Raw genomic sequence first — 144,179 nt, 5'->3', positions numbered from 1 at the left:
AAAGAGATCTAGGAACTTGTTCATCAGTCTCTGAAGGTGAATGAGCAAGTGCAGCAGGCAGTGAAGAAGGCTAATGGAATGTTGGCCTTTATTACAAAAGGAATTGAGTACAAGAGCAAGGAAATCCTTTTGCATTTGTACAGGGCCCTGGTGAGACCACACCTGGAATATATTGTGCAGTTTTGGTCTCCAGGGTTAAGGAAGGACATCCTGGCTGTGGAGGAGGTGCAGCGTAGGTTCACTAGGTTAATTCCTGGGATGTCTGGACTGTCTTACGCAGAGAGGTTAGAGAGACTGGGCTTGCACACGCTGGAATTAAGGAGATTGAGGGGGGATCTGATTGAGACATATAACATTATTAAGGGATTGGACAAGAAAGAGATAGGAAATATGTTCCAGATGCTGGAAGAGTCCAGTACCAGAGGGCATGGTTTAAGAATAAGGGGTAGGTCATTTAGGACAGAGTTGAGGAGGAACTTCTTCTCCCAGAGAGTTGTGGAGGTGTGGAACGCGCTGCCTCAGAAGGCAGTGGAGGACAATTCTCTGGATGCTTTCAAGAAGGAGCTAGATAGGTATCTTATGGATAGGGGAATCAAGGGTTATGGGGACAAGGCAGGAACGGGGTATTGGGTATTGATAGTAGATGATCAGCCATGATCTCAGAATGGCGGTGCAGGCTCGAAGGGCCGAATAGCCTACTTCTGCACCTATTGTCTATTGTCTATTGTCTATAAAAGAAAATCTTCCAAAAGGTTCAAGAGACTAGGTACTGCTAGAGTTCCAGAAAATTATAATGTTCCCAGCAGGGATTTCAAGAAAGAAACTTTGACAGCTGGAAGGGGCCATGAGTCGGCCTTGGTAAGCAGGATTAAAGAAAGTCCGAAGATATTCTACAGCCATGTGAAGAACAAGACAATGAGCCGTTTGAGAATAGGACCAATGAGGTGTGATCGTGGAGAAGTGCGCATGGAGTCCGAGCAGGTAGCGAAGGTAATTAATAAATACTTTGCTTCAATATTTACCAGGGAAAATGACCATGACAATTGTGGGGATGATTTACAGCCGACTGAGACGCTGGAGCGTATAGACATTGAGAAAGAGGATATAGTGTATATTTTGAATGGTATGAATTTCGATGGGTCGCTGGGACAGAATGAATTGTACCCTATGCTATGGTGGGAAGCTGAGCCTCTGTCATCAGTAGGGACGGGAGAAGTGCCGGAGGATTGGAAAGTTGCAAATGTTGTTTTCTTGTTATAGAAAGGGAGGATAGATTATCGAGGAAATCCTTGACCTGTGAATCTTACTTCCTTGGCGGGCAAGTTTTTGAGAAAATCCTTGGAGGCAGGATTTATGAAAGGTTGTAGAGATATCTGATTAGGGATAGTCAGTATGCCTTTGTCCAGGGTAGGTCGTGCCTCACAAACTTCATTGAACTCTTTCAGGATGTAACAAAACACATTGATGAAGGTGGAACAGTGGATGTAGTGTATATGGACTTCAGTCAGGCGTTTGATAAGATTCCCCATTCAAGGCTCATTCGGAAAGAAAAGAGGCATGGGATACAAGGAGACTTTGCTATGTGGATCCAGAATTGGCTTGCCAACAGAAGGCAAAGTGTGGTTATGGATGGTTCTGCATTAAAGACGGCTCGGCACCGATCTGCTCTGAGATCCCTCCTATTTGTGATTTTTATCGATGACCTGTCTGAGGAAGTAGAAGGGTGAGTTAGTAAGTTCGCTGATGACACACAAGTTGGGGGTGTTGTGGATAGTCTGGTTGTCGATGTTTCAGCAGGACATTAATAGAATGCAGCACTGGGCTGCGAAGTGGCCGATGGTGTTCAAACCAGGTAAGTGTGAGGTGGTTCATCTCAGTAGGTCTTATTTCATGACAGAACATAATGTTAATGGTATAACTTTTGGCAATGTGGAGTACCAGCGAGATATTGACGTACATGTCCGTAGGATACAGAAAGCTGCTGCGAAGATTGACAGTATTGTTAAGAAGGCATGTGGTCTGATGGCCGTCATCAAACTTGGGACTGCATTCAAAAGCAGTGAGGTAATGTTACATCCACCTGAGATCTTGGTCAGGCCCCACTTGGAGTACGTGTTCAGTTTTGGTCCCCTCACTGATGCGCATACTAATCAGAGGTTACAGAGGATATTTGCAGGGATGTTGCCGGTACAGCGAGTCTTATTAGAATATTTTGAGTGAATTTGGCCTTTTCTCCTTGGAGTGACGAAGGATGAGAGGTGACCTTATTGAGGTATAAACGATGATGAGATGGATTGATCTTGTGGATAGCCAGAGGCTTTCATCTATGCTAACAGGAGGTGGCATAGTTTTAAGGTGTTGTACTGTTCCATGTTGGTGAGACAACAGCTGAAGGACTATGTACATCTCTGGTCCATCCCCTAGGGCGGCGATGATTAACCTAGAGAGGTGCATTAACGATTCACGACGTTGCTGCCGGAATTGGAATCATCTACTCAGAGAGTGACTGGATAGTGACTGTGCACTGATCCCAAAACTGAGGGTAAAGCAACACTAATTCTCCCCTCCGCTTCCAGAGGCCCCACTGTCACGATGCAATTGTAGGGTAATGTAAAGGGTGACAAATGACACAATTTGTTCATGATAAAAACTTGATTCACTAAAGACCGCTAAAAAGGAACCACAACTCCCGTCGGACACCGCGCTCAATCGGCGGAAACTGTCGTACTGTCGAGGCTACGGGGCCGTCTGGGAGTTGTAGTCATGTGCTTCGCCTCCTCGATCGCTCACTGCAAAAACAGTTATCTCAGCCACCACAAGGACCGCTAGAACGGACGTATTGAAGCCTTGAATGAGAAGCACGCTGGTCCTTGAGGACGCCGAGGCCGGCGATCGCCGACAGCAGTAATTCACTGAACTCCACCATGGCGATGGAACAGAAGAGGAGGGGCTGAGTATGGGTTTGATTTGCACCCAGCCTATCGTAGCACAGACTCACCCCTGTCCCCTACTGTCACTGGTTGTATGGGAAAAGTGGGGAAGATGGTGTAAAAGGATTTCTGGAGCTGAAATTGTGATAATAGTGGAAGGGATGGGCAGGTCAGATGTCTCCAGGACAGGATAACTTTTGTGTTTGTGTGGTCAGACATATGGCTGTCAAAGCTCTCGAGGTCATATTAAAAGTTTTGAATTGTATTTGGTGGTTTGACCTTCTTCCTCATGAAAAATGGTTGTCCATGTTCTAAAACCTGGGAACTGCCCGAGTTATCATTCTGCTTTAGGCCATTATCATTAACGTCTCATTTATGTAAACTTATGGAGTGTATAGTAATCGCGCACTTGAGTTACATTTTTTGAAAAGAGAGGGGATATAGCTTTTTATCAGAGTGGATTTCAGAAGCTTAGAACGACATTGGACTAAGTTTTATGTTTGGAAGATGACATTAGGAAAGCGCCAGTAAAGATGTAATAAAGATGTAATAGCAGTATTTTTGAAATAGAAAAGGCAGATGATATTTATGGAAGGACGGATACTACCGTGAATGTGAATGAAACGTACGTGGCTTTAGAATGTCTTCAAATCAGTTAACAACGGCTGATCTCAGGCTCACCTGCCTCGAATTTCCTGGCTTATACTGAGAGTCTTTCCTGAGAAACGGAAGCTAACCTGTAGCACCTCACTTGTGGCCAAAACATTTGAAATACCTCTTCGAAGGCTGCTGAAATTTCTTCAATAAATTCCCACGAGGGTCGGGCCTTGTAATGAACTGGGACGTTATCTGTCCTGAGTTACATCAAAGAAGCATAAGATATAGGAGCTAAATTAGGCCGTTTGCTCCATGGAGTCTCGTCCGACATTTCAAGTTGGCTGACCCATTTTCCCTCTCGGCTCCCATCTCCGTCCTTCTCTCCGTATCCGTTCATGTCCTGACCAATCAAGAATCTATCAACACCTGCCTTGAACATATGTAAACACTTGGTCTCCGCAGATGCCTCTGACAGGAATTCCACATGTTCACCACGCTCTGTCTGAGTAAATTCCCCGTAATGTCCGTTCTAAAAGGACACACCTCTGTTCTGAGGCCGTGCCCTCTGGTGCTCCAATCTCTCACCACAGGACACATCCGATCGATAATCACTCTATCGAGCATCTTCAACATCCGATAGGTTCCAATGGATCCTGAATTCCAGTGAGTACAGGTCCAAAGCCATCAAACACAGTTCATATGACAAGCTGTTCAAACCTGGAATCTTTGAATCTACTTTGAACCCTCTCCAATTTCAGCGCATCCTTTCTAAGATAAGGAGTCCAAAACTGTGTACAATTCTCTCACTGAGGCCTCACCTGTGCTTTATAAATTCTCAACATTACATCCTTGCGTTTTGAATCCCAGCACCCGATTTACTTTCCTCACCACAGACTCGATCTGCAAAGTAATCCTCAGGGGATTCTGTACATTCTTTCCCAAGTCCATATGTGCCTCAGTTTTTTTTGTTTGTTTTTTTTTCTCTCCATTTAGAAAATCGTCAACTCTTTCATTCTCCTACTAATGCGGCTATACACTACCTGACACCATCTGACATTTCTCTGCCCATTCTGTAGCTGAATTTCAAGATCGTCCATCTTATACATTCAAATAAAACACTCTCAATCCAGTATTTGTGGCTGGACATTCGTAATTCAAGACCACGGCTATAAAAAACAGGAAGAATTTTGTTACAAGATTCAAAGTGCATAGATTACGAAAGTAGCTTTAAATGAAATGTCAAATCTATATGTAACGCCGAGTCCGTGGCCACCCCTACATTCGATAACACAACCCCTGAATCTGCGCGCATCCCGAAATCCATGTGAACCTCTAAAATCCGTGTGCAGCATTTTCCGACACACTACTAAAACTACTCAATCCCCAAATCAGTGTGCACATCCCTAATGCTACGCTAACCCCAATTCGGTGCGCACCCCAAACCCGCTCACACGTCCGGATACATCATCGATCCTTCCACAGCTGCATTCATTGCAAGACGTTCAAAAAGAGCTTGTCTCGGAAAGAAAAAAAAGTCACGTACCCAAAAATTCGTTAGCAACTCCAGCTCAGCCGACCCATCGAAATCTGGATGTAACCCCTGTTACGTACCCCGTAACTGGGTTGCCAAACCAGCAGAAATGGACCACTTAGTTGGAGTCTGGATCACTGGAACTAAGAAAGTTTTATTAAAAAAAACAAGCAACACAGTACTCTAATCATAAGGATATAAATGCAACAGGTTAGCAATGATAAAACACACATGTACACAGAACTAGGATAATAGGATCAACCAAGCTCTATCGCAGTCTAGGGCTAAAATGATCAGTCTCAACTGACACAGAGTTCAGTTCAATTTAGTTCAGTTCGCAGTAATCGCTGTTGTGCCGTTGGGGAGGGAGAGAGAGCGAATGAATGAATGTGCAAATCGGATTCCAAACAGACCTTCGATATTCCTCGCTGTTAGCTTTCGGGCGAGCCCTTTGTAATGTCTTCTGAGGTCACCGACTGTGGTCATACGATCGTTCTTCTCCGGTGAACCCGGCACCCAGGCAAGGGCGGACACACACACCGGGTTCCCGCCAACCGTACCTTTCCACCCTGTGCGTCTATGGCTGGTCCCGCGACCAGACCTCCAAGACACTGAAAACTTGTGGGGGCACACCGCTTCCAGAGTCTCGTTACCTCGTGGTGTCGTGGTGTGTCCGTTGCCTTAGCGAACCTGTCCCTTTTATCCCCCTGCTGGGGTATCGCCTGTCCATCAAACTTCAAACAGTTCAGGTTCAAAGCAACCGGTCTTGACAATACTCAAAACTGTGTCTCCTTTCGTTAATCTCTCTCGTCCCCCATTAACATTTCTGAATGTTCCCCCATTGTCCTCTTATCGGCATCAATCCTCTGATAATTTGGTCTGTTGTCACACCCCTATCCTTCAAGGATTTTTACCAGGGTAAAAATTATAGTCATGAATACACTATTAGATACACACAGATATACATGTTTATCAGGTATTTGGCTAATACAGAGAATTTTAAGTTGTCAACACCTTGACAGTCAGCAATCACATTTTGTTTTCCTTTTATATGTGTTATTTTAATAATCCTCTAAAACCAGGCTCCAGCTCAGCAAACTTCATAGCGGCCGAATTCACTTTTTGCGAGGTTCACTGTCAGGCTGGCTTTAGACAGCCGTTTAAACGGTGCCACAATGTGCCTTTCCCACGTGACACTCCAGACCACTACATCGCCAATATACACTTCTGTGTTCTTTAGCCCGTTTGTCACTGAATTAATCATTCTGTAGGGGTGTTGCTCGCTAGGCTGACCTGATGTGACAACAACTCCATGTCCCGGCTCTTTGCATCGCCTCCGGACATCTGGACCTACTTGTGCGTGCCGGTTAATTAGCTCTCTTAACGGGTCGCTTTGTTCAGGGATTAAGGGAGAGACCTTATCAGCAAAACTGGTCAAAACAATAGACATCTCCCATCTGGTCGGCCCCATACTTACCTTTTCAAAATGGGTTTTCTCCTTTTCAGGTGGCACCCTAGCCTCATTAATTTTCGTGATAACACCGACTAACTTTGTTCGCCTATCGTGGCAAGCTGTTAACATATCAAAAGCCTGTAACTGTGTTAACTCACGTCTAAAATAGTCAATAACATCCATCCTCCTGTGTGGCCAGTAAAACTCTTTCATGATTCCGCCGACTGTTTTCCTCCCCCCAAAACGTCCACCGAGGGGTATCTTGTGGGCCAGGTTAAGAATCTCATCCCCATAAATTTTTGGCACCATCCCCCATTCCTCATCTGCGGGTACGGTACTTGGTCTCCCTTTCTTCCTTAGCACTCCCTCCTCCACACAATAGGCTACTGGCTACCTTTATAATTCTGCTTCAGAGAGAGCTGTCTCCGCCGAAACCCGCAGCTCCTCGTCTCGCTCCTGCGCCTGTACAAATTCCTTCCTGCCTAATGCTAAGTTTGCCACAGCTCCCTCACTTCCTCCATCTTTTCACTTTCTACCATCCCCTGGTACAAGGCCGGTAAAAACGTCTCAGCCAATTCTATATTTACGTCGGCAGCCTTTCTAGACGTATGCTGAGTCACTGCGCAAACGTGATGAACCTGTGAGTCCATGGGCGGGGCCTCAATGCTGGCAGGCTGGCTTGTCAGTTTTACTGCTGAGAACACATTTCCGCCGGCGAGGTCATTACCGAGTAAGACTTCCACGCCTTTCATCGGTAGTTCGCGCCTCACCCCGATCGTGACCGGTCCGGAGACAAAGTTGCTTTGTAGGTGTATCTGGTGCAAAGGTACTGCCTCAGTCCCTTTTCCAATACCTTTTATGACCCTGACTTTCCCAGTCTCGGACTCTGAATTAAAGTCTAACACACCCTTTAATATCAATTACTGACACGCTCCCGTGTCTCTCCAGATCCGTACTGAAACTGGGTTTAACCCCTCCTTCACTGACACCAATCCGGCAGAGATAAACCTCTCGCGCCCTTCCTGAACTTTGTCAGACTTCTTCTCTCCTAGCGGTTTGCTTACCAGCTCAATACAGCCAGTCGGAACCGCCGCCTTTCCTTTTCCCGTCTCCTTCTTTGGGGCGAAGCACCTGGACGCAAAGTGTCCGACTTTCACACAATTATAACAGACGACCCCAGGAGACTTCCTATCAGACTGCTCCCGGTCTACCTTATCCTTCTCACTAGCCCCCGGTTTACTTACTGACTTTTCTGGCGGACTCTTCCCGCCGTCCTGACTACCCTTCTGGTAGCCTTTACTCGGGGCAAACTTCACTTTATGCGTCAACGCGTACTCATCCGCAAACTTAGCAGTTGCGGCTAACGTGGCTGCCTCTTTCTCATCGAGGTAGGGTCTCATACCCTCAGGGACACAACCTTTAAACTGCTCAATCACGATCAGCTGTAGTAGTCTGTCATAATCCCCATTTACCCCCTTCGAGGCGCAACAACGCTCACAATACGTCTGCATCTCACGGGCAAACTCTAAATACGTGCGGTCCCACTGCTTCCTCGCATTCCGGAACCTCTGCCGGTATGTCTCCGGGACCAACTCATAAATCCTGAGGATGGCCTCTTTTACCACCTCATACCTCTGGGCATCTTCCGCTGACAAAGCTGAGTAAGCTTGTTGGGCTTTCCCTTTTAGTACACTCTGAAGCAAAACAGCCCACTTATCCCTCGGCCAGTCCTGACTTATAGCCACTTTTTCGAAATGGAGGAAGTACCGATCCACGTCGGTATCGTCAAATGGGGCAACCAGCCTAACCTCCTGGGTCGCCCGGAACCCTCCACCTTGGTTCGGCACGAGCCCCTGCTCTGCCCTTATCTTTAACTTCTCCAGCTCAAATTCCCTTTCCCTCTGTTTCTCCTCTCGCTCCAGCTGCCTTTCTCTCTCTCTCTCTCTTGCCTTTCTAACTCTTTCTCTTTCTTCCGCCTTTCTAACTCTGTCTCTTGCCTTTCTAACTCTCTCTTCTGCCTTTCTAACTCTCTGTCCTTCTCCTCTCTCTCTAACTGTCTCTCTCTCTCTTTCTCTTCTCGCTCCAACTGTCGTACGCGGAACTCGTGCTCGAGTCTCAGTTTTTCGAGCTGCACCTGTACCGCGTCTCCAGCAGGTTTTTCAATAGACACCACCTCCAGCTCGCCTTGGGGAAACACACCTTTAGATACATAGTGCTCTACGATAGCTCTGTGTATCTCCTCTCTCCTCATTGTCGACTTCACCTTAGCAAGATTCAACCGTTTGGCCACAGCTACCAATTCCGCTTTCCTGGCATCCTCTAATGCCTCCAAGGTCGGCGCCTTTATAAATTCCTCAGCCTCCATTTCTGCTGTTTGTCTTTTCTTTCTTTCGGGAATTTTAACCCAATCAATTTACTCCGTCCCAAATTTAGCGTTCAAAATCGCGGACGAGAACCCCACTTATGTTACGTACCCCGTAACTGGGTTGCCAAACCAGCAGAAATGGATCACTCAGTTGGAGTCTGGAGTACTAGAACTAAGAAAGTTTTATTAAAGAAACAAGCAACACAGTACTCTAATCAAAAAAGGATAATAAATGCAACAGTTCAGCAATGATAAACACACATGTACACGGAATTAAGATAACAAGATTAATCAAGCTCTATCGTTGTCTAGGGGTAAATGACCAGTTTCAAAGTGACACAAAGTCCAGTTCGATTTAGTTCAGTTCGCAGTAATCGTTGCCGAGGCGATGGACAACGTCGGGGGAGAGAGAGAGAGAGAACGGGAACGACTGATCATTCAGAACGGCTTCCACTCACAGACCGGCGATATTGCTCACAAGCAGCTTTCGGGCGGGTCCTTTGTGATGTCACCTGAGGTCACCGACTGTGACCCCTCCTCCAGATGCGGTCGATCCTCTGCAGTGAACCCGGCACCCAAGCAAGGGCGGACACACACCGGGTTCCCGCTGATCGTACCTTTCCACCCTATGCGTCTATGGCTTGGTTCCGCAACCAGCCTTCCAAACGACTTCCGCCGACTTGCGGGGAGGGGGGGGGGCACCGCTTCCAGGGTCTCGTTACCTCGTGGTATCGTGTGTGTCCTGCCTTAGCGAACCTGTCTCTTTTTATCCCCCTGCTGGGGTATCGCCTGTCCATTACTTCAAACAGTTCAGGGTTCAAAGGGGGAGCCGCTCTAGACAGCTCTCTCTCCCGTCCCTTCATTACACATCTCCAAATGCTGCTCCATTGTCTTCCTTATCTGTCTCTCTCCCGAAGACAGGTAGCAGACCAACTGCTGATCACACAGGACAGCTAACATCTTATCTATGTGTATTCTTGTCACACGTTGGAATGAGGACTGGACCTGGACAAGTTCCCAAATATTCTGCCTGTGACTGAGTTACTGAGAGTTTTTTTGGGGTTCTTGGATATGGAAGTGTTTGTTTATCATCAGAAACTGACATTTTCTTGGTCCTTTTCTGTAGAGTCGCAAACACAAACTACATCAAGAGTTTTACTATTGAGGAGAATGATAACGGTAAGTGATTCAATACAATTTCACAAGTTACAATATACAAAATTTACTTCAATATTCTGTGTCCGACAAACAGTTCCTTTGAAGTACATACTTACAATGGAAGCACATTCAATTGATGAAACAGCTCGGAAGGTTCAGTCAACATTTTTCAGAAAAGCTATCTCCCACGAATGTTCTAAATATTAAATCATTAATTTATCACAATCTGACACCGCGGGGATCACACCTGTCTGATGTAATCGGTTTGTGAATAATTTAAAAACCTTTATTTTTAAATCTGTTGATGTAAGTCCCCGTGGAGCCGCTAAATGGTATTAAAACCCCAGGCAAGTGCTGCTTCAACATTTCATTCCGAGAGATCGCCTGGAGCACAGAGGGACAAATCACTGGACAGAGAAATGTCTGCAATGTTCGATAGGTACAAAAGTGTGGAGAAAATATTGTACTTGTTGATTGCCGTCATTGGAGTTCCCGGTGGGTGAGCAGAAGAATTAATATTTTTGCTGTTTCTGTGTGTTAACCGGTGTTAAGCTATTTATGATCATTTGACAAGCTTCTATCTTGATGATCATTAAGCAAAAAATATCCGTCCGAGATATCGATCCTGTCAGTTCAACACTCTGATCTTTTCATATTTAATAACAAGCGGAACTAAACTTCTGTTTCTCCCCTAACTCTTGGGATCGACTCTAATGTTGTTATTGCCGTGAATGAGACCTTGTCCTGCGTTGCTCCAGTGCTGTGGACGAGCAGCTCTCCGGGAGGCTGTGACTGGGAGGAATTAAATGGGACTCTCTACATAGTTGTCCCAATGGTGGGGGCAGGCGGCTCTCCGGGAAGGTGAGCCGGGCAGGTTTTAATGGGAATTTGTCGTGATTTTTCGCGGTGCTGGGGAGAGGCATCTCTCTGGGAAGGTGTGACTGGGAGGGTTTTACATTGCGGAGTTCACCGTTTCTGAGTTATTGATCATACAGAACCCCAGGTCCTGTGGTTTTATGGCTTCCTCTGAAGTCGCTCAGTCGGATACTACTGTCTGTTGGTCAATAATCTGGGTCCGATCACCTGCACCAGTGCCCGCGGATCTTTTGCTGTGTATTATCGAATTGAACTGCGCTGTAGATTTAATCCATCAAAGGAACAACTCAGCCTTAGGTTACTAACTTGTTTCTGCTTTCCCTCTGAGACGCGTCGTAAATCGGGGCATTGTTTCGTCCTGACGGAGGGTCTCGGTCCGAAACGACGGCTTGTTGAATGTCAGGGATGCAGCTCTCCGCGAAGGTGTGACTGCAAGAGTTTTAACTGGACTTTGTCCAGTTCTGTCCCAGTGCTGGGGATAGGCAGCTATCCAGGAAACGTTGACTGGGTGGGGTTTACATTGTAAAGCTCTCTGTTTCTGAGTTAGTGTTCAGAGAGGATCCCTGGTCCTGTGTTTCATGTCTGCCTGTGGAGACTGTCACAGTCGGATCCCACTGCCTGTTGGTCAAAAATTGGGTCAGATCAGCTGAGTCAATCTGCTAACCTGTGTTATTGAACTGATCTGTAGAATTAATTCATTAACGGAGCCACTCAGCCTCAGGTTGCTACGTTGTTCCTGTTTTCCCTCTGAGACCCGTCGTAAGTTGACGAGGGTAAAGCGGTGGAAGTTGTCTCTATGCATTTCAGTCAGGCCTTTGACAAGGTTCCACACGGAAGGTTAGTTAGGAAGGTTCAATCGTTAGGTATTAATATTGAAGGAGTAAAATGGATTCAGCAGTGGCTGGATGGGAGACGCTAGAGAGTAGTGGTCGATTACTGTTTGTCAGACTGGAGGCCGGTGACTAGTGGTGTGCCTCAGGGATCTGTACTGGGTCCAATGCTGTTTGTCATATACATTAATGATCTGGATGATGGGGTGGTATATTGGATGAATAAGTATGCAGAAGATACTAAGATAGATGGAGTTCTGCATAATGAAGTAGGTTTTCAAAGCATGCAGAGAGATTTAGGCCAGTTAGAAGAGTGGGCTGAAAGATGGCAGATGGAGTTTAATGCTGGTAAACGTGAGGTGCTACATTTTGGTAGGACTAATCAAAATAGGCATACATGCTAAATGGTAGGGCATTGAAGAATGCAGTAGAACAGAGGTATCTAGGAATAATGGTGCATAGTTTCCTGAAGGTGGAATCTCATGTGGATAGGGAGGTGAAGAAAGCTTCTGGTATGCTGGCCTTTATCAATCAGAGCATTGAGTACAGGAGTTGAAACTGTACAAGGCATTGGTCAGGCCAAATTTGGAGAATTGTGTACAGTTCTGGTCACCGAATTATAGGAAAGAAGTCAACAAAATTCAGAGAGTACAAAGAAGATTTACTTTTATGTTACATGGGTTTCATCACCGAAGTTACAGAGAAAGGTTGGACAAGTTGAGTCTTTATTCTTTGGATCGTGGAAGGTTGAGGGGGGACTGCATAGAGGTGTTTAAAATTTTGAGGGAGATAGATAGAGTTGACGTGGATAGGCTTTTTCCATTGAGAATGGGGGAGATTCAAACAAGAGGACATGAGTTGAGAGTTAAAGGGCAAACATTTAGGGGTAACATGAGGGGAAACTTCTTTACTCAGAGAGTGGCAGCTTCCAGCAGAAGTGGTTGAAGCAGGTTCGATGTTGTTATTTAAAGTTAAATTGGACAGCTATATGGACAGGAAATGAATGGAGGGCTTTGGGCTGAGTGCAGCTCTGTGGGACTAGGTGAGAGTAAGAGTTCGGCATGGACTAGAAGGGCCGGGATGGCCTGTTTCCGTGCTGTAATTGTTATATTGTTATATAAATCCGTGGACTGCTTCGTGCTCAATAAGTATCTCGGCCCGAAAGGACGGTTTGTAAAATTCCACGGATGCAACTTCACCAGCTGAGTCCCTCCAGTATTTGATGTGCGCTGCTCTTGTATGCATTCGTGGCCGCTTCAGATGCTGAGTTTCCAGAGGCCTGGCCAATCAGGGGTAAATCAGTGAAACTGGCCCCATTAACGACTGGAATCGGAATGATGGTTGTTGTTCATACAGCTCGTTTTTATCGCCTACGATTCCTCACGCATCGTCTTATCCCCACACTGAGGAAAGCAGGTCAGAGACAGTGTGACCAGTGTCTGATTTACATTAGCAGCCGTTCACAGACTCCAGCACTCCTGATCTTTAGCTGAAACCCGACCTCGTGTTATTTCCCGGAGAATGTGTTCACTAACGCCCAGTGTCTGTTCTCTCTCCCTCTCTCTCTCTCTTTCTCTCCCTCTCTCTCTCCCTCTCTCTCTCGCTCTCTCTCTCACCCTCTCTCTCTCCCTCACCCTCTCTCTCTGTCTCTCTCTCTCTCTCTCTCTCTCTCCCTCTCTCTCTCTCTCACCCCTCTCTCTCTGTCTCTATCTATCTCTCCCCCCTCTCTCTCCCTCCATCTCTCCCCCTCCCTCCCTCCCTCCAGTGAATTTAGCGGCGATTGTGATCCTGTCCCGGGGAAAGTGCGGCCTCTCTGTCTGCACTACTCGCTACCTGGTGGCCATGGCAGCGGCTGATTTACTGGCCGTTGTCACCAATGTAATTTTATATCGAATCAGAACTTTTTACTTCCCGGACAGTTTTCTGAGCATCACCCCTGTGTGCAGCGTTATCGATTCACTGACGTTCACAGCCACAGACTGTTCTGTCTGGTTCACCGTCACCTTCACCTTTGATCGGTTTGTCGCCATTTGCTGCCAGAAGCTGAAAACAAAATATTGCACCGGGAAAACTGCGGCTGTGGTTCTGACAACAACCGGCGTACTGTTCTGTCTGAAAAACATTCCCCGATACTTCACGTTTGAACACAGCGTGATCATCGACAATGTACCATGGTTTTGTAGAACCATAAACAATTATTTTACTGACCCTGGATGGATGGGATATGACTGGCTCGATACAGTTTTAACTCCGTTCCTCCCTTTCGCTGGGATCCTGCTGCTCAACGCTCTGACAGTCAGACACATTTTAGTGGCCAGTCGGGTCCGTAAGGGGCTGAAGGGTCAGAGCAAGGGGGAGAACCGCAGTGACCCGGAGATGGAGAACAGGAGGAGGTCTGTGGGTTTACTCTTCACCCTCTCCGGCAGCTTCATCCTCCTGTGGATGGCATACGTTGTAAATGTCATATATTATCAGCTCTCAGGAAAAGGATCTGATTTCAGTGATTCCGAATGGATCTTTCACTATGTCGGAGTTTTGCTGAGGAATTTCAGCTGCTGCACGAATACATTTATTTACACGGTGACTCAGTCGAAATTCAGGGAGCAGCTGATCGGCGCGGTGAAATACCCGGTCACCTCGGTGCTTCAGTTCATGAATAAAGCCGCGTCCTGAGCACTAGCCAGTGCGGGCCGCTGTGTGTTGAGCCCGGGCTCCGGTTCCTCTCATTCACCGCCTGATGGCCACGGTGTTATTTCCGGGCGGGTTTTCCCCGCTACCGGCAGCTCCGGGACATTCGGGTAGTCTGTGTGGTGGAGGGAGGGAGCATGGACGTGAGGGAGTAAAACACCGTCATGGCGACTCATAAACTCGGTGTCCCGCCATATGCCAATCAATGTAGTGCTCCAGAATGCCGCCCAGCATTTGGTCTGTGGATATGTCTATCTATTCCCTTTCCTGCTCAGTACCTCACAGTCTGACGTCCCCAGACAACTGTAGGGCTGGTGTGATACTGGGTGGCTAATCCACTGCCAGTTCTCTAGTCTCCAACTTTCACATGAATAACGGGCTAACGTGAAAATATAGGGCGGGGTATGGATAAGCACTGTTTTTTTTTAATTGTTGAAAAGCCGCCCCATCTTAATGACCGCTTCTGCTACTGGGAATGACTGACGCCAGTAGCTGAAAGCAGATTGTAGCTGGGAGATTAGTATCCAAGGATACATATAGTATGGAATAAACAGGCTGGAAGGCAGAGGTGGTGGCGTAGCTCTGTTTGTTAAAAAAACAAACAAACAAACAAAATAAAATCATTAGAAAGAGGTGATATAGGGGCGGAAGGTGTTGACTCATTGTGGAAAGAGCTGAGGAACTACAAGGTGAAAAGACCCTTTACAGACCATGCAACCGCAGTAAGGATGTGACCTACAAATTACAACGGTAAATAGTGAATGCTTACCGAAAGGGAAATGGTAGAATGGTCATGGGGGATTTAAATGTGCATGTAGATGGGAAAAAAATCAGGTTAATCCTGGATTCCAGGTCGGGGAATTTCTAGAGTGCCTTCGAGATCGCTCTTTAAGGCAGCTGACGTTCGAACCTGCTGGAGGATCTGCTCTTCTGTACTGAGAAACTGACTGGAAACCTGAAAGCAAAACCACCTTTAGGGGCAAATGAGCAGAATGTTTCTGAGTTCACCCTGAGGTTTGAGAAGGAGAAGCGAAAATCAGATGTGCTGGTATTACAGCAGAGTGACGGTAATCACAGAGACAATTACAATTGGTCAGAATTAATCGGAAAAGAACACTGGCAGGGACAACGGCAGAGCAGCAATGGCTGGAATTTCCGGAAGCAATTCTGAAGGCTCGGGATAAATACATCACAAAAGAAGAAGAATTTTGCAGGAATGTCAATGCCTAAGAGAGGCGATATAATTGAGTAAAAAAATTGTGGGAAGTTAGACAATTTGGAAGCTTATGAAAACCAAAAGAAGTCAACTAAAAAGTCATTAAGAACGTAAAGATGGAATACGAATTTAAGCTAGACAGTCATATAAAAGAGGACACCAAAAGTTTCTTCAGCTACTTAACGTGTTAAAGGGAGGAGACAGTGAATTTCCGGCCGTGGGTAAACGAGAATTAGTAATGGGGGCAAACGGAACGGCGGACAGAATCAGTATTTTAGGAGTGTGGGGAAAAATTGGCAGATGGTGCACAGTGTCAGGAAGTGCATAGAAGAAGAAATGAAAGGGTTAACTATTTTATAAATGGAAGGAAAATGTATTGTAACACGCGCTTCTTCCAGGATTAATCAGGGGGTGATAATCCCCCAGCCCTGCCAAATTTAATAAATCTTGTTTGGGTGGATGCTGCGTGATGTGTCCCCTGTTATAAATCAGTATCCCGAAATAACAAACAGTACATAATATGCGGTTAATCGATTAAGCTTTGTAACTATTACTTTGACTACATGGTCAGTAGAGAAAAAATATACTAAATAAAAAATAAGGCACCAATCTCATTGAACAATCATGTGCACACGAAGTTGGAGCTCACGCAGTTCAGTTGTTCTTCTTCCTCCATCGATCTCCTCCTTTGGGCCCCCGCTCGGAGACGACCCCTTCCGGCGATCTACCACATTTCTCCGTTCTCGTCTTCTCTCTTCATCTCTGTCTCTCTCCTTCTCGAAAAAGCCCGCAAAAGCAACTACTTCCAGAATCACAAGACAGGGCAACAAAATCCTGATTGGCTAACATGCATCAACAGTCTGGTTATCTCCGCCCATAACCAAAACATTGCTGCTACAGAGAAACCATTCCTTCAGCAGTGAACATTGCAAAAAGAAACATTACATAGCAGTGAACCCTTACAGCGCGTTACACTCCACCCCCCACCAAATTTAGTCATGTCCTCATGACGTTGAGATAGTTCGCCAACCCCTCCTACAAACACAAAGTCCAATTCAGATGCAAAGTCAGTGAGATAGCTCGCCACAACAGCAGAGGTCACGCACTGTTCCCCAGGCGCTGCATAGGTCAACCTATCCGGTGGTTTACTAATTCTCTGAAACATCCGTACACGCTCACCTAACTCTTCAGACTCAGACGCTGCTGGTGATACTTCGTGTCTGCTTGCCGAGTCCTCCCCCGATCCATAACTAATGCCCCCACCCCCGCAACCCGGAGCCCTCTGCCCCGTGTCCAGGCCCCACTTTCTCTCCTTCAATGTCCTGCTGTAAACCAGGCTGCCCAGAACTCACCCACCCCCTCCACCTCACCTGACTCAGTGGGAAAAGGGCCAGGGCTTTCTTCCTCAATCAATGGGGAGTTAGCGAAAGGCAGCATGTACCTCACATCCAGATCATCATCCTCCGATTCAGCTTCCCTCTCATGGGCGCGGCCCGGCCCAGCCTTTCCCGCTGTGGGCCATGCAGTCGCCCTGCGTTTTCGCAGAGTCCTCTTACTAGGTGTAGGCTCCAAGTCGGGCTCTGTGTCTACCTGCACCTCTTGTCCCAGGGGCAGCAGGTGGTTCCGATGGAGAATCTTGACAGGCCCCTTCCCCTCCTCTGGTCTCACCCGGAAAACCGGTAGGTTTGGCATCTGACTCTCCACTACATAGGGTGTGGCCGCCCAGCGGTCAGCAAACTTGTACTTTCCTGGTAGCCCCAAATTCCTTTTGAGGACTCGGTCTCCCGGCAGGAGTTGGGAGAACCTCACTTTCTGATCATACCTCCTCTTATTTCCTCGATTCTGCTTGGCGGCCGCGACCCCAGCCAATTCATAAGCGCTTCTGAGCTCACTCCTCATATCACACAAATACTTCAGATAAGGCTTCGGTGGTAAGTCACCCTCATCAGTCCCAAAACAAGGGTCAATGGGCAAACTCGCCTCGCGCTCAAACAACAGATAATATGGCGAGTACCCAGTAGCTTCATTTCGTGTACAGTTGTAACAGTGAACCAGATCTAAATATGTTGACTCCACCAGCTCTCCCTGATCTCCATGGTCCCGAGTACGTCTAGCAAGGTCTTATTAAACCCCTCAGGCTGGGGATCGCCCTGCGCGTGATAGGGCGCGTCCTCGATTTCTCAACTCCAAGCATGCCCAGTAACTCATAGATGAGTCTGCTCTCGAAGTCCCGTCCCTGGTCACTATGTATCCGCCTGGGAAGGCCATAATGAACGAAATATTTCTCCCATAACACTTTTGCCACCGTAGTCGCCCTCTGGTCCTTGGTAGGAAAAGTCTGAGCATATCTGGTGTAGTGGTCAGTGATGACTAAGACATTCGCCGTGTTGCTGGCATCGGGGTCTATGGACAGGAAATCCACACACACCAGGTCCAGGGGCCCTGCACTCTGTAAGTAGGACAAAGGAGTTGCCCGCGTAGGCAGTGTCTTCCGGCGTATGCAACGAATGCACGACTTGCAGTATTCTTCAACCTCCGACTTCATTCGAGGACAGTAAAACCGGTCGCTGAGCAATCCATAGGTCTTCTTCACCCCCAAATGTTCAGACTCATCATGAAGTGACTTCAAAGCAATCCTCCGATACTTCTCGGGCAGAACCAGCTGGCAACGCCGGGGTCGGACCGGTCATGACGTGACCCGGTATAAGATCTGGCTCTTCAGCTCCAATCGAGGCCACTCTTTCAGTAATGGAGGCACCGAAGTGTGTTTCCTCTTCTCTGTCCGAGCGATGTCTCAATTTTCTACCGCAGACCAACTAGTGCCAATGTCCGGGTCATCCCGCTGAGCAGCTGCCACTTCCCCAGAACTCAATTCCGGCAGCAGTCAGGTTACAGTAAACCTGGGCTATGGCGTCATCAGAAGCCCTCCATTGATCCACTGCTCGATCCTGCCGCTCCTTTTCCTCTGCCTTCACCGTGATGGCAAACTGACACATGGCCATCACCCCAGGGGCGGAAACACTTTCCCCCTCCTCGACCCTGTCCAGTCCCTCATGCACCTGTCGGGACAAAGCACCCATTGATCCGCTGCTCGATCCTGCCGCTCCTTTTCCTCTGCCTTCACCGTGATGGCAAACTGTCACATGGCCATCACCCCAGGGGCGGAAACACTTTCCCCCTCCTCGACCCTGTCCAGTCCCTCATGCACCTGTCGGGACAAAGCATCCGCATCAATGTTCTGGCTCCCCGGCCGGTACTTCAGGCTGAAATCATCCACCTCGGTCCAAAAGTCTCTGACAGGTTTAGATATTCTCCACCCTCCTGTCCTTTCTCCCCCTCCCTTTCTTTCCCAGGGGAGGGTAACCACACAGAAGCTGATTCAAGGGGTGACTCACTTTGGCGTGGCCCGTCAAGAATCTCCGATAATAACCACAGAACCCCAGGAACGAGCGCAGGGCGCTCACAGTCTGGGGCTTGGCCAGGTGGTCACCGCTTCTATCTTAGCCGGGTCTGCAGCTACTCCATTTGTGAGATTATGTGTCCGACTTAGATAACAGACAGGGAAAGTTTTAACCCTGCAGCTTTCAGGCAGCCGAGCACCTTCAGTAGCCTCGCTTCATATTCTTCCAAGGTGGATCCAAATACTGTGAGGTCATCCAAATACATGAACACCACAGGCAAGTTCATATACCCAACCGTCTTCTCCATGATCCGCTGGAAGTTCGTAGGGGCTCCCGATATGCCCTGGGGCATCCTTTCGAACTGGAAGAATCCCAAGGGATAAGTGCCGTCTTCTATTTGTCGGCCTCACTCATGGGGATCTGGTACTATCCACTCCTCAAATCCAGCACATTAAACCACTTCGCACCACTCAGACAGGCCAGCGCGTCTTCGAGCCTCGGGACGGCATACTGGTCAGGGACGGTGCGCCTGTTCAGAGTCTTATAGTCCACACACATGTGTACCTTCCCATTCTTCTTCCGGGCCACTACTATTGGGGACGCATAGGGGCTTTGGGACTCAGTGATGATCCCAGCCTCCTTCAACTTACACAAATGCTGCCGCATGTCTTCCACGTCTGCAGGGGCTAGTCGCCGTGATCTCTCTCTAAACGGGGTGTCCTCGGTCACCCGGGTAGTGTGACGAGTGCTCTTGGAACAACCAACATCAAACTCGCCAATGGAAAATACACCTTCCAATCTCAACATCTCCTCTGCCAGCCTCCTTTTCCAACCCGACGGCACCGGGGAGTCCCCGAAGTTGAATGACTCAGGGGTCAACTTTCCCCGCTTTTCCAATAGTTTTTCCCCGGAGTGCCTCACGGGGGCGCTAAACATTACCATCAACGGGAACAAATGCGCCAGGGGCATCCCCCGCTTGAAGGTGACCTCCCTCTTCGTAGTCTTCCTGACGATCACTGCCATCCTGCCCGCCTGTACAACCGAGGGCTTCTGCAATTCGGGCCTCACCAGCACCCCAGCCAGAAATCCCAACACCCCCTTGTGGTTCTCCAGAGCGTCCACTAAGAGGGGTTCGCCCTCAGGCCCTCCAGGAAATATGGTGGGTCTCCATCACACTCGCTACCTCCCCGGGCCATTGGCTTCGACTGGGTGAACCACACGGTGTCCTCGTTTAAATTTGGTATCCAGCCCAATGCTGCCACGCACTTCCTCAAATGCACCTTGAAACACTGGGTACACGGACAGGGTCCCCAAAGATCTCTCCCTCGCCTTCTCCTTACAGGCCCCCATGAGCCTCCTCACCAGAGGGGTGATGGTCCCCACCAGAATTGAAACGCAGCTCTTCTCAACTGGGAAACCAGCACCACTGTATCAAGACCCTCAGACACTCCCACATCGGCCTCCGAGAACTCCAGTTTCACTGACAAATAACCGTCGTATGGATAATCACCAGCACTGAGACCCCAAATCTCCAGTGCACTGAATGGTGTCAAGGGTAAATGCTTCAGATACCGGTTGTAAAACGAATGGTACAGTAACGTGACCTGCGACACCGTGTCGAGTATGGTTTTAGCGAAGGTACCCTCTATCAATAGCGACACACTGGAGTGTGGTCCCACTAAGCCTTCAGGAATAGGGTCTTTTGCTTTCGGGAATTCCTTCGTACATTGCTGGGAATGTGTTCCCCCAGAGATACCAGGCCATTCCCTCACTGGGTCCCCTCTAGGTTTTCCCAACGACTCTCCCCGGGGTACCCGGGGGCTCATTCCCCTTCTGGCGTGACAACTGCTGCCAGCAGCCCTCCGCATTGTTCATCCCCTTGCGGGATCTGCACCCCACCATCAGCTCCATCATATGGTGGGGTGGGGGTCACACCCGCTGATAACAACCGACGTATCTCCGTTCTCAACTCTGCCAGAATCTCTTCTACTGCTCCGCGGGGTAGGCTATCTGTGGTCACTTCACCGTAGGGGACACTACCGAGGACTATACCCTGCTGACTGAGTCCTCCCACGCTCCCGCCGCGTTCTCCTCTTCCCGTAACTCTCTGATCAGCTCAACAAAAGATGGAGGGGGCGCGTCTTGCGAGACTGTCAGAGACCCCACACAATCAGATCATGGGACAGGGCACCCCTGGCTATATGGTCCATTCTTAACTGATCCACCTCAGTACCCTGAATGACTTCTCTGCGCCGTAAGCAATTTAGCTGCCTCTGTAGCCGCAAAATAAAGGCAGCTAGCTTCTCCCCCTTCTCCTGATGCATGTTTTAAAACCCCATCAGGAGCTCCACTGGGCTTCCAGTCGGATCAAAATCATTGCCCAGTGCTTGTTGATAACTGACAGCCGTCGCTACGGGATAATGTAACCTGACGGCTCTCTCGTCAACGGCCCGCCCATTCAAACTTTCAACCAATCACTGTCGCTTTTCATCATCCGAGCACTGCCACTCATCTAACAACTGAGAGCTCCGTTCCGCCCACGTCTCATACTCCTCCTCTCCTTTAGGTGTGGGTGTTATTCCAGAGAATAGGTGGAGCCTGCCATAGCTGGGACTTGGCATCTGAATTTTCCATTTATTCGCCAGTGAAGTAAGGGCGGATACAACCTCAGAATTCTCACTCTTCACCAGGGGACGTGGACTAATTAGACCTTCCAACTCCGACCACTCTTTCCCCTCACTCCTCAGAAATGATAGAACCCTGTTTTTGAAATCTCCGCCGCCAGCTACCTCCGCGCTGGTCTGCATGAAGACAAAAGCTGCATCCGCCATTTTACCAAGGCTCCGCTCACGATCGCAACTTCAACAGAACTTAACAGTGGAATTAACAATTCATCCGGAGCACAAATATCTGCCCCACGGGTTCATTTCTCAGGGTAATTACACAGCATCCAACAGAATCAATCCCGAACGTAGCCCCCACAATTGTAATTCTCGCTTTGCCTAGCAGCTTCATCTTGGGGTGATAACCCCCTGCCCGGCCAAACTGAAGAAATCTCGTTTGGGTGGATACTGCTCGATGTGTGACCTGTTACAAATCAGTGCCCAGAAATAACAAACAGAACACACTTTGCGATTAAATGATTAAGCTTTATAACTCTTACTTTGACTGTATGGTTAGTAGAGAAACAAAATTGAAAAAAGGGCCCAATCTTATTAAACAGTCTGTGCGCAAAACTGGAGATCACTGATAGGCCGTTCTGTCCCCATCGGCCTCCTCCGATCGTCACTGCCCTTTGGACCCTCGCTCCAAGTCCACCCTGTCCGGCAGTCCAGCAAATCTCTCCATTCGCGTCTTCTCTCTCCATCTCTGTCTCTGGCAAAATCCACTGCTCCCAGATTCACGAGACAGAGCAACAAAATCCTGATTGGCTGACATGCATCCCACAGTCCTGTTATCGCCAGCCATAACAGGAACATTGCTGCTACAGAGAAACTGTTACTTCAGCAGTGAACATTACAAAGAAGCCATTACATTAGCAGTGAAACCTTACAACGCGTTACACATACGAGAAGCATCTGGCTTCTCTTGGGCTGTATTCCCTGGAGTTCTGGGGAATGGGGGGGGGGCGGGAGGGGAATCTCACTGAAACATTCTGAATTTTAAAAGCTCTGAACAGCTTAGGAATGCGAAAGTTATTTCCCATGGTAGGTGAGTCTAGGACAAGAGAGCACAACTTCAGGGTCGAAGGACAACCATTTCGAAAAGAGATGAGGAGAACTTACTTTAGTCAGAGGGTGGTAAATTTGTGGAATTTGTTGCCACATGCAATTCTGGAGGCCAAGTCATCGGGTGCATTTAAGACAGAGAGAGATAGGTTCTTGATTAGCCAGGGGATCAAAGGGTATGGGGAGAAGGCAGGGGAGTGGGGATGACTGGAGAATTGGATCAGCCCATGACTAAATGGTGGAGCAGCCTCGAAAGGCCGAATGGCCGACTTCTGATCCTATATCTTACAGTCTTAATTGAGTTGACTGAGTGAATCCATTCCCACATTCAGAACAGGAGAGTGGAACCCCCCAGTGTGAATTCGCTGATGTATTTTAAACTCAGATGACCGAGTGAATTCCTTCCCACAATCTGATCAGGTGAACGGTTTCTCCCCAGTGTGAATTTGGTAGTGGCTCACAAGTTTGGATGACTGAGTGAATCCCTTCCCACATTCAGAGCAGCTGAAAGGTTTCTCCCCAGTGTGAACTCGCTGATGCACCTTCAGTCGAGATGACCAAGCGAATCCCTTCCCACATTCAGAGCAGGTGAATGGCCATTCCCCAGTGTGAAGTCGCTGATGTTCCTTCAGTTGAGCGGAATGGGTGAATCTCTTCCCACATTCTGAGCAGATGAATGGTTTCTCCCCAGTGTGATCTAACTGGTGTGTCAGTAGTCGAGAACGGCGAGTGAATCCTTTCCCACAGTCTGAGCAGGTGAATGGCCTCTCCACAGTGTGAACAAACTGATGATCTTTCAGCTGAGCTGCATCGGTGAATCCCTTCCCACATTCTGAGCAGAGGAATGGTTTCACCCCAGAGTGGATTTGCTGGTGTCTCAAGAGCTGAGATGACCGAGCAAATACCTTTCCACATTCAGAGCAAGTGAACGGCTTCTCCCCGGTGTGAACTCGCTGATGCTCCTTCAGTACAGATGACCGAGCAAATACCTTTCCACATTTAGAGCAGGTGAATGGCCTCTCCCCAGTGTGAACTCGCTGGTGTGTCAGTAGGTCAGATGACTGAAGGAATCTCTTCCCACAGTCTGAACAAGTGAATGGTCTCTCCCCAGTGTGAACTAACTGATGTTGTAGCAGGTGATTTGACTGAATGAATCCTCTCCCACAATCTGAGCAGGTGAATGGCTTCTCCCCAGTGTGAACTCGCTGGTGGGTCTGTAGGTTGGACAATTGAGCGAATCCCTTCCCACAGTCTGAGCAGGTGAATGGCTTCTCCCCGGTGTGAACTCGCTGGTGTCTCTGTAGTTTGGAGGAGTGAGTGAAGCCCTTCCCACAGTCTGAGCAGGTGAACGGCATCTTTTCAGTGTGAACTCGCTGGTGTTCATTCAGTTGAGATGACTGACTGAACCCTTTCCCACATTCAGAGCAGGTGAATGGCTTCTCCCCAGTGTGAACTCACTGGTGTCACTGTGTTGTGGTTGAGTGTGTGAATGTCTTACCAACGTCCGAGCAGGTCAATTTCCTCTCACTGGTGAATTTTCTGATATACCTTTAGCATCAATAACAGAATGGCTTCCCACAGTCAGAACAGGTGGAGCATCTCACTATGGTGTGAACTTGCTGATATATCTTCATTACTGGATGACTGAGCGGTTCCCCTCCCTCACACAGAGTGGGTGAATGGCCTCTCCCCACTGTGAACTCACTGGCGTGTCTGCGGGTACCTGTGAGTGAATCTCTTCCCACATTGAGAGAAGGAGAATGATATCTCCCTATGATCAATTCTCTGGCAATTCAGAAAGTCAGACGTTTGAATGCCTTGTACAATCAGTGCAGTTGAGAACTGATCTCCAGTGAACAAATCCTGGTGTGTTCTCAGCTCCTGGTTCTAGTGAATTACACAGAGTTAAAACAGAAAACTTTATTTCAGAGACAGAATACATTTACCAGCTGGGATGAGATACTTCTTCATCTCCAAGGATCAACAACAGATGTGTTGGCGTTGCAAAGAAAATATTTGGTTACTCCTTAAATATCCAGACAGAGACAGAAAAACTGATGTTTTGTTGTGTTTAAGATTCCCGTACACAAGTGCTCTGCAATTTCAAACCTGTAAAAATATTTGCAAAAGACATCAATTGGTGAAGGACAATATTTCAGGAGAGGTTTTAGTCTGTGGTGAGAACATCAGAACAAAAGAAATAGTAGCAGGAGTTGGCCATCTGGCCCTTAGAGCCTGATCTGCCATTGAATAAGATCATGGCTGATCTGGCCATGGACTCATCTCCACCGACTGCCTTCTCCCCATAACCCTTAATTCCCCAACTATGCAAAAATCTATCCAATCTTGTCTTAAATATATTTACTGAGGAAGCCTCCACTCCCTCATTGGGCAGAGAAATCCACAGATCCACCACTCTCTGGGAAAAGCAGTTCCTCCTCATCTCCATCCCAATTTACCCGAATTTTGAGGCAATGTCCTCTGGTTCTCGTCTCACCTACCAGGGGAAACAACTTTCCTGCCTTTATCTTATCTATTCCTTCCATAATTTTACATGTTTCTCTATGATTTCCTCTGAATGTGAGCTCTGGCGTCACAATTTTACCAATTTCAACACAAGTTGGGGGTACTCAACTTGAGATATACCCCAGGATACTGTGGGAAGTGAGGGAGGAAATTGCTGAACCTCTGGCGATGATCTTTGCATATCAATAGGGAGAGGAAAAGTGATAGAGGGTTCGAAGACATTTTTCCCTTTTCAAAAAAGGGAGTAGAGCTCAGCCAGAAAATTACAGACCAGTGGTTCTTACTTCAGTGCAGGGCAAGTTGTTGGAGAAGCTCCTGAGAGGCAGGATTTATGAGCATTTGTAGAAGCATAATCTGATGTGGGATAGTCAGCATGGCTCTGTCTAGGGCAGATCGTGCCTTACGAACCTGATTGAGTTCTTTGAGGATGTAACAAAACACACTGATGAAGGTAGAGCATTGGATGTAGTGTACATGGCTTTCAGTGAGACTTTTGATAAGATTCCTCATGTGAGGCTCATTCAGAAAGTAATGAGGCAAGGATCCAAGTAGACCTTGCTTTGTGGATCCAGAATTGGCTTGGCCACAGAAGCCAGAGGTGGTTGTAGATGGTTTGTATACTGCATGGAGGACGGTGACCAGTGGTGTTCTGCAGGGATGTGTTCTGAAACTCCTTCTCTTTGTGATGTTTATAAATGATCTTGATGAGGAAGTAGAAGGGTGCTGATGACACAAAAGTTGAGGATGTTGTGAAGAGTGTGGACAGTTCTCCAGCGGTTACAACAGGACGCAGATAGGTTGCAGAACTGGTAGATGGAGTTCAACCCAGTTAACTGTGCTGTGGCTTATTTCGGTACATCAAATCTGAAGACAGAACACAATATTATGTTGGGACTATTGGGAATGTGGAGGATCAGCGAGACCTTGTGGTCCATGTCAATTTTACACTCAAAGCTGCAGCACTGATTGACAATGTTGTTAAAAAGGCCTTCATCAACCATGGAACTGAGTTCAAGATCGGTGAGGTAATGTTACAGCTATATAAGACCTTCTTTAAACCCACTTAGAGTCTTGAGTTCAGTTACCTCATTACAGGAAGGATGTGGATACTACAGAAAGACTGCAGAGGAGATTTACAAGGATGTTACATGGAATGGAGAACATGCCTTATGAGAATAGGTTGAGTGAACTTTGGAGCGACGGAAGATGAGAGGTGACCTGACAGATGTGTATAAGATGATGAAAGGCATTGATCATGTGGATAACCAGAGGGTTTTTTCCTCGGGCTGAAATGGCAAACACGAGGGGCATAGTTTTAAGGTGCTCGGAAGCAGGGTTAAAGGGGATGTCAGAGGGAGGTTTTTCACACAGAGAGTAGTAGGTGCATGGAATGCACTGCCAGCGATGATGGTAGAGGCAGATACCATGGAGTCTTTTGAGAGACTGTTAGATATGTACATGGAGCTCAGGAAAACAGAGTGCAATGTGGTTGGGGAATCCGAAGCAGTTTCTAGAATAGGTTACATGGACGGCACAACACTGTGGGCCGAAGGGCCTGTAATATATTGTAGATTTCTATGTTTCTATATACAATCATCTTCGAACAAGGCACGGATCAGACATTCTGACTGACCATCAAATTCTCTGACTGTATTCCCGTCTGTGTGAGAATGCGCTATTTCTGACTTCAATCAACCTAAGACTTGGCTCAATATGCCTCTGTCCTTTGGTATTATTTCAAGTTCTGGTCATGTTCCACAAGACAACAAAGAACACTTATTTCGACATGTATGGTCTTGGAGATTTACTAATTACTCAGATACCCTCCCACCAGCTGATTGACAGTGATGAACCCATCGATGGCAATGCCAATGAATATAAAGTGGAGGGCAGTGGCTATTCTCATTGGACTGCGGCACTTTTGTGATGTAAAAGCCACAAGTCACTTGTCATCGAGGCAAAGGTGTTTCATATCGCTATTTACTCAGAGAGAACTAAAGCTGACGGAAGGTTTTATTTCCATACAGCTCAAATTGACATTTTCACTGACTGGAAGGTGAACTCTTCAACAGAGATTAACTGGGAACTATATTTTTGTTCCGACTTACAAATCCTTGGATTTACATAGCTGAAACACGGCAGTGTTTGGGAGGTACATTCGCTCCCATTTCCTTCGACTGCACAGGAACAATGCTTGGTAGTGTCATCCATGGCTACCTCTTTACCCAGAAGTCCCCACGACCCAGAAACCTGTCTGTCAGCCACCGAACAATAGAGCGGTGCGCATGCGCCGCAGAAACGGCGGCGGCCCAGCGCTCATCAGCCGAAAGCCTGGCGGCACTGGGTACGGATCGTGGGGCTGAGAAAGAGGGAATGGACCGGGGCTGTCCTGGGGTGCAGGACCAGTGCGCCAGGAGCTCACAGTAATAGCCCGTCAATCACGTTTCAGACGCCGCTGATTAATTCCCCACCGGAGACCCCTCCCACCTGCGGCCGGTCTTTGTGAGCCTCTCGTCTGCTGAGCGCATGCGCGATATTTGGGATTACCTCATACTTCTGCGCATGCGCGTGTTAGCAAACAGAAGGAAATCTGCAGATGCCGAAATCCAAAACAACAGACGGAAAATGCTGGGGGAAAGTCAGGGAGACAGACGGCAACTATGGAGAGAAGTGAACAGTCGGCCTTTCAGACCCAGACCCTTCTTCAGCACTGGAAAGGAAGGGAGGGAGTCAGAATGTGGGGCAGGTGAGGTGATAGGGTAAACCGGGAGAGGGGGAGGAGTGAATTAAAGAGCTGGGAAGTTGATTGTTGAGAGATAAAGGGCTGGAGAATAATAATAATAATAATAATAATGAATATTCTATTGATTCCGAGTGGTAAACTCATTCGTTTCAGCAGCAACATCTAAAAGCACAGCAAGCAGCGGACAGACTTTACTGAAAATAAACTACAGAATAATAATATACACAATAACACTGTATCAGTGTGCAATAATAATGTATGAAACAACAATGCAGAAACTATTGAACTATGATGTGTGTTCACCTGTCGCAGAAGATTTTTGTTACGATCCTTGTGAGGGCGGAGCTGAGTGAATTTGTTGAAAAGGGGTCGGAGGCTTTGCTGCCTATTCAGTAGGTCATGGGGAGGATGTTCCGGATTGTCCATAATCGATAACAGTTTGTTCAGTGACATCCACTCCACCACTCACTCGATAGAGTCCGGGTTGTGGCCAAGGATGGATCCAACCTTTCTGATGAGTTTATTTAGTCTTTCCCAACGTAAAGCAGCGAAGAAGACTGCACTCGCTACAACAGACTGGTAAAAGATCTGCGATATCCTGCCAGGTATTTGTCCTCCTCCACCATCGCAACTTCTTCTCCCAGAATGTATCCAGGACTCATCACAGTCCTCTCCCTCCTAAAATCTATCACCATTTCCCTGGTTTTGACCACGCTCAGGAGCAGTTGATGCTTCCCTCACTATTCCACAATCCTGTTAAACCAGCCCTCTGTACCCCGAGTCCTGCCCATCTCTGATGCACCCAACTACGGCAGAGTCATCAGAGAACATCTTTCAGTGGCCAGACTCAGAGTTGCACTGAAAGTCTGAGGTGTTCAGTGTGAGCAGAAACGGAGACAGGACAGTCCCTTGTGGGGCTCCAGTGTCACTCATCTCCACCTCAAGCACAGAACCACCCAGCGGTACAAACTGGGGTCTATCTGTCAGGAAGACAGTAATCCAGTGAATTTGTCTACGCCCATCCTTGCTCAGACGACGTGGCTGGATTGTATTGAAGGCATTAAAGAAATCAAAAACAGTGATTCTAACAATGCCACCAGCATCATCCCGGTGGGAGTGAGCTCGCTGCAACAGGGAGATGATGGTATCATCCGCTCCCTCATGAGGTTGGTAGGGAAACTGTAGAGGGTCCGAGGTAAGTCAGGACCGGCCTCTGCATCACCTTCATCTCATAAGATGTGAGGGCGATTGGTCTGTAGTGATTGTCCTCATTAAGTTCGGATAATTACCATACTGGGTAAAGGACCAAGGCAGGAGTTATTCCACATCTTTTCCTGACTCGGTCTCAGATTGTCAGGGTGCACCAAAATACCAGACAGCAGGCTCGTACAGGCTTTCAGTACCCTGGGGATGATACTGTCGGGGTCAGCAGATGTAGCCTCTCCGGCTGTTTCCTACCCGGACCTACATTCACTGTCCATCTCCCGGATGGCCTCATCTGCACAAGGTGCACTGAGATGCAGCTCCTGAGAGACCGTGTTAGGGATCTGGAGCCGCGGCTCGATGACCTACAGCTTATTGGAGAGAGTGAACAGGAGATGGAGCGGAGCTACAGGGAGTCAGTCACCCCGAGGCTGCAGGAGTTAGATAAGAGGGTGACTGTCAGGAGAGCGAAGGAAAGAGCTCTGGTAGTGGAGGTGTCCCCTGTGGCCATACCCCTCAGTAATATTTTTCTCGTTATGAATACGATTGAGGAGATGACCTGACAGGACGAACATGGCGATCGGGTCTCTGGCACAAAGCCTGGTTCCGTGGTGCAGAAGTGAAAGAGGAAGATGCGAAATGCGGTAGTCATAGGAGATCCCATAGCGAGGGGAACAGACAGGAGGTTCTGTCAGCCTGATAGAGATACCTGCATGGTGTGTTCCATCCCAGGTACCAGGGTACGGGATGTCTCGGATCGGGTGCAGAGTATTCTGAAGGGAAAGGGTGAACAGCCGGAAGTCTTGGTACATGTTGGTCCCAATGACACAGATAGAAAAAGGGAAGAGGTCCTGAAGAGAGAATTCAGGGAGTTCGGTGGGAAGCTCAAAAGCAGGACCTCTGGGGTAATAATCTCAGGATTGCTGCCTCTGCCACCTGCTAGCGAGTGCAAGAATAGGATGATCAGGCGTATTAATGTGTGGCTGAGAGACTGGTGTAGGGGGCAGGCCTTCAGATTCCTGGATCACTGGGGCCTCTTCCACGGGAGATCCGACCTGTACAAAAAGAACGGGTTACACCTGAACCCAAAGAGGTCAAATGTCCTTGCGGGCACCTTTAATAGGCTGTTAGAGAAGGTTTAAACTAATTTTGTAGGGGTGTGGGAGCCGAGTGATAGAGTTGTGGAAGGGGAAAACAGAAATAAATCAAAGATAGCGTGCAACAGAGATAATCGAAAGAACGGGCAGAAGATGAGGGATAACCACAGGGTAGATGAGTTGAAGGGCAATAATGACATGGTGCAGTTAAAACAGAAAGCAACAAATACTGGACTGAAAGTGTAATATTTGTCTAGCCCCCTGGCAAGCCTCGGGGTCGCTCAGCTCGCTGTCGTCTAGGGAAACAGCCCTCGGCCCCGCCAAACTGGGTAATTAGTTTGTGTGGATGCTGTGTGATTTACCCCACCCCTCCCAAATAACAGACAATACACCATGAAAGAACAGGAATTCTGCAGATGCTGGAAATTCAAGCAACACGCATCAAAGTTGCTGGTGAACGCAGCAGGCCAGGCAGCATCTCTCGGAAGAGGTACAGTCGACGTTTCAGGCCGAGACCCTTCGTCAGGGCTAACTGAAGGAAGAATTAGTAAGATATTTGAAAGTGGGAGGGGGAGGGGGAGATCCAAAATGATAGGAGAAGACAGGAGGGGGAGGGATGGAGCCAAGAGCTGGACAGGTGATTGGCAAAGGGTATATGAGAGGATCATGGGACAGGAGGTCCGGGGAGAAAGACAAGCGGGGGGTGGGGGACCCAGAGGGTGGGCAAGAGGTAAATTCAGAGGGACAGAGGGAGAAAAAGGAGAGTGAGAGAAAGAATGTGTGCATAAAAGTAAGTAACAGATGGGGTACGAGGGGGAGGTGGGGCCTTAGCGGAAGTTAGAGAAGTCGATGTTCATGCCATCAGGTTGGAGGCTACCCAGACAGAATATAAGGTGTTGTTCCTCCAACCTGAGTGCGGCTTCATCTTTACAGTAGAGGAGGCCGTGGATAGACATGTCAGAATGGGAATGGGCAGTGGAATTAAAATGTGTGGCCACTGGGAGATCCTGCTTTCTCTGGCGGACAGAGCGTAGATGTTCAGCAAAGCGGTCTCCCAGCCTGCGTCGGGTCTCGCCAATATATCGGGAGCACCGGACGCAGTATATCACGCCAGCCGACTCACAGGTGAAGTATCGACTCAGTAACCCATCCAGATACACACAGTGACATTTCTCCCCAAATAGTGGACCTTCCGCCCGTCCACGGGCGCTACATAGGCCAACCTATCTGAGAGCTTCCTAATTCTCCGAGACCTCCGTACCCCTTCACCTAAACCCTAAATATTCAGACACTACTAGGGATACCTCGGGTCTGCTTGCTAACTCCTCCCTGAATCATGTCACCACTACAACTCGGAGCCCCCTGTCCCGTGTCCGGGGCCCCGCTTCCTTTCCTTCCTGGTCCTGCTGTAACCGAGACTGCCCACAGCTAGCGCTCCCCACTACACCTGACTCAGTGGGAGAAGGGCCAAACGTCTCTTTCTCAATCAGGGGGAAGTTAACGAAAGGCAGCATGTACCACATGTGCAGCACATCATCCTTCGAATCCGTATTCTTCCTCATAGACTTGAAAAGGGCTAACATCTTATCGGTATGTCAGAAGGGTGACCGCACTGAACCTTGTAAGTATGGACCAGTAAGCTTAACGTGCATTGTGGGTAAGATAAGAGAAACATTAAAAAAGAACGAGTTGTAAAATAATCTGATAACAACAGACATGCAACTAGTGGGAGTACAGGATAGTTGTCAGGTTGACTGCCAGTGACTAGTGATGATCCGCAGGGGTCGGTGTTGGGACCAATTCTTTTTATGCCGTTTATAAGCGATTTATATGATGAAATAGATGGCTTTGTTGTCAAGTTTGCAGATGATACAAAGTTTGACGGACGGGTAGGTTGTGTTCAGTAAAGAGTTAGGATGCAGAAGGACTTAGACAGATTAGAAGAATGGACAAGAAACTGGTAAATGAAATATAATGTTGGAAAATGTACGGTTATGCATTTAGGAAGTTGAAATAAATGTGCGAACTATTTTCTAAACGGGGCGAAAACCCAAACATTAGAGATGCAAAAGGACTTTAGAATCCTTGTGCAGAACACATTAAAGGTTAACTTGCAGGTTGAGTCGGTGGAGAGTAAGGCAAATGCAATGTTAGCATTCATTTCAAGAGGTCTAGAATACAAGAGCAGGGAATTTATGTGGAATTTGTTACCACATGCAGCTGTGGATGCCAGTTAGCTGGGTATTTTTAAGACAGAGATTGTCAGGTTCTTGATTGGACATGGCATCAAATGTTATCAGGAGAACGCCGGGAAATGTGGTTGAAGAGGAGAAAACAATCAGCCAGATTGAATGACATGATGGGCCAAATGGCCTACTACTGCTATGTCATATGTTTTTATGGCCTTATGTCAGCAGGAAGTCAGCATGGGTTCAAAAAGGGTAAATCACGTTTTATTAATATGTTGTAGGTCTATGAAGAGGCAACTAAAATTTATGATAACAATAAAGAGGTAAAAAAAATGCTGAGAGCTAAAGAAGTAGACAGGTAAAACTGTACTTGGACTTTCAGAAGGCTTTTGGCAAGGTGCCCCATAAGAGGTTAATAATCAAATTACAGGATGTACAGATTCAGAGTATGGTTTGCGAATATGTGGAGAATTGGCTCAAAAACAGAAAATAATGAGGTACGGTGAGAGGATAATTTTCACAGCAGAAAAATGTTAAAAGTGGGGTTCCACAAGAATAAGTTTGGCGGCCGCTTCCGTTTATAATTTACATTAATGATTTGTATAAGCACAGAACCAACTAAAGTAGTTAAGTTTGCATATGACATAATATTAGAGAGATGGGCTGATGAAATTCAGGCAGCAGAATCAACACAGGTCAATCAGAAGAAAATTCTGTTGTGGGCTGATGAATGGCAGACGAAATTCAGTGTAAGTAAATACAAACTATTGCATACAGGATGTAGAAATATTAGATACAAATATACAATGGGGGTCTTGAGTAAGAGAGTGCATTGTATGAGAAGGATTTGCGTCTCCTGGAAGACATCACTAGCAACATCTAGGCAATGCACTGAAGCAATTAGGAAGTGCAATAAAATGTTGGGCTATATAACGTGCTCAGAAGACACATTCTCCTTAAGCTGTATAATGCACTTGTGAGGCCACGCCTTCAGTACTGTGCGCAATCTTGATATCCATACTTTGTGAGGGGTGTGAAGGCTCTGGAAAGAGTTCACAGAAAGGCGACTAGACTCATTGTAGGACTGCAGGCTGTGAGCTATGTAGTAAAATTGAGAAAACTGAATCTATTTGGCCTAAGTCGACATAGAATGAGAGGATATGCGATATATGTCTTCAGAATCATTAAAGGTAGAGGTAAGGTAGATACCAGCTGCTACTTACAAAATTAATCCATCAACAAGGAAACAGGACTACACGTATAGACTGGTGTTACGTACCCCGTAACTGGGTTGCCAAACCAGCAGAAATGGATCACTCAGTTGGAGTCTGGAGTACTAGAACTAAGAAAGTTTTATTAAAGAAACAAGCAACACAGTAATCGAAAGGATAATAAATGCAACAGTTCAACAATGATAACCACACATGTGCACAGAATTAAGATAACAGCATCAATCAAGCTCTATCGTTGTCTAGCGGGTAAATGACCAAACTTCAAAATGACTCAAAGTTCAGTCCAGTTCAGTTCGCAGTAATCGTTGCCATGGCGAGGGACAACGTGGGGGGAGAGAGAGATAGAATAGGAACAACTGATCATTCAGAACACTGCTTCACTCACAGACCAGCGAGATGGCTCACAGACCAGCGAGATGGCTCACAAACAGCTTTTTGGGCGGGTCCTTGGTGATGTCACCTGAGGTCACCGACTGTGACCCCTCCTCCAGATGCGGTCGATCCTCTGCAGTGAACCCGGCACCCAGGCAAGGGCGGACACACACCGGGTTCCCGCTGATCGTACCTTTCCACCCTTGTCGTTATCTGGTACTTCTCACCCACTCGTGAGAGGCGCACCGCTTCCAGGGTCTCGTTACCTCGGGTGGTGTGTGTCCCGTCTTAGCGAACCTGTCCCTTTTTATCCCCCTGCTGGGGTATCGCCTGTCCATCCCTTCAAACAGTTCAGGGTTCAAAGGGGGGAGCCGCTCCAGACAGCTCTCTCTCCCACATCCCTTCATTACACATCTCCAGACGCTGCTCCATTGTTCCTTATCTCTCCCTGAGGGCAGGTGGCAGACCAACTGCTGATGCCACTGATGCTGGCCCAGGCCAGCAAACATCTTAATTTTATGTGTATTCTCGTAACACTTCCCCCCTTTAAGGATTTTTACCGGGAGGTAAAAATTACAAACATGACTACATTATCTGATACATACACAATATACATCTTTAACAGTTATTTAGCTAATACAGAGAATTTGAAGCTGTCAACACCTTGACAGACAGTCATCACATTTTCTGTTCCTTTTACACGTGTTATTAATAATCCCTTAGACCAGGCTCCAACTCAGCAAACTTCATAGTGGCCAAAAACACTGATGAATTGCGACCAATGTAACCTCTCATTTGGTTTTGTCCCGGACCACAACAACAAGGGTCGTCCCATTCCGACTCAATTTTCTCTCGCAAGGGCTTAGTAGGAGGAGGACGGGTATTGACCGCAGAGTTATTGCAAAACTTCCTGCAATACCCCACCATCTCCAAAAGCCTTCTGAGGGCCCTCTTGTCTGTCGGGGTTGGGAGGTCAGCGATAGCCTGCACTGTAGCTTGCATCGCTGCCAGCTGCCCCTGTGTCACCACAATTTCCAGGTAAGTGACCCTCGTGTGGCCGAATTCATTTTTTTCAAGGTTCACTATCAAGCTGGCTTCAGACAGCCGTATTAAATTGCCAATACACACCTCTGTGGTCATCAGCCCTTTAGTCACTGAATTACTCAATATATATGAGTGTTCTTTACTGGGCCGCCCCATTGTAACAGACATAACCCAACGTCCCAGTTCTTTGCATTTCCTCGGGACAATCAAACACATAGGTGCGAGTCGTTTAATTACTCCTTCTAAAGATTCGCTTTGTTCGGGGATTAAGGGAGAGACCTTATCAGTAGACCTGGCCAAAACAATAGCCTTCTCCCATCTGACCAATCCCATCCTAATCTTTTCAAAATGGTTCTTTTCTCTTATCAGGGGGCCCCTAGCTTCATTGATTTCCACGCTAACAGCGACTAGGTTTGTTAGCATATCAAAAGCCGGTGACCGTCTCAGTTCGCGTCGGTCATGATCAATAACATTCTTCCCCCTGGGCAGCCGGTAAATCTCTTTCATGATTCCACCAACTGTTTCCTCCAGCACCGCAAAATGTCCACCGGGGGGTACCTCGTGGGCCATGTTAAAAACCTCATCCCCATAACTCTTTTGCACCACCCCCCACTCCTCATCTGCGGATGCTGTACTTGATTTCCCTTTCTTCCTTAGCACTTCCTCATCCGCACAATAGCTTGTCAAGGCTGTGTCAGAGAGAGCGGTCTCTGCCAAAACCATCAGCCCCTCGTCTCGCTCCTGCGTCTGCACAAATTCTTTCCTGGCTACTGCTACGTCTGTCCCAGCTCCCTCACTACCTCTTATCTCACTACACCCTGTCTCATACAAGGTTGGCAGAAATGTTTCAGCCAAATTCACCATCGCGGGCGGGGCCTCCATGCTGGCAGGCTGACCCGTCAATCTCACGACTGGGAACACGATTCCTCCGGCGATGTCATTACCGAGCAAGACTTCCACGTCTTTCATCGGTAATTCGGACCTCACCCCGATCGTGACTAGTCCAGAGACCAGGTTGCTCTGTAAATGTATCTGGTGCAAAGGGACTGACTCTGTCCCTTCCCCAACACCTTTGACCTCTACCTCCCCAGTCTGGGTCTCTGAGCTAAACTCTAATACACTCTTCAGTATTAGTGACTGACACGCTCCCGTGTCTCTCCAGATCCGCACTGGAACTGGTTTTAACCCCTCCTTCACTGACACCAGTCCGGCCGAGATAAACCTCTCGCGCCCTTCCTGGACTTTTTCAGACCTGTCCTTCCCTAGCGGTTCGCTTAACAGCTCAATACAGCCATTCAAAATTTCCGCTTTTCCTTTCCCCGTCTCCTTCCTTGGGGCAAAGCACCTGGACGCAAAGTGTCCGACTTTCCCACAATTAAAACAAACGACCCCAGGAGACTTCCGACCAGACTGCTCCCGGCCTACCTTACCCTTTTCACTAGTCCCCGGCTTACTTTCTGACTTTTCCGGCGGACTCTCCCCGCCGTCCTGACTACCCTTCTGGTAGCCTTTACTCGGGGCAAACTTCATTTTATGCGTCAACGCATACTCATCCGCTAACTTAGCAGTTGCGGCTAACGTGGCTGCCTCTTTCTCATCGAGGTAGGGTCTCATACCCTCAGGGACACAACCTTTAAACTGCTCAATCAGATTCAGCTGCAGCAGTCTGTCGTAATCCCCCTCTACCCCTTTCGAGGCGCACCAACGCTCACAATATGTTTGCATCTCGCGAGCAAACTCCAAATACGTGCGGTCCCACCGCTTCCTCGCATTCCGGAACCTCTGCCGGTATGCCTCCGGGACCAACTCATAAATCCTGAGGATGGCCTCTTTCACCACCTCATACCTCTGGGCATCTTCCGCGGATAAAGCTGAGTAAGCTTGTTGGGCCTTCCCTTTCAGTACACTCTGAAGTAAAACAACCCACTTATCCCTCGGCCAGTCCTGACTTATAGCCACTTTTTCGAAGTGGAGGAAGTACCGATCCACGTCGGTATCGTCAAATGGGGGAACCAGCCTAACCTCCTGGGTCGCCCGGAACCCTCCACCTTGGTTCGGCACGAGCCCCTGCTCGGCCCTTATCTTTAACTTCTCCAGCTCAAATTCCCTTTCCCTCTGTTTCTCCTCTCTCTCCAACTGTCTGTCCCTCTCTCTCTCTTCTCTCTCCAACTGTCTTTCTCTCTCTTGCCTTTCTACCTCTTTCTCTTTCTCCTGCCTTTCTAACTCTCTCTCTCTTGCCTTTCTAACTGCTTCTCTTCGTGTTCTAACTGCCGTACCCGGAACTCGTGCTCGAGTCTCAGTTTTTCAAGCTGTACCTGTACTGCGTCTCCAGCAGGTTTTTCAATAGACACCTCCCCCAGCTCACCTTGGGGAAACACACCTTTAGATACATAGTGCTCTACAATAGCTCTGTGTATCTCCTCTCTCCTCATTGTCGACTTCACCTTAGCAAAATTCACCCGTTTGGCCACAGCTATCAATTCAGATTTCCTGGCATCCTCTAATGCCTCCAAGGTCGGCGCCTTTATAAATTCCTCAACCTCCATTTCTGCTGTTTGTCTTTTCTTTCTTTCGGGAATTTTAACCCAATCAATTTACTCCGTCCCAAATTTAGCGTTCAAAATCGCGGACGAGAACCCCACTTATGTTACGTACCCCGTAACTGGGTTGCCAAAACCAGCAGAAATGGATCACTCAGTTGGAGTCTGGAGTACTAGAACTAAGAAAGTTTTATTAAAGAAACAAGCAACACAGTAATCGAAAGGATAATAAATGCAACAGTTCAACAATGATAACCACACGTGCACAGAATTAAGATAACAGCATCAATCAAGCTCTATCGTTGTCTAGGGGGGTAAATGACCAAACTTCAAAATGACTCAAAGTTCAGTCCAGTTCAGTTCGCAGTAATCGTTGCCATGGCGAGGGACAACGTGGGGGGAGAGAGAGATAGGATAGGAACAACTGATCATTCAGAACACTGCTTCACTCACAGACCAGCGAGATGGCTCACAAACAGCTTTTTGGGCGGGTCCTTGGTGATGTCACCTGAGGTCACCGACTGTGACCCCTCCTCCAGATGCGGTCGATCCTCTGCAGTGAACCCGGCACCCAGGCAAGGGCGGACACACACCGGGTTCTCGCTGATCGTACCTTTCCACCCTTGTCGTTGTCTGGTGCTTCTCACCCACTCGTGAGAGGTGCACCGCTTCCAGGGTCTCGTTACCTCGGGTGGCGTGTGTCCCGTCTTAGCGAACCTGTCCCTTTTTATCCCCCTGCTGGGGTATCGCCTGTCCATCACTTCAAACAGTTCAAGGTTCAAAGGGGGGAGCCGCTCCAGACAGCTCTCTCTCCCCCGTCCCTTCATTACACATCTCCAGACGCTGCTCCATTGTTCCTTATCTCTCCTTCCCCTGAGGGTAGGTGGCAGACCAACTGCTGATGCCACTGATGCTAGCCCAGGCCAGCAAACATCTTAATTTTATGTGTATTCTCGTAACAACATATACTGTATATGTTATAACTGGGGTCGTTGGTAGCGGGCCCAAATGCAAGACACAGACACTGAAGTACTTGGAACAGGACTAGGCGTGTCAAGAAAACAAAGGCTGTGGGGAAGATCCGATGTTGGACAAGACACAGGCCCTGGACGAGTCCAGGATACAGGACCTGGCTAAGACTAGACTAGGACAGCGGGACCTGAACGAAAAACTAGGAACTTGTAACCTGTACAAGGACTCCGAACTGAGACTGGACCAGGAACCAGAACGTGGGTCTTGACTCGGGCTTGGACTCCGTATCTAGGCGAGGACAAGACGTGGCAAGGCAACAGGGCAGGACGCGGGACCGGAACAGGATGAGGACACAGAGCTCAGACTTGATATTGGGAGACAGGAACGCAGAAGGCAGAGCCTAGGTCGGGGGAGACAGGAACGTGGAACACAGATCCTTGCTTTTGAGAGACAGGAACATTGAACACAGAGCAGGGACCCTTCCTTGGGAACAGGACGTAGGGGCCGGGACTCTTACACAGAACACAGAGCCGGGACTCCTCCTTGGGAACAGGACGTAGGACCGGGAGTCATTCACAGAATGCTGAACACGACGAGACGGTTCCCAACACAAGGTAACGGCAAACGGCCAAACCTACCTAGCGAAGGCGTGGACACAGAGACAGTTCCCAACACTAGGTAGCTGCAAACGGCCGGCCCTAACCAGCGAAGGCGTGGACACAGAGACAGTTCTAACTCAAGGCAGTGTAAACGACCGTACCTACCTAGCGAAGGCGAGGACACAAACAGACAGTTCCAAACAACGAAAGACAGTTCCTTACCTAGACACAGCAAGGCTCCGGTCTTGCTCCGGCGATAAATAGGCGAGGGCTTCAGGCGAAGGTAGCAGGCAAGGGCTTCAGGCGAAGGTAGCAGGCGAGGGCTTCAGCCGAAGGTAGCAGGCGAGGGCTTCAGGCGAAGGTAGCAGGCGAGGGCTTCAGTCGAAGGTAGCAGGCGAGGGCTTCAGTCGAAGGTAGCAGGCGAGGGCTTCAGGCGAAGGCAGCAGGCGAGGGCTTCAGGCGAAGGTAGTAGGCAAGGACTTCAGCCGAAGGTAGCAGGCGAGTGCTTCAGGCGAAGGTAGCAGGCGAGGGTTTCAGGAGGAATGTGAAGGGAAGGGAACAGTCCAGCACTGAAGCTGAACCCAGGAGCTGTTTACGTAGCCAGCCCAAAATGAAAATCGCGTGTCTCAATTAAGGCACCAACAGAACAGGGGAAAACCGGAAAACCTGGAATAAGAATCGATGGACCGGTCCGTCCGTGAACCATGACAGTATTTTTATTTCGATCTGTTCCTGATTACGGCTGTGTGGCTTATGGATCAGCTTCATCTTCAGCTTTAAAATGTTTGGATGTGACATAAGCGCAGGTTTTAAGATGGTTTTCTGGTATGGTAAGGTCGTCCCCTGTTTCGGCTTCACTGACTGAAATGGGACAATTCCCCTAGCAATTGCAGAGGATGCAGATGATGCTAACATAGTCGGTTAAGTTGATGAGCAACGAAATTAATATCCTGTTAAAGTTGTGTTGGACGACTGCTGGGAGCATCACAAGAATTATGATTTAATGTTGAATGGCTGGGTTCTTATCACACCAGGAGTTTGTGTTTGTTGGTTTATGCAATATGTTCCACTATCGCGTTCTCTGTAACCCAACTTGTGTGTTTATCTTTTCCACTGAAGTAGCTAGATATTGTTATGCCTGAGAGTTCACTAGTTCATCAGCATGTGAGAGAAAATCATTGTGGTATGTTAACGTTTCTGCAGATGGAAAAAGATATAATTTTACCAGAAATGCTGGTGTGGCTGTTTTGGTGCCTGAATTGCAGGTAATGATTGAAAGAAAACGACCTATTCCCCATTTATCAGGATATGCAGCAGAACTGGTTACCATCATTTTAGTCTAAAAGTGGCTGGACGGAATTTATCCATGTAAATTCCTAATTTGTTCAGATTCCTTTTCGGATTTGGCGATTCTGAAACCAGGTCATTCTCACAGGAGCTCAGATTTACTGTTGGAAACTCATCAAACATTTCATGTACAAACATTGGTTTGCATGTATTCCTCTTATGGGTCTCTGCACATAACAGTGTTCTTCAACAAATCTGTTGAAATTTCAACTGTAGATATAGACATTCTATTTAGCCAGTCAGAAGCTAAGGGTCTTGGTCAGGTGGACATGAGTAGATTTTGGGGGCACGTCCATACGGACATAAGCCAGCAGAGCAAAATTCAGCTGTTCAGCCTATCGTGGCTCCGCCATTCCATCATGACTGATCCCTGATCCCACTCAACCCCATATACCGGTCTTCTCGCCATTTCCTTTGATGCCCAGGTCGACCAGGGTACGATCAACCTGCCTTAGATATATGCACGGACTTGTCCTGCACTGCAGTCTACCAGAGCATCCTACTGATTCACTACTTTGGCTATAAAATAAAAATCCTCCTTACCTCTGTTCTAACTGGTCGTCCTCAATTTTGAGGCTGTGGCCTATAAACTTGCCTGCCCCTACCATAGGAAACATGCGCTTCACATCAACCCTAACTAGACATTGCACTTGCGATAGGTTTCAATAAAATCACCCCCGGACAATTTCTATAAGTTCCAGTGAAAGCAGGCGCAAAGCTGCCAAACGCTCCTCATATATTAATCCCTTCATTTCCGGTATCAACTACGTCCACCTCCTCTGGACACTCTCCAGTGACAGCAAGTCTTTTGTGAGATATGGGCCCCAGAATTGTTGGTAAGACTCCATGTACGGCCTGGCAAGTGTCTCATAAACGCTCAGCCTTATATCCCTGATATTATATCCTATTCCGCTGAAATAAAGGCCAGCAGGAGCAGAAGATGGCGACGCTACGCAGCGCTGCGGCCGTTCCGAATGATACCGTACGAGCTAACTAGGGGGCCGTGCACAATCCTGATTTGATGGAGACAGCCATGAGAAGCACGGAGGAACATCTGGAGAAACTTCTGAAAAGCCCGCTTCGCTGCCGCTGCTGCTGTGCGATCGAGAATCTCCGGAGAGGAAGGCCCCAAATTCTCGGCTTTGCCTATTGCCTGTTGCCGGGGCCGTGGTCGAATAGCTCGGCAGAGATGGTGCTCGGTGCTCGGTGTCGGAGAGCTGGTCGGAGGCTCAGAGTTTTCGGACGGACTCGGAGTCGGACTGTGGTCGGATGCTTCCAGGATGCTGCATCGGCAAGTTTGCGGTGCTGGAGGTTTACCGTCTGCGCGAGATGATGGGGCTTTCGAGAGACTTTGAGATTTTTTACCATGCCCTAGGTCTGTTCTTTTTCAAATTACGGTATTGCTTTGCTCTGTTGTAACTATATGTTATAATTCTGTGTTTTTTGTCAGTTTTTCAGTCGGTTTGTCATGTGCTTCTGTGATGTCATTCTGGAAAAAACATTGTGAATTTTGTTAATGCATGCATTACTAAATGACAATAAAAGAGGACTGCGTGTCCTCATAATCTAATCTAATTTGTTTTAAGCCATTTGTGATCGGTTTCAAATTATTCTTGCGATGGGCTAAGCTGATCTGCATGTCGGGGTGTCAGCGGGTTTGGGTGTGTGCAGGGATTTTGGGGTGCACACAGATTCGGGGTGCAAGAAGACACGGTGAACTGCAGGGCCCGAAGGGTCGGTAGAACAGAGGGATCTCGGAACACAGATTCATAAATAATTGAAAGTGCCGTCAGAGTGAGACAGGGTCGAAAATAGACCTTTTGGCACATTCATAAATCAAAGTATTGAGTACAGGAGATGGGATGTTATGTTGAAGTCGTATAAGACGTTGGAGAGGCCTAACCTGGAGTTTTGTGCGCAGCAACACACATCAAAGTTGCTGGTGAACGCAGCAGGCCAGGCAGCATCTCTAGGAAGAGGTACAGTCGACGTTTCAGGCCGAGACCCTTCGTCAGGACTAACTGAAGGTAGAGTGAGTAAGAGGTTGAAAGTGGGAGGGGAAGGGGGAGATCCAAAATGATAGGAGAAGACAGGAGGGGGAGGGATGGAGCCAAGAGCTGGACAGGCGATTGGCAAAGGTGCTTTGAGAGGATCATTGGACAGGAGTCCCGGGGAGAAAGAAAAGCGGGGGACCCAGAGGATGGGCAAGGGGTATAGTCAGAGGGACAGAGGGAGAAAAAGGAGAGTGAGAGAAAGAATGTGTGTATAAAATAAATTACGGATGGGGTACGAGGGGGAGGTGGGGCATTAGCGGAAGTTACAGAAGTCAATGTTCATGCCTTCAGGTTGGAGGCTACCCAGACGGAATATAAGGTGTTGTCCCTCCAACCTGAGTGTGGCTTCATCTTTACAGTAGAGGAGGCTGTGGATAGACATATCAGAATGGGAATGGGATGTGGAATTAAAATGTGTGGCCACTGGGAGATCCTGCTCTCTCTGGCGGACAGAGCGTAGGTGTTCAGCAAAGCGGTCTACCAGTCTGCGTCGGGTCTCGCCAATATATAGGGTTATCATGTATAGCCACATACACAGAGACAGAAGTACACACACACACACACACACACACACACACACACACACACACACACAGTTACACATACACACACACACACACACACACACACACACACACACACACAGTTACACATACACATACACACACCTATACCCACGCACATTTTGTGAACGTTTTGAAGTGTTTCATGCTCAGGGATAAACTAATATGCATGCAGGAGTGTCGGCATATAGAGGGGTTCCCACGGATTTGGGTGTGCAGACAGATTAACGTTGATTTAATGCTATTCCGAAGAATTTAGTGCTGCACAGATATTTGGGGACGTGCCCAGAAATCTGTGTTTTTCGGTGGATATTGGGATGCATGCGGATTTGGGAGTGTCAGCGTACGCGGCACACGCACATAACTTGGGTGTGCACTCGGGTTTCTGGCTGGTCACGTATTTGGGATGCGTGCGGATTTGGGAATGCCGGAAGATTTGTGTGTGCGCTCTGATTTTGGAGAATCGGTGGGTTTGGTGTGTGCTCATTGATCTGGGGAAGTGCATGTATGTCAGGGTTCTCGGCATTTACAGGTGTGCAGTTTGCCGAAGTTGGTATATTTATAGATACTCTAAACGTTGGAAATCGTTCTTCCCGTTTCATTCGGTGGAGGCAGCCTTTGTGAACTATTTGAAATGATTCTTACTCTGGGATAATGTAATGTGCAAGGGGCTGTGTCTGCTGATTTGGAGGTGTGACGAATTTCAAGATTTTTCAAATTGTATATGCATTAATCAAAAATGCAATTTGATTTTACATTTCTGATCTTGATTTTTTTAACGTTTCAAGCAGCTATTTGTGAAGTGTTTGAAATGAGAGTTCGAGAGCATGTGCAGTTTGCCGAGATAAATAGGAAGGGACTGATCCAAGAGGGATAAACTGAATTCACACACAGAAAGCACACTGACACATCCTAACACACACACACACACACACACACACACACACACACACACACACACACTCACACACACACTCACACACACACACACACACACACACACACACACACACACACACACACACAAAACGAGACTTTCTATCCGCCCTTCCAGCTCTCCGCCGTGTTCTTTGACACATGCGGGGTGATATAAATAACACCCCCCCACCCCACTAGACTGCTGAGTTTGATGGTCATGTGTTAAGGTTAGGAGTGGGTCCTGAACAAGTCTCCATATGTTCTGACTTTGACCAAGGCACTGAAGATATTGGAGGGTTCCGTGGATATGGAAGTGTTAATTCATCATCACAAACTGATATTTTCTTTAGGACCCTCTCGGTTGAGTCCTCCTTACACAAACTACATCCAGCATATATAGTGATTAGGACTATGGTAAGGGTAGGCGATTCAATATAATTTCACATGCTACAATGACAATTTACTGCAATATTCGGAGTCTAACGTATGGTTCCTTTTCGTTACATATTTACAATGGAGGCACATTTAATTGATAAAACACCTCGAAAGGTTCAGTAATCACTGTTGGGAGAAGCTAAATCGTACTCTAAGTATCAATTCACTAAATTAATCACAATCTGTCACCTCTGGAATTGCACCTGTCTGATGTAATCGGTTTGTAAATACTTTAGAAAACTTTATTTTTAAATCTGTTGCAATCTGTCCCTGTGGATTCGCTAAATGGTATTAAAAACCCCAAGCATGTGCTGCGTCAACATTTCATTCCGAGAAATCGCCTGTAGCACAGTGGAACGAATTATTAGACGAATAAAATGCCTGCAATGTGGGATCGGTACAGCAGTGTGGAGAAAGTATTGTACGTGTTCATTGCCGTCATTGGAGTTCCTGGTGAGTGAGCAGAACAATTCCTGTTTGGTATTTCTGTGTGTTAATCGGTCTGAACCTGGTTATGATCATTTGACAAGCTGTCAACTTGATGATCATATCTTGTACAAATATCCGTCAGAAGCATCGATCCTGACAGTTCAACATTCTGATTTTTCACATTGAAGGAAAAAAGGAACTAAACCCCTGTCGCTCCTCTAACTCACGCGATCCACTCGAACGGTATTCCTGCCTCTAATGACACCTTGTCCAGATTTGTCCCTGTACTGCACTGGGGACATTGCAGCTCTCCGGGAAAGTGTACTTGGGAGTGGTTTACATTATAAAGTTCACCGTTTCTGAGTTATTGATCAGAGTGAACTGCTGGTCCTGTGTTTCACGTCTCCCTGTGGAGTCTGTCACAGTCGGATCCCACTGCCTGTTTATCACATGAACCAGTATCCACTGTTCTGCGGACAAACGTCTTCGCATTGAGCTGCGCTGAAAAATTAATCCATTAACGGAGCCACTCAGTCTCAGGTTACTGAGCTGTTCCTGCTTTCCCTCTGAGACCCGTCCTAAATTGAAGACCACTTCGGGTTGCAGAAGGCACTCGGCCCGAAACGAGTATTTGTTCAATTCCTTGAATGCTGCCTGACCTGCTGCGTTCCTCCAGTATTTTGTGTGTGTTGCTCCCCTCTGTATCCCTTCTCACTACCATCAGATGCTGAGTTTCCAGAGGCCTGGTCACTCACGGTTAAATCAGTGATCGCCCCCATTAGCGACTGGAATCGGGATCAGCACCGATCGTCGTTATTCATGCAGATCGCATTTATCGCTGACGATTGCCCACACATCGTCTTATCCCTACACTGAAGAAAGCAGGTTACAGATAGTGCGACCCGTGTGTGATATTAGATTAGCAACCGTAAAATAATGCCCAGTGTCTGTTCTCTTTCTCTCTCTCTCTCTCTCTCTGACTCACTCTGTCCAGTGAATTTAGTGGCGATTGTGATCCTGTCCCGGGGAAAGTGCGGCCTCTCTACCTGCACCACTCGCTACCTGGTGGCCATGGCAGCGGCGGATCTATTTAGCATTGTCACCAATGTAATTTTGAATCGAATCTCTGGCTATTACCTCCCGTTGACTTTTCTGAGCATCACCCCTGTGTGCAGTGTTATCGATGTACTGATGTTCACAGCCACAGACTGTTCTGTCTGGTTCACCGTCACCTTCACCTTTGATCGGTTTGTCACCATTTGCTGCCAGAAGCTGAAAACAAAATATTGCACCGGGAAAACTGCGGCTGTGGTTCTGACAACAACCGGCGTACTGTTCTGTCTGAAAAACGTTCCCAGATACTTCACATGGGAACCCTTGGTGATCATCGACAATATACCGTGGCTCTGTCAAACCGTGGACAATTATTTAACTGACCCCGGGTGGGTAGGATATGACTGTCTCGATACGGTTTTAACTCCGTTCCTCCCTTTCGCTGGGATCCTGCTGCTCAACGCTCTGACAGTCAGACACATTTTACTGGCCAGTCGGGTCCGTAAGGGGCTGAAGGGTCAGAGCAAGGGGGAGAACCGCAGTGACCCGGAGATGGAGAGCAGGAAGAGGTCTGTGGTTTTACTGATCACCATTTCCGGCAGCTTCATCCTCCTGTGGATGACATACTTTATAAATGTTATATACTATCAGCTCTCAGGAAAAGGAATCGATTTCAATGATTCTGAATGGGTCTTTCACTACTTCGGGGTTTTGCTGAGGGATTTCAGCTGCTGTGCGAATACATTTATTTACGCGGTGACTCTGTCGAAATTCAGGGAGCAGGTGCTCAGCGCGGTGAAATATCCGGTCACCTCGTTGCTTCAGTTCATTGATAAATCCGCACCCTGAGCACAAGCCGGAGGCGGCCTCAGTGTCAATTTTCTGGGCTCCAGCCCCTCGCATTCACCGACTGATCTCCCAGGTACTATTCCCGGGCGGAATGTCCCGTCGACCAGCAGCATTGGGACATTAAGATAGTGTGTGTGTGGGGAAGAGCGAAGCACCGACATGGAGACTCAGTACCTGCTTGCACCCGCCAGATGTCAGTCAAAGAATTGCTCCGTAATACCATCCACCCATTGGTCTGTGGATATATCCATGTATTCCCATTCTCCGCACCAGCTTCTCAGTCAGACAGTAGCACCAGACGGTGTCTGTCTAGTCTGATGCCTGTTGGCAATCACACCAGTCTCAGCCTTCCCCTCGGATAATTGGCTGAGTAAAGAAATTGGGCAGGCTTTGGTTAAATGACCGTTGACCCTTCAAATTAAAGGCGCATTCCCGCAACTAACCGGACTGCAGTGTGGTGTAGAGAATTGGGAAATACAGCCTCTTCTGTTTCTTTTTAATGAAAGCTAAATAACCCAAAAAGTCCTATGGATCGTACGTAATAAAAAAAAATTCAAGTCAGTCCGATAACTTAAGAAAGTTCTTCCATGAAATCTATAACCCCTAACGATTGTAATGAGGCCGGCACTCACGTTTTCTACCTGATATGCTTCACCCTGAAATAGTTTGTTCTACTGTTCTACAGTGACAAAACCTGCAACGACTCAGAATGATGTTTTCCCACACGACATAAAGAATAACTAAGCATAGTATGGCCAAATCTAAGTCGTGTCGATATAATTCCTTCCCTTCTTGTTTTACCCCATTCCCTCATGAACCTATCATTTATCTATTCTGTAAAGGTGTCTCCTTTTATGCCAATTAGCCCAGCAGTCTTGCTGTAATTCTTAGTCGACCATCCCCTTAGCTTCTGATTTACTCGGTAGAAGGTATTTATCCACAGTTGAAATTTTAACAGGTTTTGTAACTGAACCTTCATGTGCAGGGATCAATAAGAAGTGGACATATAAACCAGTACTTTGTGTATGAAATAATGTTTGAAGAGTTCCCAACAGTAACTCTGATCGACCGCGAGAATAATCTAATTTAAGACTCATCGACATCGAAAGAAGAATCGGAACACATTAAAACTTTACATGGACAAATTTCCTCCACCCACTGTAAGTCTAAATTGAGGACAATAGAGCTTCTACTGTATATACTGATAAATGGTTCGGAAGTTGTTTCTTTATCGTTACCTGCAATTAAGCCTCAAAAATAGTCACACCAACATTCCCAGTATAGTTATCTTTTGATTCTCCTGCAACAATGGTTAACATATTACAATAAATTTCCTTAATAAACTGATGAACAAACTTTCGGGCATAACAGAGTCCTTAGACACTATTAAACTGTGGGAACTATCCTGAACTGTCATTTCGTCGGCAGTTTGAACGGGGCACGACTGCGCAAGCGCGTTAAGGTCGGCCTGTGAGACAGCGGGAGAGTTTAAAAAGCGAGCAGATTAACGGAGCGGGCGACGCAGTAGTGGGAGATAGAGTAGGAAGGCTTTGGCTCGAGTGGCTTCAGCGAGCAGAGGCTGAGGACGAGCTGGCTCTCAGTGAGGTAAGGCCGGGTAAGTTCCTTTAATTAATCTGATTAACATAGACGTAGGTAATGGAGGCAGCAGTTAGGGCAGTCGAGTGCTCCGTTTGCAGTAGGTGGGAAGTCAGGGCGAGCGCAATTGTCCCTGATGACTACACCTGTAAAAGGTGCATCCAGCTGCAGCTCCTGACAAACCGAGTTAGGGAACTGGAGCTGGAGCTGGATGAACTTCGGATCATTCGTGAGGCAGAGGCAGAAATAGACTGGAGTTTCAGGGAGATAGTCACACCTAAAATTCAGGAGACAGGTAGCTGGGTGACTGCCAGGAGAGGGAAGGGGAATAGACAGAATGAGCTGAGCACCCCTGTGGCCGTTCCCATCAACAATAAGTATACTGATTTGGATACTGTTGATGCGGACAACCTACCTGGGACAAGTTGCTGTGGTTCCGTCTCTTGCACCGAGACTTGACCCTCAGCTCAGAAGGGAAGGAGGGAAAAGAGGAGAGCAGTAGTGATAGGGGATTCGATAGTCAGGGAGACAGGTAAGAGGTTCTGTGGAAGAGATCGAGAATCCCGGATGGTCTGTTGCCTCCCTGGTGCCAGGGTCCGCGACATCTAGGTTAGAGTTCTCAGTATTCTCAAGAGGAAGGGTGAGCAGCCGGATGTCGTGGTCCATGTAGGGACCAGTGTCGCGGATAGGAAGAAAGAGGATGTCCTGCAAAGAGAGTTTAGGAAGTAAGGTGTAAAGTTGAAGGACAGGACATACAGGCTTGCAATCTCAGGATTGCTACCCGTGCCACGTGCTAGTGAGGCTAGAAATAGGAAGATAATGCAGCTGAATACGTAGATAAGGAGTTGGGGCGAGAGGGAGGGCTTCATGTTTCTGGACAATTGGGCCTTGTTCCAGGGAAGGTGGGACATGTTCTAGCATCCTTGCGGGAAGCTTTGCTAGTGCTGTTCCGGAGGGTTTAAACAAGATTTGCAGGGAGAGGGGACCACATTGTTAGAGCAGATAGTGAGGTGGAGGAGGATGAGGGTCATGCGAGAACTGCAAGTATACTGCATGAAGTAAAGCCAGATCTAACATATAAAGAGACTTTGAGGAAAGAGAAGCAGAATAAAGAGTGTAAAAATAGTCAGGTAGAAGGGTTAAAGTGCTTGTACTTCAATGCAAGAAGCATCAGTAACAAAGGTGATGAACTCAGAGCTTGGATACATACACGGAATTATGATGTATTGGCCATTAAAGAGACTTGGCTGGCTCTAGGGCACGAATGGATTCTCAATATTCCTGGATTTCGGTGCTTTAAAAGGGATAGAAAGGGGGTGGAAAGGGGAGGAGGGGTGGCGTTACTGGTTAGGGATGCTATTACAGCTACAGAAAGAGTGAGTGACGTAGCAGGTTCCTCTTTTGAGTCGATATTGATTGGCACCTGATCAGATCCAACGGTTTAGACAGGGCAGAGTTTGTTAAGTGTGTCCAGGACGGATTCCTGTTACAGTATGTTGACAGACTGACTAGGGGGAATGCCATACTAGATCTAGTATTAGGTAACGAACCGGGTCAATCACAGATCTATCAGTGGGTGAGCATCTGGGGGACAGTGACCACCGCTCCCTGACCTTTAACATTATCATGGAAAAGGATAGAATCAGAGAGGACAGGATTTTTTTTAAATTGGTGAAGGCAAGTTATGAGGCTATAAGGCTAGAACTTGCGGGTGTGAATTAGGCTGATGTTTATTGCAGGGAAATGTACTATGGATGTACTATGGTCGATGTTTAGGGATCTCTTGCAGGATGTCAGGGATAAATTTGTCCCGATGAGGAAGATAAAGAATGGTAGGGTAAAGGAACCATAGGTGACAAGTTGGGTGGAAAATCTAGACAGGTGGAACAAGGCAGCACACATGAGGTTTAGGAAGCAAGGATCAGATGGGTCTATTGCGGAATATAGGGTAGCAAGAAAGGAGCTTAAGAAGAGGCTGCGAAGAGCAAGAAGGGAGCATGAGAAGGCTTTGGCGAGTAGGGTAAAGGAAAACCACAAGGCATTCTTCAATTATGTGAAGAAAAAAAGGATGACAGGAGAAAAGATAGAACCGATAAGAGATAAAGTTGGGAAAATGTGCCTGGAGGCTGTAGAAGTGAGCGAGGTCCTCAATGAATGTCCTGATTCCTCTTCGGTATTCACCAGTGAGAGGGAACTTGATGACCATGAGGACAATATAAGAGAAATTGATGTTCTGCAGCATGTTGATATTAAGGGAGAGGAGGTGCTGGAGTTGCTGATATACATTAGGACGGATAGGTCCCCGGGACCTGACGGAATATTCCCCAGGCTGAATCCTCGAGGAGAGGGAAGAGATTGTTGAGCCTCTGGATAAGATCTTTATGTCCGCCTTGTCCACGGGAATGGTACCGGAGGACTGAAGGGTGGGTAATGTTGTCCCTTGTTCAAAAGAGGTAGTAGGGATAGTCTTGGTCATTACAGACCAGTGAGCCTTACGTCTGTGGTGGGAAAGCTATTGTAAAAAGATGCTTAGAGATAGGATCTATGGGCATTTAGAGCATCATTATCTGATCAGGGACGCACAGCATGGCTTTGTGAAGGGCAGATCCTGTCTAACAAGCCTGATAGTCTTCTTTGAGGAGGTGACCAGGCATATAGATGATGGTAGTGCAGTGGATGTGATCTACCTGGATTTTAGTAAGGCATTTGACAAGGTTCCACACGCTAGGATTATTCAGAAAGTCAGTAGGCATGGGATCCAGTGAGCTTTGGCCAGGGGGATTCAGAATTGGCTTCCCTGCAGAAAGCAGCGGATCGTAGTGGATGGACTGCATTCGGATTGGAGCGTTGTGACTAGTGGTGTCGCACAAGGATCTGTTCTGGAACCTCTACTTCTCGTGATTATTATTAACGACCTGGATGCTGGGGTAGAAAGGTAGGTTGGCAAGTTTGCAGACGGCACAAAGTTTTGTGGTTTTGTGAATAGGGTAGAGGATTGTCGAAGATTGCAGAGAGTACATTGGTAGGATGCAGAACTGGGCTGAGAAGTGGCAGATGGAGTTCAACCCGGAGAAGTGTGAGGTGGTACACTTTGGACGGACAGACTCCAAGGCAGAGTACAAAGTAAATGGCAGGATACTTGGCAGTGAGGAGGAGCAGAGTGATCTGGGGGTACATATTCAGAGGTCTCTGAAAGTTGCCTCACAGTTTGATAGGGTAGTTAAGAAAGCTTATGGGGTGTTGGCTTTCATAAGTCGAGGGATAGAGTTTAAGAGTCGCGAGGTAATGATGCAGCACTATAACGTTCTGGTTGGGCCACACCTGGAGTACTGTAACACACAAAAAATGCTGTGAACGCAGCAGACCAGGCAGAATCTACAGGAAGAGGTACAGCAGACATTTCGGGCTAGGACCCTTCGTCAGGACTAACCGAAAAAAGAGATAGTAAGAGCATAAAGAGATAGGTAGAGATCGTCAGTTAGTGTGTGTGTTGCTTGAATTTTCAGCATCTGCAGATTTCCTCGTGCCTGGGACTTGGAGTACTGTGTCCAAGTCTGGTTTCCTTACTATAGGAAGAATGGGGAAGCATTGGAAAGGATACAAAGGAGATTTACCACTATGCTGCCTGGTTTAGAGAGTATGCATTGTGATCGGAGATTAAGGGATCTAGGACTTTACTCTTTGGAGAGAAGGAGGATGAGAGGAGACATGATAGAGGTATGCATGATATTAAGAGAAATTGATAGAGTAGACGGCCAGCACCTCTTCCCCAGGGCACAAGGGCACAGTATAAGAGGATAAGGCTTTAAGGTAAGGGGAATATTAGAGGAAGGATTTTACTCGGAGAGTGGTTGGTGCGTGGACTCTACTGCCTGAGTCAGTGGTGGAGGTAGATTCACCAGTGAAGTTTAAGAGACTACTAGACAGGTATATGGAGGAATTTAAAGTGAGTGGTTATATGGGAGGCAGCGTTTCAGGGTCTGCACAACATTGTGGGCCGAAGGGCCTGTACGGTGCTGCACTATTCTATGTTCTATATTCTAACTACCATAGTTATCGGCAGAATCCCACCAACAACAAGATCTTCATCCACGGTTGAAATTTTAACAGCTTTTGTAGCCAAGCCTCTATGTGCAGGGACTCATAGGAACTGGTGATATAGACCAACACTTTGTGTATGTAATAATGCTTGATGAGTTTCCTACATTAAATCTGATCGACTGCTAGACTAAACTGTTTTAAAACACATCAAATCCTAAAATGAATCTGAACAAATTCCAGCTTTACATGGACAAATTACCTCCATAATGGGGCATATTGCATTGTTTAACAATCCCATCTTCCTAGCGTGATAAGATCCCAGCCATCTGAAGCTGAAAACACTCTTCGTGTGATGTTGCCGATTGTCGTTCAGCACAACTTCAACAGGGTGATCATTTAATTGTCCCGTCAAGTATGTTAGCGTCAACTGAAATCTCCGTAATTGTAGTTGTCCCATTTCACCCAGTAACGCTGAAGCAGGGGAAGACGTTACTGCGCCACAACACAATCTTAAAGCCTGTGCTTGTCTCCCACTCTAACATTTTAAAGGAGAAGATGAAGCTGATCCATACGCGACACAACAACAATCAGGAAAATGTACATTTAAGCATTTGAAAATGGTCAATAATGATTTTCATGTAGCACCCCAGAATACACACATAGATGACTGAGAATATTTATTGCTCATTTATCTTTATGAGTTATTTTCTGATAAGGAGCGTCCATGTCGGCTTATTATTTATCCACATGCCTGGCAATCTTACCATTCACACGCCTTGACCGTATAATTTCAAATCTACTACAGATCTATTAATCTTATTTATAAAGCAGATAACTTGTTCACTAGCTACTGAAATCTTAAAAGCTCGTATATTTGCCTAAAGTTCAAAAATGTTCATTGCTAATTGCATCCAATATACAGTATGTTTGCACGAACCCGTAAAACTCTAAGCCATGAAACCCCATCATCTGCATTTACCGATTTAAACAGCCCAGGTACCCGTGCACGGAGCAATGGTTCCGTGCGGGCAGCACTTACAGCGCGACATCGAGCCTACATCGCTGGATATCCACTGGAGCTCACGAAAGGCAGCGATGATTCTGCACAAAGCTCTCAGGGCTGCGAAAGGGCAATATAGGGAGAAGACTGAGTCGAGATTCACAACGAATAGCACACGTTACTTGTGGCGAGGGCTGCGTTCCGTCGCAGACTTCAAAGCCAGACGTTGTGGTGCCGCCATCATCGCGACCTCTCTCCCAGATGAACTCGGTCGCTCTCACACTCTGTTCAATGTCGCTGCCTCTGAGCCTCCGAGGAAAGCCACCGCTGTAACCTGCAACCTGACCGTCACTGAGTCTGAGGTGCGCAGATGTTTCCAACGCGTAGACAGCCGCAAGGCTGTGGGACCGGACGGCGTCCGAAGGCGAGTGATTAAGCAGTGAGCAGCACAACTGGCAGATGTGTTTACTTATATTTTTAATCTCCCCCTCCTGCTTCAAATTATCCACTATTGTCCCTCTACTAAAAAAGAACCAGGGTAACATCCCTGAACGACTGGAGTTCGCTCGCAATGACCACAATAACAAGCAAATGCTTGCAGAGGCTGGTCAAGGATTACATCTGCAGCTTGCGACCACCCAAACTGAACCCCCTGCAATTCGCCTGCAGACTCAGCCGATCGGTAGATGGCGCAATAGCCACTGCTCTACCCACCGTCCTTACACATCTGCGGAAGAAGGGTGCGCATGTGAGAATGCTGTTCCGGGACTACAGTTCAGCATTCAACACCGTATTTCCATCAAGACTCGACAAGAAGCTCACAGACCTCGGCCTTGACCCTGCCTTGTCCGGCTGGATTCTGGACTTCCTGTCAGATCGCCGGCAGGTAGCGAGAGTGCGCTCCCTCACCGCCATCCCTCTGACTGTCAATACAGGAGCACCTCGGGGCTGTGTACGAAGTCCTTTCCTTTACTCCCTGTCACCCATGACTGTGTCGCCACCCTCAGCTCTAATCTGATAATTAAATTTACCGACGACACTACATTGATTGTCCTTTTCTCAAACAGTAACGAGATGGCCTACAAGGAAGAATTCATCTCTCTGCCACAGCGCTCTCCAGAACACGAGCTCTCTCTCAATGCCGCAAAAACAGAGGAGCTGTTTGTGGACTACAAGGAGGAATGGAGATGGGATAACCCCTATGAAGAGTAATGGATCTGGGGTTGAGAGGATAAACACCTTCAAGTTCCTCGGCATCCACGTCACCGAGGACCTCACATGGTCTTTACACAAAACAGGGCCCCTTTCACTTCAGACGGTTGGGGAAGTTTGGTGTGGCCACTCAAATCCCAAGACCTTTCTACAGGGGCACAGTGGAAAGCATCCGGACTGGCTGCATCACTGCCTGGTATGGGAACTGCACCCCCTTTAATTGCAGAGATCCCCTCTAGTTCGCCTACCAGCCCCGACTAGGAGTTGAGGATACCATCGTCTACCTGCTGAATCGTGTCTACGCCCACCTGGACAAGCCAGCGAGCACTGTGAGGGTCATGTTTTTTGACTTCTCCAGTGCGTTCTTACCATCCGCCCTGCTGTGCTGGGGGAGAAGCTGACAACAATGCAGGTGGATGATTCCCTGGTATCATGGATTCTTGATTACCTGACTGGCAGACCATAGTACGTGTGCTTGCAACACTGTGTGTCCGACAGAGTGATCAGCAGCACTGGGGTTCCACAGGGAACTGTCTTGTCTCCATTTCTCTTCACCATTTACACCTTGGACTTCAACTACTGCACAGAGTCTTGTCATTTTCAGAAGTTTTCTGATGACTCTGCCATAGTTGGATGCATCAGCAAGGGAGATGAGGCTGAGTACAGGGCTATGGTAGGAAACTTTGTCACATGGTGTGAGCAGATTTATCTGCAGCTTAATGTGAAAAAAGACTCAGGAGCTGGTGGTAGACCTGAGGAGAGCTAAGGTACTGGTGACCCCTGTTTCCATCTAGGGGGTCAGTGTGGACATGGTGGAGGATTACAAATACCTGGGCATACGAATTGAAATTTAACTGGACTGATCAAAGAACACTGAGGCTGTCTACAAGAAGGGTCAGAGCCGTCTCTATTTCCTGTGGAGACTGAGGTCCTTTAACATCTGCCGGACGATGCTGAAGATGTTCTACGAGTCGGTGGTGGCCAGTGCTATCATGTTTGCTGTTGTGTACTGGGGCAGCAGGCTGGGGGTGGCAGACACCAACAGAATCAGCAAACTCACTCGTAAGGCCAGTGATGTTGTGGGGATGGAACTGGACTCTCTGACGGTGGTGTCTGAAAAGAGGATGGTGTCTAAGTTGCATGCTATCCTGGACAATGTCTCCCCTCCACTACATAATGTACTGGGTGAGCACAGGAATACATTCAGCCAGAGACTCATTCCACCGAGATGCAGCACAGAGCATCATAGGAAGTCATTCCTGCCTGTGGCCATCAAACTTTACAACTCCTCCCTTGGAGGGTTAGACACCCTGAGCCAATAGGCTGGTCCTGGACTTATTTCATAATTTACTGGCATAATTTACATATTACTATTTAACTATTTATGGTTCTATTACTATTTATTATTTATGGTGCAACTGTAACGAAAACCCAATTTCCCCCGGGAAATATTGTGAGCTTCCCAATATTCAGGACATTTACAAGGAGTGGTGTGTGAAAAGGGCTGTAGGAGCACTGGGGACCCAAACCATCCCAATGACTATCTATTCCAGCTGCTCTCATCTGTGAAGCGGTAGCACAGCATATATTCCCAGACCAACAGGCTCCGGGACAGCTTCTTTAACCAGGCCATCGGACTGATGAACTCACGCTGATTTGTGTGTACCTTATATTACATTGTTCTATTTATTATAAATTATTATAAATCACTATGATTGAACATTGCACATTTAGATGGAAACGTAACATAAAGATTATTATTTCTCATATATGTGAAGGATGTAAGAAATAAAGTCAATTCTATTCGATTCAACCTGTCTCTCGGTAACTCTGTCCATCGTATCCCAGATATGCATCGCAAATCACCCTCTGATTTCTGTCCAACTCAATGGCGTCCTTCTTCCTGCAGGGCGACCGAAACTAAACACCGTGCTCTCAGTGCGGACTCAACGACGTCCTGTACAACTGGATGTGACCTCCCGACTCCTGAACCAGCTTAATTTTAGGAACAGCTATAAAACGCAGTGGATTGGAGAACACTAGGTCAAATACAGGGAAGATCATTGAGGAGGCAGGGTGATGGAAATGAGGAGAATTGTCAGCAGGGTGGGGGTGATGGAGATGGGAGGGGCGTAGCGGAGTGAGGAGTGACAGATGGAGAGGAAGGTAGTGGAGAAAGGGGCTGACGGAGATGGGGAGGAGTGGGGGTGATGGAGATGGGAGGGGGTAAAGGAGGGAGTGGAGCTGTATATGGAGGATGTGCACAGGTGAGTGAGAGGGTGACGGAGACAGGAAGGGGAGCAGGGTAGTGAGGGAATGGCGCAAACGATAGGGGATGGGAGGGGAAAAGGGGAAGGAGAGGGTACCAGATGCAGCAGCGACTGAGGAGAAGGTGGGAGGGGGAATATGTTTTCAGATGTAATGTAGGCGAGTCGGGGGTGTTGCATTTTTGAGTCCCAACCAGGGCAGGACTGACACAGTGTATGGTAAAGATTTGTGTTTTGCGGAGAACAGGTGAATCTGGGCCATAACTCCTCGGTAAGGTCATGAAAAGAGCTTTTGGGACATTGGTCTTCACAAACCGAAGTAATGAGTACACGCAACATACATCAAAGTTGCTGGTGAACGCAGCAGGCCAAGCAGCATCTATAGGAAGAGGCGCAGTCGACGTTTCAGGCCGAGACCCTCGAACGGAGGGTCACCTGTCTACAGGAAAGATGTCAAGAGGCTTGAAAGATTACAGATTAAATTTATAATGATGTTCCCAGGATTTGAGGATTTGAGTTAGAAAGAAAGATTCAACAGGTTTAATATCCCTTAAACTGTCTTTTCCCCCTCAGGTAGGGTGAGACTCGGACAAGAAGTCAGGCGTTAACAATAAAAGGTGAAATATTTAATGGGGAAATGAAAGGGAACTTCTTCACTCACAGGCAGTGTGAGTGTGCAATAAATTGGCAGAGGAAATGCTGGATTAAGGTTCTTTTTGCAACATTTCAAAGACACTTGGATATCTACATGAATGGGAGAGGTATGGAAGGCTATAATCCAGGTGCGCTTCATTGGCACTAGAACAGAAAAAAATAGCCGTCACAGATCAGAAGAAGACAGACGGTCTACTTACGGGTGTGGTGTTGGATAGCTCGACATTCTATCCTGAGAATTCGCTCCAGTAACTTCCCAACACATGACATGAGACTCAGCAGTCTACATTTTCCAGGATTATCCACTCCCCTTCTTAAATAATAAAATAGTATTTTCTCTAGCTTAGCCATGGGCAAGTGTCCAGCTTACTACGCTGTACCACTACCCATTTCGTGGTTCTGTACTTACAAAAAAATATTAAAATACAGATTGGGAAAGTTCAATACAGGAAACGTTTAGTTATCGACTTAGAGCAGGGGAAAACCCTTCAGCCCCATGTGACCAAGCGACTAAGATGTAAACTCAGTTTAATTCCTGTCCAAGATGGGCTGGGTCCAAGTCAGGCAGATGGGACTAGACTAAATGGATTCCCTACGGCATGGAAATGTTTGGACGAAGGACTCGTGTCACCTCTGTGAGGATATCGTTCAGTCTGAAATGGCGACGCCATTCCTCTCAATAGATGCCGCCCGGCCTGCCAGGTTTCTTGAACAGTTGCGTTGCTCTCTCAGCGTTCTACACAAAGGATGTTTTATGCTGGGACACTGCACAGGAGATTCACCTTGACAGTGGGGCTGATCAGCATCGATCATTCGGCCATTCAACTCACCGAGGCTGCTGCACCTTCCCATCATTCTATCATCCCGGATCCCACTCAAACCCATACACCTGCCTTCTCGCAATTTCCTGACCGACCAGGAAAAGAACAACTTCCGCTTTAAATATACCAACAGACTTGTCCTCCACCGCAGTCTGTGGCAGAGCATACCACAGATTCACCACTCTCTGGCTAAAGAAATTCCTCCGTACCTCTCGAACACAAGAAAGAAAATCTGCAGATGCTGAAAATCCAAGCAACACACATGAAATGCTGCAGGAATTCAGCAGGCCGGGCTGCATCTATGGAAAAAACTACAGTCGGCGTTCTGGATGACATCCTACAGTGGGACTGGAGAGAATAAAGATAATGAGTATATTTAAAATGTGGTGGGGGTCGGGGGAGGGGTGTGGAAGTGTGAGAGTAACACAAGTTGATCGGTGAAAACGGCAGGGGGAGCAACAGAGGCCCCGCTGTCAAGATGCAGTTAAAGGATGATCAACATAGAGCGTAGAAATCCACAGCAGATTATACCATCTTCGGCACAACATTTTGTGTCGGCCATGCAACTTAATCTATAATCTGCCTAGAATTTGCCCACCCCATAGCCCTCTATCTTTCTAAGCTCGTTGTACCTATCTAATAGTCTCATAAAAGTCCGTATTGTATCCACTTCCACCATCGCAGCCGGCCGTGCATTCCACGCACCCACCGCTCTCGGTGTGAAAAACTTACCCCTGACACTTGCACCACTTCCGAGCACCTTCAAACGCCAGATGTTCGCCATTTCAGCCCTGGGAGACAAGCCCCCGGCCCTCCACACGATCAATGCCTCTCATCCTTGTAGAGTATTCACATTTCTCCTGTAGGGAGGTAATCAGAATTCAACACAGTACTCCAATGGGGTCTAACTAAGGCGTTATACAGCTGTAACGTTACCTCACAGCTCTCAACTCTGTCCCACGACTGATGAATTCCAACACACATTGTGCCTTCAGAACGCACTGTCCAACTGCGCAGCAGGTTTACGTGTCCTGAGGAGTCAGACTCAAATCTCTTGCTGGTCCTCCTCACTGCCTATAGTCTTACCATTAATATTATATTCTATCTTCAAATTTGACCTTCCAAAATGTACCACTTCATACTTATCTGGCTTGGACTCACTCTGACAATTCTCAGCTTAGTTCTGTATCCTATCGATATCCTGTTGATATCCCTCCAGACTATCCACAACACTCCGAGCTTTTGCGTCATCGGGAAAATTACTAACCCACCGTTCTACTTCCTCATCCAGGTCATTTATAAAAATCACAAACAGAAAGGGTTCCAGACCAGATATCTGCAGAACAGTTCTGTTCACGCCTTGCATGCAGAATACGAACCATTTACAAACACCCCTTATAAGCACAAAATATTCTGCAGATGCTGGGGTCAACACAACACTCACAACACGCTGGAGGAACTCTGCTGAGTGTTGCTACAACCACCAATTGCCGTCTGTGAGGAAGCAATTCTTGATCCACAAAGCAGGGTCTCCTTGGATCCCATGTCTTCATACTTTCCGAACGGCCTTGCATGGAGAAACTTAGCAAATTTCTCACTGAAATCTATTTCCACCACATCCATTGCTCTATAATCATTAGTGTGCTTTGTTACATTCTCAAAGAATTTAATCAGGCTCGTAAGGCACAACCTGCCCTTGACAAAGACAAGCCGACTATCCCAAATTGGATTATGTCCCTTGAAATGATCATAAATCATGCACCTCGGGAGCTTCTCCAACAAATTTCCCATCACCGAAGTAAGACTGGTTTACAATTTCCTGCGTTGTCTCTACTGTCTACTCCCTTTACTGGACAGTGGAACAACTTTTGCAACTTTCCAATCCGGTGGTACTTCTCTCTTCCCTATTGATGATGGAAGCATCATCGCCAGAGACTCAGCAATCTGCGCCCTCAATCCCCACGGTTACCCGTGGTAGATCACGTCCGCTCCCGGCGACATAACTAACTTAAAGCTCGGTAAAAGCTCCAGCACGTCCTCTTTCTTCATGTCTACACACTCAAACCTTTCAATCGACTGTAACTCATCGCAAATGCCAAGGTTCCTTTCACTGGTGAATTAACACAGAACATGGAAGATTACAGCACAGTACAGGCCCTTCGGCCCACAATGTTGTGTCGACCCTCAAACCCTGCCCTCCATATAACCCCCACCTTAAATTCCTCCATATACCTGTCTAGTAGTCTCTTAAATTGCACTAGTGTATCTGCCTCCGTTACCTGCTTCGAAAATATGTACACTATTCCAATATCGCACCAGAGTCGTCCTATTCTCACACGGCTCATCATCTTGCTCTTAACATACTTGTAGAATGCCTTCCGGATTTCTTTTACCCTGCCCGCCAAGACCTTCTCATGGCCTTCTCTAGCTCTCCTAATTTCATTCCTAAACTCCTTCCTGGCACCCTTGTGATTTTCTAGAGTTCTAACAGCACCGAAATTGTTGAAACTCTCATCAGCTTTTCTTTTCCTCTTAACGAGATTTCCCCCGTCCTTTGAACACCATAGTTCTTTTACCCTGCCGTCATTTCCCTGCCTCAGTGGGACATTGAACTAAATTGACTCTATTACTTCCATCCCTCACACACATGACGAGTAAACATATTTAGATTGCATCTCAGTCAAAAAGTGCAATGTGCAATTTATAGTAATTTATAATAAGTAGTAGGTACAACTGAACAGTCAATGTAACATAGAAATACAATCGTATCGGAGTGAACTAGTCAGTCTGATGAAGCTGCACCCGAGCCTGTTGGTCCTGGCGTTTATGCTGCGGTACAGCTTCCCGGATGCCAGCAGCTGGAACAGACTATGTCTGGGGTCACTCGGATCCCCAGTGATCTTTCGGAGCATGCTTACACGCCTGTCTTTGCAAATGTCCCGAATAGTGGGAAAGAATCAACAGTCGGGTTGTGGGCCGAGACCCTTCACCAGGACTGACAGGAAAGATGAGAAGCAGAGTGAGAAGGTGTGGCGGCGGGGTAGGGGTGAGGGGTGAAGGAAGATGTACAAGATGGTCGGTAATAGGTGAAACAGGAACAGAGACAGCGTGAGGGTAAAATCTGGTCAGTAGATCGATGACAGAGATAAATAGCTGGAGCAGTGGGAATCTGATACAGGAGGACAGAAGAACGGCCACGGAAGAACGGAAAGGGTGAGGAGCACCAAAGGGGGCTGATGAGCAGGAGTGGAGACAACATGAAATGGGAGTAGGGAATGGTGAAGATGAGCGGATAGCAATGACCAGAAGTTCGAAATGTCTATCGTCATGCCGTCAGATTGGAAGCTACCGAGACGGGATTGAAGGTGCTGTTCCTCCGGCCTGAATGTGGTCTCATCACTGCAGTAGAGGAGGACATGGACTGACTGGGAAAGTCAAGGGAGTGGACGTTGTCTACATGGACATTAGCAAGGTTTTCAGCGAGGAACGGCACCTTATATTCCGTTTGGGTGGCCTTCAACTCGATTTCGCGAACCTCCGTTAATGCCCCCACCCACCTGCTTCACCATTTCCAGTCCCCTTTTCCCGCTCTCACCTTATCTCCTTGCACGCCCATCGCCTCCCTCGGGTGTCGTTCCTCCAACCCAAGCGTGACGTCATCACGGCAGTGGAGGTGGCCGTGGATGGATATATCGGAATGGGAATGGGATGGAGAATTTAAATGGGTGGCCGCTGGGAGATCTCAGCAGGTGGACCCCAGCAGGTGTGTCCTCCGGGTCACGGGGTGACGGCACAAGCTCACCGGGAACTGTGAGCGGGGCACCGTAAACCAGTTCAGCCGATGATGCGGCTAGGTCCTCCCTGGGTGCCGTGCGGATACCAAGCAGCACCCAGGGGTGTCCGTCCACCCAGTCTGGCCCTCGGAGGCGTGCCATCAGGGCCGACTTCAAGTGCCTGTGGAAACGTTCCACCAGGCCGTCAGACTGCGGGTGTTAAGCAGTCGTTCGGTGGAGCTGGGTTCCGAGGAGATGTGCCAGCGCAGACCACAAAGCCGATGTGAACTGCGCACCCCTGTCTGAAGTGACGTGGGCTGGGAGTCCGAACCGTGCCACCCAGATGGTAATCAGGGCTCTGGCGCATGTCTCCGTGGCCGTGTCTGCGAGTGGGACAGCTTCCGGCCACCTCGTGAACCTGTCCACCATGGTGAACAGGTATCTCGCTCCTCCCGAATCCGGCAGTGGGCCCGCGATGTCCACCTGGACATGTTGGAACCTCCTACCTGTCGGCTGGAAGGGTTGAGGTGGAGCCCTCATGTGCCTCTGGATTTTGGATGTTTGACAGTGCGTGAATGTCCTGGCCCAGTGCCCGACCTGCTTTCGTGGGCCGTGCCACACAAACCTGTCTATGATCAGCCGGATGGTCGCCCGGGTGGAAGGGTGAGCTAAACCGTGCAAGGTGTCAAAAACGCGGCGCCTCCAAGCGGTCGGGACAATGGGCCGAGGTTGCCCGGTGGACACATCGCAAAGGAACTCATTACCTTCGGGCCCAATGGGTATGTCTTTGGGGCGGAGTCCTGAGACTGCGGTTCGGTACGCCGGCATCTCTCCGTCCAGCCTTTACACCTCAGCTGACGCCGCATAATCCACCCCCGGAGACAGAGAGCACACCGATTGGACGGAGGTTCGTGACAGCGCGTCTGCCTCCACGTTGTTCTTCCCGGAGATGAGCTTGATCGTGGTGGTAAACTCCGAGATGTACGACAGGTGGCGCTGTTGGCGGCCCGACCACGGATCCGACACCTTGGCAAACGCGGAAGTGAGGGGCCTGTGGTCTGTGAAGACCGTGAACTCTCTCCCCTCCAGGAAGTACCTGAGGTGCAGAATGGCAAGGTACAGGGCCAGCAGTTCCCTGTCGAAAGCGCTGTACTTAAGTTCCGGGGGTCGTAGGTGCCGGCTGAAAATGGCGAGCGGCTTCCACTGGCCTTCGATGAGCTGCTCGAACACGTCGCCAACTGCCACGTCCGAGGCATCCACAGTGAGGGGAATGGGGACGTCGACCCGGGGGTGGACCAGGAGCCTGGCTTTGCTAGCGCGTTCTTGGCTTGTTCGAAAGCCGCCTTCGCCTCCTCTGTCCAGGTGACCTCTTTGTCCTTTCCGGACATCAAGCCAAAAAGGGGCCGCATGATCCGGGCCGCTGAGGGCAGGAAACGGTGGTAAAAGTTAACCATCCCAACAAACTCCTGCAGACCTTTTACAGTGCTGGGCCTGACGAATTAGCGGATGGCCTCAACTTTCGCCGGCAGAGGAACAGGTCCATAGCGGTCGATCCTGTGTTCCAAGTAGTCGATGGCGGATAGGCCGAACTGGCACTTGGCGCGGTTGATAGCCAGGCCACAGTCGCCGAGGCGGCGGCAGAGCAGGTGTAGATGTGCTGTATGTTCCTGACCGGAGCGGCTGGCGATAAGTATGTCATCCAGGTAGATGAACAGAAAGTCCAGATCTCGCCCTACTTATGGATATTTGGCCATTGTAAATTGTCGCATGATTAGGCTCGGATTAAATTGGGGGTTCGCTGGGAGGCTCAGCTCACGGAGCCTAAAGGGCCTACACAACTCTGTGTGTTCATAAACAAAATTTAAACATCCCCACTTTGGAGACTTCCTGTTTTGTGTTCACATCTCCATCGCCTTCCTCTGTTATCCCTCCACCTTCCTGTTCTCCCACGGTCCACTCTCCTCTCCTATACTTCTTCACACGTTTAATTAAATACACCCAATCACGAGGCCGCCACAGGAATGGATTCCATAGATTCACCACACACTTGGTAAAGAAAGTCCTATGCATGTCCATTGCAAAGGAATGTCCCTCTATTCTGAGGCTGTCTCCTCTGGTCACAGGCTGCCACACTACAAGCATCCTCTCTACATCCACTTTAGGCGTTTTATTATTGAATAGCATTTAATTAGCTCCTCCTTGTTTTTCAAATTCCAGTTAACACTGTTCCGGTGCCTTCAGGAGCTCTTCATATTTGCCTTTCATGTGCGAATCAGTTTTGTGAAACTCTTTTTAACCCCCCGCCCCGAATGTCAACACATCCTTCCCTATATGATGAGACCAAAACAACTTACAATACTCCAAGTGAGGCATCACCAGTGTGTAAAAGTCCTCAAAAGTACAAACTTGCTTTTAAATTTTAGTCCTCTTGAAATGACTGCTCACAAAGCATTGGCCTTCCTCACCATGACCGAAACTGCAAGTTCACCTTTAGCGAATCCTGCCTGAGGCCACACAGGTCCCTTTTTCAACATGGAATTTAAAATTTTGTCACTGACGAGAAAAATCGTCTACACTATTACTTCTTCTCCCAAAATGCATGGTCATGTGCTTCTGACACTGTATTCCATGTGCCAGTGCTTTGCACATACTTCTAATCTATCCAATTCCTTCTGTAGCTCCCCTGCTTCCTCAGCACTACCTGCCCCTCCACCTACCTTCGTGTTCTCCACAAACATTGCCACCGAGGCATTAAATCCATCATTCATATCATTGATACAACACGGAACAGTAGTGGACCAACCCTGATCCCTGAGGAATACCACTGGTCACTGCAGACAACCAGGAAAAGCTGCCTTTATTCCCACTCTTTGCTGCCAATCAGCCAATGCTTTGTCCATGCTAGTTTCATTCCTGTAATACCTGCACTCTTATCTTCTTTAGCAACCTCACCTTGTCAGACCTTCTGAAAATCGAAGTTCAAAACACCCACCGATACTACTTTGTCCATCTTGCTTGTTGCTTCCTCAACAAATTCCAACAGACTAGTCAGGGGAGGTTTTCCCTTAAGGAAACTGAGCAGTTCTTTGTGCCATTTTCTAATGGTGCTCCAAGTACCCCGAAACCTCATCCTTACTAATCGACTCCAATATCTTCCAACCACTCAGCTCAAGCTACCGACTCCTTCTCTTCCTGAAGAGTAAAGTGACATTTGCGATTTTAGACTTTCAGACTTTTAATCAACTCCCAACTCCCTCTGCACATCTGATTCCTCAATTTGCTCCACATTATGGTATTCCTGGGCGACCTCCTGTCATGTTTACTTAAATAACCTGGTGAAGAGAAAATGTAGAGAATGTGGTGGATACAGCCCAGTCCATCACAGGCAAACACCATTAAACACATTCACATGGACCTCTGCCACAAGGGGGCAGCATCTATCATGAAGGACGCCCGGCATTCCGGATATGCTGTCTCCTCACCATTACATGTGGGAAAGAGATACTGGACCCTTTTGTTCAGGAACAGTTATTACCCTACAACCATCAGGCTCCTGAACCTAATTCACCAACAAATCTCAACTGATTCCACAAACTACAGACTCACTTTCAAGGAGTCCACAACTCAATATCATCATCATTTTTTATCTGCACCCTTTATTTTCCCTACACATTAGTTGTTCCTCTGTCTTTGAAGTCGTTTTTAATAAATGCTGTTGTGTTTTTTTTCTTCTAAACAGCAGCAAGAAATTGATTCTTCATGAAGTATGTGGTAATGTATGCACGTGTTGATAATAAATTTACCTGGAACTGTCAAGAAATAATTGTAGGTTTGATTTATTGCTAAAAGGGTGACGAAGGATTCACAGGAACTAATATAATCAGCCAGATTTGCTGTATCCAGTCCAAGGGTGGAACAACATTCTGATGAACATCGAGCACTGAACAATGCAGTCCAGAAACATGTCGTTAATTTATCATTTAATGCCCCACCTAACTAATATAATCTGCCAGTAATATCCCCACTTGTGCACTCCTTGCACATTCATATACCTATTCAAGAGCCACTTGATATCCTCTGTCGTATTTGCCTTGAGTATCACCACTGGAAGGGCATTTCATGAACCCACCACAATGTGTCAACAAAACCCTACCCTGCCATCTCCTTAAAACTTAACCCCTCTCAGCGTAAATGCATGCCACCTAGTCTGTGATATTTCAATCCTGGGACAATAAAACCAAGTATATATTGTATCTTTGTCTCTGCTGGAAGATCGTCAACTCGGTGAAAGACTCCGAAAAGTGTTGGTCTGACATCACAGCGAGATGTCCGTAGAGCAGGTGTTCCCACCCTGGGATCCACGGTTAGTGACATTGATTCATGGCATAAAAATGCTGGGAACCCCTGTCGTACAGGAATTCTGCCGACTGGCACATTCTAGGCTGCAGGGACACCATTGAACTCTAGGGTTCCTCTGCCACTGGACAGGGAGGGGCCGGGTTGGCTGAGGAAGATTCTCAATTATTGTTGCAGTAGACCACCCCAGGGGGCCACATGAGCGACAACAGTCCTATCGGTTTCAACGAATGTAAAATGGCATTTAATACCCCACTAACAACGAATGTAAATTCATTGGGTGAAGGGATTGTAAGGTTTATCCTTTTGAATATCTGTATGGGCATTAGTTAACATAATGATATTCATCTTCTGGGCTGAGTGAGGGAGACCGGGCCTTCCATTGGAGCCGGATGGTCATGCGTTAAGTCACGAAGTTTCTCACACGAAGGGCTGTTGAGATCAGGACGTCACCGAAAAAATACTGTTTGGCTCCCTGTGATGTAGAATGTCCGGTCCTGTGTTTTTTTTCCTGCAGCCACAGGTTAGTCATCACCACTGCATCTGTCTCCTCACAGAACAATATCGTCTCCTCATCCCCAGTTTCATGGCATGAACCAATTTAATAGTTGCTTTCAATATTTGCCACCGTTTTGCACCAAAGTCTTACTCTCTTTAGATCTGGAGAAAAAAAAAATAAAAACGAGCTGCTGGAATTACTCATCGGGTCAGGCATTTCGGGTTGAGACAGTCCAGATGAAGGATCTCGACCCGGAAAGTCTATTGTACATTGCTCTCCACAGATGCTGCCTGTCCCGCTCAGCTCCACCAGCATCACGTTTTTTTACTCGAGATTCCAGCACCTGCAGTCTCTTGTGCCTCTCTTTTCAGAACTTGCCCCTTTTCAGTCCTGCCTCAGACTGAACTAGGCTCTTCTCTCCGGCTTCATTTCTGTTCCGCTTCTTCCTTCGCCCATCACGCCTACTGGGGCACAGGCCGCCAACAGCAGTTCGCCAGCATTCCCTGAAGTACCTGCCGCACTGTGATTACTAGCCCCATGCCGACCATCCTCCTTTTTGCAGCCGGGCTTGGGAAGTCCATGGCCAAGTGTTTATTTCCGACCAGTTTATGTGTTTCCGATCCCACCCTGGTATGGAAATCACAGGCAGTAACGTAATGTTCATTCGCTCAGTCTGCAGCGCCTGTAGTGGACAATCGCGGTACTGCAGGGGATCGGCAGCGTTCTGAATCAGGAAGTGCCGCGAGTTAACATGGCTTCGAAAGGACCGGTCGAGAGTTTGAGCGAGGAGGCAATTTGTCCCATCTGCCTGGATTTCTTCACAGATCCGGTGTCGCTGGAGTGCGGACACAACTTCTGTCGCTCTTGTATCACACAGTATTGGGAAAAGGAGGAGAGAAACTCCTGCCCGGAGTGTAGAGAGGTGTTTGCAGACCGCACCCTCAGGGTCAATCGGGCCTTAGCAAATCTGGTTGAAAAATTTCGAAGTTTAAACCTGAATCCGAAAGGGAAGGAAGGTAAACTTCACTGCGAGGAACATGAGGAAGAACTGAAGCTGTTCTGTGAAACGGACAAGACACTGATCTGTCTGATCTGTAGAGATGCGCAGGAACACAGAGAGCACCGCTTCCTGCCGATTAGAGAAGCTGTTAAAATCTACAAGGTAAAACTAACCTGAATTTGATACTGACCCCATCGTCATTATCCACGGCACGAGCCTCCGTAAACAACACATCATTCCCCCACCTTTCGCCATCTCTAATGGGATTCTATCACCAAGCACATCCCACCGCCATGTCACTTCCACAACTCTCCGCTCTCTGTAGAGATTGCTCTCTACGTAACTCCCTTATCCACTCGCTCCGTCCAACTGATCTCCCTCCTGACACCGATACCTGCAAACGGGACATGTGCTACACCTGACTCCTACACCTCCTCCCTCGTCACCATTCAGGGGCCCAAACAGACTGAATTCCTCCCTTTTCTTCCATGGCCAATTGTCCTCTCGTGTTAGTTTCCTCCTTCTTCAGCTCTTTGCCTCTTCCACCTGTCCCCTCTCAGCTTCTCACTTCATCACCCTCCCCCACGTCCCCCTCACGTTGTCTCACCCGTCACCTCTCAGCTGGTTCTCATCCCCAACCTTTTTATTCTGGCTTCTACCCCATTCCTTCCCAGTCCTAGTGAAGGGTCTCATCCCGAAACACCGACTGTTTCTTTGCCCTGCATACAGTGGCTTGCAAATGTTTGGGCACTACTGGTCAAAACATCTGTTCCTGTGAATAGCTAAGCGAGTAAAAATGAACAAATTTCCAAAAGGCATGAAGTTAAAGATGACACATTTCTTTAATATTTTAAGCAAGAAATATTTTTATTTCCATCTTTTACAGTTTCAAAATAACAAAAAAGGAAAAGGGCCCGAAGCAAAAGTTTGGGCACCCTGCATGGTCAGTACTTAGTAACACCCGCTTTGGCAAGTATCACAGCTTGTAAACACTTTCTGTAGCCAGCTGAGTCTTTCATTTCATGTTTGGGGGATTTTTGCACATTCTACCTTGCAAAAGGCTTCAAGTTCTGAGAGATTCTTGGGCCGTCTTGCATGCACTGCTCTTTTGAGTTCTATCCACAGATTCTCAATGATGTTTTGGTCGAGGGACTCTGAGGGCCATGGCAAAATCTTCAGCTTGCGCCCCTTGAGGTAGTCCATTGTGGATTTTGAGGTGTGATTAGGATCGTTATCCTGTTGTAGAAGCCATCCTCTTTTCAGCTTTTTTACAGACGGTGTGATATTTGCTTCCAGAATTGGCTGGTATTTAATTAAATTCATTTCCCCCTCTACCAGTAAATGTTCCCCAGACCACTGGCTGCAACACAAGCCCAAAACATGATCGGTCCACCCCCGTGCTGAACAGTTGGGGAGGGGTTCTTTTCATGAAATCCTGCACCCTCTTTTGCTCCAACATACCTTTGCTCATTGTGGCCAGAAAGTTCTATTCGAAGAGTTTGAAGAACATTCAAACAAGCCTGATGCATTTTGGAAACAAGTCCTGCGGACTGATGAAGTTAAATTAGTACTTTTAGGTCGCAATGTTATTGTTATTTTGAAACTGCAAAATATGGAAATAAAAAAAAATTTTGCTTAGAACATTAAAGAAATCTGTCATCTTTAACTTTATGCATTTTGGAAATCAGTTCATCTTTTACTCGCTTAGCTATTCTCAGTAAAAGAAATTTTGACCGGGGTGCCCAAACTTTTGCATGCCACTGTAGATGCTGAGCTCCTCTGGCATTTTGTGTGTGATAATTGCGTTTGATCCCCTGTTTCTTTTGTTCTACCTTTTTTTTCTATTTCTTACGCTCTCTGACTTCCAGGATCAGCTAAAATCTTCCTTAGACTCTCTCACAAAAAGGAAATCAGACTTCCAGGAAAAGGAGCAGCAACAGAAAGAGAAGATTTCTGGAGTTCGGGTGAGGCTTCCTGAGCGGAATTTCTGATATTACTGTATAGTTTTGCTCCCTTTAATGCAGAATTCCAGAGTATCGCAGCTCCAGTGACCTGGGTTCGATCCTGACCTCTGGTGCTGTCTGTGTGGAGTTTGCATGTTCTCCCTGTGACCACGACAGTTTCAGACACATCCCAAGGACATGCTGGATGAATGGTTAATTACAATTAACCCTGTGAAGCTGGGGAAGTTGTATGTGAATCAGGTGGGAGTTAATAGGTCAGTGAGGGAGGTTTCAGGAAAACGTGAGGGAATGGGGTTGACGGGAATGATTCAGAAGCATGAACTTTAATGGACCGAATGGTCACCTTAACGTCATCAGGAAATACAGACAGCACTACAGTAAATTAATCTTCACCTTTCATTCGATAGGAACAGTCACACAGCCTTCAGACCCACATCACGTCCCAGTTTGCAGAACTGCGCCAGATTATCACTGAGAAAGAGCAGAGCGTACTCAAGGATCTCAGGGAGGAAGAGGAGAGGATTCTAAATCGAATGGAGAAAAATATTCGAGAGATTCAAGAGAATATCGGGTTGATTCAGGAGGAAATCTCAAAGTTAAAGGAACGGATGGATCAAAAAGACAGTGTGATATTTCTCAAGGTGAGGGATTATATTTCAATTTGTTCCTGCCAAAGGGCAGGAAATGAACAGTGGTATATTTGAAATAAACACAGCACAGTGGCCAGTTCTAACAAATTAATTGCCGCTGCAGGCAACCTCACACAGATTGTTACACTTGAATGATGCGCCCTCCAATCACTCCAATGATGACGTTCCAAAATGTCTAAGATATGTATTCGATCCTCTATCAGCAACATACAATCTAGAAGCAATGAATCGTAAGCATTATAAATCGTAAGTTAAGCTGCAACGTATCGGTCAACAAAGATATGACATCCGTCCGTCCCCAGCTCAAAACTTTTGAGAACAAAGTTCGAATATGTAACTTATTCGGTTCGCTTTTCCCACGCCCCCACTCACATGACGTGTTCCCATAATAAACACGTAACACAGAATACATTGCAGACAGAAAACAGATGCATTGCTCCTACACACAGCATTTACAAATGGCAGTAAACTGTTTCTCACCAGACAATTGATGAAACTATTCAGGGTTGTTGTTGTCCCAGAACTGGACTTCCACAATTTCTGTACATCCCAGGACAGAATGTAATCTGCTCTGAAAATAACACAGACTTGCAGACTGTGTTCTTAATTACCTGTTAAATATCCTCTAAAACTCCCATTAACACCCAGTTCCAGTCACAGGCTGTGAGTGTGCGTGGTGTGGTGGGTGTGAGGGTCTCTCTGTCAATCACTGAGAACAAAGAATGTGACCCACACATCAGACTTATCCTCAATATCCGGTTTCCGTCAGATTAGGGAAACTTTCATTGTTTCTTTACTTTCTCAGATAAATTTTACACGGGATTATCTCCCATTCTGTGAGTGTGTCTGGTGTGGTGGGTGTGAGGGTCTCTCTGTCAATCACTGAGAACAAAGAATGCGACCCACACATCAAACCTACCCTCTCTATGTGGTTTCCATCAGATTAGGGAAACATTCACTGTTTCTTTACTTTCTCAGATAAACTTCATACAGGATAATATCCCATTCTCCATCATAAACAGGCCATTCGGTCCATCTTCTCCGATCTGCTTCCCTGCTAAACAAACCTCCAGCCAGCTACTCACCACACCCAGCAACAGTGCCCGAACTCCCTGGTCCCTCGTGTACATCCAGTTTCCCCATGACATTCAATCTCTGCTGTTCCGCTCAACCACTCCTGTGCCAGTGAGTTCCACATCCTCTTCACTAAATTTCTATGGGATTTATTAAGATCCATCTGGAATTTCATCTGCCCATAAATAGATATACTTTCTCCACATGCACACAATCAAATCCATCATTGATCTTAAATTGCTCCATCTTATCACCCTGACGTCTTATCCAGATGAAAATGCGCAACCCGTCCTGTCTTTCCTGTAAGTTTCATCCTCTCAGTAATGACCTAATTTTCAGAAACATTACCTGTAATTTTCCCCGTGGTTCTGTGTTTTTTTTGTGTGTGTGAGTGACTGCGGGAGAGGGAATTTTCAACACCTTGTAATGATTTGGATAAAATTCAGGATGTAGATGGTAAGTCCAAGTCTAATCAGATTTGTGTTTTTATTTATTTCAGGTGGAAACTAGTAGGAACAGGAGGTAGGACATCCTCTTCACTGAAACCTTGTATAGATTTGTAATATAGTTCAGAATAGCAGTTTATCACCATCAGTTTATTATTTACAGGATTAATGATGATGTCCAGGAATATTCAGTGACAGATGAGACCCTACCGTTTGAAAAATTCGTTCACCCTTATTTGTTGAACACAGTGCTGAGAGAAGCACTTGATGCCATTATTCAAGGTAAAACTTACAAAGATTCATTTCACCTTGTTTATGAAACACAATTGTTATTATTTAAGGCAAAGATTGGCTGTAATAATGACTGAAGGGGAACTGAAGTCAACCCCACCGACTGTGGGGGGGGGGGCCGTGGGAGGCGTCACTGTCACATGGTCAGCTGGAGATGTCAGTCCCCTGAACACACCAGCACAGGGTCACAATACAACCAATACACGGGAATGGCAGATGAACAACTGTGTCCTGATCCCAGGACACTGCACTAACATGCCAAGACATGAGTCTGAATCCTACCGCAGGAGCTGGGAAATTAATACTGACTTGATGATATTGTAGGGAATAAAAGCGGGCATCAGTGTGGTCACCGGGCTTGTCAGAAAAATGCACAAGTCCTTCGTGCGCTGTGAGTGCAGACTCTGATTGATGCAGGTCTTCCCCCTTCTGGATTGGCAACTCTTACTGTTGTTCGAGGGAAAAGAGGGGAGCGGTAGTGATTGGGGACTCAGTCGGGGAACAGACAGGAGAATCTGTGGATGTGAACGGGACACCCGAATGGTATGTTGCCTCCTAGGTGCCGGAATCAGGGATGCCTCGGATCGTGTCTGCAGCATTTTAGAGAGTGAGGGAAAACAGCTGGATATGTTGGTATATTTTGGGACCAATGACATTGGAAGTAAAAACAAAGAGGTCCTGAAAATAGAATTTGGAGAGCTTGGTCGAAAGCTCAGAAGCAGTACCTTCAGGTTTATAATTTCTGGACTGCTGCTCGTGCGACGTGCTGGTGAGGGTAGAAGCAGGATAATTTGGCAGATTAAAGCATGCCTGAGAAGCTGGTGCAGGGGACAGGGCTTCAGGTTTTTGGATCATTGGGATCTTTTCTGGTGGAGAAATGACCTGCTCAAAAGGGATTGTTTGCACCTGGACCCGAGGGAGAACAATATTCTCACAGAGAGGTTTGATAGAGCTGTTGTGGGGTGGGGGGGGGGTTAAACTAATTTGTTCGGGGGGAGGGGTTAGGAACGAGTGAAGGGGTAGGACTGATGGTAAAAATGCAAAGATAGTGTGCAGTCAGACAGTCAGATGGGGCAGACAGATACGAGGACAAAACTGCAGCCAGCAGGGTGAGTATCAGTGCATTAGGGATGCAGAATTAAAAAGGATAGGAAATACAGTACCCAAAGTGTTATATCTCAATGCATGGAGTGTGAGAAATAAGGTAGATGATCTTGTTGCATTATTACAGTTTGCCGGGTATGAAGTTGTGGCCATCACTGAATCATGACTGAAGGATGGTTGTAGTTGGGAGATGAATGTCCAACGTTACACGTTGTATCAGATGGTTAGGAAGGTAGGCAGAGGGGGTGAAATGGCTCTCCTGGTAAATCAATAGAAATATGTGACATAGGATTGGAAGATGTTGATTCCTTATGGGTTGAGTTAAGGAAATTCAGAAGTGAAAATGACACTGATGACAGTCATATACAGGATCCCAACAGTAGCTGGATGTGGACCACAGATTACAACTGGAAATAGAGAAGGCCAATGAAACTGACAATGTTACAATAGTCATGGGAGATTTCAACAAGCAGGTCAATTGGGAAAATCAGGTTGGTAATGGATCTCAAGAGAGTGAATTTGTTGAAAGCCATGTGATAACTTTTTAGAGCAGTTTGTCGTTGAGCCTACTTGGGGAACAGCTCTACTGGATTGGATGTTATGTATTGAACCAGAGGTGATATCTTAGGAAAAAAACCTGAGGAGGCAATGCTCACAACGTGACTGAGTTCAGATAAGGAAAAAGTAAATTCTGACGTTGTAGTATTCCAGAGGAGTAAAAGAAATTACAGTGGTCTGAAAGAGGAGTTGGCCAAAGTAAATTGGAGGGAGATGTTGTCCGGAATGACAGCAGAGCAGAAATGATGTCAGATTCTGGGAAAATGAGGAAGGTGAAGGATAGATATATTCCAAAAATAAATAAATACTCAAATGGCAAAATAGTACAATCGTGGCTGATAATGCTGATGTAAATGCAAAAGAGTGGGCATACAACAAAGTGAAAATTAATAGGAAGACAGAGAATTGACATGGGTGGTTAGGAAGTTGTTGGAGTCGATTGTCAAAGATGAGGTTACAGAGTACCTGGAAGCATATGACAAGATAGGCAGAACTCAGCATGGATTCCTTAAAGGAAAATCCTGCCTGACAAACCTATTACAATTTTTTGAGGAAATTACCAGTAGGCTAGACAAGGGAGATGCAGTGGATGTTGTACATTTGGATTTTCAGAAGGCCTTTGACAAGGTGCCACACATGAGGCTACTTAACAAGATAAGAGCCCATGGAATTACGGGAAAGTTACATACGTGGATAGAGTGTTGGCTGATTGGCAGGAAACAGAGATTGGGAATAAAGGGATCCTATTCTGGTTGGCTGCCGGCTACCAGTGCTGTTCCACAGGGATCCGTGTTGGTGCTGCAACGATTTGGATTATGGAATCAATGGCTTTGTGGCTAAGTTTGCTGACAATACGAAGATAGGTGGAGGGGCCTGTAGTGCTGAGGAAACGGAGAGTCTGCAGAGAGACTTGGATAGATTGGAAGAATGGGCAGACAAGTGGCCAATGAAGTATAATGTTGGAAGGTGTATGGTTAAGCACTTTGGCAGAAAAAATAAACAGGCAGACTATTATATAAATGGGGAAAGAATTCAAAGTTCTGAGATGCAACGGGACTTGGGAGTCCTCGTACAGGATACCCTTAAAGTTAACCTCCAGGTTGAGTCAGTAGTGAAGAAGGTGAATGCAATGTTGGCATTCATTTCTAGAGGAATAGAGTATAGGAGCAGGGATGTGATGTTGAGGCTCTATAAGGCGCTGGTGAGACCTCACTTGGAGTACTGTGGGAAGTTTTGGTCTCCTTATTTAAGAAAGGATGTGCTGACGTTGGAGAGGGTACAGAGAAGATTCACTGGAGTGATCCGGGAATGAGAGGGTTAACATATGAGGAACGTTTGTCGGCTCTTGGACTGTATTCCATGGAGTTTAGAAGAATGAGGGGAGACCTCATAGAAACATTTTGAATGTTGAAAGTCATGGACAGAGTGGATATGGAAAAGTTGTTTCCCATGATGGGGGAGTCTAGTACGAGAGGGCATGACTTAAGGATTGAAGGATGCCCATTCAGAATAGAAATGCGAAGAAATTTTTTTACTCAGAGGGTGGTTAATCTGTGGAATTTGTTGCCAAGGGCAGCAGTGGAGGCCAAGTCATTGGGTGTATTTAAGGCAGAGATTGATAGGTATTTGAGTAGCCCGGGCATCAAAGGTTATGATGAGAAGGCTGGGGAGTGGGACTAAATGGGAGAATGGATCAGCTCATGATAAAATGGCGGAACAGACTCGATGGGCCGAATGGCCGATTTCTGCTCCTTTGTCTTATGGTTTTATAATTCAGAGGCTTTTAAATACCTAGAGAGAGGAACTGAAAAGATGATTGGGAGGGGGAAAAAATGAAATATGGAATTGAATTGAATTGAATTGACTTTATTACTTACATCCTTTATATAAACAAGCAGTAAACATTTTCCGTCTAAATGTGCAGTTTATAGTAATTTATGATGAATAATATGCATAACATTCTAGTCAATATAACATAGAAATACAGTTGTCTCAGCACGAGTTAAGCAGTCTGATAGCCTGGTGGAAGAAGCTGTCCCCAGACCCTGTTTGTTCTGGCTTTTATGCTGCGGTACCAGTTCCTGTATGGTAGCAACCGGCTCAGTTTGTTGGGGTGACTTCGGTCTCCAGTGATCCTTCAGGCCCTATTTACACACCTGTCTTTATAAAACAAGTAAGCAAACAATATCAAGCTACACACATCAAAGTTGCTGGCGAACGCAGCAGGTCAAACAAACAAACAATATCAAATTGATTTTCAAGTATTGTGCAAAAATAAAATAGAGATGAGAGTGGATATAGGACCGCTGGAAAGTGAGGCTGGATATATAATAACAGGGGACAAAGAGATGACAGATGAACTAAATGAGTATTTTGCATCAGTCTTCACTGTGGAAGACACTAGCACTGTGCCAGATGTTGAAGGGTGCGAGGGAAGAGAAGTGAGTGCAGTTACTGTTACACGGGAGAAGGTGCTCAAAAAGGGACATAAGTCACCCGGACCAGATGAACTGCACCCTCGTGTTCTGAAAGAGGTAGCGGTAGACATTGTGGAGGCATTTGAAATGATCTTTCAAAAATCATTGGACTCTGGTGTGGTGCTAGAGGACTGGAAATTACAAATGTCACCCAACTCTTAGTCATGAGGAAGGCAGCAGAAATGAAGTTATAGACCAGTTAGCCTCACCTCTGTGGGTGGGAAGACATTCGTGTCAATTGTTAAGTACGAGGTTATGGAATACTTGGTGATACTGGACAAGATAGGACAAGTTGGCTTATAATAAGATTGGTGGAGGGGCCGGTAGTGTTGAGGAAACAGGTAGGCTGCGGAAGGACTTAGATGAGGAGACTGGGCAAGAAAGTGGCAAATGATACACAATGCTGGAAAATTCATGGTCATGCATTGTGGTGGGAGACATAATACGCAGATTATTTAAAATGGGGAGACAATTCAAAAATCTGAGATGCAGATGGATGTGGGGGTCCTTCTGCAGAGCACCCTGAAGGTTAACTTGCAGGTAGAGTCAGTTGTGAGGAAGGTAAATGCAATGTTAGCATTCAGTTCCAGGAGTTTAGTATCCAGGAGCAGGGATGTGATGCTGAGGGTTTATAAGGCAATGGTGAGGCCTTACCTTGAGTATTGTGAACAGTTTTGGGCTCCTCATCTCAGAAAAGATGTGCTGGTATCGTTGAGTGATCAGAAGAGATTCACAAGGATGATTCCGGGAATGAAAGGGTTATCAGACGTGAAACGTTTGATAGCTCTGTGCCTGTACTCACTGGGATTTAGAAAGATGAGGGGGGATCTCACTGAAACTTTTTGAATGTTGAAAGGCCAAGACAGAGTAGATGTGGAAAGGATGTTTCCCATAGTGGGGAAGTCTGGGACAAGAGGGCACAGCCTCAGGATACAGGGGCGTCTTATTTAAAAACAGAGGCGCAGAGAAATTTCTTTAGCCAGAGGGTGGTGAATTTGCAGAACTTGTTACCACAGGCAGCCGTGGAGGCCAGGTCGTTGGGCATATTTAAGGCCGAGCTTGACAGGATCTAGATTGCACACAGTATCGGAGGTTGTGGTGAGAAGGCCGGGGAGTGGGGCTGAGGAGGAGAAGAAAAGGATCAGCCGTGATTGAAAGGCGGAGCAGACTCGATGGGCCAAATGGCCTAATTCTGCTCCTATGTCTTATGGGCTTCTGGTTATCAGACCACAACATTGAAGCATTGTGAGAATGAGCCCGGACAACCCAGCCAGCATTGACATCATTCAGGATTTCATCTCAGGAGAAGCACACACAGCATAACCAGACTGGCAAAACAGCCCGACACACACATACACAGGAAGGATTGGCAGATTGTAGTCAGAGACGCAGCAATGTACGTTGATATTTCCTTCAGTAACCTAGAAACTATTCTCTTCAGACACGGTAATTTATTTATTTAAACAACTCACACATGTCACACATTGTCAGCACACACCAGACATGTGATGACACACTGTGACGTACAAATATTTCAATGTGCACACTCTCCCTCAATGTGTACACACAAACACACTGATATTTACCACAATCAACACACAAACACACACAAACACACACACACACACAGAGTAACACATACACACACATAATATCTGAGTGTGACACATGGTCAAAGAAATAGGCCCACGTTCCGACTTAGGAATGAAATCTGCCGTCCTTACCCAGTCTGTCTGTTCTGTGCACTGAGCTGCCCTCTGACGTGACGTCACATCAACAGTTCACAGACAGACTCCAGGGTGAGATTCCTCAGGAGGATGATCTGGGAGGGTTTGAACCCACGGCCCACTTCATCCATCTGCAAGACTGAGGTGTCTTCCTGAGCATGTCCCGTTTGTGTGTGTTTGTCCCGTATCCCTCTAATCACTTCCTAGCTATGTACCTGTGTAAGTTCACCTTAAAATATTTTAATTTTACCTGTTTCTACAGCATCTGACAGCAAATTCCATCTGCCCACCTCGCTCTCCGTAAGAATGTTACCCCACAGATCACTCATGAAAATTTTTCCTCTCACTTTCAATCTGAGCCCTCTGGTTCTGTACTCCCATTTCTCAGAAAAATACTCACTTTATCTCAGCCCGTTGTGAATGTATTTACCTCGATGAGGGATCAACAATCAACATCCTACACTACAGCTAAATAGCCCAAGCTCAACCACTCTCCGCTTTTTAATCCAAGCCCCCCAGTCCTGGTAACATCCTCCTGAACCTCCCTGTCCAGTGTAATGACATCCTACATGGGTTGACTCTGTGGTTAAGAAGGCGTACGGTGCACTGACCTTCATCAATTGTGGGATTGAGTTTAAGAGCCGAGAGGTAATGTTGCAGCTATATAGGACCCTGGTCAGCCCACTTGGAGTACTGTGCTTAATTCTGGTCACCTCACTACAACTACAGGAAGGACGTGGAAACCAATAGAAAGAGTGCAGAGGAGATTTACAAGGATGTTGCCTGCTTTTTTTTTTGGGGGGGGGTATGCCTTATGAGAATAGGTTGAGTGAACTCGGCCTTTTCTCCTTGGAACGACGGAGGATGAGAGGTGACCTGACGAAGATGTACAAGATGATGAGAGGCATTGATCGTGTGGATAGTCAGAGGCTTTTTCCCAGGATTGAAATGGCTAGCATGAGAGGGCATAGTTTCAAGGTGCTTGGAAGGAGATACAGAGATGTCGTAGGTATGTTTTTTATGCAGAGAATGGTGAATGCATGGAACGGGCTGCTGGTGGTGGTGCTGCAGGTGGAAACGATAGGGTCTTTTAAGAGACTCATGAATGGCTACATGGAGCTTATAAAAATAGAGGGCCATGGGTAAGGCCCAGGTAGTTCTAAGGTAGGGACATGTCCGACACAGCTTTGTGGGCCAAAGGGCCTGTATTATGTTCTATGTTTTCTGTGTTTCTATGTTTCACTATATTCGGGGAAGTGGACATGCAGACAATACCCGAACTGTGGTCTATCATCGATATCATAGACCTTGCTTAAGCTCATGTGGACAGTGTCGAATATGCTGATGAACACAGGACTGAAGGTGTTATATTTGAATGCTCCAGTATACGGAATAAGGTTGATGATGTTGTAGCACAGGTAGAGATTGGCAGGTATAACGTTGTTGGCGTCACTGAGTTGTGGCTGAAAGGAGATGCTGGCTTGAAGTTCAACATTCAACGATACACCTTGTATTCAAAGGGCAGGCAGGTAGGCAGAGGGAATGGGGAGGGTCTGTTGTCAAAAATGAAATGAAATCCTTAGAGAGAGGTGACATAGGATTGGAAGATGTTGAGTCATTGTGTGTAGAGTTAAGAAACTGCTAGGCTAAAAAGACCCTGATGGTAATTATATACAGGCCTCTAAATAGTAGCCAGGATCGAAATGGGATACAAATTACACGAGGAAATGGGAAAAAAATGCAATGTGACAGTCGGAATGGGGGATTTCAACAAGGAGGTAGATTGGGAAAATCAGGCTGGTGCTGCATCCCAAGAGAGGGAATTTGTAGAATGTCCCCAAGATGGCTTTTTTGAACCGCTTCTGGTTGAGCCCAATGGCAATTCTAGAGTGGGATTTGTATAGTGGACCAGATATGATTGGGGAGACTAAGGGAAAAGAACCTTTAGGAAGCAGTGATCACAAAATGATAGAATTCACCCCAGAGTTTGAGAGGGAGATAAAGTCAGATGTATCGGTATTAGAGTGGAGTAAAGTTAGTTACAGAGGCATGAGGGAAGAGCTGACCAAAGTAGATTGGGAGGGGACACCAGCAGGGATGATTGCAGAACAACAAAGACTGGAATTTCTGGGGACAATTTGGATAGATAAATCCCAAAGACGGAGGAGTATTCTCCACGGAGAATGAGGCAACCTTGTTTAACAAGGGAAGTCAAAGACAGCATAAAAGTGAAGGAGAGGGCATACAATAGAGCAAAAATTAGCAGGATGTTGAAGTATTGAGGAGATTGTGATAATCAGCAGAAAGCAATTACAAAGCCCGAAGGAGAGAAAATAAGATATGAGGGAAAGCTTGCCTACAATACTCAAGAGGACACAAAACTCTAAAGAGTAAAAGAGAGGCAAGAGTGGATATTGGACCCCAAGAAAGTGACACTGGAGAGGAGACATGTGACAAAAGACATTGTCGAAGTACTTATTTAATATTTTGTATCAATCCTCACTGTAGAAGATACCAGCTGTATGTCAGAAATGTGAGAGTGTCTGGGGACAGAATTGAGTGTTGTTGATGTTACTGAGGAGAAAGTGCGTGGGAAGATTGAAGGTCTGAAGGTACCTGGACCAGATGGACTACACCCCAGTGTTCGGAAAGAGTTAGCTGAAGAGAATATGGGGGCATTAGTAATGATCTTTCAGGAATCACTAGATAATTGGACATTCAAGACGAATGGAAATTGCAAAGGTCACTTCACTCTTTATGACGGGAGAGCAGCTGAGGAAAGAAAATTACAGGTGAGTTAGTCTGGATGTGGTGTGCTTGGAAAGATGCTGGGAGTCCAGTATTAATGGAACTGCTTTTGGGTGCATGGAGGCTCATGATAAAATAGAGCAAAGACAGCATGCCTTCACTGAAGGGGAAATCGTGCCTGACAAATCTGTTGGAATTTTTCGAGGAACACTAAGCCGAGATAGACAAAGAATGATTTGGATGACAGAATTGTTGCCTTTGTGGCCAAGTTTGCAGATGAGATGAAGTTAGGTGAAGGGGAAGATAGCGCTGCAGAAGCTCAGAGTCTGGGGAAGGGCAGAGACAGATTCGAAAATGGACAAAGATGTGATCGATGGATTATCCAGTCGGGAAGTCCTGCATGCAATTTGGTAGACGGAATAAAGGCATAGACGATTTTGTAAACTGTGAGAAAATTCAAAAATCAGAGGTGCAGAAGGGACTTGGGTGTCCTTGTGCAGGATTCCCTAATGGTTAATTGCAGTTTGAGTCAGTGTTAAGGTCAGCAAGCTCAATGTTAACATTCATTTCGAGAGGACTCGAATAGGATGTAATTCTGAGGGTTTATAAGGCATTGGTCAGACCACACTCGGAGTATTGTGAGCAGTTTTGGGTCCCTTATATCGGAAAAGATGTGCTGGCATTGGAAAGGGTCCAGGAGGTTCACAAGAATGATTTTGGGAATGAAAGAGTTAACATATGAGGAGTGTTTGATGGTTTTGGACTGTACTCATGGGACTTTAGAAGAATGGCTGATTTATTATCCCTCTCAACTCTACTCTCCCGCCTCCTCCCCATAATATTTGACACCCTGACTAATCAAGAAGTTTACATATCAACTTCTGCTTTAAAAATCACACACGAGAAGATCTGCAGATGCTGGTTATCCAAGCAACACAGGTCCTGATGAAGGGTCTTGGCCTGATCTCACTGAAACCTACCCGGAGAGAGTGGATATTGGAAGGACCTTTCCTATAGTGGGTGGGTCGAGAACACAAGGCACAGCCTCCGACTTGAGGATGTCCATTTAGAACAGAGATGAGGAGGAATTCCTTTATCCACAGGATAGTGAATATGCCACAGGGAATACATTTCATTGTGTATATTTAAGGTGAAGCCACACACCACAAAATGCTGGAGGAACTCAGCAGGCCAGGAAGCATCTATGGAAAAGAGTGAACTGTTGATGATTCAGACTGAAATCCTGCATCAGGACCTGTGTTGTCTAAGGGTCCCTGCAAATTCTCCCCCTGTCCAAATGAGGGGCTGCGGGTGATGAATGTTAACATTGAATGAAGGGCTCCTGTGCTGTACTGTTCTATGTTCTCTGTTCCATGATCAGAAGAATGAGAGGAGATCTCAGGGAAACAAAAAATTCTTCTGGGGTCAACAGACAGGATACAAGGAGGATGTTTCCTTTGTCTGAGGAGTCAAGGGTCAGGGGTCACTGTCTGTTTGGAATTCTCAGCACCCGCAGGGAGAGCGGGGTTTGGGCGTTCTTATCCATTCAGTTCACAGAGCCATCGCCATACAGCATAGAAATGTGCCCTTTGACCCATCACCTCTGTGCTGACCCATTTACCCATCTACATTCATCCCATTGGCCATCATTAGATCAGTCTCCTTCTGTGCCTTGCCTATTGAAGTGTCTGTCCAAGTGTCTCTTAAACACAGAGGACTGGAGGACTGTAACCTGCAGAGGTCAGTGCTGGGGCCGGGGTTGTTTGTCATTCCTATCAATGATTTGGATGATAATGTCGGTGACATAGTTAGTAGGTTTGTTAATTACACTAAAATTCATGGTACAGTGGACAGTGAAGAGGGTTATCTCTGTTTACACCGGGCCCTTAATCAACCGTAGAGATGGGTACAGGGAGAATGTTTTAAAATACATCTTGGCAGGGACGTGGATAAAAAAACGTGAAAGGAATAATGGACAAATGGGACTAGCTCACTAGAGCAAGTTGGTCAGCACAAACAAGTTGGGCCGATGGGCCTCCGTGACCTCCAGTTTAAATCTATTCACTCACCCCTTTCCCATCTTAATCCACCCCTCTCCTGCACTCGTTTCTGCTGTCTATTTATTTCTGTTCTTGAGGGAAGATGTCGACCTGAACCGTAGACTGTCCATCTCTCTCCACACATGCTGCCCGACCCGCTCGGTTCCTCCAGCATTTTGTGTCTGTTTGATCGGGAAATCTCTGCTCTCCGTCCAGCGGAAAACCCCTGGGGAGACATTAGTTGTCCGTCCGCTTTCGTTGAGTCAAACCAAAGGAAAAGTTCGTGTAGCCACCAGACCATGCCTGAGGCCCAGCGGCCTTTCCCCCGATCCCCGAGTCTCCCCCCGATACCCGGGGCCGCGGTGCCCGAGTCTCCCCCCGGTCCCCGGGGCCGCGCTGCCCGAGTCTCCCCCGATCCCCGGACGCTCTCTAATTCTCTGCTTCTCCCCCCAGTCTCTGTCACCCTGGATGTGGAAACGGCGCATCCGTGTCTCGAGGTGTCTGGGGATCGGAGGAGTGTGAGATGGACCCGGACCAGGACCCGGACCCGGAGGGATCTCCCTGACACCGGGAAGAGATTCACATTCTGGGCTTGTGTGCTGGGATCGGAGGGATTCACATCGGGGAGACATTACTGGGAGGTGGAGGTGACGGGGAATCGGGTCTGGTGTCTGGGAGTCGCTGCAGAGTCTGTGGAGAGGAAGGGACGGTTCAGTCTGAGTCCGGAGACCGGATTCTGGGTCATCGGGCGGGTTGGTGACGTGTTACATCGGGATTGTGACGTGTTCCCCTCCCCCGAGTCCCGTCTCCCTGCCGGTCCCATCCCCGGGAGGGTGGGAGTTTATCTCAGTTACCAGTCCGGGACAGTTTCATTTTACAACGCGGAGACCAAGTCCCGTCTCCACACCTTCACTGGGAATAAATTCACGGGGAAACTTTATCCTCTCTTCTGGCCTCGGGATGTAAACCAGTGGCTGAGAATCTGCTCCGGTTCCGCTCCGGGTCTGTAAACGGGTCGGGTCCCGGGACCGGCGTCAGGAGTAAAGTCCCTGTAAATATAAATGTGCGGAGAGTGAAATAAACACGAGATGAGAATTATCGATCCGTTAATTTTAACTTGTTCACCGCGTCCGACAACCGAACAGAAACACCGCGGATTCAGCAGCAGCCGCGGGCGGCGGGTCCTGAGCTCCCCCGGGTCCTAAAGTCCACCCTCACTGATACAGGTAAAATGGGACAAGTGGGGCGGTGCTGACAGGAAAAGACAGTGAAGATTGATACAAAGTGTTCATTAAGTTCATCTGACATTTCTTTGTCCCCCATTACTACCTCACCAGCATCATTTTCCAATCCAATATCAACTCTCATCTCCCTTTCACTCTTCATGTAACTGAAAATGAACTTTTGATATACTGCTTTATATTATTGGCTAGTTTGCCTCATATTTCATCTTTTGCCTTTTGTTGGATTTTAAGAGCATCCCAATAATCCAACATCCCACTCACCTTTGCTACCTTATATGCCATATAACACGCAGTCCTTAAGTTCCCTTGTCAGCCATAGATTCCTACCCCTGCCATCTGAGAAATTCTTTTGTGGGACATGTCTCTCCTGCGCCTTGTAAACTATTTCCAGATACGTCAGCCACCTGTGTTCAGCCATCATCCCCGCAGTATCCTTCTCCAATTCACCTGGGCAAATTCCTCTCTCATGCCTTTGTAATTCCCTTTATTCCATTGCGAGACTGATACATGTGACTTAGGCTTCTCCCTATGAAAATGCAGTATGAATTCAATTATATTATGATCACTGCCTCTGACGGGTTCCTTTACTTTAAGCTCCGGGATATGATCAGTTTTATTACACAACACCCAATCCAAGATGGCCTTTCCCCGAATAGGGCCAAACACAAGCTGCTTTAAAAAGCCGTCTCGTCGGCATTCAACAAATGCCCTATCGTGATCTAACAACAAGCTGATTTTCCCAACCCTTTGCCTATTGATGTCCCGGACATAATTGTGACGCTACCGTTATTATAGTCCTTTGCCCGTTCAATACAGCGAATTAATTTAAAGCCTGTCCCTTAACTTAATAAAGTGTTTATCTGAAAACAACCAACCCCACCAAAGATTGTACTGAAGACTGCATTTGATTTTTTTCAGCCATATCTGCTTCACACTGAAATAGTATGTGTTTACCAGTTTCATAATGTCAAAATGTACACGACACAGAATGACGTTTTCCAATTAGATACAAGGAATAATTAGACATCGTGTGGCCATTTCTAAGTCGTGTCAATATCGTTTCTTCCATTCTTGATTTTAGCCCTTCTTCTATAAACCCGATTGGTTTATGTATTCTGTGAAGGTGCCTGTCCTGTATCCTACAAGTCTTGCCATAAGTCCCTAACTCTTAACACTACCAACCCCTAAGCTAAGATTTGCTAAGTGGAAGGTCTATATTCACAGTTGAACTTTTAACAGGTTGTGTTGCTAAACAGTCAGCCTGATCATTTCCCTCACCAGTGCGCTGTGCAGGGCCCATAAGGTGCAGACACATAAACCAAATTTGTATATCAAATACTGCTTGACGAGGTCCCAACAGTCAATCTGACCTACTGCTACAATGACCTGTTTTAAGGCTCATCAAATCCTTTTCTTGCTTTTTAAATCTTTTTATTAATTATTATTGAAAATCAACAACAGAGAAAAATACATCAAAATATTCAAGATAACATATCCATATGTAGAGTAAAAGTTAAATTATCAACCAGGTTAAACAGAAAAGCAATAATAATCAAAAAACAAAGTATTAAATCTTTTTTTATGGAAAAAAGGAATGAAGGAATAAAAAGGAACCCCTACGAACTAAAACAGAGAATACCCCGAATAACTAAAAAAAGGGAAAAACCCATTTGGAGCACAACCCCGGAGCTTTGCGCCATACAAGCTTCCATAAAAAAAAGACATCAAACGGCCAACCAAATTCATATAACCAAGCATCAGAAAAGGACCATCTTAATTAACTCAAGTCAAATGATAATAACGGGCAAAAGAGCCACACCTTTTCTCAAAGTCAAATTTAGGATCAAAAGTTCCACTTCTAATTTTTTCCAAACTAAGACATAAAATCAACTGGAAGAACCATTGTATCAAAGTGGGAGCAGAGGCATCATTCCATTTTAATAAAATAGCCCTTCCAGCCAATAATGTGACAAATGCAATTACGTACTGGTCAGATGTAGAAATACCGTGAATATGTTGAGGAATTATATCAAACAAAACTGTCAATTTATTAGGTTGTAAATTGATTCTTAAAGCTTTAGAGATTATAGAAAAAATGGATTTCCAAAATTGTTTCAATATAGAACACGACCAAAACATATGTGTCAATGTAGCTATCTCAGTTTTGCATCTATCACACTGATTATTTACATTAGGAAAAATTTTAGACAATCTCTCCTTCGTCAAATAATAACGATGTACAATTTTAAATAGAATTAGATAATGACTGGCACAAAATTCACAACCAATCCTCTGATATCAAGGTCATATTAAGCTCTCTTTCCCAATCTTGCTTGATGTCAAGGAAAGGAGAATTGTCCTGTTGTAATAGTTAATTATAAATTTTCCCAATAAAGCCTTTCACTAAAGGGTTCATTTTTAAAATAAGGTCAGAATCTTGTATATATGGAAAATTACTTAAATATTCTTGTTAAAAAAATGTCTGACCTGAAGATATTGCAAAAACCATCAAACCCGAAAAGGATTCTGAACAAATTTCAAGTTTGTAAGGACCAATTTCCTCCACCCACTGTAATGACGACAAAGAATTCTGCTTCATATACCCATAAATGGCTGGTAAGTGATTTCTTTATCATTATCTGCAATTCAGACACATAGAAAAAAGAAAACAGCCACACTAACATTCCCAGTTAAATTATGTTTCAATCCATCTGTAAAAATGGTTACTGTATGATAGTAACTGTCATTAATATACTCACGAACAAACAGACTCTCAGGCAGAACAGAATCCACTTGTGTAACCTAAAATTAACTACAGTCATTGAAAAAAAACACAAAATGTGGTTAAGGAGAAAGCTACAGTGGGACATATTGTATCAACCAATAGTCATAGTCATAGTCATACTTTATTGATCCCGGCGGAAATTGGTTTTCGTTACAGTTGCACCAGAAATAATAAATATTAATAAAACCATAAATAGTTAAATAGTAATATGTAAATTATGCCAGTAAATTATGAAGTAAGTCCAGGACCAGCCTATTGGCTCAGGGTGTCTGACCCTCCAGGGGAGGAGTTGTAAAGTTTGATGGCCACAGGCAGGAATGACTTCCTATGACGCTCTGTGCTGCATCTCGGTGGAATGAGTCTCTGGCTGAATGTACTCCTGTGCCCACCCAGTACATTATGTACTGGATGGGAGACTTTGTCCAAGATGGCATGCAACTTGGACAGCATCCTCTTTTCAGACACCACCATGAGAGAGTCCAGTTCCATCCCCACAACTTCACTGGCCTTACGAATGAGTTTGTTGATTCTGTTGGTGTCTGCTACCCTCAGCTTGCTGCGCCAGCACACAACAGCAAACAGGATCGCACTGGCCACCACAGACTCGTAGAACATCCTCAGCATCGTCCGGCAGATGTTAAAGGACCTCAGTCTCCTCAGGAAATAGAGATGGCTCTGACCCTTCTTGTAGACAGCCTCAGTGTTCTCTGACCAGTCCAGTTTATTGTCAATTCGTATCCCCAGGTATTTGTAATCCTCCACCATGACCACACTGAGCCCCTGGATGGAAACAGGGGTCACCGGTATCTTAGCTTTCCTCAGGTCTACCACCAGCTCCTTAGTCTTTTTCACATTAAGCCGCAGATAATTCTGCTCACACCATGTGACAAAGTTTCCTACCGTGGCCCTGTATTCAAGGTTACACCTGAGTACAGTACACCCAACAATACACCCATGTTCCCAGCGTGATATGAACCCAGCCACCTAAAACTGAAAACCAAATGTCCTCTAGCACAGGATGATAATTTCTTTGCCCTCTCAAATTAATCCAATTTGTTAACAGCAGCTTCAACCTCTGTCGCTGGAAGGGCAATTGTCCCATTTCAACCAGTAAAGCCGAAACAAGGGACCACTTTACTGCACCACAGCAAAATCTTAAAACCTGTGCTCGTATCACACCCAAGTATTTTAAAGTTGAATATGAAACTGATCCATAAGCCACACAGCCAGAATCAAGAACAGATTGAATTACACAAATATAAATGGTCAACATGTTGCACTCCAAGAACACCCACACAGACGCCTGAGGATATTTAATGCTCCTTTACAGTTATCAATTATTTTACTGATACGGTGCTTCCATGTCAGCTTATTATCCATCCAGATGCCTGGAAATCTCACCACTGACATATTTTCAGGAGTTTGACCATATAATTTCAAAGCAAGTGCAGGTCTATTAATCCTGTTTGTAAAACACATAACGTGTTTCAGTGTTTAACTGAAAACTTAAAATCTTCATCTATTTGCCCACTGTTTGATCTATTAATTGTAAATTTCATCCTATTTGCAGTAAAATTGAAATGCTACCTCTAATCTATAAAGCTATATCATCTGTATAAAGTGATTAACCCAGCGTACCCATCTCAGAGAAAATGCCATTAATCATAATATTAAATAATGAAGGGCTAAAATACTCCTGTATGGGGTCACATTTTCCATCTCATAGAAACACAAACATAACATGCCCACCCGTACCTGCACAGTCCGTCCAAATAAAAAACTCAGATAAATTATGCAATCTCCCCTCACTCCTAATTTCCAAAATTCAATCAAAAATCCTTCCATAACATATCATATGTATTTACAATATTAAAATACTGCTATTACAACATCTTTATTTAGCCGTGCTTCCTATAATCATCTTGGAAACCTAAAACTGATTTCAATGTCATTCTATCCTTCCAAAATCCACTCTAATAAAACACTATATCATCTCTCTTTCCAAAATATAACTGAAGCGTTCGATTACCATACATTCCATCAGTTTACATAAATGAGACATTAACGATATAGGCCATAAATAGCAGGATCAAACTGGGATCTGCCAGGTTTCAGAAAACAGGCAATCCTGCTGCCATATTCCATGAGGGAGGGAGATGGCCCAATTTCTAAACACGAATCAGAAATGTAAATATTTTCACGAAAGAGAGTTACATACAGCTACAATTACATATATCACCCTTTCCTGGGGATGCCTGACTTGCATTAATAATAGACTTTTAAAAATATTGTACAAAGAAAACTCTACGTCAATGATACTATCATTGATACAGCTGACTTCCAACACATCAGAGTATGCACTTAGAAACATATCCCTATATTGAATAACTTATTCACTTAAATTATCTTTATTATGAATCACAGCACATGACCCAGCCAGTACCACAACCTTCCCTGTTTCAGTAACAATCATTTTGCCCTCATTAATCAATGCTGAAATATTCAGATCGTTTCAAATCCCCCCCATTTTCTAAATCATACTCCAAACAACTCCCAGTTAAATATCCCTTCAAATATTATGCCAATATGACCTCCAGTAAATCACATCCTTCCTCACCACGACCTGCGCCCTTTTATTCTTAATAGTGTCACTTGAAGACAAATACATCATTACATTAAAAACTTACATTTCTCCCAATTTGCTTTACCAAAGACTCCACCTCCTACAAGTGGCATCCGATCCCCGATATAAATCCAAACTCAAGCTCATGGAGATACAAGTCTGACTGACGTTCATATTAACTAATCACCGTGTGAGTTCTCATTTGACCGACACGCACTGCAGCCAATAACAGCAGGGGTCAGAGGAGTGCCTGACCTACGATAGGCTGGTGGGAATCTGCCCCCTGTTCAGCCCCTGCTGCTCCTCTCCATCGCCATGGCGGAGTTCAGCGAGTCGCTGCGGTCGCTGGTCGCCGGTCTCGGCACCCACAGGGACGGGTGTGGTTCTCCTCCGACGCCTCGGTGACTCCATTCCGGTGATGTCTGTGGTGGCTGAGAAAACAAAATGCAGGGAGTGAGCGGGGTGGAAGGCCCCTGACTACAACTCCCAGAAGGCCCCGCTGATGACACAGAGGTTGCGGGTGTTGTGGGTAGTCTGGAGGGTTGTCAGAGATCACAGCGGGAAATAGATAGGATGCAGAACTGGGCTGAGAAGTGGCAGATGGAGTTCAACCCAGATACGTGTGAAGTGGTTCATTTCGACAGGTCAATTTTGAACACAGAATATAACATTAATGGTAAGACTCTTGACAGTGTGGAGGGTCAGAGAGATATTGGGGTCCGTGTCCATACGACACTCAAAGCGGCTGCGCAGGTTGGCAGTGTTGTTAAGAAGGCGTCTGGTGTGAGGGGTTCATCAACCGTGGGATTGAGTTCAAGAACTGTGAGGTAATGTTGAAGCTATATTAGGAGACATTTAGTCCCCACTTGCAGTACTGTTTTCAGTTCTGGTCACCTCACTACAAAAAGAATGTGGATACTAAGGAGGGAGTGAAATGACTAACACGAAGGGACATAGTTTTAAGGTGCTAGGAAGTCGGTACAAGGGGGATGTCAGGGGTAAGTTTTTCACACAGAGATTGGATGGTGTGTGGAATTCACTGCCAGTGACAGTGGTAGACGCAGATACAATAGGATATTGTAAGAGACTCTTAGATAGGTACATGGAGCTAGAAAAATAGACAGCCATACAATAGGGAAATCCTAGACAGTTTCTAGAGAACTTTACATAGTTGGTACAACATTGTGGGCTGAAGGGCCTGTAATGTGCTGTAGATTTCTATGTTCTGTGTCAAAGGCAGGCAGAGGGATTAGTTTAAATGGACACCAGGACAGCATGGAAAGGTTGGGCAGAAGGGCCTGTGTCAGTACCGTAAGGGAGGAGCTCCGTCCCAAACATCGACTCCATTCCCCCCAATAGATGCTGCCTGACTGGCCAAAGTTCTTAAAAAGTTATATTCAGTTCTGCTTAGCATTCTGTATGAAGGATGTTTTGTGCTGGAAGGCTGCAGAGGAGATTCATCATGATTGAGGGGGCTTGTGTCCATAAGACCATAAAACATAAGAGCAGAATTAGGCCATTCAGCCCATCGAGTCTGCTGAATTTCTGTCATGGCTGATCCCTGATCGCACTCAATTCCATACACCTGACCGCTCGCCATATCCTTTGATGCCGTGAGCGATCAGGAAACGATCAACTTCTGCCTTAAATATACCCAAAGACTTGGCCTCTACCGCAAACAGTGGCAGAGCATTCCACAGATAAAATACTCCCTGGCTAATAAAAAAATCCTCCTTAACTCTGTTTGAAAAGGTGGCCGCTCATTTTTGTGTATGTGCCCTCCAGACCTTGATAGCCCCACCGTCAGAAACATCCTCTCCACATCCACCTTATCTGGTCCTTTCAACATGCAGCAGGTTTCAATGAGATCCCCTCTGCATTCTTCAGAATCCCAGTGAGTACAGGGTCAAAGCTGCCGAATGCTTCTCCTATGTTAACCCCTTCATTCCCAGAATCATCCTTCTGAGCCTCCTTTGGACTCTCTCCAATACCAACATATCCTTTCTGAGATATGGGGCCCAAAACTGTTGACAATTCTACAAGTGGGCTTGACTAGTGTCTTATAAAGGCTCAATGTTATCCCCTTGCTGTTAATTTCATGGGATGGGATTGGACAGTGTTGATCTACAGAGGGAGCTTGGAATCCCAGTTCACAACTGCAGACACTGGTTCCAGGGTCAGGCAGTTACGTTGCATCTGGAGAACTGCATTCTAATACAGGAACAATGCGGAGGTTTTGGATGGTGATTAGAAGAGGCTTAACAGGATGCTGCCTGGATAAAGTGAGACTGGACAATCTAGGGATCTAGTTTCTCTGGGCTGGCAGAGGCTGAGGGACAAACGTTTACAGTAACGCGAGAGGAAGAGACAGAGTGGACAACCGGTATTTTGATCTCTATGGAGGAAATGTCTAATACCAGAGGGCATGCACTTCAGGAGAAAGGGGAAACACTACCTCATTGGTCCTTTCTCCACTATTTATGTATTTTGTAATTTAGTGTAAGTTTGCAACTTTTCTTCACACAGCTGATGTTAAAAGCATTAGAAAAGACAATAATGTTAAAAATCTGACTCAGAATGTTTAAAGGAGATTTACGTTTCAAGTTTTGTTTTTCATACCCATCGTGGTGAGTGTCTGGAGTGAATGTCAGGGGTGGTGGTGGAGGCAGACGTGATAGAGGCTAATAGATACCACAAGAATGTGTGGAGAATGGAGGGATGTGGACCTTGTGTCGGCAGAGGGGTTGGTTTAGTGAGGCATGAAATGACCGGTTCAGTTGGTTCAGAACAACACAGTGAGCAGAAGGGCCTGTTATGGACAAGTACAGCAAGTAGAGCAGGTAAACTGGATAAAGTGTTCCCAGTCAGAGAACAGACTGTGACGTCAGTGGATATATGTACAGTATATGTCACCATCACAGTTCTCTCACTAAAGATATTTCACTGCTGGATAAAATGAAGTTTCCGATGTTTATAATGGATGTGGCGAATTGTACTGATCGGACATCTCGCACCACTGAGGAAATTAAAATTATTGTAAAAGCTGCAGAAAGGTATCTCGGTGTAGCTGGTGTTCTGTGGGAAGCTGTAAATGAAGCTCTGATGGGTGGGGTATCTGTATCCCAGTCTACTTGTGAAGGTTCATAATGGGATTAAATATATTGCAATGGGATGCGAGAAGTCAGATTCATAATGTTCAAGACTTTAAGAAGTTTATTTCTGATTTGTCATTCAGATTCTCCCAATGTTATATGCATTGAGGAAACCTGGTATTTCCACATGTAAGTGTTTTTTTTTGTGTAGAGTTATTATGTTAGTGGTCGTGATGGGTTGGTTGATAGAGGAGTGGTGTTGCCAGTTTTATAAGGGAAGGGGCAGGGTGTAGAGTTGTGAAAGTGAATGGAACATATGAGTAACTTGTAGTAGAAATATTAGATTCAGCAGGTAGTTGTACAAAAGTGGTTAGTTTTTACAAACCTTGTGGAAAACTTTCAATTGCTTTGTGAGAAAGTATATGCAGATCTCGCTCACTAAGGGTTGTATGGTGTGGGGATTTTAACGCACATAATTCACTGTGGGGTTGATTGTGGAATGATGGTAATGGTTGGATTCGAAGAGTTTCCCAACTTGTGTGTCTGAATGGGTACGAGATTTAATGCCCACAGTAGTTCTGGAAGGAACTGCTACAGAATGTTGAGGAAGATGTGTATTTTAACAATGAAAAGTTATGTCATGTTATTCAGGAGACTGTGTTGGAAGTGATTCCCATTACAAACAGGATTAATGGGAGAAGTCCTGTACCATAGTGGACTGAGGACCGTGCAGAGGCAATTAGGGAGAGAAATAAGGTGTTTAGGAAAGTGAAGAAGTATCAGTCTCCGAGTGACCTCATTATGTATAAAAGGACACAGGCCGTGGTGAGGAAAGTGGAGAAGATACCGAAAAAGGTTTTCTGGAGGACATATTGTGATAATATTGTACGGAATCGGCAGGTCAGACGTCTCCGGGAAGGGATGATCTATGTTATTGTCTGATTCGACATGTGACTGGCAACTCTCTTGAGATAATATTACAATTTCTGAATTGTATTTGGAGGTTTGGCCATCTTCCTTCCTCATGGAAAATGGTTGTAGTCGTGCCTATTCTAAAACCTGGGAGAACCCCGTCTGATCCTTCTTGTTATAGGCCTATATCATTAATGTCTCATTTATGTAAACTGATGGAACGTGTGATATTTGAGCGTCTGAATTATAATTTGGAAAAGAGAGATGACTTCGCGTTTTATCAGAGTTTTTATTAGATTTCTGAAGGGTAGAATGGCATTGGATTCAGTTTTATGTTTGAAAAATGATATTAGGAAAACACAGTTAAATAAAGATGTTGTAATAGCAGTATTTTTGATATCGGACAGGCAGATGATATGTATGGAAGGACGGACTTTTGATTAACTTTTGGAAATTGGATTGAGGGGGCGATTGTATAATATTTTTTTTCTGAGAGTTTTAATTTGGACATCTTGTGCAGGTACTGATGGGCACGTTGTATTCGGGTTTCTATAAGATAGAGATTGGGACGCTACAAGACAATATTTATTATTTCACAATATGATAAATGATCATCCTGTTGAAGGTGTGTTGGGGGACTGTTGGGAATTTCACAGGAAGACTGTTTTTTTTAAATTTTGAGCAACTGGGTTCTTATCACGCTTGAAATAATGGGTTTGTTGAATTATGCAAAATGTCCCACAGTCGCGTTCTCGGTAACCCCACATTGTTTCCTTCAGTGCCTTTAGTTGATTTTAGATACCCGATTTAATTAAATCTGAGGATTCTGTTATGCCTGAGAATCTGTTGCTTCAGTATAAAGAAGGAAATTTATTGAGATAGGTTAACCATTTTGACAGAAGGATCAAAATATAATTTAACTGGGATTGTTTATGTGGCTGTTTTGTGCCTGAATTTTTGGTAACGAGAAAGAAACGACCAACCAACCATTTATCAGGAGATACAGCAGAACAGGTTGCCATCATTTCGTCCTTACAGTGGGTGGAGGAAATTTGTCCATGTAAAGTTGTAATATGTTCAGATTCCCTCCCGTTTTCAAGAGTCTTAGAAACATAGAAACATAGAAAATAGGTGCAGGAGTATGCCATTCGGCCCTTCGAGCCTGCACCGCCATTCAGTATGATCATGGCTGATCATCCAACTCAGAACCCAGTACCAGCCTTCCCCCCATACCCCCTGATCCCTTTAGCCACAAGGGCCATATCTAAATCCCTCTTAAATATACCCAATGAACTGGCCTCAACAGTTTCCTGCGGCAGAGAATTCCACAGATTCACCACTCTCGTGTGAAGAAGTTTTTCCTCATCTCGGTCCTAAAAGGCTTCCCCTTTATCCTCAAACTGTGACCCCTCGTTCTGGACTTCCCCAACATCGGGAACAAACTTCCTGCATCTAGCCTGTCCAATCCCTTTAGGATTTTATATGTTTCAATAGGATCCCCCCGCAATGTGGTAAATTCCAACGAGTATAATCCTAGTCGATCCAGACTTTCATCATATGAAAGTCCTGTCATCCCAGGAATCAATCTGGTGAACCTTCTGGTAAAACAGGTCGTTCTCACAGCAGGTCAGATTTACTGCTGGAAACTCATCAAATGTTATTTCATATTCAAAGGATGGATTTGGGGGTTTGCACTGATTTGGGGGTGCATGAAGACACGGTGAGCATTCGGGTCCTGGGGAGTCGGTAGACCAGAAGGATCTGGGAACACACGATAAGTTTAACGGAATGGGGGATTCTCAGATTCCTGTAAACAATGGATTCAGTACTGACTATGTCTGTGACTGCAGTGTGTTTGAATAATGTCTCACAGCTGCTTTCTTTGAAGCAAGATAAGGGTTAAAGTTCGCCCAGATCCACATAAGATGTCTCTGGGCTTTTCACACCTTTTGATTATGACGAAAAGCAGTACCTGATGGAAATTAGACACAACATTCCTTTCTTAATTCAAGCACAAATTTGACGGATTTTCTTATCTTTGTAATTAAGTTGTGCTTCCAGCAAACCAGGTAGGACATTCCTTTCTTTAATTAAGGTGGCTGGAGTGTCTAACAAATTGATTGTACTTTTGTATCAATAGTCCATTAACTTGGCTGGAATATTTATCAAACTGATTGTTCTCTGCATCAATAATCCATTGACTTGACCGGAATGGTTATCAAACTGATTGGTTATTTGTATCGGTGGCCTTATAAATTCTAACAATTCTGACATCGGGCAGTGAACTTGTAGAACAGCAGGGGAGATGTGAAAGGGTCTCTCCCTGATCTCGGGTCCACGTTCACTCGCCGGCTGAGCTCGAAGGAATAAACGTGTGGAAAGATAAGTAACGATCTTTTTTGTGCTGTCGTTATTTAATCCAGCAAAGTTACATTTACACATCCAGCCCTTCTCCTGCATTAACTGCAGGGCATTCTGTGCTGAGCACAGTCTGATGTTCTTGAGGTCAAAATTGCTGGTCTGAGAGGTTCACATGGATCGCGATGACCAAAGTAGTTCATCGCCCTCTTGATGAACCGACACAAAGTATTGGACTCAGCCCAGTACATCACGGGTGGAGCCCACCCAATCATTGAGCACATCTACTTGAAACGCTGTCGTGGCAAATCAGCATCCATCATCAGAGATGCTCACCACCCAGGCCAGACTCTTTTCTCGGTGCTGCAATCTGGTAGAAGGTACAAGAGCCTCAGGACTCGGACCAGGTTCAGGAACAGTTACTACACCTCAACCATCAGACTCCTGAACGATACAGCATAAATGCACTGACTTGTTCATGCACTGAGTTGCTCCCGAATCCAATTATCGCACTGGGCCAGTCTCAGAATGACATAAATAAGAGGTGTTCTGACTGGGACAGACAATTTCTCAGAGGGTATTTACAGGGTAGGGGCAGGAATGATGTCTCCCCCTGGCTGGGGAGTCTCACAGACTCAAAATCCGCGTCAGCTCAGCAGGACAGAGATGAGGAGAAATTTTCTCACCCAGAGTGCAGTGAATCTTTGGAATTTTCTCCACAAGGTTTCTAAATTGAAAGAGCAAATTTAGGGGCTCTGCGATGCTGGGAACGCTGCAGGAAAGTGTCGCTGAGGTCAAAGATGGGGCATGTTCTGAGTGAAAAGCAGACCAGCGTGGGGGGCCGAATGGCAACGCCTGCTTCTGTTTCGTATTTTCTGAAACACGAGTTTACCTTTGCCTCTTCTACTCCCTTGGCCTTCAGCCTATCTGATTGAACGGGGGAGCGGCGAGAGCTACAGAAATCGATCAGCAGCCGCTGCGGTTATTTAATGTCTCGTTATCTCTACTCTGATAATAAAATGTACTTTGAACTTTGAGCTCCAGGGAAACTCCTTTGATCCTGAGAACAAACTGGGACTGACATACACTCTTCCCGGCCGCAGTCCGTCCTCAGACAGACTCACAACAAATCAGCGACCACCGTTGTAGGAACATAGAACATAGAATATTACAGCACAGTACAGGCCCTTCGGCCCACAATTTTGTTCCGAACCTTAAACCCTACCTCTCATATAACCTCCACCTTAAATTCTTCCATATATTTGCCTAGCAGGCTCTTAAATTCCACTAGTGTATCTGCCTCCACCACTGACTCAGGCAGTGCATTCCACGCACCAACCACACTCTAGTAAAAAAAACATCTTCTAATATACCCCTTGAACTTCCCACCCCTTACCTTAAAGCCATAGCCTCTTGTACTGACCATTGGTGCCCTGGGGAAGAGGCGATGACTGTCCACTCTATCTATTAGTCTTAATATCTTGTATACCTCTGCCATGTCTCCTCTCATCCTCCTTCTCTCCATGGAGTAAAGCCCAGCTCCCCTAATCTCTGATCATAATGCATACTCTCTAAACCAGGCAGCATCTTGGTAAATCTCTTCTGTACCCTTTCCAGTGCTTCCACATCCTTCCTATAGTGAGGTGACCACAACTGGACACAGTACTCCAAGTGTGGCCTAACCAGAGTTTTATAGAGCTGCAACATTACATCGCGACCCTTAAACTCTATCCCTCGACTTATGAAAACTAACACCCCATAAGCTTTCGTAACTATCCTATCCACTTGTGAGGCAACTTTCTGGGATCTGTGGAGAGGTACCCGCAGATCCCTCTGCTCTCCACATTACCAAGTATCCTGCCATTTACTTTGTACTCTGCCTTGGAGTTTGTCCTTCCAAAGTGTACCACCTCACACTTCTCCGGGTTGAACTCCATCTGCCACTTCGCAGCCCACTTCTGTATCCTATCAATCTCTCTCTACAATCTTTGACAATCCTCTACACTATCTACAACAACACCAACCTTTGTGTCGTCTGCAAACTTGCCAACCCACCCTTCTACCCCGACATCCAGGTGGTTAATAAAAATCACGAAAACCAGAGGTCCCAGAACGGACCATTGTGGGACACCACGAGTCACAACCCTCCAATCCGAATATACTTCCGTTTACTTTGTAAGAGCTCTCTGCTTGGTTGTGTCGAAGTGCAACACCTCCCTCTTGTTTACATCAAATTCCATATGCTATTTTTCAGCCCATGTTTCCAGCTGGTTCAGATCCTGCTGAAAACGATGATAGACTTCTCCACTGTCCACTACAACCTCAATCTTGGTGGCATTAGCAAATTTTCTGATCCAGTTTATCACATTATCGTCCAGATTGTTGATGTAGATGACAAGCAACAAAGGATCCAGCATGGATCCCTGCGGCACATCACTGGTCAGAGGCCTTCAGTCAGGGAGGCAACTATCTACTGCCACACTCTGACTTCTCACACAGAGCACATTTGGGAGTGTCGGTGGATTTGGAGTGGTGACGAATCTCAAGGATGTTACATTTATAGATACTTAAATAATAAATTCTGAAGTTTGAACTTTGTTCTTGATTATTTTTAAGGTAGGACAGCTGTTTAGGATCTGTTTGAAATGATTCTTAGTCTGGTATAATCTAATGTGCATTTGGAGGGTGTCAGTGGGTTTGGGGTGCATACCGATTTGTCAGTGCACACAGATTTGGGGGGTGTACATAGTTATGTTTGCGGACACGGATTTGGGGTGCTCACAGATTTGGGATTGTGATGAAACGGACGGTTTTTCGTTTTTGATACATTAACAATAAATACACTTTGAACTTTGTTCTTGATATTGGTTTAAGGTGGAGGCAGCTGTTTACTGAACAGTTTAAAATGATTCTTGCGGTGGGGTAATATAATACGTATGTGTGGTGTCAGTGGGTTTAGGAGTGCGCACAGGTTTGGGGAAGTGCACAGACTGAGGGGTGTGTGGGTGAATGTGGGGGATCAGGTGGTGTAGGTCGATTTGAGCTGTGATGAATCTCAACGTTGCTTCATTCACAGATACTTTACTGATATACACAGTTTGAATTTGAACTTTGTCCTTGCCAGTTTTGTAAGGTGGAGCGAGCTCTTTTGTGAACTGTTCGACATTGTTCTTGCTCTGGGATAATCTAATTTGCTCGCGGTGGTGTCAGCGGGTTTGGGCTGCACACGGATTTGAGGGTGCAGATAGATTTAGGATTGCACGCAGATTTAGGGATGTCATGGATTTGACGGTGCACACTGACTTGTGGGATGCATTGGGATTTGGGGATGCACATGGATTTGTGACCGGCACAGATCTGGGGACGTGTCGGCTAATATGGGGGTGCACTCTGATATGGGGGTGTGTTGTCGAATAAGAGCATGCACTCGAATTTGATTGTGCGTGTGTGGGTAGATTTGGGGGTATGTAGTAGATTCTGAGGTGCACACAGATGAATCTTAAGGTACTTTAGTTATAAATACAGTTTGAACGTTGAACTTTGGTTTTGCTATTCTGGAAGGTGGAGACAGCTAACTTGTGAACAGTTTGAAATGGTCTTTGCTCTGGGACAATCTCATGGGCATTTCGGGGTGTCACACCTCGCTATCAGGTGTGGGGAAGTGTACACGACGAGGGTCAGCAGTTAAAAATCAAACCGATGGCAGTCCGCACTAACACGGGGGGTGCAAGGGGTTTTATTTACTGCCAGGTGGAAAAAAAAGTATAAAAACTGCCCTAAAGTTATTTAGAAGAAAAAAAAAACAAATGAAAACATATGCTTATGCAGAATAAATTGCAAATATATAGTGGCTTTCTCCATAATAAAAACTTTGTCTTTTAACTGTCCCATTTAACTATTCACCAACCGTCTAATCCAACCTCTGAACCTCTCCAGCAAAGGCAAACTGAGGGTGTAAATCTGCCTCCGCCTGGCCGAGAAGGACCAGGAAATTGCTCTGTCGGTCTGCGGGTCATGTGACCAGACCATAATAATTATTTCAGGCGCAGAAATGGATCGTTTGAAAAATGGGCCGAAGGGCCTTTTTCTTCGCTGTCACGTCTGTGGCTGACTCTAATGTGCGAGGAATAACAAGATAATGGCCCTGACGGTCTATGTGGTGTTGTGTCTGTAATTGACTCTCACAGCCAGGATAAGATACGAAGAGTCTGTTTCTGTGCTCTACGTTCTGAGACTGACTCAAACGGAACATTAATGTTAGGATAATGGGTCCTGTCGGGTTGCTGACTCAGTCTAACGGGACAGGAACTACACGCTGATGGGCTGAATGGACTGTTTCTGTGGTGTCGTGTCTGTGACTCTATATCACGGAACAGGAACGACAGGTTGATGGGCCGAATGGACTGTTTCTGTGGTGTCGTGTCTGTGGATCACCCTCACGGGACATGAACGACCCGCTGATGGGCCGAACGGACTGTTTCTGTGGTGTCGTGTCTGTGGATCACTCTCACGGGACAGGAATGACACGCTGCTGGGCCGAATGGACTGTTTCTGCGGTGTCGTGTCTGTGACTCACCCTCACGGGACAGGAACGACACGCTGATGGGCCGAATGGACTGTTTCTGCGGTGTCGTGTCTGTGGATCACCCTCACGGGACAGGAACAACACGCTGATGGGCCGAATGGACTGTTTCTGCGGTGTCGTGTCTGTGGATCACTCTCACGGGACAGGAATGACACGCTGCTGGGCCGAATGGACTGTTTCTGCGGTGTCGTGTCTGTGACTCACCCTCACGGGACAGGAACGACACGCTGATGGGCCGAATGGACTGTTTCTGCGGTGTCGTGTCTGTGGATCACCCTCACGGGACAGGAACAACACGCTGATGGGCCGAATGGACTGTTTCTGCGGTGTCGTGTCTGTGGATCACCCTCACGGGACAGGAACGACACGCTGATGGGCCGAATGGACTGTTTCTGTGGTGTCGTGTCTGTGGATCACTCTCACGGGACAGGAGCGACACGCTGATGGGCCGAATGGACTGTTTCTGCGGTGTCGTGTCTGTGGATCACCCTCACGGGACAGGAGCGACAGTTTGACGGGTCAAGGTGATTGTTTCTGCGCTCTGGTTTCTTTGACCGTCTCTCGCGGTAGAGGAACAACAGGGTGACGGGCCGAAGAGCAGTATCTGTGCTGTCGTGTCTGTGATTGACTCTAACGTTGGGGAATTATATGCAGAAGTAAAAGGGTTAAAACCTAACTCAGTTATTGGCAGCTTGACAAGTCGTGCTGTGAGAGTAATGTCTGAACAAAGAAGTGTTTGTTCGATGAGAAGCCGCACTGTGCACCCTTATCAGAGTATGTATGTGATAAGGAATACTGTTAACAACAGCCCAGACCGTACTCGGGGACTCACTTGACTTGCAGGTTTTCCAAAGCTCACTGCGCGGGACTCTGTGGGTCATCTGAGCAACGCAAGCTTGCTAATACTCTCAGCTAACTGTGCGAGACAACTATTCCCTGGGTCTGAACTGAAAGTTCTCCGGTAGAGAGGCTGATCGATTCTTGGCGCTGCGAGCAGGTTCCCAATAGGTGGTAGACCCCTTGCCAAAACTGAGTCAGTGGACGGGCGGACCGTTGGAGTGAATCAGAGACGAACGGGCCCACAAGCTCTAACCTTGGGGCCGCGGAGGATGCCATCTCATTAGCTCTTCACACTGTCCTGGCACACCTGGAGGGAAAGGGCACGTACGTGACGATGTTGTTTGTTGATTACAGCTCTTCTTTTAATACTGTCGCCCCAAGCAAGCTCATCTCCAAACTCCACCAGCTGGGCCTCAGCACATCACTCTGCAACTGGGTCCTGAATTTCTAGTCAGAGCGTTCACAGGCAGTGAGACTGGGCCCTCACCTGTCCTCCACTGCTATCCTGAACACTGGTACTCCACAAGGTTGTGTATTGAGTCCCATACCCTACTCCCTCTTCACTTACGACTGTGTACCTGCATTTAACACCAATACCATCGTCAAATTCGCAGACGACACAACAGTGATCGGGTTGATCTCCAACAGAGACGAATCAGTGTACAGAGCGGAGGCACAGAACTTAGTGAGCGGGTGCTCAGAGAACAACCTGTCTCTTAATACAGAAAAGACCAAGGAGCTGATTATTTACTTTGGAAAGTCACGGGATGACGAGTACGCTCCAGTTTACATTAACGGAGACATAGTGGAGGGAGTGTCCAGTTTCAGGTTTCTGGGAATACATATCTCAGAAGACCTTACATGGTCCACTAACACCGCTACAATAGTTAAGAAAGCACAGCCACGCTTGTTTTTCCTCAGGACGCTGAAGAAAGCTGGTCTCCCTGAACAGATGCTGGACACCTTTTACCGCTGCACCATAGAGAACATACTGCATCTCTGTGTGGTGTCTCAGTTGTACAGCAGCTTATAGGAAGACACTTTTACAAACTCTAAATCATCTAGACCCCTAACAGTATGGGAGTCCCAATCAATGTATGGAAAATTAAAATCCCCTACCACCAAAACTTTATGTTTCCTGCAGTTGTCTGCTATCTCTCTGCAGATTTGCTCTTCCAAGTCTCGTTGACTATTGGGTGGTCTGTAATACAATCCCACTAATGTGGCCATACCTTTCCCGTTTCTCAGCTCCACCCATAAAGACTCAGTAGACAAGCCCTCTAATCTGTCCTGCCTGAGCACTGCTGTAATATTTTCCCTAACAAGCAATTCTACTCCCCCACCTTTCATTCCTCTGCCTCGATCACATCTGAAACAGCGAAACCCTGGAATATTAAGCTGCCAGTCCTGGCCCTCCTGTAGCCAAGTTTCACTAATTGCTACAACATCATAATTCCACGTGTCAATCCACGCTCTCAACTCATCCGCCTCCCCGCAATACTCCTAGCATTGAAATATATACACCTCAGAAGAGTTTTACCACCACTCACAACCTTTCTATCAGCGGATTTGCTTAAACTTTCAATATCATTTATTTTCACCCCAGCCACACCGTCAGCTCTGGCACTCTGGTTCCCATCGCCCTGCAAATCTAGTTTAAAGCCTCCCCAATAGCACTAACAAACCTCCCTGAAAGGATATTGGTCCCTCTGTGGTTCAAGTGTAACCCGTCTCTCTTGTACAGGTCCCACCTGCCCCAGAAGAGGTCCCAATGATCCTGAAATCTGAAACCCTGCCCCCTACACCAGTTCCTCAGCCACTTGTTCCTCCTCCAGAGCATCCTATTCCTACCCTCACTGGCACCTAGCACAGGTAGCAATCCTGAGATTACCACCCTCGAGGTCCTGCTTTTCAAGTTCCTACCAAGCTCTCTATACTCACTGTCCAGGACCTCTTCACTCTTCCTTGCTATGTCATTGGTGCCTATGTGCACCACGACATCTGGCTGGTCACCCTCCCACTTCAGAATGTCATGCAATCGATCAGAGACATCCTTGACCCTGGCACCTGGGAGGCAACAAACCATCCTGGATTCTCTGTCACGACCACAGAACCTCCTATCTGCGCCTCTAACTATCGAGTCCCCTATCACTACCACTCTCCTCTTTCTCCCCCCTCCCTTCTGCACTGCAGAGCCAGACTCAGTGCCAGAGATCCGGCTACTGCAGCTAGTCCCAGGTAAGTCATCCCCCCCAACAGTATCCAATGTGGTATACTTGTTCTTGAGGGGAATGGCCACAGGGGAACCCTGCTCTGCCTGCCCTTTCCTCTTCCCTCGCCTGACAGTGACCCAATTTCCTGTCCTCTGCTCCTTTGGCGTAACTACCTCCCTGTAGCTACTATTTATAATCTTCTCATTCTCCCGAATGATCCGCAGGTCATCCAGCTCCTGCTCCAGTTCCCTAACGTGGTTTGTTAGGAGCTGCAGTTGGATGCACTTCTTGCAGGTGTCGTTGTCAGGGACACCAGAGGACTCCCTGACTTCCCACATCCTGCAAGAGGAGCATTCCAACATCCTGCCTGGCATTCTCTCTACGCTAGACAATCTGAACAAAAAACTTACCGGAACCTACTCTGGCCTCTACCTGATCTTGCCGAAACCTGTTGAGCCAAAGCCATCCGACTCTGACTCAGTCCATTCCGACGATGGCCGCTGTATATGGTGGTCTGCTTTTAAACCTTGGCGCGCTACGTCATGCGCCTGCACATTGCAGACCATTCTCCCCGAGCAGTGTTTAAAAAAAACAAACTTTTTCTACCCGATTTCTTCACTCCCTTCTTCCCAGCTGCTTGCTTCAACTGAAACCTATGACTGCATTCCTCTACATGGTTCTAACTCCATAATCGACTTCGCAGATGACACCACGGTGGTTGGCCTGATCAGAGGGGATGACGAGACGGACTACAGAGACGAGGTCCAGCACATGGCCTCATGGTGTGTCGACAACAATCTGGCCCTTAACACCCAGGAGACCAAGGAGATAATTGTGGACTTCAGGCATGCTAAGAGTCACACTCACATCCCCATCTACATCAACGGAACTGTAGTGGACCGTGTATCAAGCTTAAAATTCCTTGGTGTCCACATTTCCGAGGATCTCACCTGGTCCCTGAACTCCGCCATCCTGATGAAAAATGCACAACAGCGCCTTTATTTCCTGTGGAGTATCAAGAAAGCTCACCTCTGTCCCAGGATACAGATGGACTTTTACCGCTGTACCATTGAGAGCATACTCACCGAATGTATCTCAGTGTCGTATGGCACTTGTCCCATTTGGGACCACAAAGCACTCCAGCATGTGGTGAAAACTGCCCAGCGGATTATCGGCACCCAATTGCTCAACATTAAGAACATCTACCATAAACGCTGCCTGGGCAGGGCGAAAAGCGTTATCGGGGATGCATCTCACCCTAACTATGGACTTTTTACTCTCCTTCCATCCGGTAGGCGCTACAGGAGCCTCCGCTCCCACACCAGCAGACACAGGAAGAGCTTCTTCCCTGAGGCTGTGACACTGCTGAACCTCACATCACAGCGCTAAGCAGTATTGCACCCATATTGTACTGTCTCAGTACTGTTATATTTGTGTGCTGTAGCACTTTTTTATTTGCAGCTATTTTGAAAATAACACTATTCTTTGCATTTCTGGTCAGATGTTAACTGCATTTCATTGGCTTTGCATCTGTACTCTGCACAATGGCAATAAAGTTGATCTAATCTAATCAATTGTGGTGATTGCAGTTAATGTTAACACACTGGATTAAGTTGACTGGACAATGAAATGATCATCCTGTTGCAGTTGTGTAAGAGAACTGTTGGGAGCATCACAGGAAGAGTGCTTTTAGTTTTAGGAGGTTGGGATCTTATCACGCTGGGAAAATGGGATTGTTGGATTACACAAATGCCCACTGTCACGTTCTCTGTAACACCATCTTCTCCCTATGACTGGTTGGTTTCAGGTCACACAGTTTAATAAAGTCAAAGCATTCTGTTACGCCTGAGAGTCTGTTTATGAAGCAAAATTATCATAATCTGTTACCATTCTTACAGAAGAGTCAAAGTATAGGTCAACTATGAATGTTGGTGTAGCTGTTTGTTGTGCCTGAACTACAGGTAAGGATAAATAATCAACTTACCAATCATTTATCAGTATATAAAATAGAATTACAGTGGGTGGAGGACATTTGACTATGTAAAGTTTTAATTTGTTCAATGCCTTTACGGATTTAATGAGTCTTAAACAGGTTACTCTAGCAGTCGGTCAGATTTACTATTGGAAATTCATCAAACATTATTTCATACAGAAGGTATTAGTTTCTCTGTCCACTTGTTATGGATCCTTGCACTTAGAACTTTAGTTACAAAAGCTGTTCAAATTTCAACTGTGGATAAAGACCTTCCACCTAGCAAAGCAGAAGTTAAGGGGCTGGTGTGGGTAAGAATTGCAGGTCTGCTGGGATAATGGGCATGGGAGGAGACAACTTTGCAGAGTACATCACAGTTAGGTCTATTGGAAAAGGGATAAAACAATAAGGGGGGGAATTATATTGAAACGACTGAGAATTGTGTATTGTACGATTGAGTATTTCTTCTATCTTTTTGGAACACATGATTCCGAGTCTTGTCGGTTTTGTCATTTGAAACAGTTGAACAGATACTATTTCAGGGTGAAGCATATCAGGCAGAAGGAAATCAAATGCAGCTTCATTACAATCTTTGTTGTTTGAAAGCTTTCATTTGAAAAATTTCTTAAATTATGGGAGTGTGTTTAATTTAATTTGCGATACTGTGTTTCATTACGTACAATCTATGTGATTTGGGGGGTAATTTAGCTTTTAGTAAGCGTTGTTTCCCAATTCTCTACACCACACCTCAGTTCAGTTAGTCGTGTAAATGCGACTTTAATTTGGAGTGTCAATCGCCGTTTATGCAAAGCCCGCCCTACTTCAACACGTTGGCCAATCATTAAATGGGAAGGCGGAGACTGTTGTGATGTCATTGGATTAACCAACCAGCATCAGACTAGACCGCAGCCGTCTTGTAATGTCGGACTGTGAGGTTGGTAGGCGGAATCGGATTAGATGGACATATCCACAGACTAATGGATGTGCGCATTCTGCAGTAGTTCTGTGACTGACATCTGGCGGGCCTAATGAGGGACTGTAATCAGTCTCAGGACGATGTTTTGCTTATCTCCCCCCCCCCACCCACCCCCGACACACTATCCTAATGCCCCGTACCTGCCGGTCGATGGAACAATCCGCCCGGGATTAATATCTGGGAGATCAGGCGGAGATTGTGAGGACCCACAGTCCGGACTGGAGACACTGTACTCATTATTAATCAACTGAAGCACCGAGGTGACCGGATATTTCACCGCGCTGATCAGCTGCTCCCTAAATTTTGACTGAGTCACCGCGTAAATAAATGTGTTGATGCAACAGCTGAAATCCCTCAGCAAAAACCCGACGAGCTGAAAGATCCGTTCAGAATCATTGAAATCGAATCCTTTTCCTGAGACCTGATAATAAATGAAATTTACAAGGTATGTCATCCACAGGAGGACGAAGCTGCCGGAGAGGGTGAAGAGTAAAACCACAGACCTCCTCCTGCTCTCCATCTCCGGGTCACTGCGGTTCTCCCCCTTGCTCTGACCCTTCAGCCTCTTACGGACCCGACTGGCCACTACAATGTGCCTGACTGTCAGAGCGTTGAGCAGCAGGATCCCAGCGAAAGGGAGGAACGGAGTTAAAACCGTATCGAACCAGTCATATCCTACCCACCCGGGGTCAGTGAAATAATTGTCTTTCATCACACAGAACCACAGTGCGTCGCCGATGATCACTCTGGGTTCGAGTGTGAAGTATCGGGGGACGTGTTTCAGAAAGCACATTGCGCCGGTTGTTGTCAGAACCACAGCCGCAGTTTTCCCGGTGCAATATTTTGTTTTCACCTTTTGGCAGCAAATGGCGACAAACCGATCAAAGGTGAATGTGATGGTGAACCAGACAGAACGGTCTGTGGCTGCGAACGTCAGGACTTAAATAACACTGCACACAGGGGTGATGCTCAGAAAACTCCAGGGGAAGTAATACACATTAATTCGATACAAAATGACCTGTGTGACGATGGTCAGTAGATCGGCCGTTGCCATGGCCACCAGGTAGCGAGTGGTGCAGGTAGAGAGGCCGCACTTTCCCCGGGACAGGAGCACAATCGCCACTAAATTCACTGGAGAGGGGGAGACAGAGAGAGAGGGCAGACAGTGGGCATAACTGAACTTATTTTCCGGGAATTGACCCGGGATCGGGCTTCAGCTGAACCTCAGGAGTGCTAGACTCTGTGAACGGCTACTGATCTAACAATAGACACGGGTCACGCTGTCTCTAAACTGCCTTCTTCAGTGTGCAGATAAGATGATGAGTCGGCAATCGTCGGCGATAAAAACGAGCGACATGAAGAAGAACAATCGGTGCTGATCCCGATTCCAGTCGCTGATGGGCCCGGTTTCACCGATTTAACCGTGACTCACCAGGTCTCCGGAAACTCAGCATCTGAGGGGGCCGAGAAGCGATACAGAGGGGAGGAACACGCACAAAATGCTGGTGCAACTCAGCAGGGCAGGCGGCATCCATGGAATTGAACAAACTCTTGATGCGGGTCGAGACCGTCTTCATGACGAAACGCTGCCCCGATTTACGACGGATCTCAGGGGGAAAGTAGCGACAACTTAGTAACCGGAGGCTGAGCGCGTCCGTTAAGGATTAATTCCACAGCGCAGTTCAATTCGATAACTCGTGTCAGCAGATCCAAGGACTCTGATCCAGGTGATCGGACCCAATTATTGACCAACAGTCAGCGGGATCCGACTGTGATCTCCACAGGGAGGGGTGAAACACAGGACCAGGGGTTCTCTCTGACCAATATCTCAGATACACAATGAATACTTTTATTCGGTATTCACCAATGAGAGGGAACTTGATGATGGTGAGGACAATATGAGTGAGGTTGATGTTCTGGAGCATGTTGATACTAAGGGAGAGTAGGTGTTGGAGTTGTTAAAATACATTAGGACGGTTAAGTCCCCGGGGCCTGACGGAATATTCCCCAGGCTGCTCCACCAGGCGAGGGAAGAGATTGCTTAGCCTTTGGCTGGGATCTTTATGTCCTCGTTGTCCACGGGAATGGTACCGGAGTATTGGAGGGAGGCGAATGTTGTCCCCTTGTTCAAAAAAGGTAGTAGGGATAGTCCGGGTAATTATAGACCAGTTAGCCTTACTTCTGTGGTGGTAAAGCTGTTGGAAAAGATACTTAGAGATAGGATCTATGGGCATTTAGAGAATCATGGTCTGATCAGGGAGAGTCAGCATGTCTTTGTGAAGGGCAAATCGTGTCTAACAAGCCTGATAGAGTTCTTTGAGGAGGTGACCAGGCATATAGATGAGGGTAGTGCAGTGGATGTGATCTATATGGATTTTAGTAAGGCATTTGACAAAGTTGCACACTGTAGGCTTATTCAGAAAGTCAGAAGGCATGGGATCCAGGGAAGTTTGGCCAGGTGGATTCAGAATTGACTTGCCTGCAGAAGGCAGAGGGTGCTGGTGGAGGGAGTACATTCAGATTGGAGGATTGTGACTAGTGGTGTCCACAAGGATCTGTTCTGGGACCTCTACTTTTCGTGATTTTTATTAAAGACCTGGATGTGGGGGTAGAAGGGTGGGTTGGCAAGTTTGCAGACGACACAAAGGTTGGTGGTGTTGTAGATAGTGTAGAGGATTGTCGAAGATTGCAGAGAGACATCGATAGGATGCAGAAGTGGGCTGAGAAGTGGCAGATGGAGTTCAACCCGGAGAAGTGTGAGGTGGTACACTTTGGAAGGACAAACTCCAAGGCAGAGTACAAAGTAAATGGCAGGATACTTGGTAGTGTGGAAGAGCAGAGGGATCTGGGGGAGCATGTCCACAGATCCCTGAAAGTTGTCTCGCAGGTGGATAGGGTAGTTAAGAAAACTTATGGGGTGTTAGATTTCATAAGTCGAGGGATAGAGTTTAAGAGTCGCGATGTAATGATGCAGCTTTATAAAATTCTGGTTAGGCCACTGTTGGAGTACTATGTCCAGTTCTGGTCGCCTCACTATAGGAAGGATTTGGAAGCATTGGAAAGGGTACAGGGGAGATTTACCAGGATGCTGCCTGGTTTAGAGAGTATGCATTATGATCAGAGATTAAGGGAGCTAGGGCTTTACTCTTTGGAGAGAAGGAGGATGAGAGGAGACATGATAGAGGTGTACAAGCTAATAAGAGGAATAGATAGAGTGGATAGCCAGCGCCTCTTCCCCAGGGCACCACTGCTCAATACAAGGGGACATGGCTTTAAGGTAAGTGGTGGGAAATTCAAGGTGGATATTAGAGGAAGGTGTTTTACTCAGAGACTGGTTGGTGCGTGGAATGCACTGCCTGAGTCAGTGGTGGAGGCAGATACACTAGTGAAGTTTAAGAGACTACTAGACAGGTATATGGAGGAATTTAAGGTGGGGGTGGTGGTTATATGGGAGGCAGGGTTTGAGGTTCGGCACAACATTGTGGGCCGAAGGGCCTGTACTGTGCTGTACTATTCTATGTTCTATGTTCTATACAGTGTACTTCACAATGTAACCACCCCCCCCCCCCCCCCGCAGTCAACCCCTTTACGGGGAGATTCCCCTCCCCTACACTGGGATAAATATGTACATGGTGTTATTAAAGGAAAGAACATCGTTCGAGTCGATCCCGTGAGTTAAAAGACAGACAGAGGCTTAATTCCACTTATCAATACGGATTGAGCATGAGAGTGTTGAGCTGACGGGATCGATATCTCTATCGGTTATTTTTGTAATGGTCATCAAGTGGGAAGCTTATAAAATGGTTATAAACAGGTTCACGCCGGTTAACACACAGAAATACCAAACATGAATTGCTGTGCTCACTCACCAGGAACTCCAATGACGGCAATGAACACGTACAACATTTTCGCCACACGCTCGTACCGATCCAACATTGCAGATATTGTCTCTGTGCAGTGACTTGTCCCCCTGTGCGGTCTCTCTGAGTGAAATGTTGAGGCAACACATGCCTGGGGTTTTAATACCATTTAGCGCTCCACCGGGACAGATTTCAACAGATTTAAAAATAAAGGGTTTCACATTACAGTATTTACAAATCGATTACCTCAGACAGCTGCAATCCCCGCGGTGATAGATTGTGTTTAATTTACTGAATTGCTATTTAGACATTCGTGGGAGTTAGTTTGTCCCAACAAAGGTGACTGAACCCTCTGAGGTGTCTTAACAATTAAATGTGCTTTTACTGTAAATATGTACTTCAAAGGAACCACTTCTCAAACACAGAATGTTGAAGTAAATTATGTCATTGTAGCTTTTGAGATTGTATTGAATCAGCTACTGTTACCATTCTCCTCCAGATTATAAACTCGCAATGCAGTTTGTGCTCGGGGGACTCTACCGAGAGGGTCTCCAAGAAAATGTCTGTGGTGATGAATAAACACGTTGACATCCACGCAACCCTCCAACGTCTTCAGTGACTTAGTCACAATCAGATCATCTGGGGGCTCGTTCAGGACCTATCCCTAACCATAACTCATGGTCATCAAACTCAGTAGTCTAATCCTATCACCCCGCATCTGTCAAAGAACACGGCAGAGAGCTGGAAACGGAGATAAGAAAGTGTGGTTGTTTGCGTATGTGTGTGTCCGTGTCTCTGTGCATTTGTCTGTCTTTGTTTCTGTGCGTGTGTGAGTGTGTGTGTGTTTGTTTGTGTGTGTGTGTGTGTGTGTGTGTGTGTGTCTGTGTGTCTGTCTGTGTGTGTGTGTGTGTGTGTGTTTGTTTGTGTGTGTGTGTGTCTGTCTGTGTGTGTGTGTGTGTGTGTGTTTGTTTGTGTGTGTGTGTGTGTGTGTGTGTGTGTGTGTCTGTGTGTCTGTCTGTGTGTGTGTGTGTGTGTGTCTGTGTGTGTGTGTGTGTGTGTGTTTGTTTGTGTGTGTGTGTGTGTGTGTGTGTCTGTGTGTCTGTGTGTGTGTGTGTGTCACTGTGTTTCTGTGTGTGTGTGTGTGTGTGTGTGTGTGTGTCTGTGTGTCTGTGTGTGTGTGTGTGTGTGTGTGTGTGTGTGTGTGTGTGTGTGTGTGTGTGTCACTGTGTTTCTGTGTGTGTGTGTGTGTGTGTGTGTGTGTCTGTGTGTGTGTGAGTGTGTGTGTGTGTGTGTGTGTCTGTGTGTGTGTGTGTGTGTGTTTCTGTGTGTGTGTGTGTGTGTGTGTGTCTGTGTGTGTGTGTGTGTGTGTGTGTCACTGTGTTTCTGTCTGTGTGTGTGTGTGTGTGTGTGTGTGTGTGTGTGTGTGTGTCAGTGTCTGTCACCGTGTGTGTGTGTGTGTGTGTGTGTGTGTGTCTCAGTGTGTTTCTGTGTGTGCGTGTGGGGGTAGATCCATCGTCTCTGCTTGACCCTGCCCGTATATACTCGTGTCCATATCCAATTCAGTTCATGCCCCTTGGTTCAGAACCTTCCCATCTGTCTCCGAAATCTGCAGGTGCCCTTGAACTCTCATTTCAAGCACTTAACAAAATGTCTACCTCAACCATAAAGAAGCAAGAACTGAGGTCAAGATTCAAACTGCATTTATTATTAATGCATGTACAAATGAAACAACCTTGAGACTTGGAACAGCTCCAAATCAGCAGACACCACCATCTGCTCATTAGATAATCCCAGAGCAAGAATCATTTCAAACTGTTCACAAAATGGTTGTTGCCATTTAAAAAAAGCAAGAACAGAGGTCAAAATTTATTTTCCAATCTTTTTATTAATTTTCAAAATTATAAACATAACAACACTATTAATAAACAGAGATTGGGATTACATTATTAATAATTGACATTGCAAATATAGCATTGGTAATAATACAGATGTATAAAGCTTCCCAAACTCTAAATATATTTAAACATAGTAGAAGGACGAATGAGAAAAAATCTAAAAAAAAACAAATTAGAAAAGAAAAAAAGACATATTAATTAAAATAAGCAATATTAACCTAAACGAAATAAAACTAAAAACAGAACTATAGAAAAATAAAATACAGGTTAACATATTACATTGGATAAAAACATTAATGTCGTTAACTCCGCTCCTCTATACGTGTATTTTAAGTTTTAAAAAAATGATTCGAGAAGGTCAAACTACATCATATGGAAATGTTGAATAAATGCTCTCCAAGTTTCTTCAAATTTAATCGAAGGGTCGAAGGTGCTACTTTTAATTTTCTCTAAATTTAAACAAGATATAGTTTGAGAAAACTATTGAAATGTAGTAGGGAGATTGACCTCTTTCCAGTTCAATAAGATACATTTTCTAGCCATTAATGTTAAAAAAGCAATCATCTGACAGGCTGAAGGGGAGAAGTAACTATCATCCATCATTGGTATCCTAAATATTGCAGAAACAGGGTGCGGTTGTAAATTAATATGCAAAACGGTAGAAATAATATCAAAGATATCTTTCCAATATTCATGTAAGAAAGGGAAGGACCAAAACATATGAGTCAAGGAAGCAACTTCAGAATGGCATCTATCACAAATTGGGCTTATACGTGAATAGAAACGAGCTAATTTGTCTTTAGACATATGTGCCCTATGCACCACCTTAAATGGTGTCAATGTATGTTTAGCACATAAAGAGGATATGTTAACTAATTGAAAAATTTCCCCATTTTTCTATAGGTAAAGGAAGTTGGAGTTCTCTTTCCCATTCAGTCTTAATTTTATCAGATATTCCTGAATTTATTTTCATAATCAAATCATAAATGAATGCTATTAAACCCTTCTGAAAAGGATTTAATCTTGGAATTTTTCCGTAATATCAATTGGATGTGAAGTTGGAAATGTGGGTAAATTAATATTTAAAAAGTTTCCAATTTGCAATTATCTGAAAAAGTGAGATCTAGGCAAATTATATTTATTAGATAACTGTTCAAACGATATGAAACTGTTTTCCAAAATAGATCACGAAAGCTAAATATACCCTTCGTTTTCCATACCTAAAAAGCTTGATCTATAATAGAAGTTGAAAGAAAAAAAAATAGACGTAATAGGGCTTGATAAAATAAATTGGATCAAGCCAAAAAAATTACGAAATTGAAACCATATTCGTATTTTATGTTTAATTATTGGATTAACCATTTGTTCATTTAATTTAGAACTAACAAATGGTAAAGATGTCCCTAAAATGGAAGTCAAAGAAAACTCTTGTATAGATTTACATTCCAGGTTTACCCATTGTGGGCGTAAAGTTATATCCAAATCTTGTGTCCAAAATATTAAATATCGGATATTAATTGCCAAACAGTAAAATCTAAAATTTGGTAAAGCCAAACCACTTTAGGCTTCAGTAAATACATTTTACTTAATCTAGGACGTTTGTTCTGCCATATGTATGAAGAGATTTTAGAACCTAAAGTATCAAAAAAGGATCTGGAAATAAAAATTGGTAATGCTTGAAACAAGTATAAAGAATTTGGTCGGAGAATCATCTTAATAGCGTTAATTCGACCAAGCATTGAGAGAAACAATGGGGACCATTTAATAAAAATGTGATTAATTTGATCAATTAAAGGTAAAATAATATACTTAAATAAATCCTTATGCTCCTTAGTAATTTTAACACCCAGATCAGTAAAATAATCATTAACCAGTCTGAATGGTGAACATCTATAAATTGGAACCTGCACATTTAAAGGGAAGAGTTCAGTTTTATTAAGGTTCAATTTATAGCCCGAAAAATTACTAAACTCATCAAGCAAGAATAAGAGTGCCGGAATAGATTTTTCGGGGTTACAAATAAATAATAATAAATCATCAGCGTACAGTGATAACTTATGTGTTTCATTCCTACGGGTGACAACAAATATATTAGTTGATTCACGAATAGCAATGGCCAATGGTTCTAAAGCAATATTAAACAGCGGTGGACTAAGAGGACAACCTTGCCTGGTGCCGCGAAACAACTGAAAAATAGGAGATCTCTGATTATTGGTAAATACCGACGCCGAAGGGGTAAGGTATATTAATTTAGTCCAAGATATAAACGTCGGACTAAAATTAGATTTTTCAAGCACACTAAATAAATACGTCCATTCAGCCCTGTCAAGCGCTTTCTCAGCATCTAGTGAAATGACACGTTCTGGAGTTCTTCGTGAAGGAGTATAAACAATCTTCATTAATCTCCTAATATTAAAAAAAAAGAACAACGATTTTTAATAAATCCCATCTGATCAACAAAAATAATTTGAGGCAATACTTTTTCCAATCTGGTCGCTAATATTTTAGAAAAAAATCTTGGAATCTACATTCAACAAAGTTATAGGCCTATATTGTACACATTCTGTGGGATCTTTATCTATTTTTTCGATGAATTCAGGTAAAGCACCTGGTTCGAACGGTTTCACAGTAGAATTTTTTCAAATCCTTTTCTAATATTCTTTCACCTTGGCTATATAGATTTTTTAAGGGTGCTTCATCTAGAGGTCAAAGTTCATATTGCATTAATTATTGAAGTATTTATAGACGGAACAAACTCGAGATTTGGCATGGCAACAAATAGACTTAAAACCTTCTATAGATGGTAAACGGAGAGCATTCTGCCCGTCTGCATCACAGTCTGGTATGCGGGTGGGAGTGGGGGGGGGGGCGGGGGCTACTGCACAGGACCAAAAGAAACTGCAGAAAGTTGTAAATCTAGTCAGCTTCATCTGGGGTACAGAGTACCCAGAACATTTTCAGGGAGCGGTGTCTTAGAAAGGCATCGTCCATTATTAAGGATCTCCAGCATCCAGGACATGAAATTTTCTCACTGTTGCCATCAGGTAGGTGGTACAGAAGCCTGAAGGCACACGTTCAGCGATGAAGAAACAGCTTGTTCGCCTCTGCCATCAGATTCCTAAATTGACATTTAACCCTTGGACACTACCTCACATTTAATATACTGTATTTCAGTTTTTGTATACTTTTAATCTGTTAAATATATGTGTACTGTAATTTATTTATTTATTTATTTGTTTGTTTGTTTATTATTTTTTACTCTCTCTTATATATTATGTATTGCATTGAACTGCTGCTGCTTAACTAAGAAATTCAGGTCACATGCCGGTGATAAAAAAACTGATTCTGATTCTGGCTCTGACATAAATGATTCGCAGATTAAACAGCTCGTCATGTGAAGAGCGTTTGACGGCTCTGGGCCTGTGCTGACTGGAATTCAGAAGAATGACAGTTGACCGAATGAAATGTATCAAATGGTGAAAAGCCTTGATAGAGTGGATCAGCAGAAAATGTTTCCTATTTTGGGAGAGTCTAAGACCAGAGAACACAGACTCAGACGAGCGGGGCATCTTTCGAACGGAGATGAGGAGGAATTTCTCTAGCCAGGCAGGAGTCAGATTCTATGGAATTCTTTGCCATTGGCAGCTGTGGAGGACAGAGTATCTTCATGACAGAGTTGTCAGGACGAAGGGATACCGGGAGAACGCAGGAGATTTGGGCCGAGAGCATAATTGGATCAGCTAAAATTAAATAGTGCAGCAGACTCAATGATCCAAATGATCTAATTCCGCTCCTATCCTCTATGCTCTCATAACAACCTCTCATTTTATGTCAGCAAGACCAAGGAGCTGCTGATTGACCTCAGAAGGAGGAAACAGGAGGCCCATGAGCCAGTCTTCATCAAGGATCAAAAGTGGAGAGGGTCAGCAGCATTAAACTCCTCCATGTTACCATTTCTGAGGGTCTCTCCTGCGCCGAGCCCGTAGGTGCAATTACGAAGAAAGCACGGCAGCATCTCTACTTCCTTAGAAGTTCACAAAGATTCATCATAACATCTAAAACCTTGACAAATTTCTCCAGATGTGTGTTGGAAAATATGTTCAGAGGTTACATTAAGGCCTGATATGAAAATACCAAAGCCCTTCAAAGGAAAATCCACAGAAAGTAATGGATACAGCCCAGTACATCACGGGGTAAACCAGCCCCACCACTGCGCACATTTCTACGGCGTGCTGCTATCGGAAGACTACTTCCATCAAGGAACCCACCATGTGGGACATGCTTTCTTCTCATTACTGCCATCAAGAACAAGGTGCTGGGCTCTCGGAACCCACACCACCAGGTTCAGGGAGCGTTATCACCCTTCAAACATCAAGCTCTCGAACAAGAGGGGATAACGGTACTCAAGTTCACTTGCGCCATCGCTGAACTGTTCCCACGACCTATGGACACATTTCCAGTTTCTTCATCTCTTCTTCTTAATACTTATGCAACACACATCAAAGTTGCTGGTGAGCGCAGCAGGTCAGGCAGCATCTCTAGCAAGAGGTGCAGTGGACGTTTCAGGCCGAGACAATTTCCAGCATCTGCAGAATTCCTGTTGTTTGCGTTCTTAATATTTATTTTTATTTATTTATTATTTATTTTTTTATATTGTATTTGCATAGTTTGTTCTCTTTTGCATGTTGTATTTGTGTCCATGATCTTGGGTTTGGTCTTTCATTGATCAGTCTTGATTCCTGGATTTACTGAGTTTGCCTCAAACAATGAATCTCAGGATTGCACATGGTGACATAGGTATACTTTGGCAATACATTTACTTTGTTCATTTTAAATTGTACATTTACATTTGTAAATGTCGCTCTCAAACACAAGAGTGGGTTGTGAGCTCCAAAGGTTCACTACCTGCTGCGTAAATTATTTTGTTCTGATCTGAATATTCGTCCCATCACTGTGACCCCACTTTCGAGACACACCAGTTACTGGAAACATTCCTGAATCTAAATGGGAACTCTCAGATTCTCTGTCTCATTCTTTCAAGTACGGGAAAACTCTCTCTCCCGCCCCCCCCCCCTCTGTCTCTCTCTCTCTCTCTCTCTCTCTCTCTCTCTCTCTCTCTCTCTCCCCCCCTCTCTCTCTCTCTCACACACACAGACACGCGCGCGTGTCAAAATGGCGACAATCACACCATCGTATTCGATCGGACCCGATGCAATAGCAATTGTACTACAAATACACTGACACACGTAATTCTTTTCAAACCTTTATTCTCTACCCATAGCATGCTATGGGGGCAGTTACAGACTGATCTCCCAAAAGAGCTGGACCAGAAATTACCCCCGAATTACACAATTCTCCACAATTTATAACATTGATCAGGTAGCAGGAAATCTTACGATTACAAGTTTAGACAACATTAGAATCATTTCAATCACATGCTGAGATACAATTAGATGTAAGATAATCATTGGTCAGTTAGTTATCATTATTTTAAGCCAAAGCTAGCCCATCAGTTCCTCATTCGGACCCTTCCCCTTTTCTCCAGAACATTCTAGCCGTTACCTCATCCCTCCCATATTTAGCTGTACCTTGAGCTCCTTCTGCAAGATCAGGTAGTTCCTTATTTGAGCCTTTGCCAATCTTTAGAGAACAATGGCTAGTACTTCACCAGTTCCTGGGTAAAGTTTCTTTTTGACTGTCCAAAACAGTAAGGTAAGGCGCCCACAAGGTGATTGATTATAATTTAATCATTGTCCTCTGTTTTCCCCCCATTTACCAATCCCTTCATTCCATCAGTCAGGATAAGAAGGTGGTGGAAGGTGAGCAGGAAGTAGAAGGTGGGAGGTGATCATTAGCTGCCCTTAGTTTAGCAAAATCCTCCAAGATTGTGTCCATCTTTGAGGATGACTGTTATCAAAATGGTCTCCCACTGAAATTCATCAATTGCAAGGGTCATGCCCAGTGCAAGGTCTGTTAAGTGTCCCTAATGCACCTACCTTTACCGCCTTCCCTAGCAGTAAACTCCACACATTTTCTGTGCTTAAAAGTTATCCTCAGTCATCCGCACAACACCGCCCCCCCAAACATGCACACACTTTTCTCCCATCACCTTAAAACTGGACCTCCTTGTTTTAACAACATTCTCTTTGGGAAACATGCTCTGGATTTCCACTCATTTGATACCTCCTATCATTTTGTATACCTCCATCAAGTCCCCTCTCATCCTGCTTCCTGCCAAAGAGTAAAGCCCTATCTTACTCCGCCTTTTCTCACAAGATACTTTCTGTGTAGTTCAATGTTGAAAGTAAATTTATTGTTAAAGTACAAAAGGCACCATATAAATTTGTTGCGGGCATGCACAGTAAATACAAAGATACACAGAGGAATCAATGAAAAGCTGCACACGTCAAAGACTGGCAAATCGCCAATGTAGAACAGACAACAAAGAGACTAAATTGTGTAAGTAAACAAAAAGCAAAGCAAAACGGATGATAAATATGCAGTAATAATCAAGAACATGAGCTGTGGATTCCCTGAAAGCGAGTTCATTGTTGTGCTGAGTGACATTATCCTCTCTGTTTCCAAAGCCTGATCGTTGGGGTTTAATAGCTATTCCTGAACCTGGTGCTGTGGGACCTGAGGCTCCTGTAACTCCTTCTTGATGGCAGCGTGGAGAAGAGAGCATCGCCTGGATGATGGGGTCCTTGAATGTGGATGCAGCTTTCCTGTGACAGCGCTCCTTGTAGATGTGTTCAATGGTGAGGAGGCTTTACCTGTGATGGACTGGCTGCACCCACAGCATTTCAATTGTTATTGCATTCAAGGGCATCGGTGTTTCTAAACCAGACCAGTCAGGCTATTCTCCACTAAATTTCTAGAGAACATTATCAACCTTTTAGAGGACATGCCGAATCTGCACAAGCTGACATAGTATAGGCTGTAAATGCTGGTAAGTATTTCCCGAATGCCAACAAATTCCACTCCTCGGAGCCTCGACACTAAGACAATCGGAGTAAATGTTGGGGAAATTACAGCCACACACTACTCTTTCCAACTTTACAGAACCTGCCTACGTTTCTGTTCTTCTTTCTGCCAGCAGCATTTCAAAAACCTTTGTAAATTGAAGCACACATCATTCAAGGTTCTCCTTTGTCAACTCTCTGTTACATCCTGAGAGATACCCAGTGGGATTGAGGGGATAGATAGTGTTCATGAATTGTAGTACAATATCACGTTTGTACAGTTCCCTGTCCTTGAAGTGTTTAACGGTGGAGTACAGTGCTGGGTGTGTACAGGAGCGTGTGCTCACTGCACAGTGCTGTGAGTTTTATTGTTCCGTGTCCTGGTGGTGAAGGTCCAGATATTGTAAAGTTCACTGTCCCTGTAGTCAAATGTTGATTATTCTTGTGCAGTCACATGTGCAGGATATGCTTATACCAGAGATAGACCATTCCGTTCCCTTACAGTACGGGTCAGATGTTGTTAAGATCTCTGTTCTTACAGTACGGTGCCAGCAGATTAAACATCACATTTAAATGCATGTGGTCTGTGTCCCCCAATGGTCTAAATCCCCCAAAGGAGTTACCCATCTAAATGGTCTGAGAGACCCAACAGCACCTCCTCTTTAGTATGAACACGCTGGAGAATATCAGCATACCGCCTTTCTCATCACGCTTTCCTCCTTGTACACTGAGTGAACACCAGTGTTCATTCTCTACCTCACATGCTAACTCTGCCTCCGGGCGTAAACTCCCACCTTTGTCCTAGGCTGGTCCTGTCCTCTCCCCACTCCACTGTTGTTTTCTGTGTATGCTTAAGATGCATTGGGATTCTGATTGATCCTCCTGAATGAGGACATTTCCTGGTAACTCTTCACTCTTCTGATTCACTGTGTGACTTCTTTCTTGCTTCCTGTATGTTCTTCCAAGACCCTGTCCAATTTCATCTTCCTCGCCCTTACGTATGACGCCTTTTACATTTTAAAACAAATACAATATTTCTCATCACCCTAAGTACCTGACCATCCCTGTCCTTCTCTACCCTCCTCACAGCCACAGGGAACTACTAAATACTGACCGGCATGCTGTTGGTGACTCTCACATGTCAAACATCAGCTAACATTAGCTCCATCCAGTAACAGCCAGTAACATTTGCTCCTAGGCAAATCTCTATGACACCTGCCCAATTCTTCCACAAATTTACAATCATCGACCTGCAGGTCCAAACATGCTCTTAACAATAACCATCTGAAACCCTCTGGAATTGAGATCCATAAATCTTTCCGAATTAAACTCCAATCATCTTGACAGGTTTATTTCCCAATACCATACCAAGTATGCCTCCCTCCCTGGCGGACCATCTACATACTGTTTCTGGAAACCTTCCTGAACACACCAAATAAATAATGCCCCGTCCGCTCAATGCTCCTTACTGACTTTAGCTCTAGATCCCAACACCCCCTCCTCATGTCACAGGATAAAAATCGTCAGGGTGGCTCCAGCAAGCTTCTCTGTGAGAATATTACTTTCTCTTCACTGTAACCAATTCATGTTACACCAGTCCCACTTATTCTGAAAGAGAGCATAATTATCAGTGTTCCTGATGCCCTCTTTCCTGTACCAAATTGTTAGCCTCATATTTAAGTGTACCAACTTACCATCTCTTACCTCGCAAGCATGTGGCACCTGAACTAATCCCCAAATCACCACCCGAGAGTTTTTATTTCCGAACTTTCTGCCCTATTCTTTAAATTCTGTTTGCAGGAACCTGTCTCTGTTGTTAGTTCTAATAAGGAACATGACCTCTGTCTGCTCACCCGGCCCTTTCAGAATGACCCGTAACTTCTCAGAGACATCCTTGGCCATGGCATGATTGGGGTAACGCATCATCCTGCAGGCTCACTCATTTACACACAGACTCCTGTCTGTGACCCCGCTAAAGTGTTTGCTACGTGTGATTCATATCTTTACATCCCCGTGTATTTATGTGATTTCTTATAGCCTGTTTGTAATGAACATTGTATGAAAATTCATTCATTGTATTCTTCTTTGATTCAGCTCAGGAAATTTACTGATGCATTCGCAAACAAAGGAGACTGCACACATATTGAAACTACGCAATTTGTTAGACCTCGTAGGATTTTAATATAGAACAAAAAACAACTAATGTCTACAGTAGTTAGCTGTACATAATTCAAAAGAATACTTATCATCACTAAAGAAGCCGATCTCTGTGAAAGAGTAAAACCACAGATCCGGCAATGTTCCTCGGACTGTTTTTTTCTACCTATCTGACTATTTATCTAACCATCTATTTATCTCTCTCTCTCTCTCCCTCTCCCTCTCCCCCTCCCTCTCTCTCTGTCCCCCTCCCTCCCGCTCCTCTCCCTCTCTCTCTCTCTCCCCCCACCCTTTCTCTCTCCCTGACTCCCTCACGATGTCTCAGTCGCATCACTATCTCTCTGTTCTCTCACTCTATTTTCTCTGCCTCTCTCACACTCCCGTTCCCTGGCGCTCAATCTTGCGACATCTTCCTCGTGTCCTATCCCCGGCCCGCTCTCCCTCACGTGCTCACCTTCGCGCCCTCGCGATGTCTCCTCCTGTCGCTCTCACTCGCGCGCACCATCGCCCGCTCCCTCTCCCTCCCGCCCTCTGCATTACCCTCACTCCAGCGTCATCTCCGTGGCGTCATCTCCGTGGCATCATCTCCCTCGCGCCCTCTCCCTCACGTGCTCTCCCGCGCGCCCTTTCCTCGCGATGTCTAATTCGCGCCCTCAGCACTCACGTGCTCTCCCGCGCGCCCTTTCCTCGCGATGTCTCATTCGCGCCCTCAGCACTCGCATCTCCATCTCTCACAGAGAAACAAGTGAAGGTGACGCGACTTTGTCTTGAAATGGAAAACAGGAAAATACTCTTACAGAAAGATAGTTCAAGTTGACAGTGAGAAGGGAAATCTGCAGGTATAGAGGAGGAGAAACAAAAGATCATGAAAGAAAGGACGGGTATTGACGGGATCAGGAGAGGTTGATAGAGACGAAAATATACCACAAGTTCAGGCAGTTTAGTCAGAACCGGGAAGCAGGGGAAACAGGTTCACCCCAAGATTCAATATAACAGGGTGGGACGAGAGGAGCAAAGGGGATTTCTCTGGGATAGTGAGGCCAGTGATGCCGTCGAGATCAGCTGTAAACAGTTATTTTGTAACTAAGGCAACGCACACAAAACGGGAAAAGAGTAAAAAGTTAACTGGAACCTGAAGAAGGGTCTCGGCCCGAAACGTCGAAAGTTTATTCTTTTTCATAGATGCTGCCTGGCCTGCTGAGTTCCTCTAGCATTTTCTGTGAGGAAAAATGAAAACAGTCGAGGTTTCGTGGCGAGACCCTTCATCAGGATCTGATTTTGTGTGTGTTGTTTTGTATTTCGAGCGGATGCAGATTTTCTCGTGTATGTTTTGTAACTCTGTTCATCACATTGTTTCCATTTCCCCACAAGTGGGGGATAGAATAGGGAGCATGAAGGCAGCTGAATTGTAATACTTTACAACATTTATTTCTTATGCTTCAAGAGTTTCAGAATCTGATTCAGTGGGTATTTCAACGCATTATTCAGTTCCTCTCGGAACTTTCTCTGAGTCAGGGCGTAAATACACGTGTTGGTGCAGGAACTGAGAATCTGCAGCATGTCCGATGTGTGTCTTATGATGTAACGGGGATCCGTGACAGAATAAAAAAAACTCATTGAAATCCGTCTATAGATGGAAAATACCATTTGTGTTCCCCACAGCAATATAAAACTAACGGTTATGCTGAAGAGCAAAACGATGGATTTGCGTCGGTTCTCCATCTCCCGGTCTCTGTCATTCTCTCCACTCTTTTGTCCCCGGAGCCCCCTGCGGGCTCGACTGGCCGCTAGAATCCGCCTGACAGTCAGAATATTGAACAGTAAAATCAGAAAGAATGGGAGACAAGGGGTTAAAATGAGGTGAAACATCTCAAATGCCGCCCATGAGGGAGAGTTTGTGAAGCTCGGTGTAGCAACACAACCCCAGTGAACACCATCAATTATTACCACAGGCCCATATATAAATCCGCAGGGGACACTCACCAAACCGGCCAGCACACTCACTGTCCCGATAACCACAGCCGCCGTTCTCTCGGTGCAATATCTTGTTTTCAGCTTCTCACAGCAAATAGCCACAAATCGATCGACCGTGAAAGCGACAGTCAGCCAGACTGAGGCCGCCGTGCTCGCAAAAATCAACCATTCACCGAGGCTGCACACAGGAGTGATGAACAGGAATGATCGGAGAAAATAAATCTGAGCAGTCCACCTCAGCAGCGGATCGGAGATAACGACCAGGAGATCGGCCGCTGCCATTCCCACCAGGTAGCGAGTGACACATTTGGCGAGACCGCACTTTCCCCGGGACAGGATCACAATCGCCACCAAGTTCGCTGGAAGAGAGACAGGGAACAGCAAGTTGAGAAATTACAGAGCAGAAGCTAATGCGGCAGTTTGAGGGGATCCTGTGATATTTCCACTTTATTGTTACATTTAGCGGCGGGAGCGTCGAGAGAGGGCGCAGAGCTGGCCGGGACAGAGAAGGAGTTTACACAGTAAAATAAAGTCAATATGGTCTGAATACGGTTCCCTCACTGATTTCCTCAATGTGAAATGACAGCGGAGAGCTAAAACTGGGTAACTACCTCCTCAGGGCCAATACTTGATGGAACAATTTCTATCGGTACCTTCTGCGTCTCGTCTGGATGAAATGAATAAATCCGGACGCTGATGGCGGGATTCTTCCATTAGACAATCAACAACTTCCATGGAGATCCCTGTAAGCGACAGAACAGCCGAAAGACGGAACAAAAACAGGAAATGCTGGAAACACTCATCCAGACAAAACAAAATATGTGGAAATTAGTTAAAGTATCTCTCTTTCAGAACTGTTCTCCGAGAGACCCCTGACACAAGTGTTAACCGGTTTCTCTTCCCATACCAGCTGCTTGGGGCTCAGTGTTTCCAGCATTCTCCGAGTTTGTTTCCTATTTCAACATTTGCCAACTCACTGACTTTACAACAGAACATTGACTGATTCCAACAAATACAGCGCAGCCTGACGCAACCTCACAGGCAGACATGACGCCTCCCACTGAACCCATCAAGGGAGGAGGGGAGAGGAATTCAAACTCGGTGTCGTAGTCAGATGTCCGGAACAATGTCAGGTGTAGATACGATACAATACATTTCACAGTATTGATGGCTATGAAGCACCACCTCGGTTGTGTTAATTCACTCAGCATCAAATTCATTGTGTTGTCCATCATCTGCTTTATATTCCGTCATATCGCACACAGTTATTAAAATCCACAACTGTTTCGTGTTACAACACATTTCCTGCAGTGTTACTGCAGTCGATGGTTTGATTGTTGCTCCTAAGTAGACAATCACTCACATTCAAATACAGACGATCAATTGGCATGAGCTCCGCGGGCTGTATAAACACAATATCTGCAAGTGAAGTGCAGCTTCGACAAGACCAAAAGCAGAGAGGCGAACATCTCATTATTAATCACAACCCGCTGGAAGAACGCTGCCTGACCCGCTCAGTCCCACAGAAAGTGGCTGATTCGCTGAATTCCTGCAGCGGTTTGTTTTCAGATAGACATCCCAGCATCTCTAGTCCCGGTGTTTCCACTCCATTCCCGAAATGCGGAATACCGGCACTGGAATGTGAGAGTTTAAACCAGCGGCAGAATCAATCACATCATCCGAATTAAACTCCAACATCCACCCACGGCAGCTGACACCGCGGCTTACCGGGGATCCCAAAGGCTGAAATAAAAGGATAGTAAACGCCTTCTATCCGCCAGATGACGGGATACACCATTTCAGTGAGAATCTGTGATTTCTGTTGCTCCTGTATTCACAGCTCCGGCAGACAGCTGATGCATTCCAAGCGGCCCTGATTTATACAGAGGATCGGTCTCCAGAGATACAGTTATACACCTCACTAACTTTCTTAGTTCCAGTTACTTTAATTCTATTGTAAATATTGGGGCGATTGGAGACAAATAAATCAAAATTCTTTAGCGTTACCTCAACAGTGTCTCTGGTGGAAATGGGCCGGTAGATTTACTTTCAAAGACTGAGCTTTGTCACGAAGCAGCTACACTTACAGATTTCATCTTTTTGCTGGCTTTAATTATTCATCTCTGAAGGGAGACCTGCGACGCTGGCCGATCCCTACCTCTGTCCCTGCAGTTTCCCATTTTGTACCGTCCTTCAGTCCTTCAGCTTCTTCCTGGACACACACACACACACACACACACACTCACACACACACTCACACACACACACAGAAACTATTGCACAAATGTATTTCTATGTTATAGTGACTGCCCTGTTAAACATAATCTGTATTATAAGTAACCATAAATTGCATATTTAGACAGAGACATAACGTAAAAATTTTTACTTCTCATGTAGATGAAGGATATAAGTAATGAAGTCAATACAATTCGAAATACACAAACACAGATTTGAACAAAGATACAATAGAGAGACCCAGATCAGGATGGAAACGGTAAAATGAGCACGTTGCTAGTGTACAAACACGAGAAAATCTGAAGATGTTGGAAATCCGGGGCAACACAAGGAACACTGCTGAGTTCCTCCAGCATTTTGTGTGTCATGTCGCTGATGTAACAGTCTTTAATGGGCATCGTAAATCTATCAAAGGTCCAACGAAATCGAGAATAAATATTTCAGTCTGTAAAGGAATGGGCAGAATGTTAAATAATATAAAAAATACTGAAAATTGGCAGACGAATGTGTGCATTGCGGCTGGAAATGAACGAGAGAAAGACAGTCATGAGGTAAATTGTTGGAAGAGAGAGAGAGGGGGAGAGAGGAGAAAGAGGACAGAGGAAAGAAAGAGAGAGAGAGAGAGAGAGAGAGAGAGAGAGAGAGAGAGAGAGACGATAGGCAAACTGACAAATAGATAGGTCAAGCAGGCAGAAAGGCAGCCAGAAACAGTTGCATAGATTGCAGGATTGTGGTGTTCCTCCTGTATCTCCTAGTCTCTTGTACAGTGTGAGAGTGTGGGGTTCATTCTGTACCTGTCAGTCTGTGATACAGTGTGAGAGTGTGGAGTTCATTCTGTACTTGTCAGTCGATGATACAGTGTGATACTGCACAGCTCCGAAAAAAAAAACTGCAGAGCGTTGTTTATCTAGTCAGCTCCATCTTGGGTAGGGGCCTACAAAGTATCAAGGACATTTTTAGGTAGCAGCGTCTCGGAAAGGCAACGTCCATTACTGAGGACCTCCAGCACGCAGGGCATGCCCCTTTCTTGCTGTTACCATCAGGTAGGAGGTACAGAAGCCTGAAGTCACACACTCAGCGATTCAGGAACAGCTTCTTCTCCTCTGCCATTCGATTCCTAAATGGACGTTGAATCTTTGGACAGCATTTCACTTTCTTTTAATATACGGTATTTCTGAATTTGCATTTTTAAAAAAATCTATTGAATATACTTATACTGTAATTGATTTACTTTTGTATTAATATCATTTTAAATATTCTTTATTATTATTATTACTTCTCTGTTATGCATTGCATTGAACTGCAGCTACTAATTTAACAAATCCTACGTCGCATGCCGGTGACAATAACCCCGACACTGATTCTGATTCTAAGAGTGTTGGGTTCATTCTGTACCTGTCACTGGTGAGGTAAATTTTATTGAGAGAGTGGAAAACGTGTTGTTTCTGAACCTTTGAATAAGGAAAATTTAAAATCTGGATTGGTTTCAGGACGGTTGACCTTGCTGAAGGAACAATAGTTTAGTAGCAAGGTGCCTATTAGTTTGTCACAGTTTGTTTTGGAATTTAGAAATAAACAGCGTGCGGTCCGAGTACCACCTTAGGTACATCACTGCTCCGTAGGCGTGCTAGTTTCCATGAGAGAACGTGATTGCCCAGGGTTCCTTAGTGACGCATGGGGGAGTCAGTGCACTGGAGAACTTTACCTTGCCAAGTTGAACGTACTCTTCGAAGAGCTTAATTGCATCCCCCCTGAGGCCATCTGAGGGTGCGATGTCCAATGTGTCTTTGACTGGACATCTTTCGCCCTTTGCCTCTTGGAACGCCCTTCGTACCAGAATAGATCCCTTCTGCTCAGCAGGAGTTACCAGGCCAACTGGGTCATATTGCCCTGATACTTGGCTGAGCAGTTCTCTTCTTGTCAGGGGGTTTGACGTCTGGTCTCTGACTTGCTCCTGTAGAAGGTCTTGGCCAAGTCTCATTGTTTGCTTTCTCTTCGAGAAGTTGATTGAAATCATGACATGGTGTTTGTCCTCCTTTACTATGTAGCCCAGGCCAAGTGCCTTGTTGTCATCATCGTGCATTTGGTTTGGCAAGACCATGGCTTCTGCCTTGAACTTCTCCAGCTTGTCTTTGCACTCTTTCCTCCCACTTTGCCCAGAAAAGATCCAAGGCTTGAGCTTGAAACCTCCGGCCTTTAGAGTCTGCTCCACATTCGCTGTGATGGATTTCAGCTGGTCAAGGTTGTTGTGGGGTGTGACAATGTCATGAACGTAGCTGTCGTGCTGGAGCATCTGCCGCTCCTCTTTGAGGTGGGTGAAAGGAGGGAGGTTAGCAGTTTCGCGCATTGCTAACTGTGCAATGCACCCTGTTGATTTATCTCCGATGTTCACTCTTGTGATTGCATATTCCCCCAGCTCCTCGTCCTCGGAGTCTCGCCAGAGGAACCTGTGCAGGTGCACTTCTCGATCTTCCAACCAAACCGAATTGTACATCCTTTTTATGTCACCAGAGCAGCGTATACTGCACCCCTGAATCTCAGTAGGACAGTGCGAATCTGGTTGAGGATATCTGGACCTTTCATTAGCAGGACGTTGAAGCTCACATTGCTGTTCCACACGAGTCTCACTGGGGTCGTGACAGAGTGCGGATTCGGAGCAACAAGGTGACTCACGTACCAGACTGGCCCGTTCCAGTTGATGACGGTGTATTTGGACAATTTCATTGCAGCCCCACGATCGACCATGTCATGCACGTGAGCAGTGTAGGCAGCTTTCCACTCGGGTTCTTTGGCTAGTTGCTTTTCCGTCCTGAGAAATGTTGCCTCAACTGTTCTTTTATTGTTTGGCAAGGAAGCTGGGTCCTCTAACCAAGAATATCTGGGGTGCCAATGTGCTTCCTTTCTGTGGTGGTTCTCTGTGACATAGGTGAGGCCTCTTCTTACAACTTCAAGTTCCCTCTCCTCAGCAAGAGTCATTCCTTTGCCGCCTGGCTGACAGTTTCCGCAAAGACAACCCCCGCATTTTGGCTCGCATGCTGCGCCAATACTATCCCACTTCCACCACTCTCGGAAGACCAGGTTAGTGCCTGACCTACCTGACTCCTGGAGATTGATGTCATCCTGTTTGTTTGGCGGAAGTTGCTCTGGGACTCTGCCGGTGAGCTCCTCCTACATCACAGCGCCGCTCTCATTGACCTTGCAAAATGTATCTTGTACATGTGAGCAAACACAGACAGCTCCTCAAAGAGACCAGGGTGTGCTCCTCCGAACATCTTCCCCAGTGGTCCGTCCCACAGCACGAGGTCTCCAACAGCTCTGCTTCTCTGAGGCGCTGGCTGACCTTCTCTTTGACTTATGAGTAAACTTATTCCTCTGGGTCTCACAAGTTCGTCAAACTGCATGTCTGGGAAGAATTTCTGCAGTTGCTTCGGTGTCACATATTTGTAGACATTTTCAATGCTGCCTAGTCCATAACAAACCAATTGGTGTGATTTGAGAGTGCCCTTGGGAGTGTTCACTCTGATTTTTAGAAGGTACCGCTTTGTCTCCACTTGAACCTTCATCCCCCCGACTCCATGGACAACGAGAGCGATTTCCTCACTTCTGAGGTTCAGTCTGCTTGCAGCCTTGTGGGTTATATAATTGGTGTCTGAAGCCAAGTCAATTAACGTCCCCATTTTTTGTCCAGGATTAGCTGTGACCAGAAGAAGCATCATAATCACTGGCAGCTTTTACAATCCACTTGCCATCAGAAGGCCCGATTTATCTTTCACAGTGCTGAAGGCTCTGGCTGCAGCGTTTGAAAATACATCGCGACATTGTTTGGACAATTCTGGTGAAAGTTTGCTGAAGAACTCCTCTTGATCCTCTGTATATTTCTTCCTGCCTTTATCGTCTTCTGGACCAAATCTGCTCTTTTTGTGACCTGCGCTGCTTTTCTTTATTTCGGCATTGGGGCACAGATAGTAGTGATGCTCAGGAGTGTCCCATCCTTGCAGTCTTAGTTTTTACACAGATAAGCTGGTTTGCAGTATGAACTGTCATCATGAACCTCGAGACGCTTCTTGCATGCCCCCAACTTTCTTACTGCGGCCTTTTTCTCTGGTAGCTTTAGCGCTCGAAACTGTTTGCAAAAGTAGAGCTTCCTTTTGTGCTTTCCATCACCGCAGACGACAAACCCTGCATGGTCGTCGCCTGACTTGGGGGACTTGGTTCTGGCATGTCTTGGCTCAGCCCTGGTTTCTCTTCTACTTGGCTCTTCATCCCTCAGTTGCTCGAGCTGCTCATATATGTTCTCTCGCCCTTTGAGGAATTCCAAAAGACTGTCAAACCGATTATCTGGTGCCACAGCATTTTTCGAGTCAGTGACATAGACTAGCCATTCCTTTTTGAGTTTCTGGAAGTTTACTTTCAATTCATTTTGTCACCAGCGGGTTTTTGACAGCACCCGTGTCTCCAACGTCACTCAAGTCTTGAAGTGCCTTCTCCACAGCTTGAAATAATTCCACCATTTTCAGTGACTGATGATTTCTGACAGCTGGCATTTACTGTAACTCTTCCACTATTTCAATAGCAATGCACGTTTGATTTCCATAGCGGTTTTCGAGAACACGGAAGATGTCATCTGCGGTGTTATAAGTAGTAAGGCGAAGGTCTTGTCTGATTTTGTCGTCAAGACTGTCCAGTAGTTGAACCTTTTTTCACCTCCAATGAACCGGTCGGCTCTCCCTGCTTCTGGAGTACCTTCCAGTCCTTTCTCCACCTGTGAAAATCACGTTTTCTGCCAGTAAACTTGGGAAGGGCTGTCGGTTTCAATCTGATGGCTGGCGTGGGAAAATTAGAGGAAAAGTCCACGCCGTCGTTGTTAGTCTTTCATCATCCACCTTTCTCCCTGCCTGCATGAAGTGGGCCTTCTTGGAAACCAACTTGGTGATCTGCAGCTCGAGCCCCTTTAGGTGATTCTGAAGGTCCTTCTGATCCCCTGGCGGGATCCATCGTTTCTACGGTCCATGCACCTCCTTCGCTGTCCTTACCAGTCCTTGCGGGTGGTTAAGCATGAACTCACACGCTTCCTGGTTGCCATCGTGTTGTACAGCAGCGACGTCTTCACACTCATCCTCTGCTGTTTGTAGTGCTGTGAACAACTCAACATTTCCAAAGTTGGTCCAAAGTGTCACCTGGATTAGGCTTCTTCTTCCGACCTTCTTTAGTTTCAACTCACACTCGTTTGCCGTCTTTGCCAGGTCGGCTTTTTGCTGTTCAGTTAACACAGCTACTTCCTCTGCGCTCAGCTCTGCCTCCAGTTCTGCAGTGAATCCGGCCTCCGCATCATCACTGGCTTCCATGACTTTCTCAGCTTCTGTTGTGAGTTTATTGAAACTGACTCTGAGCTCCTCTTCAGACACGTCTTCATAGGTGCTGGTAATACTGTTGACCAGACGCGAAAATAATCTTTTTGCTATCGTTCGCTCTACCTTGAGTTGCTCAACTGATTTACCAATAGCTTGATCAGTCATGTTCATTTCCTCTGCAGGCTGTTCACAGGTAAGAAGGTAAGTAGAACTTTTTCATCAACACACATCAAAGTTGCTGGTGAACGCAGCAGGCCAGGCAGCATCTCTAGGAAGAGGTGCAGTCGACGTTTCAGGCCGAGAACCTTCGTCAGGACTAACTGAAGGAAGAGTGAGTAAGAGATTTGGAAGTGGGAGGGGGAGGGGGAGATCCAAAATGATAGGAGAAGACAGGAGGGGGAGGGATGGAGCCAAGAGCTGGACAGGTGATTGGCAAAAGGGATATGAGAGGATAATGGGACAGGAGGCCCAGGGAGAAGGGAAAGGGGGTGGGGACCCGGAGGATGGGCAAGGGGTATAGTCAGAGGGACAGAGGGAGAAAAAGGACAGTGAAAGAAAGAATGTGTGTATATAAATAAATAACGGATGGGGTACGAGGGGGAGGTATATATACAAGGCCACATCGGGAGCACCGGACACAGTATACAACCCCAACCGACTCACAGGTGAAGTGTCGCCTCACCTGGAACGACTGTCTGGGGCCCTGAATGGTGGTAAGGGAGGAAGTGTAAGGGCATGTGTAGCACTTGTTCCGCTTACAAGGATAAGTGCCAGGTGGGAGATAAGTGGGGAGGGATGTGGTGGTGGTGGGGGGGGGTGGGGACGATGAATGGACAAGGGAATCGCGTAGCGAGCGATCCCTGTGGAAAACAGAGAGAGGAGGGAAGGGAAAGATGTGCTTAGTGGTGGGATCCCGTTGGAGGTGGCGGAAGTTACAGAGAATAATATGTTGGACCCGGAGGCTGGTGGGGTGGTAGGTGAGGACCAGGGGAACCCTATTCCTAGTGGTGTGGCGGAAGGATGGAGTGAGAGCAGATGTGCGTGAAATGGGGGAGACGCGTTTGAGAGCAGAGTTGATAGTGGAGGAAGGGAAGTCCCTTTCTTTAAAAAAGGAGGACATCTCCCTCGTCCTGGAATGAAAAGCCTCATTCTGAGAGCAGATTCGGCGGAGACGGAGGAATTGCGAGAAGGGGATGGCGTTTTTGCAAGCGACAGGGTGAGAAGAGGAATAGTCCAGATAGCTGTGAGAGTCAGTAGGCTTATAGTAGACATCAGTGGATAAGCTGTCTCCAGAGACAGAGACAGAAAGATCCAGAAAGGGGAGGGAGGTGTCGGAAATATTGGATAAGCTGTCTCACAACTTTGTAATGATGCTTTGATGTCGTTTTATCTCATCTTGATTTTCTTCCTTTTTCAGGATTCCAAGTTATTGCTCCTGCTGTTCCAGCTCAAAGCTCCCAGAATTTTGTTTCCTGGTCCTCCAGTTTCCCGGTCAACCAGTTTTTCACTATCAACCAGTTTTTTTTCAGTGTCAAGTCGTATTTCTTTTGTTCTTTGAACATGTGCAGCTTCCCCACTTGAAAGGGATTGAATGCGTCTACCCGAAGGCTCTTAACTAGATTCCACTCAATGACAAAACAACTTTTGCTTTTTCCTGCTTTTATTTTTTTATATGCGACCCCTCCCGAATGTTCCCGAGCTCTTCCACCTCGCGCCATTTCCCAGAAGCGCCCGCGCGCGATGATCCCCGTGACGTGAGGCTCACGCTAATGTAAAACACAGAGACAGCAGAGCGCTTTTTCATCAAACAGTCTCTGAAGTTATTTAACGTTCCCGCAGATTCCAGCGCCGCTCCTGGACTGACACTGTGATGCTGCCGGCTCCCCCGTCTACCAGTGGATTCTTGTATCACTTTAAAATTTTATTTTCTTTTGCCTCTCGGTCCCGATACTTTCTGGAAACCCTAGTTTGACTTGACAGTGTTTGCGTATTTGGAACTGTATTGACTTCATTACTTACATCGTTCATATACATGAGAAGTACACATCTTTACGTTGTGTCTCTGTCTAAATATGCAATATGCAATTTATAGTAACTAATAACAAATAGTATGCACAACAGGACAGTCACTATAACATAGAAATACATTTGTGTAATTGTTTCTGTGTGTGTGTGTGTGTGTGTGTGTGTGTGTGCGTGTGTGTGTGTGTGTGTGTGTGTGTGTGCGTGCGTGCGTGCGTGTGTGTGTGTGTGTGTGTGTGTGTGTGTGTCTGTCACCAGGAAGAAGCAGAAGGACTGAAGGACAGTTCAAAATGGTAGGGACCGTTCACTGTTGCTGGTTTCCGTTCAGAGATGAATAATTCGCCAACAAAAAGATGAAATCTGTAAGTGTAGCTGCTTCGTGACGAAACTCAGTCTTTGAAAGTAAATCTACTGGTCTATTTGCACCAGAGTCGCTGCTGAGGTAATGACAAAGAATTTTGTTGTATTTCTCTCCGATCGCCCCAGTATTCACAATCGAGACAATGGTATTGAATTAAAGTGTTTGTTCAAGCAACTGTAACGAAGAAAGTTAGTGAGGTGTATAACCGTATCTCTGGAGACAGATCCTCTGTATAACTCAGGGCCGCTTGGAATGCATCAGCTGTCTGCCGGAGCTGTGAATGCAGGAGCATTAGAAATCACAGATTTTCACTGAAATGGTGTATCCAGTCATCTGGCGGATTCGAGAAGTTTACTATCCTTTTATTTCTGTGTTTTTTAATTCCCGGTAAGCCGCAGTATCAGCTGCCGTGGGTGGAGGTTGAAGTTTAATTCCGATGTTGTGTTTGATTCTTCCGCTGGTTTTAACTCTCTCATTCCAGTTCCAGTATTCCGCATTTCAGGAATGGAGAGGAAACACCGGGACTGTAGATGATGGGATTTAGATCTAAAAACAATTTGGCCACTTTCTGCGGGACTGAGCGGGTCAGGCAGCGTTCTTCCGGCGTTTTGTAATTAATAATGAATTTTTCGGCTCTCTGCTTTTGGTCTTGTCTACTGGAGGAATCCAGCCATTAGCATCCGGATGTATTCATTTCATCCAGACCACCCATCTAGTATTAATTCTGAGGAGGTAGTTACCCAGTTTTATCTTTCCGTTGCCACGTCACATTTCGCTCATCAGTAAGGAATCAGTATTCAGATCATATTGACTTTTATTGTGTAAACTTCTTCTCTATTCCCGCCAGCTCTGCGCCCTCACTCGACCATCCCAGCGCTAAATGCAACAATAAAGTGGAAATATTACAGGATCCCCTCAAACTGCCGCATTCGCTTCTGCTCAGTATTTTCTCAACTTGCTGTTCCCTGTCTCTATTCCAGCGAACTTGGTGGCGATTGTGATCCTGTCCCGGGGAAAGTGCGGTCTCGCCAAATGTGTCACTCGCTACCTGGTGGGAATGGCAGTGGCCGATCTCCTGGCCGTTATCTTCGATCCGCTGCTGGGGTGGACTGTAATGATTTATTTTCCCCGATACAGAGAAGATTCACGAGAATGATTCTGGGAATGAGAGGGTTAACATATGAGGAACGTTTGTCCGCTCTTGGACTGTATTCCTTGGAGTTTAAAAGAATGAGGGGAGACCTCATAGAAAGATTTCGAATGTTAAAAGGCATGGACAGAGTGGATGTGGCAAAGTTGTTTCCCATGATGGGGGAGTCTAGTACGAGAGGGCATGACTTCAGGATTGAAGGGCGCCCTTTCAGAACAGAAATACGAAGAATTTTTTTTAGTCAGAGGGTAGTTAATCTGTGGAATTTGTTGCCACGGGCAGCAGTGGAGGCCAAGTCATTGGGCGTATTTAAGGCAGAGATCGATAGGTATCTGAGCAGCCAGGGCATCAAAGGTTATAGTGAGAAGGCGGGGCAGTGGGACTAAATAGGATAAAATGGATCAGCTCATGATAAAATGGCGGAGCAGACTCGATGGGCCGAATGCCCTACTTCTGCTCCTTTGTCTTATGGTCTTATGGTCTTATGATCATTCCTGTTCATCACTCCTGTGTGCAGACTCTGTCTATGGTTGATTTCTGCGAGCACTGCGGCCTCAGTCTGGCTGACTGTCGCTTTCACCGTCGATCGATTTGTGGCTATTTGCTGTGAGAAGCTGAAAACAAGATATTGCACCGAGAGAACGGCGGCTGTGGTTATCGGGACAGTGAGTGTGCTGGCCGGTTTGGTGACTGTCCCCTGGGGCTTTGCATACTGGCCTGGAGAAATAATTGATGGTGTTCCCTGGGATTGTGTTTATACACCAAGCTTCACAAACTCTCCCTCATGGGCGGCAATTGAGATGTTTCACCTAATTTTAACCCCTTGTGTCCCATTCTTTCTGATGTTGCTGTTCAATATCCTGACTGTCAGGCGGATTCTAGCGGCCAGTCGAGCCCGCAGGGGGCTCCGGGGACAAAAGAGTGGAGAGAATGACAGGGACCGGGAGATGGAGAACCAACACAAATCTATCGTTTTGCTCTTCAGCATAACCGGTTGTTTCATAGTGTTGTGGGCAACATACGTGGCATTTTTTATCTATAGACGGATTTCAAGGAGTTCTGTTTATTCTGTCACGGATCCCCGTTACATCAGACAGCAGGCAGCGGAAATGCTGCAGGTTCTCAGTTCCTGCACCAACACGTGTATTTACGTCCTGACCCAGAGCAAATTCCGAGAGGAACTGAAGAATGTGGTGAAATACCCAATGAATCGGATTCTGAAACGCATGAAACGTTAGAAATACTAAACAACACACACAAAATCAGATCCTGATGAAGGGTCTCGCCACGATACGTCGACTGTTTACTCTTTCCCTCACACGAAATGCTGGTGGAACTCAGCAGGACAGGCAGCATTGATGGGAAAAATAAAAACATAAACTGCCGACGTTTTGAGCCGAGACGCTTCATCAGATTCCTGTTAACTGTTTACTCTTTTCCCGTTTTGTGTGTGTTGCCTTAGAGTTACAAAACAGCTGTTTACAGCTGATCCCGACGGCATCACTGGCCTCACCATCCCAGACAAATCTCCTTTACGCCTCACGTCCCGCCCTGTTAAATTGAAGCTTGAGGCGAACTTATTTCCCCCGCTTCCAGATTCTGACAAAACCGCCTGAACTTGTGGTATATTTTCGTCTCTATCAACCACTCCCGCTCCAGTCAGAACCCGTCCTTTCCTTCACCCTCTTTTTTTCTCCTCCTTCTCTACCTGTAGGTTTTGCTTCTCACTGCCAACTTGAACTATCTTCCTGTGAGAGAATGCTCCTGTTCTACAATTGAAGACAAAGTTCCGCTACCCTCACTTGTCGCTGTGTGAGAGATAGAGAGATGGAGGAAGCGAGCGCCAGGGCTGAGGGCGCGAAGGAGAGAGCGAATGAGACATCGCGAGGAAAGGGCGCGCGGGAGAGCACGTGAGGGAGAGGGCGCGAGGGAGAGGGTGCCATGGAGATGACGCAAGAGTGAGCACCGTGAAGTAGAGGGCGGGAGGGAGAGGGAGCGGGAGGGAGAGCGACAGAAGGAGACACCGCGAGGGGGAGAGCACGAGGGAGTTGGCGTGACGGAGAGGGCGCGAAGGACAGGACACGAGGAAGATGCCGCGAGAGTGAGCGCGAGGCAATGAGCAAGTGGGAGAGAGAGAGAAAATGGAATGAGAGAGACAGAGAGATAATGAAGCGACTAAGACACCGTGAGGGAGACGGAGAGAGAGAGGGAGAGAGAGAGGGAGAGAGAGAGGAGAGAGAGGGGGGTCAGAGAGGGAAAGAGGGAAAGGGAGAGACAGAGAGAGGGAGAGGGAGGGACGAAGAGAGAGAGAGAGAGAGAGAAAATGGAATGAGAGAGACAGAGAGATAATGAAGCGACTAAGACACCGTGAGGGAGACGGAGAGAGAGAGGGAGAGAGAGAGGGAGAGAGAGAGGAGAGAGAGGGGGGTCAGAGAGAGAAAGAGGGAAAGGGAGAGACAGAGAGAGGGAGAGGGAGGGACGAAGAGAGAGAGAGAGAGAGAGAAAATGGAATGAGAGAGACAGAGAGATAATGAAGCGACTAAGACACCGTGAGGGAGACGGAGAGAGAGAGGGAGAGAGAGAGGAGAGAGAGGGGGGTCAGAGAGGGAAAGAGGGAAAGGGAGAGACAGAGAGAGGGAGAGGGAGGGACGAAGAGAGAGAGAGAGAGAGAGAAAATGGAATGAGAGAGACAGAGAGATAATGAAGCGACTAAGACACCGTGAGGGAGACGGAGAGAGAGAGGGAGAGAGAGAGGGAGAGATAGGGGAGAGAGAGGGGGTCAGAGAGAGAAAGAGGGAAAGGGAGAGACAGAGAGAGGGAGAGGGAGGGACGAAGAGAGAGAGAGAGGGAGAGAGAGGGAGAGAGAGGGGGGTCAGAGAGAGAAAGAGCGAAAGGGAGAGACAGAGAGAGGGAGAGGGAGGGACGAAGAGAGAGAGAGAGGGAGAGAGAGGGAGAGATAGGGGGGTCAGAGAGAGAAAGAGGGAAAGGGAGAGACAGAGAGATAATGAAGCGACTAAGACACCGTGAGGGAGACGGAGAGAGAGAGACAGAGAGAGGGAGAGATAGGGGAGAGAGAGGGGGGTCAGAGAGAGAAAGAGGGAAAGGGAGAGACAGAGAGATAATGAAGCGACTAAGACACCGTGAGGGAGACGGAGAGAGAGAGGGAGAGAGAGAGGGAGAGATAGGGGAGAGGGGGGTCAGAGAGAGAAAGAGGGAAAGGGAGAGACAGAGAGAGGGAGAGGGAGGGACGAAGAGAGAGAGAGAGAGAGGGACATGGGGATGGGAAGGGGGAGGTGGAGGGGGAGTAGGAGAGGGAGAGGGAGAGAGATGGATAGATAGAAAAGAGGCTGTGTGATATTGTCGGATCTGTGGTTCCACTCTTTCACAGAGATCGGCTTGTTTAGTGGATGAAAGGTATTATTTTGAATTGTGTATAGCTACTACTGTAGACATTAGTTTTTTTGTTTGTATTAAAATCGTACGAGTTCTGACAAATTGTCTGGTTTCAATGCGTGTGCACTGTCTTTTGTTTGCGAATGCACAAGTAAATTGCCTGAGCTGCATCAAAGAAGAATACAATGAATGAATTTTCAAACAACGTTCATTACAAACATGCAATTAGAAAGCACATAAATACCCGGGGATGGAAAAAGTATGAATCACCTGTAGCAAACACATTAGACTGTAAGACCATAAGACAAAGGAGCGGAAGTCGGGCATTCGGCCCATCGCGTCTACTCCGCCATTTTATCATGAGCTGATATATTCTTCCATTTAGTCCCACTCCCTCACCTTCTCACCATAACCTTTGATGCCCTGGATACGCAGATACCTATCAATCTCTGCCTTAAATACACCTAATGACTTGGCCTCCACTACCGCCCGTGGAAACAAATTCCATAGATTCACCACCTTCTGGGCCATATCAATGACAGTTATGTCCTTCCAACAGTGAGCCCGAGTTCACAGTGAGGGGCTGAACTATATATTTACCTTTCCTGTGACCGTTCAGACGAAATATTGACTTACTATTAGACCGGTAAGATATGAATGAATGAAAAAGGAGCTAGTGCTTCCCAACATATCTGTCAAAATAACTCCTCTCGGGTTTTGATTATAACCGAAGTCTCGATGTAATCAGGCATCATCCCTGACGAAGATGATAGAGTTTATCATCGAAACGTTGGTTGTAATTGAAACCTGCAACCGGTTGGAAGCCCAATATGAATGAACATTGTGATAGTAATCCTCTTGTGTGAATTTGCTATCCTTGGAGCAGAGCAATGTGCGAGTGATGTTTGAGACTTTAAAAAGTTGTGAAGGTCTTAGGTGGGTGAATAATATGAAACTTTTCCATTTAAATCTGGAGGTTTCACGTCCATGCAGAAGTGAGGGGCTGCAGGCGGAGATTCTAAACGAGGCCAGGGGATACACAAGAAATGATGGAGTGTGAAGAAACACAGAGGGGAAAGGGGACCCTGGAGAGCATGAGGACAGATCTCCAAAGATAGGTGCTTAGTTCGGTCGGTGAGTTAATAGACAGATAGAGACTTGCCTTTGGTGGGTCGGGGTACTGAACGCCAGAGCAGGTGGCTCTGCTGGAAACATAGAAGCATACAGTTCTGGTCATTACACCCAGGGACATACAGACACAGCGACATTAAAATTAGGAGAAGGAGTCCCCACTCTACTCTGTAAGTGCACTCCTCCATTTAATATTAGACAAGATTTCATGAGAACCCCAACTCCATATCCCGATAGACACACGGTCAACGTTTACCCCCTTTGTTTGTCAAGTATCCACCACCCGCTGTCAGAAAAATATTCAAATCTATGCTCCCATCTCCCTGAAGGGCAAACAATTGCGAAGACTGAGGACTGATTAAGAAATCACCCTGAAAGCACAGACCACGGGCTTAATGACAACATTTATCACACTGTGAGACTAGGCTATATGTTGAAATATTGGCGATATAATCTGCCACCTAAAGATCTGGACCCTTATGATTTACATTTCTCTGCAGCTGTTATACTTTATTTTGCATTTTGTTACTGATTCCACTTGTACTGCCACAATACACTGGATTACTTTTTGACCCAGTATGCTAATACATTAATAGGAGGCGAGATATTCTGTAACATTCGGAGATGTTCTGTAACATCCAAGGGACAATTTTGAGTAAGGAAGTTGTTTAGCCTTAAGGAGGAAGTGATCAGAGCATTATTAGTCTCTAAGTACTCTGGGGGAGAATATCACTGAAAATCAAAAAAAAAAATAAATTGAATTTCAAAAGGCAAAGGTTATGCAGTTGTAGCAAAGTCCTCAGAAAGCAAACTGGAAGAAACTGCTTAATGTTGAGTCAGTTTAGAAACGATGACATCGATTTAATGAGGTAAAGTGGGATGATAAGTGTATTTGGAATAACAGTGGGGTGCTACATTATACCGAGGAGGACATAGCAGATATTCTGAACTCTTATTTTGCTAAAGTGTTCACCCCCAAAGATGTTAACAATATGCTAGTAAATGTAGAGATAAAATAAAGTTGTTTAAAGTGACTCAGAGAACTAAGAAAGTGAGATCCTGCTTCAGCTGAAAAGGCTGAAAGTTAATACATCTCAGTATCAGGCAGCATATACCCAAGGGTACTTAGAGAAGTCCATGATCAAAAATGCAAACACCCAGCAAGATTTTTTCATAATTCTGTGAATATTGGTGAAATAATTAAGGACTTGAATAGGGCTAACATGTTCCCGGTATATAAGAAGAGTGACAGCATTGATCCTTGCAACTCTTCACCAATACGCTTAACGTGTATTGTGGGTAAAATAAGGAAAACATTAATAAAGAACGAGTTGGAGAAGCATCTGATAAGAACAGGCATGCAGACAGTGGGAATAAAATTATCCTTGTCGGGCTGACTGCCAGTGATTAGTCGTGATCCGCAGAGGTCATTGTTGGGACCACTTCTTTTTAGGCTCTATATAAATAATTCAGATGATGAAATAGATGGATATGTTGCCAAGTTTGCAGATGATGCGAAGATTGCTGGAGGGTAGGCAATGTTCAGAAAGCAGGTAGGATGCAGAAGGACTTTGACAGATTAGGAGAATGGCAGGAAAGTGGCAAATGGAATATAATGTTGGAAGTGCGTGGTCATGCACTTCGTTAGTAGTAATAAATGCGCAGATTATTTTCTAAGCGGAGAGAAAATTAAAAAGAACAGTGATTCAAAGGAACCTGGGAGTCCTTATGCAGAACACCCTGGAGGATAACTTGCAGGTTGAGTTGGTGGTGAGGAAGGTAAATGCTATGTTAGCATTCTTTTAAAGCGGTCTAGCATACAAGAGCAGGGATGTGATGTTGAGGCTATATAAGGCACTGGTGAGGCCTCACCTTCAGTATTGTGTACAGTTTTGTGCTTCTCATCTCAGAAGAGATATCCTGGCATTGGAGAGAGTCCGGAGGAGGTTCATCAGGATATTCTATGAATGAAAGGGTTATTATACGAAGACTATCAGACACTAGACACTAGATACTAGAATACTACAACACAGTACAGGCCCTTTGGCCCTCGATGTTGTGCCGACCCATATATTCCTTAAAAATGTACTTAACCCACACTACCCCGTAACCCTTTATTTTTCTTTCATCCATGTGCCTGTCCAAGAGGCTCTTAAATACTCCTAATGTTTTAGCCTCCACCATCATCCCTGGCAAGTAATTCGATGCACCCAAAACTCTCTGTGTAAAAAACTTACCCCTGATGTCTCCCCTAAACTTCCCTTCCTTAACTTTGTAGATATGCCCTCTGGTGTTTGCTATTCGTGCCCTGGGAAACAGGAACTGGATATCCACCCTATCTATTCCTCTCAACTTTGCATGGCTCTGGATCTATACTCACTGCAATTCGAAAGGATGAGGGAGGATCTTGTTGAAACCATTTGAATATTGAAAGGCCTATATAGAATAGATATAGAGAGGATGGTTTCCATGGTGGGAGAGTCTAGGACAAGAGGACATAGCCTCAGGATCGAGGGGTGTCGATTCAGAAAAGAGAAGTTTAGAAATTTCTTTAGCCAGAGGGTGGTGAGTTTGTGGATTTATTTATTTATGTTTTACCACATCCAGCCGTGGAGGCCAGGTCGATGGGTATACTTGAGGCAGAGATTGATAGGTCCTTGAATGGACATTGCATCAAAGGTTATGGGGAGAAGGCCGATAAATGGGGCTAAGGAGGAGAAAGAGTGATCAGCCATGATTAAATAGTTGAGCAGACCCAATGCGCCAAATTCCCGAATTCCGCTCTTATGTCTGATGGTCTTATGGTCTTTTGTAAGCAGAAAGGCAGCATGGGTTCAGAAAGGGTAAATTACATTTTACTAATATGTTGCATGTCTACGAATAGGCAATTAAAATTTATAATAAAAGTAGAGAGGTCTATATCATTTTCTTGGACTTTCAGAAGGTTTTTGACAAGGTGCCTCACAAATTGCAGGATGTAGAGATTAAGATTATGTTATGTGAATGCATGGGGAATTGGCTAAAAAAAAAAAAAGAGTGATTGTGAGAGGATCATTTTCACACCTGGCAAATATTAAAAGTGGGATTCCACAAGATTCAGTTTTGGGGGCGTTGCTGGTTTTAATTTACATTAATGATTTGGATAAGCGCAGAACCAATAAACTATTTAAGTTTGCAGATGATACAAAATTGGAGAATTAGAGAGATGGGCTGATAATTTTCAGCCAGCAAAATACATACAGTCGGATCCAAACAAAATACTGATGTGGGCAGATAAACGGCAGCTGAAATTCAATGTAGGTAAATATAAAATATTAATTATGGCAGGTAGAAATATTAGACATAAATGTACAATGGGGACTTGAGTAAAAAAGTGCATTGCATGAGAAGGATTTGGATTTACTGGTAGACATCACTATCAACATCTAGACAATGCACTGAAACATTGCACAATGTTTGACTATATAATGCGCTCAGACTAGTTCATGTCTAGAGGTGTTGTCTATAAGCTTCATAATGCACTTGTGAGGCCACATCTTAAGTATTATGTACAATTTTGATCTCCATATTTTGTGAGGGATGTGAAGGCACTGGAAAGAGTTTACAGAAAGGCGACTAGACTGATTGCAGGACAGCAGGGTATTTGGCCTAACTTGACAGAGAATTGGAAGAGATATGATAGAAGTGTTCAGAATCATTAAGGGTAGAGGTACGGTGGATGCCAGCTGCTACTTCAAAATTTATACATCAACAAGGAAACGGAGCCACACGTGGAGACTCATTAAAGGGAGATTTCAGACTAACATCAGGAAGCAAATCTTTACAGAGTGATTTGGCAGGTACCAAATGATCCCCACACTCTCACACTGTTCCAGAGGCTGACAGGTACAGAGTGCACGAATCCTTATTGAGATCACTTTGAATTTATTTTATTGTGTAAACTCTCTGTACACCAGCTCTGCGTCCACTCTCACCCCTTTCACCGCTAAATACAACAATATTGGGGGCATGGCAGTGCTGATCAGAGATGGTGTCAAGGCTGCAGAAAAGGAGGAAGTCATGGAGGGGTTGTCTACAGAGTCTCTGTGGGTGGAAGTTAGGAATAGGAAGGGGTCAATAACCTTACTGGGCGTTTTTAATAGACCACCCAGTGGTACCAGGGTCATCGAGGAGCAGATAGGGAGACAGATTCTGGGAAGGAGTAATAATAACAGGGTCATTGTTGTGGGAGATTTAATTTCCAAATATTGATGAACGTCTCCCTAGAGTGAGGGGTTTAGATGAGGTGAAGTTTGTTAGTTGTGTTCAGGAATGTATCTTGACACAATATATAGATACGCGTGCAAGAGCTGTACTTGATCTGGTATTGGGAAATGAACCTGGTCTCTCAGTTGGAGAGCATTTTGGAGATAGTGATCACAATTCTATCTATTTTACTGGAGCATTGGAGAGGGATAGAACAGAAAACTAGGGAAATGTTTAACTGGAGTAAGAGGAAATGTGAGGCTATCAGGCAGGAACTTGGAAGCATTAATTGGAAATAAATGCTTTTCAGGAAAACGTACGGAAGAAATGTGGCAAACGTTCAGGGGATATTTGCGAGTGGTTCTGCGCAGGTACGTGCCAATGAGACAGGGAAAGGATGGTAGGATACAGGAACCATGGTGTACAAATGCTGCTGTAAATTTAGTCAAGAAGAAAAGATGAGCATACGAAATGTTCAAAAAGCTCGGTAATGACAGAGATCGAAAATATTATAAGGCTATCATGAAGGAGCTTCAGAATGAAATTAGGAGACCCAGAAGGGGCCATGAGAAGGAATTAGCGGACAGGATGAAGGAAAACTCAAAGGC

The 144,179-nt window shown here is 45.9% G+C and overlaps 2 protein-coding genes and 3 pseudogenes across 2 annotated transcripts; 3 read left to right on the top strand and 2 right to left on the bottom strand.

The window, feature by feature from the left end:
• Positions 1–10,438: 10,438 nt before the first annotated feature.
• LOC134340948 (probable G-protein coupled receptor 139) lies at positions 10,439–14,413 on the top strand. Its single transcript, XM_063038546.1, has 2 exons — positions 10,439–10,529; positions 13,506–14,413. Exons 1-2 carry the CDS (start codon positions 10,454–10,456, stop codon positions 14,411–14,413), a joined length of 984 nt encoding a protein of 327 aa, XP_062894616.1. The 5' UTR covers positions 10,439–10,453.
• Positions 14,414–22,123: 7,710 nt separating this feature from the next.
• On the bottom strand, positions 22,124–27,802 carry LOC134340944 (gastrula zinc finger protein XlCGF57.1-like). The gene is made up of 2 exons (XM_063038542.1): positions 27,787–27,802; positions 22,124–24,882 (listed from the first exon to the last, which is right to left on the bottom strand). The coding sequence occupies exon 2, from the start codon at positions 24,126–24,128 to the stop codon at positions 23,190–23,192; it is 939 nt and encodes a 312-aa protein (XP_062894612.1). The 5' UTR covers positions 24,129–24,882; positions 27,787–27,802; the 3' UTR covers positions 22,124–23,189.
• Positions 27,803–44,892: 17,090 nt separating this feature from the next.
• Positions 44,893–46,938, top strand: LOC134340723 (probable G-protein coupled receptor 139; annotated as a pseudogene).
• A 20,928-nt stretch (positions 46,939–67,866) lies between these two features.
• On the top strand, positions 67,867–84,331 carry LOC134340978 (zinc-binding protein A33-like; annotated as a pseudogene).
• On the bottom strand, positions 76,413–110,909 carry LOC134340981 (probable G-protein coupled receptor 139; annotated as a pseudogene).
• Positions 110,910–144,179: the final 33,270 nt, after the last annotated feature.

Source organism: Mobula hypostoma, chromosome X2 (assembly GCF_963921235.1).
Source record: "Mobula hypostoma chromosome X2, sMobHyp1.1, whole genome shotgun sequence".
Lineage (NCBI taxonomy): Eukaryota > Metazoa > Chordata > Chondrichthyes > Myliobatiformes > Myliobatidae > Mobula > Mobula hypostoma.
The sequence above is the reverse complement of the archived record's forward strand: the minus strand, read 5'-3'. Positions and strand labels throughout refer to the sequence as shown.

Excerpts from the sequence above, each read along its gene's own strand:
- LOC134340948 (XM_063038546.1), top strand. The coding sequence starts at position 10,454 with ATGTCTGCAATGTTCGATAGGTACAAAAGTGTGGAGAAAATATTGTAC. Across the intron at positions 10,530-13,505 it reads TGCCGTCATTGGAGTTCCCG|TGAATTTAGCGGCGATTGTG; the intron begins GTGGGTGAGCAG and ends CCCTCCCTCCAG.
- LOC134340944 (XM_063038542.1), bottom strand. The coding sequence starts at position 24,128 with ATGCCGTTCACCTGCTCAGACTGTGGGAAGGGCTTCACTCACTCCTCC.